The 144,179-nt window shown below is 38.2% G+C and overlaps 2 protein-coding genes, 2 non-coding genes and 1 pseudogene across 10 annotated transcripts; 4 read left to right on the forward strand and 1 right to left on the reverse strand.

Annotated features, from left to right (window-relative positions):
* Window positions 1–19,523: 19,523 nt before the first annotated feature.
* On the forward strand, window positions 19,524–107,458 carry Eeig2 (EEIG family member 2). Of its 2 annotated transcripts, none has more exons than XM_071618135.1 (11): window positions 19,524–19,678; window positions 59,268–59,388; window positions 66,048–66,077; window positions 73,670–73,786; window positions 79,009–79,055; window positions 87,578–87,681; window positions 92,803–92,898; window positions 93,064–93,253; window positions 93,427–93,554; window positions 94,404–94,473; window positions 107,041–107,458. In XM_071618135.1, exons 1-11 carry the CDS (start codon window positions 19,542–19,544, stop codon window positions 107,084–107,086), a joined length of 1,086 nt encoding a protein of 361 aa, XP_071474236.1. In that variant the 5' UTR covers window positions 19,524–19,541; the 3' UTR covers window positions 107,087–107,458. The 2 variants fall into 2 exon arrangements, with proteins under 2 accessions (XP_071474236.1, XP_027777868.1); XM_027922067.2 differs by lacking the exon at window positions 107,041–107,458 and adding an exon at window positions 101,401–106,261.
* LOC114080395 (zinc finger protein 24-like) lies at window positions 45,488–53,354 on the forward strand (annotated as a pseudogene).
* LOC114080465 (U6 spliceosomal RNA) lies at window positions 51,113–51,218 on the forward strand. Its single transcript, XR_003580614.1, has one exon. It is a non-coding gene; the product is annotated as a U6 spliceosomal RNA (small nuclear RNA).
* LOC114080469 (small nucleolar RNA U13) lies at window positions 76,415–76,518 on the forward strand. The gene has a single exon (XR_003580617.1). It is a non-coding gene; the product is annotated as a small nucleolar RNA U13 (small nucleolar RNA).
* Window positions 107,459–118,272: 10,814 nt separating the features above from the next.
* On the reverse strand, window positions 118,273–131,411 carry Henmt1 (HEN methyltransferase 1). 6 transcript variants are annotated; one of them, XM_027922023.2, is made up of 8 exons: window positions 131,321–131,411; window positions 130,402–130,501; window positions 126,822–126,950; window positions 124,056–124,168; window positions 122,877–123,011; window positions 121,214–121,393; window positions 120,414–120,540; window positions 118,273–119,049 (listed from the first exon to the last, which is right to left on the reverse strand). In XM_027922023.2, exons 2-8 carry the CDS (start codon window positions 130,420–130,422, stop codon window positions 118,624–118,626), a joined length of 1,131 nt encoding a protein of 376 aa, XP_027777824.1. In that variant the 5' UTR covers window positions 130,423–130,501; window positions 131,321–131,411; the 3' UTR covers window positions 118,273–118,623. The 6 variants fall into 6 exon arrangements, with proteins under 6 accessions (XP_027777824.1, XP_027777823.1, XP_071474870.1 ...); XM_027922022.2 differs by having other exon boundaries at window positions 120,363–120,540; XM_071618769.1 differs by lacking the exon at window positions 126,822–126,950 and having other exon boundaries at window positions 120,363–120,540.
* Window positions 131,412–144,179: the final 12,768 nt, after the last annotated feature.

The raw sequence follows: 144,179 nt of genomic DNA on the forward strand, positions 1-144,179 counted from the left end.
TGCCAAGCATTTGCATTTTTCTGTTCCCACAAAGCAACCTCCCATCTTTTAGAATTTCAAAGCATGCCAAAGAAAGGAGATTGTGCTGGGTGTCTCAACATACCTTGAGCCTCAGCCCTCCTGTCCCTCCAACAGCCACACAAAAGAAGAGCTTCTCATAAAGACAGCTCTTAAGATTCAAGGGAGAATTAAAAATCAGTGAAGTTAACTATGGCACTATAAATACCATACTAGTTGATCCTACCGCATATTCCTACTGTGATTTCAGATTGAAAATGCAAAGCCATAGATATGGAATAAAGTATTGCTTAGGACATTTTGTGCTATAAAATGACTCACTTGTAATAACAGATCTTCCCTCCCTATTTAGTACCTTGTGAAGCAATTGGTTAAGCACTTATTATTATTATTATTATTTTTAAATCTTAACCAATTCGTAAATGTGAATACTCCTTCTCAGAGAGATTTCAAACTGAGAAATTGTATTTCATTTCATGACAGCAATTGTTTATGGGCTATTTATTTTAAATTTGTTAAGCATATCAGGTTTAATCTAGAAAGTCCTTCAGTTTAAGTGTTCAAAGAGCATGTGAGCTAAAAGCTTAAATCAAGTCTTTCCAAGGATGGACACTTTTTGTTTTTGTTACAATAAAGATCTTTTGTGCTATTTTAAGGATCTCCTTGGCTAAAGATTTTGAATGTAGTAAGAAAATCTATAGACCTCAGACACTTGGCTAACCAGGAAGGTCAGTTTAAGGTTACAAGAGGCATTTTTCCAACCCGTCAGTCTGAGAGAATAAATACACTTAAGTAATAAAGGAAACAGTATTAAATACAAGTAACCTGGACACTCATTACCTCAGTGCAAAAATTCAAGATGTCCCCAGTGCCTTTCTCATTTTCGTCTTGACATCAGTTAAGGTGATATATATATATATATATATATATATATATATATATATATATATATATATATATGAATAGATGGGGATAGATGCCTAAAAATTATGTATATTCTTTTTTTCCAGAATGTAGTTTAAATATGTTTCTTCCTTACAAGAGCATATTTTCTAATGTCAACTTAAATCTGTTTTTCCTCCTGCATTCCTTAAATTTTCTTGAAGTACCACTATCCTCTCTATCAGGAAGACTTTTAATACCAAAGTCATTTTTTTAAAGTCTTTCCTTCTTCAATCACTATATATAATCAGTTTTCAGGTTCTATTGATCCTAGTTTTGCAATAGCCTCTCGGAGTGCCTTCCTCTCCAATCCCTCTAACTCCGAGGGATTACCTGCCCTGCTGTGATAACTACTCCTACAATTTGTCCCTGCATTTAGCCTCTCCCTATCTCAAGGTAAATAGTTCTGTCAAAGCAATCTTTTAATGAACAACTATGATTTTTTATTCTCAGTGCCTTACAAACTACAAAACAAAATCTAGATGCCCCTGTCTAGCATTTAAAACCAGAATATGAACCACGATCTAGATCCCCAAACTGCTTTTGGTCTACTTTTCCACAGCTAGTTTTTTCCTTTGTTTTTAACTTTGATTCTTCTCCTCCCTAACTTCATGCTTTCCTGCCTTGGAAATGGCCTTTCCTTCCTTCTCTGCCTTTGTAGATCTTACACTTCCTTCAAGGCTCAAGGTCTACCTCAGTACCACACCCCCCACAGAGTCTTCTTTTCCTGTTTGGAAGCAATTGCTCCTACCTCTGAAGTACTCTGAATATGGTTATGTAAATGCCTTTTTCTCAACTTTCTTCTCATTATTTTTCTACTCCCAATTCCTCAAGAAGATCAAACTCTCATTTGTTTCTGTATTCTCTAGTTGAATGCACAGTAACACCTGCATACTGAACTAAAGAAAGTTGAAGAAATAAATTTGCAACATCACAGCAGATAAAAGACATGATCTAAAAAATCCTGGACTCAATACTATAGCTAGACACTAGCAAAAAAGAAAAATCACATTGAGAGGGAATAAGTATTTATGTCCAGGTAACAATATGAATCAATTTTTTTGTGTATGTGGTTCTGGGGATTGAACCCAGGGCGTTATGCATGCAAGGTAAACACTCTACCAACTGAGCTATATCCCCAGCCTGAAAGAATCTTTTCTAAGAAGTATCTCCTCAAAGTATTTATTCTAATTAATATATTCTACTGTAAAGCTTGTACCTAGTTATTTTTTTCTTTTTCTTTCTTTCTTTTTTTTTTTTTTTTTGGTATTAGAGATTGGCCTCAGGGGCACTCACTGGCCACATCCCCAGCCCTATATTTTGTATATTTTGTATATTTTTTATTTAAAGACAGGGTTTCATGGAGTTGCTTAACATCTCTCTGTTGCTGAGGCTGGCTTTGATCCTGCTGTCTGAGCCTCCCGCCCAAGCTTCTGGGATTACAGGCATGTATTTTTTTTAGTTATAGATAGACACGATATATATATATATATATATATATATATATATATATATATATATATATATATATATATTTATGTGGTGCTGAGGATTGAATCCAGGGTCTCACAAATGCCAGGCAAGTGCTCTACCACTGAGTCACAACCCAGCACAGCACCTGGCTTTTGTGCATAGTTTTTAAAAAACATTTTTAGTTGTACATGGACACAATACCTTTTTTCTATTTATTTACTTTTTTGTGGCGCTGAGGATTGAACCCAATGCCTCATACATGCTAGGCAAATGCTCTACCACTGAGCCACAACCCCAGCCCATGTGCATAATTTTTAATGGACACGTCACTGGAAAGCCGGGAGCTAAAACTCCAAACTTCGGTTCTTGCATTCTGAATGAAAGAAAATTTAAAGTCAGACACCAAAAGCCATGCAAGAGAACTTTATCATAAGTAAATGTAAAGAGAAGGTGAGGTGAAAGTAAAGTAAAATCAAAATGAGGCTTAAGCACAGAGCACTGTCAAGAGAGAGGATGGGCTGTCTCCCAGCAGAGAATGACAGAGGAGACAATGCAGTCTCGAGGTTCATTACTGTGTGCTGTTTACCAGGAGAACTGGGGACCACCTTCTGCACTCTTTGCCAATCAGGTGTTCAACTCCTCCTTCACCTCAGGCAGTGGAGTTTTTGACCTTAGCTGATCCTCTCTGGAGCTTTCATGGTGGCCATCCTAATTGGGAAGTGGGGGGCGGTCATCTAAAGTCCATCCCATGTTAATGTGAGCACTGGAGTCAATAGCCAGGTAGAAGTTACCTTAGTGCACCTGTGCTATTAAAAGAGCCTTTCTTCCCACACCGATGGAAACACCTGTAGCCATAATTCCTAGCTTCACACCAATCTTAATGGACCTTGTCAAGAGTTAGTCCCATTAATCCTTTTCTCTTGATGTGTGTTCCCATTAGCTCCTTTGCTTCTGTTTATTTTCTACAAATTAACTATCACACTCTGCTTTCTCATCTACTTTGGAAATAGTTTAAAGAAGACCCTAAAGTAGTTTAAAGAGCACTTGTGACCTTGCCATGAATTTCACTACTCATCGCTAGCTACTGCCTCACAGACAGATATGAAGAACTATTCTACTTTCTTTATTATTAGAATGTAGCAGTACTCCTGATTTGGCCCTAGCTTGTTCAAATAACATTCGAAACACCATCAATTCTAAATATGTCCCGAGTGAACATAGCACCTGGTAACTATTTCCTGAAAAATTAAGTCTTTTTTTCACTATGAACTTTTTAGATCACCCTTAAGACATCATCAGATTTGTTCTTGTTTTGTTGTGTTTGTTTTTTCCCATGTGTGCCTAGCAAAGTCTTGGTATTAAAACAAAACAAAACTTCACTAAATATTGAATGAATGAATTAATTAATTAATTAATCAGCCACACAATCAATCAATGAAATGAGAGTGTTCATAGTACTTGTTTTATACTATCTCTATACTAAGAAATAAAGCCAATATAAAGTGCTTGGTTCCTACTATCTCTGTATTAAGAAATAAAGCCAATAAAGAGCTCCACAGATAACAGTAAATACTTGCTGAGTTTAATTCATGCAATTTTAGAGTCAAAGAGGACCTTAGAGATGATTCCAGTTATTTCTCTCCCCTCTATGAGTACATAGTGGTTTTGAATCTGTATTAGCAAAAACATTTAGTTTTTCTCCCTCCTTGAGGGCAAAAACATTTTAATGACCACCGTCCCTGCCTTCACCTCACCTGTTCGCCTTTTGCTTGGGAGATTGTAGGCACTCAAAAGCTTTCTGAATGATGGCGTGAGAGTGCATGTAGCCCTCTGTTGTCCAATAAGCAGCCATTAGCTACATGAGTCTATTTAATTAATTACAATTAAATAAAATTTAAAATTTATCCTTTGTCACACCAGCCTCATTTCAAGTGTTCTGTCACCATATGTGGCTAGTGACTACCACATAAGCAGAGAACAATCCCATCATTGTAGAAAGTTCTATTGGACAGTACCGGTCTAGACTATTTCCCTCACTTTGCAGAACTGAATGAGCTCGGGGAAGTTGTCACTTGCACAAAAACAAGCTATTAGAAGCAGAACTGGGAGTAAAACCAGGAACTCCTAAATCAAATCCATTATTGTTAAGTTATAGCTGATTCCTTTCAGAATTCCAATTGTGTGTAACCTTAACTTAGAGTTCCAGTGATATCATATGAAACATGGTCTTTGTCTTATGATTGCTATAGAAGTTATTTGTATTTTAATTGATCAATTCACATGTTTTATAAAAAATATACAGCAGGTACAAAATGTATCTAGGAGTTCTGTACTTCTGGTGTATGAGGAAAAAATGATGTTAACTTTCAAAATGCTTTCAATGTATTTAGCAAAACAAAATATTATAATATTCTGGGTTTTGTGCCAATTTATTTAGAAAATTGATTCATAGAAAGGGCTCTGGTTTTAAAGGGTGCTTTTTGTTTTGGTTTCTTTTAATACATTCCTAGGTTTACTGATTTGTAAAAATTGACTGGATCTCAAACAACAAATGAATACAGTTTGTTATGACTTAAAATTCAAAGTTGGTTTGAATTTGAAAATATTTTTCTGCTTTTATAGAGACCAGCAGTGTTTTTTTTTTTCAATGCTTTTAGAGAAAGAGTCTCATTTTCTACAACTTCCATGATGTGTTTGTTTATGAAATTAGTGTTTAGTGTTCTCTGGAAAGATAAATTCAGTTCAGCCTGATAGAACAGGAATAATTATAAAGAGGTGACAAAGCCACTGCTCATAGAAAATTCTACAATCTAATATTTGTTTTTTAAAACTACAAAGGCAATTTTTCATCTTTCCACAGAAATTTGAACATGGGTCAAACAAAAAGAACTAGTGATGAAAGAGATCAAGTTTTAGCATTAAAAGATAACTCAGGGGCTGGGGTTGTGGCTCAGCGGTAGAGCACTCGCCTACCACGTGCAGTGCGAGTCCCCGGGTTCGATCCTCAGCACCACATAAAATAAATAAATAAACAAAATAAAGGTATTGTGTACAACTAAAAAATAAACATTAAAAAAACTCAGAAAGGTTCTATATTTGAAAGCCTTTATTCTTCAATCAGGTAAACTAGTATTCAAGATGATTATGTATCAGTTCTTAGGAATCAAGAATATCTATTCAACCACAAGACCAAAGAAAAAATGTGTGTTTACCACCACATTTCTTTGGAAGTGAACTTTTAAAAATTTTTTTAGATTTGATGGAACTTTATTTTATTCATTTATTTGTATATGGTGCTAAGAATTGAACTCAGTGTCTCACACATGCTAGGCAAGCACTCTATTACTGAGCCACAACTTCAGCCCCAGGAAGTGAAATTTTTTAAAAAAGCTTTTTCTTGGCTAGGAATGTAATTATTTCAAGCTACTATGTGTTTTTTCAAACACACACACACACAAACACAATAAATGTTATAGACTCCCAGACTCCCAACAGGGAACAGGCTGATAGAGCCTTTTCCATCCACAACACCTGGCTTCAAAGGTCATCTTGACACCAATATGCAGCCATCAGATGGGAAGAAGAGTGGAAGGACCACACCCAGGAGTTCTTCATGAACCAGGCTTGGAAGTTGCACACATTTCGTTGACTGAAATTGTCTTGCAGCTGCATCTTATTGCAGGGAAGACAGGGAAATTTAGTTGAAATGTCTCTTCCAGAAGAAGAGAAAGCAGGTTTGGTGAGAACCTGGAACTCTATGCTATAGTCCATCCATTTGGACACCAAGTCACCATTGAACCCTTTTTTTGCAAACAAATAATACACTCATTCCCTCACCAAGTAAGATAACCTAAAATCCCACCCAGTCGCTGCATTAAATTCAAATTACAGGATCCCCAGGCAATGCACAGGATTCTCCATCTGGTCTGGATATCACTCCATATTATCCTGTGGCCCAATAATTCTCAACCTTGTGCCCCAGGAGATATTAAACAATGTCTGGAAACCTTTTTGACTGACACAATTGGGGGAGTGAGGTGGATTCTATGGGCAACCAGTGGGCAGAGGCCAGGAAGGCTGCTGAACATTGTATAATACACAGGACAGCCCCACAAAAAAGAACTGTCCAGTCCAACATATCAGTAGTGCTGAGGGTGAGAAACTCTACTGCAACCCATGACTTTTCCACCCTGTACCCAATATGTAACAATGCAGCAAATTACTGCAGACAACATGTCCAGGTAGAAAAGCAGGGAAAGGAAGACAGTGGCCTATGCAAAGATGAGATTCTGCTAGGAGGCACTGTGATGGACCTCAACGGGAAGTTCCTCCATTAGACCCTGGTACCGCTCTCGTCCTTGGTCCTCTCTGGTCACTGGCTCTGCGTTCTGGAAGTTCTTCCTCTAAGCCTGCATTTGAAATGGGTATTGAGAAGCATGACATCTCTAGGGAGAGTACAGCTTTTAAAATAAGCTCTTAAGTGATTTTCTTAGCAATATAATTTCTCAAACGCTGAAAAGACTTCTGATCCATTTGCTTCCCAGTCAGTTCCGTAAGCCAGTAAACATGAAAGTTTCCTAGAGATAATTCTTGATCCTATTTCTTTGCTTCTTCACTCCTATGCCTCTTTTCCTCTCGATATGAGGGGGCTACTTGAGACCTCCAATGTGAGGCCACGCCCTAAATCTAATTTTTGCTGCATGACTGACTTTTTATGGGCCTTTGTTGTTCAAACACTTTTTCAGATTTATTTCCTATTCTTTGAAGTATAGAACAGTCAGTTTTTCCAAGCTCTCAAGGCTCCAAAGTTCTGAACTCTCTATATTCCTTTTTCATTAACGTTTGGAACCTGTTAATTATTCTAGGAGCTCATCTTATTTTTTTCAATATCTTGTTAAATACAGTCAGTGAATATAGCCTACCAGCATTTCACTTTCCAACCTCTTCCAGAGCTATGGGATTTGGAGGCATCTTATTTTCTTTGCACGTTCCTGCAGGCAATTCTTACCAAATGTCTTGTACTATGGCTTCAACATCCAAAATTTGTACTGAAATTGAATCCATATGGGATAGTAAGAGGGAGGACCTTTAGGAGGTGATTAGAGCTCTTCCCCATGAATGGATTATCTCATTTGTATGATTGATAGATTAACGCATTAATAGGATAATGGGTTGAGAGTGGGTTTGCTACAAAAGGCAGTTCTCAGGGTCCCCGTCTCCTGCTTGTGATGCCTTGCACCACTTTGGGATTCTGCCATCAAGAAGGTCATCACCAGATGCATCCCTTTGACCTTGAAGCAGAACTATAAGCCAAAATAAACCACTTTTCTTTGTAACTTATCCAAATTGTGGTATTATGCTTTTAGTAGGAGAAAAGAGTCCATTTTGTCATGGATTTCCATTTTCCAGCCTCTGGTAAGTTTTCTTGTTGTCTACTGCCTTGACTAATTTGAGATTTTAAAATAGCACCCTGCTTCTGTAATGCTAGTTGTTGTGGCAAATATATCTCAAAGGGTCACAATACATTTTTGTTTCTTGCTCACTTAACAGTTCAGTGTAAGCATTCCTGGCCAAGGGGGTGGTGAGGGGGGTAACTCTTTGCTTCATAATCACCTTAGGGGAAGAGCACTGAGGGAATTTTAATCCCTCAGGCAACAGTCTCCAACTTTTTAGAACTCACCCAAAACCGGTCTCCCTGATTTTACCTGACTTAATTAATTACTTATATTGATAGTCTATTTATTTTTGGCTCCATTGTTGTAAGAAAAGGGGCATCACTCATTTTGGCTTCTTCTGAGCCGAGAGAGGGTGACGTGAGGGGGCACGGCGTGAGGGACATGAGTTTCCTTTTAGTTGGGTTTGAAGTCTGGTTGGGGAAGAACAGGTTGTAAAGTCATCTGGGGATGGGTGCTTCTATGAGAAAAACAAAAACCATGAGTACTGAATAAATGTTGCTGCAGCTGGAACATGTCACTGTATAGAAGTTCCCTCACCAGGCTTTAACATCCCCAGTTATCAGGACTGTAAACTTAACATTTAACTTTTAGTGTTACAGTTGTCCCTCCCCATAAGATACAGTTTAATAATTTAATGTCATCTGATCTTGCAAAATCCTTTTACTAGTATGACCTCTGTGTCTAATAGAGAAAGCTTTAATTCAGTTACTCAGGGCTGGATAATCATACTAGCAAACACGGAGCCTACCTGTGTAGGTTAGGAATATCTGTAGACCTTAAACTAAAAACTTCTGTCTCTGGCAGCTCCTCTTGATAGTCTCTTTTTATAGTTATCAGGCGTTTCTGTCTGAGAATTCTTCTTTGTAGCCACCAGTCTTACTTATTTTGGGAGGCTAACATAAAGTGTATACCTTAAATTATTATTATTATTATCATCATCATCATCATTATTATTTAAAATGCCCAGGAATGGCTGTATTTTGGTTTCAACTGTCTTTGCTAAGTGTTTAAGATGAAGTAGTCAAACTGACTTTTGTTTTTATCTATTGTTAACAGTCAGCTGAGCTTTTATGGGAGTCATTTCTGGGGAAGCTTGAGAGCAGCTTCTCAGTTCTGCTAGTGCCATTTGCGCTAGGATGAGTCTAGGTCTTGCTTGACCATGTGGCTTCCCTCAGAAGCATCAGGAATGTCTCCCTTCTTTGGTGACCCTCCTCTTCATAGCAAATGCACTGATTGGCTTTCTGTTCTCAAGTGGTCTCATTAATCTCCCTGATCGGGAGGTTATGTGGCCCAGAGTTGCAAAGCTCTTTAGAGAAGTCCCCTGTTCCCTGGATTCAGACTGACTCAGAGGGCAAGAGCCAAATATTGGTTTTTCTGGCCCTTTTAATTTAACTTTAATTTTAAAACTTAATCTTAAACATCCAGCAAATAAATTTGAACAGCCTTATATTAAGAGTACTGGGCTTTAATGTCTATAACTTTATAATTATTTATCTTTTTATTAATTGGGATCTGTATTATCCTATCTGTCTTGTAGGTGATGGCTTATTATCTTAAATTAACCCATGTTGTGTTCTTAAAGCAACACTTCTGTAAAACACTAATAGGGAATCTTTAGATCACTTACAAGGAAATTACAAAATAAAATTAACAAGAGTAAAAACACTTAGTTCATGTAATAGCTACCCTGAATTTTTGGCTGAATTATACATTATATCCCCTGTTTGAGATCCTAGTAATCTTGACAGAAAAAAAAAAAAAAAAAACAACTTTTGAACATAACTTTAAATGAACTAAAATCTGGCCTACTGTTTTTGTAGTCATTCTCACATGTAGTAAGATGGGACACAGAGCCTTATCTCAGGTAAGGCAGGGCTCTTTATAAATCTTAAATGTTTTAGTTCTAAAGCTCATCTTTGTTTTTAAAATATCATTTTACAAAGTTTACATAAATTGTTTGAGGTCACATGAACATTAGCTAACACCATATGATATCACATTTAAAACATGAATTAAAGAAAGGCTGAAAGTTTTTAACCTTTACATAGATTAGGCTCTCATTAACTTAAAAATACATTTAAATTGTTCCCCAATGTAAAAAGTAACATAAAACTTTACATATCTTATTGATAACAGGTAAATAAATCCCCAATGTATTTTTTTACCATACAACTTCAGAACACCAGCTTGATATAATGCTCTTTTAAAGTTTCTACCTTACAGACTTGTATACCTGGAAGAAATTTTTGTCTCTTTAACACATGACTGATTTTTACAATCTTATACAGACCTTAGTACAAACTTAGTAAATCAATCAGCTATCTAACAAAAGTACTCAGAATGAGTAATCCCATATCAAATTTACTTTACTTATTTTATCAAAATATTAGACAAGTGTATTGAACAGTGCTAGCCATTTTTTGTTGTTGTTGAAGGAAAAGTCCTAGAACCAAGGCATATTAGACATTTTATAGACATTAATATTTTATTAGTTCTTTTGAACACCTAGAAAAACTTGTAAGCTTAAATTTAAAGACATTTATTTTTATCTGTTTATCCAATTTAAATTGAACCATTTAAATTACGTGAATTAAAGATCTTTGGATCCATTTTTTAAATTTGTTTTTGTGAGCGCTCCTTATATATGTTAATTTGTATATCATATATATGATATACGGACATACGTATATATAGACATACAACACATAACACAAGTGTGCACATATAACAATAGTAAAGACCTGTAGCTTTTCGCAGGTGAAATCTCCATTGCAATGTTTCAAAAACTCCACAGTTGGTCAAAGATAGAACTGATCAGAAAAACATTAACCTAGGTCTGTAGGATCAAAATCATGAGCTCAAAAAAATACAGAATCTAAGAAAAAGTCCTAGAAAAAAATGACTGGCCAGTAATTAGTAAATACTATACAATTTACTTTTTTTTTTTCCTTAGGCCTCAGATCAGTCTCCTACTGAGCTTGCAGGCTTCTTTGCTTTTCAACATAAGTCCTGGCTGAGGTCTGGAAGGAGCAGGGAAAAACTGCTATTCTGAGCAGACACCTCAGGCCTAAGGCATTTTAACCATAAGTCATAATTTTCAGGTTCGGATGTTGAAAATTATGATACAAGTTTAAGATACAATTCCAAATTTTATATCTTTACATCTTGTTTTGTCAACAGATACCATACTATGATTTACTATCCTTGTCCAAATTAATATTAATGCACTGGTACACACAATGACATTTTCCCAGGCTACCCAATTTAAAATTGGTGGGAAAAAAAAAACTGAATGATTGGAAAGTTACTTGCCAACTTGGAAGTAGAGTTCTTTAGTTTTCCATCCTAAGTATTTAAGTTCTCTGGCATGAATTATCTGAAATCATAAACTAAACAATTACCTAAACCCAACTTTTAACTGCAAGATTATGCAATGCTTCAAAAACCCATTCAGATACCAGATTGTTACAATAAACATCATCTTTTAGACACACATTCAGCCAAGATCATTCCCAAGAAACAATTTATAATATCAACACACTATTGCACATGTCTTAAAGAGCCAGAAACAAAGACACAGGACAGGCAGACAGAAAGGAGCTCCAGACTATGGCTGACAGACAGAAACCTTTAAAACAGAGCAGATAAGAGAAAAATTTCCTACACCAGTGGCACCATAGATGTCCCCACAAGGGGACCAGATGTTTTCACAGAGGGGCAACCTGAAATGTAAAATCAAGGGTCTCCATGGCGACTTTACTTCATTTAGTGTCCCCTTTTTCTTTTTCTCTTTTTTTAAGAAGACAGAGGTGGCATAATCCTTACAGTGCAGGAAAGGAAGGAGGGAATTCCCCGAAGCAACAGGGCTTCGGCAGCTGCTGGGAGTCCCTCAGTCCCTCCTTTTACTTACAGGATTAGCTCCTCTGGTTCAGTTCCACCCCAGGCACGCTCCATCTCCTAACATTTCAGTAGTCAGCTCTCAAAAAGTTCCGGGGTGGGGGGGGTATCAAAATTTGTAACTTAAAGTTCGGTTCCTGACCTTGAAGCCAATTAATGCCAATTTAATAATGAGGACAGGGTTTTGAGAAAAAGAAAAATGGAGGTTTATTGCTTTGCTAACAAAGGAGAAACACAGGGGACTCTGCCCAAAAGTTGTGACTCTCTTGATCTGGAGGGACAAGGGGTTTTAAAGGAGTCTCACTTGTTGACCTGGGAGATACTCAGTTCTTAGATCCCCAGCAGGCATTGCCCTCTGCAGTGGGTGTGCTCCAGCAGCCAGCCAGGGGCTTCTCTCATCCTACTTAACAAAGGGGGGTAAAGTTCATCGCAGTTCCTTAAAACACAGTCCAAAGGGGTGGCAGGCTTACTTGCTTTATTACCCATTTTCATGTCCAACATCCTTAAGTTTTTACCACAGAAATCACACAACAAAACGCACAAAAACAAACAAACAAAAAACATATAGAGCACAGAACAAAACACAAGAAAACAGAAACCCGGTGCTGAAACAGAAAAACAGAGGAGCAATGCAACGTCTTGCTAAAGCTCCCAGGGTAGGAGCGCGTGCGTGCCCATCAGCACCTCTCTACCCTTCCAGAGGAATTCCCTACAGAACAGAACAGAGGACAGAACGATTTCTCGCTACTGTCCCAGACAGGAGTATATGTGAGCCTCGCCAGGCCACCTCTCTGTCATCAGAAGAGATCTCCCTTAACCGGATACCAGATGTTATAAAGGCACCACCTACCTATGGAGGCCTCCTCCACCAGGTGCTTGCTGATAGTTTTAGTGCGGCAGTTCACTGCAGTGCTCCGGGGACTGAAGGCTCACTCCGAGGCCTTGGAACATCTCAAGTTGCGCACCCCCTAGAGTGGCTCTCTAGCCCGGAGCCCTGGAGCGAAGGCAGGCTTCAGAATTTCCAGCACTCTGGTCTTGTGATCTGGTCGGGCAGGGTCATCTCACTGGGGCCTCCAAAATGTTAGACCATGATGCAAGAAAAGACCACTGACTCCAAATAAAATCAAATTAAAGCATTTCAACCAGCCAGGCTGCCTCTCCCTCCCAAAACGGCGGGAACAAGACAGCAACCCCAGCTTTCCTGCAGCCCAGCTTTATAGCCCAGAAAGTTACACAAAGGGGGATTACAGATAACAGAACTCTGACGAGCATCACACTAATGGTAGTTTACACTTTTTGCTGGCCCCAACATCAGAATTTATGAGGACCATTAGAGCCTAAGAGAGGGTCGTTGTCTGGCCAGGGAAGGCCGATATTTATGAGGTGTCACTAAAGTTTCAGAGAGGGCTGCTCTCTGGTCAGAGAGCCAGGCATGGGTGAGTTCAAGGCACGGGCAGGCATTCCAAGCAGATTCAGAATTTGCAGTAATTTATAGTAAAGCTGAAATTATCTTTTCATGGCTTTGTGGCGAGATTGCTCCCAATTTTAAGAAAATATCAGGTTGGGTCTATCAGTACCATCACTTCTGTTCACATTGCACATTCATTTAAATGAGATTTATTTTTAAAGAGAGAGAGAGAGAGAGAATTTTAATATTTATTTTTTAGTTTTCGGAGGACACAACGTCTTTGTTTGTATGTGGTGCTTAGGATCAAACCCGGCCGCACGCATGCCAGGCAAGTGCGCTACCGCTTGAGTCACATCCCCAGCCCCTAAATGAGATTTAAATAAAGGAGGAGTGTGCATCTTCCAGGAAGTGTTCTTGAAGGGAGGGAGCATGCTTTTCTTCCTACCATCTTCTCGCTGACTGAAATTGAGAAATGGTGGTTGGAGCAGAAGCAGCTATCTTCAACCATCTGGTCAAAACCACACATTAAAGATGATGGCGTAACAGTGCATGAGTTCCTAAGGGTCAAGGAGTTCCCAAGGCAGAGCTCCAGGCTGTTTACCTGCTGTCTTTAAGGAAACAATGAGCTCCTGTCATATTTAAGCCACTGCAGTTTTGAGTTTTATTTGCAGTGAATAACTTAACTTACAATGGTATTCTCTAATTGTTTGGTATGGCTATTTTCTCTTCTGTCCACCTCCACCCCTTTGTATTGGTAACTTCTGCTATTTCCTTCTCATCGTCCAGAGTACTTTCAGAACTCTCAAATCTTTAGCAACGAGTAGTTTTAGCACTTATTTTACATTCTATTATTTCACCTGAGAGATAAAAAACTTAGGATTGGTCCATAAATTGCAGATAATTTCAAGAAATATTTTTTGACACTCACTAATGTCAGGTCCCAGACTGGACACAAAACATACAAAGATGCTTAGCAAATCATCCCTGCCTTTGAAGAACTTGCATTACGGGTATATTACTGGTACCCCTTCCAACTTCCACTCCACCCTCCTGTTTGAAGAAGTTGAAAAGCTAAAAATGACATTTCTTAGAATCCCTTCCCACTTGAGTTCTAGGTACAAATAAGGTCTGCCAAAGAGATATACTTAGAAAAAAAATGTACAAGTAAATGAAGGTTACCTTCCTGCATTTACAGGTCACTTGTAAGTGAGGTATGATGACATGTATATGACAGTCACACTCCCCTTATGGTCTTCATGGTGTGAGAGCCAGTGCTGACATCAGCAATAACAGTGTCTAATCCTAAGTATATTCCAGTCAGAATAAGCCAGGCTTATTAGTACCAAATGATTGGGGTGGGGGTAGGGCTGGGGTTGTGCCTCAGTGGTAAAGCACTCGTCTAACATGTGCGAGGCCCTAGGTTCAATTCTCAGCACCACATAAAAATAAATAAATAAAATAAAGATAGTGTGTTCAACTAAAAATATAAAATAAAATATTTTTTTTAAAAGTAACAAATGATTCCCAAAATCTCAGTGGCCTAATGCAGTAAAAGTTTCTTTCTCACACCAAATTGTTTACTGCAGATGTGGACAGTTGCTCTCCATGTTCTTAGAATCTAGGATGCTTTAACTTTGTAGCTACTATATGTTACCCCAGGGTCTCTTCCATGACTTTTGTGGCAGGGAAGAGACAGTCTAGAGAGTGCTCACAAGCTTGTGACGACGGTGTCATCCTGGAACACATTACTTCCTCTCAGATATTATTGGCTAGAATTAGTCACATGGTCCTATCTACCTGTGGGCCTAGAAATAGTAAGCTTCCATATTTGGAAGTAAATGAGTCACACAAAAGGAAGCAAGAATGTGAAGAGAGAGCCTACAGAATGGGGGGAAAAAAGTCTTTGCCACCTGCATCTCAGAGAATCAATTTCCAGGATATATAAAGAACTCAAAAAACTTAACACCATCTGGGCGTGATGCTGCACACCTATAATCCCAACGGATTGGGAGACTGAGACAAGAGAATTGTGAGTTCAAATCCAGCCTCAGCAACTGTGAGGCACTTAGCAACTCAGTGAGACCCTGTCTCTAAGTAAAATACAAAATAGGGGTGGGGATGTGGTTCAGTGGTCAAGTGCCCCTGATTCAATCCCGGTACCAAAAAAAAACTTATAAATAAATAACCCAATCAATAAATGGGCAAAGGAACTGAATGTGCACATCACAGAAGAAATACAATCAGTTAATAAATACATGAAAAAAAAATGTTCAACATCTCTAGCAATTAGAGAAGTGCAAATTAAAACTACCTTGAGATTTTATCTCACTCCAATCAGAATGTCAATTATCAAGAATACAAATAACAATAAATGTTGGTGAAGATTTTGGGGGAAAGATACACTCATACATTGCTGATGGGACTGCAAATTGGTGCAAGTATTAAGAAAAGCAGTAAGGAGATTCCTCAGAAAACTTGGAATGGAACCACCATTTGACCCAGTTACCCCATCCCTGGGCACATTCCCAAGGGACTTAAAATCAGCGTACTATAGTGATGCAGCCACATCAATGTTTATAACAGCTCAATTCACAATACCTAAACTACGGAACTAACCTACATGCCTTTCAACAGATGAATGAATAAAGAAAATGTGATATACATACATAATGAAATATTACTCAGCCATAAATAAGAATGAAATTATGGCATTTGCCATCAAATGGATGGAACTGTAGACAATCATGCTAAGTGAAACAAGTCAATCCCCAAAAAATCAAAGGCCAAATGTTCTGATATGCATATGCTAACACACAATAAGGAGGGGGGTGAAGGGAAAAATAGAAGTTCATTGGATTAGACAAAGGGAAATGAAGGGAAGAGAGGGGCAATGGGAATAGGAAAGACAATAGAATGAATCGGACATAACTTTCCTGTGTTCATATATGAATACATGACCAGTGTAATGCCACATCATATACAATCACAAGAATGGGAAGTTATGCTCCATGCATGTATGATATGTCAAAATACACTCTACTGTCATGTATAATTTAAAAAAAAAATAAAAAAAATTTTAAAAGGAAGTAAAGTAGGACCAGACTAGTAATGTTCATCATAACTGATATGACTTTGGACTCACTATTCTGGGGATTTCTACTCCTCCATCCCTTCCAGGGACCTCAGAAGCACTGAAATGCTGGATGAAATTCCTTTGGGTTTTGAAATATCTAGAGTGGTTGTGGATTCCTACAGTAAATGCTGGCTGAATCGGGTGTGTGCTGGTACTTCCTATCATTTTACCACTACCTATCCTTACCATCTGTGCCTCCTAAGGCTGTCCTGTATGAACTGCATATTCCAGGCTCCTTTGCCCTCTGGTTTTGGTTGGGTGGGATCATGAGAGACTCCAGCAGGAGAGGAGAAAACAGGAGTTGACACAGATCAGGATATTTATCTCTGCCTCCTTTCAACTCCCCACCAAACTGTGAGTTCTTGATCCTGCCCCCAACTCTGTAGGGTCCTTTCATTAAACTTCCCTCATCTAAACACTTTGAGCATGATGTCTGTTTTGACCCTGACTCATAGTAGGTGTTTAATAAGCAAAAATTTTCGACTGTAAGCCCAAAATAGAATAACAGACCATCTCCCATCTTCCAGTTTTACTACAGCTGGAGGTCTTTCTAAGATGCCCTTCTTCTGCCTTAAAACGTCAATGGCTCCCAAGTATACCCGTCACCACACCCCCACTGTAAACTGCAGCCAGACAGAAGTAATTTCAGTTCCCTCTGCAACGTGTTCTCTTCCTCTGAGTCTCTGCACACTCAGAGTAGGCTGGAAACTGCTCCCCACCCCCACTCTCATCAAAAAGTCACCCTCAGAAGCTTCCCTGAGATGGTAGAACACTCTCCCTTTGCAGTCTTTATGTACATTATACAGAGAGAGTATTCACTGTTACATTGTACTACAATTGCCTACTTATCTGTGTCCTTCAAGACTGCGATCCCTAGGACAGGGAATGAGTCTTTACCTCTCTCTATGTGTCTCTGTCTCTCATTGATCTGTTGCTTTTCTGTTTTCTTCCATTCATTTGTAAGCCCCTGTATGTCTTATTCTTATTCATTTGTATCTAGATCCCAGCTAACAGCCTGGCACACAGTAGGTCTTAGTAACTACAAATGTTGAATGGTTAAAACTCTCTCTTGGCTTCCAGGTCATCTCTCTTTCTTGATTTTCCTCTTTCTCTGGCTCTTTGTTCTTGGAAGCCTTCACAATGGGCTCCTCCTCTGTCTACCCATTAACTATTCTTCAGAGCAGCTCATTCTTATCTGCCTTTTGGACTTCAGCCATCAGTAAATACCACAATCCCCAAAAGCATATTTTCAATCTTAACCTTTCACATGAGCTAAGGCTGGCCCTCTCTCCCTGCAAGTAGTTCAGATAAAGTCTCATTATAATTTCTCCATTCCCAACCTGTCCTCCTCCTGCTTCCAGTACTCAGTCCACCCAGGTGTCCAAGTGACAAACTTCAAAGTCCTCCAACTCTTCCCACTGTCCCCCGCCCCCTGTCCTGTTGGGCAACAAGTTTCATCCATTCTCACATTTTACACTCTGTTTCTGGGTCTTTATTTTTCCTATTTCTTTTACCAAGAACACTTTCCCCCCACCTTTATCTCAAATCCTTTGCATTCTTTGAAATTCAGAAAACTGGTCAATTTCGATTCATTGCTTCTTCCTCCAAGTTCTACCTAAGTTCTACTTAAGTTTGTCTGCTTGTGGGATTTTTTTTTTTTTTTTTTTTTTGTATGATTTTGCAGTTCTGGGGTTCGACCCCAGGACCTTGCACGTGCTAGTTAAGCACTCTACCACTGAGCTATAGATCCCCCATGCTTGTTAAAATTTTGAGGCAGGGTCTCCGTGTCCCAGGCTGGCCTCCCACTTGTGATCCTCCTGCCTCAGCCTCAGAAGCACCTGGGCTTGATGGGTAGCTGAGCCGAGTAGACGGCTAGGGCACCTGGCTTGATGCCATGTCTTTTAATGTTGGATCTAAACGTGTCTCCATCAGTAGAGGGTAAAATTCTTAGGTTTTTTTTTTTTTTAATCATTGGGAGGAGCCTGTGATTGACATTTATGCAATTAAAATATTTTATATGAATGAATGAATAAATGAATTAACTAGGAAAGAGAATCTTTTCAATTATACCCTTTCAGAGGTTACTGCAAGAGAATCTTTGAGATTAAAGGATAAAAATCTCAGTTTAAAAACCTGAACTTTGTGTAACAAAGTCAACACACACTTTAACAAGATACTGTATGTGCTTATACTTGAAAGGTAATTGCTATGCACGTAGCAAGATTTAGGGGAAAAAAAAAAAAGCTTACCCTGAAGAATTTGATTTTAAGCATCTTCAATTCCGAATATGGGCAAATTTTAAAAGGGAAGGTGTGATTTTAACTCCTTCTACGCTTTTTTTTTTACCCTGGGTGACAGGCATTAGATAAGAAAAAAAAAAAAAAATGCCTGTATCAGTACAGGGCTGGGCACTTGGTAGGCCCTCAACACATTTTCCTTCCTTTCCTTTTTCCTCTTCTTTATGTCATATTTGAAAGTTCGCGAGTGTTGAGTATTTAAAGGAAATTTTAATATTTGGATTTTAGTTTTTGGATTTCAATTTGACTAAAATAACGTCATATTCTGAGGGTCTCTATTAACTCTAAAACCCAAGGGAAAGAAATCGCTGGAAGGGGAGGGGGAGAAAAGAGGCGGGGGAAAAACTGAAAGCAAAGGCGCCGAGGAAGCTGTAGAAGTAAGCTTTTTTGGCTGCGTTCGTCTTTTTTTAACCCCGGAGAGGCGTGACGCGCTAACTGCCGTCGCGGATTAGTTTCCCCCGCGAGGCGCCCGCCCGCCGCGAATCTCCCCGCCCTCCCCGTGCCTCCCGCTTCCGCCCGGCGGTGCGCTGCAGATCGCGGCCGCTGGGGGCGCCCCGGCCCGAGTCGCTGAGGCGGAGACTGCGACCGTACTCTGAGCTTCGCCTCTCGCCGCTCTCAGAAGGGTGGCGACAGCGGCGAGGTGCGCACCAAAGGGCGCTCTTTCCCCGGGCGAGCTGCAGCACAACCGCTTGCCGAAGGCGGCCGGGGTCCGTGCCGCAGCCGCCGCGCTCCGGCCCGGGCTGCCGCGAGAGGCGGCGGCGGCGGTCCCGGCCCCGGTCGGCCCGCGGCGCCCCCCGGCCGCGCCCCCGCGCGCAGCTCGCGGCCCCGGCCATGGATCTGGGCGGATCCGGGGCTCAGCGGAGCTAAGGCGGCGGCGCCCGCCCGCGCAGCCCGCTCGCCGGCGCCTGGCTCTCACAATGATGAAGAAGAAGAAGTTTAAGTTTAAGGTGGACTTCGAGCTCGAGGAGCTCTCCTCGGTACCCTTCGTCAATGGGGTCCTCTTCTGTAAGATGCGGCTGCTGGACGGCGGCAGCTTCACCGCGGAGTCCTCCAGGTAAGGCGCCCTCCGCGCCTCCCGCGCCTCCAGCGCCTCCTGAGCCCCGCGCCCCGCCTGCGCAGCCTTGGCTGGTTCATGGACAGCATCCCTTCCCTTGGCCCCTTCGTTCCAGCCGGGCAGCCAGCCTCCTGAGCTCGCTGTCCTCCAGGGACCGTTCTGAAATCAGTCAGGAATGTATCGATCAGCACAAAGTGCTTCGCAAATGGGTTTATCTAGGTTGGCCTTGGCTTCTGCATTCCTGGTTCCAAATGGTTCCTGGTGACAGCTCTTTCCTCCCAATTCTCTAGGAATGGGAGCAATGGCCAAAGGGAGAGAGAGGATGCTTCTTGTTTCCCTTAAGACATTTCCATATTTGTAAAATACAAAGTGCAATTGGAGCTGTTGTTAAAAACAAAAATGACCCCAGCTGCTCGAGTTCCAAGAACACCCGCTCTGAACAGCCTGTGCTTGGTGTCAGTCTTCTTTCTGGTGGGCTAGGGGGGGGGTTTGCACGCCCAGATTGAGACTGAGGTAGGCCAGGTCGGCCTTAATTTAAGGCAAGTGTTCCTAGCAGATGAGGAAACAGTCCATGAGACTATAGATTGCACCTCCAGCTCTGAGCTAATGCTCATCAAATTACCTATCTTGAAGTGACCACTGTGAGTCTCAATGTGGGGGACTTAGAACCAGGAGGGAAGCCCAAACTCTGAGCTCATTTTGAAATGAGCCTCTCCTTGTGTGCCCCATGCACTCTCTGGGAGAGACATTAGTAGGTTCCAGAATGCAGCCAGGTGTGGCAGTGTTCCTTGAGTGATTTCAGGGTTATTCATAGATTGACAGATTTGCCCTAGGGTGTTTTTTTCTTTTCAAGAAAATAGAAAACAAAAAGTTAATAACTGAATTTTTTAGTTCTGAGGTCAAGGAGAAGAGTTAACAATCTTTGTTTAACCCACGTACAGTGGTCATAGACTTTATTTTTACACTAAAAATATTGTACTTTCTTTTTTATCTGTCATCCCATTAAAATTGTGAAGGAAATAATGTCAATGGATTGTGGAATTGGAGCCACAAAATTGTCCACTGTGGCAACACTGAAGTCTATAGAAGCCCGATAATGTCTGGTTGGCTAAACCAAAGGATTTATAAAGCACTGTTGATTCTCAAAATTAATAAATAGTCCACTGAGGATAATCTTAAAAATTAAATTGTGGTAACAAATCTGAGGGTATTCATCTAATTAATTATATTTTAGTACACCTGTAAGAGAACAATGAATGGTGCAAATAATATATATATACATATATGTATAATACCAGCTCCCAAGGTACCAAAAAGCCTATATCAATTCTGAATGTACTGTAGGTGAAAGTGACAGTTTTGCTGCTGGATTCTACCCCCCTACCTGGAGCAGTTAGGTGAGTACTCTTGGCCCAATGGTGACACCTGGTGGTCAGGACACTTGCCGACTACCTTCTTAAAGTCAGTTATTTAGTCATTGCAGAAAACATGTCCACTAGGCCTTTTGAATATAATTTTTTTTTTCATACCGGGGATTGAACTCAGGAGTACTGGACCACTGAGCCACATCCCCAGCCCTATTTTGTATTTTGTATTTATAGACATTGTCTGGCTGAGTTGCTTAGCGCCTCACCATTGCTGAGTCTGGCTTTGAACTTGCGATCCTCCTGAAATATACTATCCTATTTAATTCTCACAGCAAGCCTAGGGATCCACATTTTGTGAATAAATGACTCAAAGTCCCCACAGATGATATGTGTAATGCCGAGATTCTGATACAGGTGTAACTTCAAACAGGGTGATGCCAGATAAAGGGGGAAAGTGTGTACTGTGCTGAAGAGTTTCTAAATAGGCAGCTTCCTAATGGATTTAAGGTGCAGTGGGTATCATTTGATTCATCTTCTGCAAGACTTGGAAATGAAAAACTATCCTGTGATAAGCTTCACCCTTTCTCTTCCAACTAAAATCTGGCTTTAATCAAGGTAAACACAGGTAAGCATATTGCTTGATTTTTTTTCCTTTTTTTTTTTTTTTAACTTTTTAGGCTGAGCAGAGAATGAGAAAACTCTGATTCTTGATTCATCACCCCCCATTCTCAATTCTTTTTTTAATTTTTTTTTATTTTTGTAGTTGTAGATGGACAGAATGCCTTTATTTTTATGTGGTGCTAAGGATCGAACCCAGTGCCTCACACAGGCTAGGCAAATGCTCTGCCACTAAGCTACAGCTCCATCCCTCCTCCTCAGTTCTTATCATTACAAATTTGTATTTATGGAAAAAAAGAATAGTGCTTGGTACAGCCAAACAAACAAACAAACAAAAAAACAGTTTGAGGGAAATGATTCAAAATAAGAAGTTTGTGCCTTTGAAGTCAGGTAGAGAGAATTAGCATAAAGCTAAGAACAAGAGTTTGGAATGAGGTAGGTTTAAGCCTAATCCCAGTTCCACCGTGGTAGACCTGGTTGTGGTTACTTAGGCTCTCAAAGTTAAAAATCTGTAAAATTGAAATAGTCGCTGACACTTGAGGCGATTTTGAGAATTTAGTAAGGTGATGTGCCTAAGACACCTAATAGTGCTTTGGCGTCCAGTTGGCATTTAAAGAGGAGATGACGAACTTGTTCAGGAAGGTCTGTTTGCTTTAGATGTTATACTTAATTCCTTTTTCTTAACAAGTACAAAAATGTTGATTTAAGAAATATTCCTCATTTTACAAGAGAAAAAAGAAATCCTGAAATACCAGTGGTAAGTAAATTATTTTAAAATTGCATAACTCTTACCTAGTGGATGTCAGTCTAGGAATGCAACTGTAATTAAATGATAGGCTTTAATTTCTAAAAATCTGTTTGTGGGACCCTTTAAATCAGAAACATTTAAACACTGTAACATTTCTTCCATAAAAATGTGAAATCAATAATATGTAAAAGGTATAATAAAGCACACTCAAGACTGCTGTTTTTAGAAAGGTTTACCAGGTTGCCCTTGGCTAGTGTCTGGGAACCTGAGTGTAAATGAAAAATTGTCCTGTGATAAGCTTCACCCTTGATGATACTATATGATATAAAACTTCATCTAAATGATACAAGCTGCTCAGTGTGCCTAGACTGCACAAAGTGTGATTCGTGATAAACACCTTCTGAGAGTCATGCATTTGGGTCCAAATTAAGTAAAGGGTGCTAAAGTAACCAACCTAATAAAAACCTTCAGCACTGAGTCTCTAATGAATTTTCCTAGTAGACAACACATGTCACAATTTAATGCTAAAGAAATTGTGGCTGAGTCTGCTTTGTATCCTGTTGCTGTAATAAATCATAGCCATAATACAACTATATGCTAAGTCCTGTGAGTTCTCCTAAGGAATCACCAAACCCAGGGATGGCCTTGGGAACCCCCATACATGAACTAATGTAAAATAATATTTGTTTTGTTAGAGAAACGTCTTGGAGATATATAGAAAATTCTCTCTCACACACACACACATACACACACACCACACACTTGGCTTTGTATAAAACCTAAACATGCAAATAATTCATTGTTCACCAAATATTAATTGTGCATTTACCAGTTTTCTAGCTGTTAGGAGCTGTGAGAAGTACAACAAATAAAGGGTCCACAAAAAATTACCTCAAGTTGATAAAAATAATTATTTGTCAGTAGGAGTCAGTATGACTTGCTGCCCTGCCTGTGGGTCGGACAATATGTGAGGGTTGTTGAAATTCTAAAGGAAAAGAGTTCATTTACAGCTGTACTGGTTACTGGAAACTGTATTTGCATTTCAGTTGAGCATGCTGGGAGGATGAATTTGCATTGACAAGAAAGTGAGGTGGGAGGGCAGCTTGAGCAAGACATTCATAGAATTGGTTCTAGATCATCCTGATTCCACAGAGTTCATGTTGAACAGAAGCAGAAGATAAGATTAGAAAAAGCCTTTGAATGCCGTTATAAAGAGTTTGCTTTCCACGGCTCATAGGATAAAATTCAAGCTAGAATTCTCGAACTGAGTTGTAATGTGATTAAAGTGATATTTGAGCTTGCTGGCAGGCTGATGCTTTTGAATTCAAGTGATAATAGATGAGATGAGGAGACAAATTAGGAGCCTATTAAAATAACGCAGGCAGGAGCTAATGAGATCCTGAACTCAAAGTTTCTCATATGAGTGACTGATAAATGAAAATGCTGTGACAGATCCCTTGATGCCAGGAGAGAAATAAGGAAGTCCAGACAACTCTTTGTTTTGTTTAAGAGGAATATTGAATATGATGGTAGAAGATATGAAGAGTTAAGTTGATAACATGATACATTTGAGGTGACAGTGAATCCGATAAGCAGTTGAAGTCACATTTATTGTGATAAATGTGTTTCTTAAATTCTAGTCTATGGGAGCCATACAAGCCTGCTTATTTCTCACTTAGGTCTTCCTTATACTGTTTTGCCCTTTTAGTGATTGTTAGTGAAAATTAATTTTAGAAGGATCCAGTTTCTCCGGGGAATGTTTGTTCAGTGAAGAGGTTAAAAAGAAATAAGACTAAAAGGTATTTATTTGTAATGAATGATGTTGTTATTATTTTGGTACTGGGAATTTAACCCAAGGGCAATTAACCACTGAGCCTCATCTCCAGCCATTTTTATGTTTTATTTTGAGACAGGTTCTTGTTAAGTTGCTTAGAGCCTCACTAAATGCTGAGTCTGACTTTGAACTTGGGATCCTCCTGCCGTAACCTGCCACGCTCCCAGTCCTTGGGATTACAGGGGAGAGCCACTGTATCCAACTATAATTGTTATTAAAATGGTCAGGGTAAATGGTTAGATTTTACATAACTACAATTATTATACGTTTGGAAAATACATTGTACAATTATATTCGTCTATTCAACTGAAGCCAAATTCTTGCATAATAAAATATTTTCAAAGATTTCTTAGACAAAATATTATATTATTTGAATCTTTTTAGAGTTCTTCTTTTGTAAACATTTTAAATCACTTTTGAAGTTTTATTAAGATTGTCAGGATAGGGGCTGGGATGTGGCTCAAGCGGTAGCATGCTCGCCTGGCGTGTGTGCAGCCTGGGTTCGATCCTCAGCACCACATACAAACAACAGATGTTGTGTCCGCTGAAAACTAAAAAATAAATATTAAAAAAAAATTCTCTTTCTCTCTCTCTCTTTAAAAAAAAAGACTGTCAGGATAGATTTAATTCTGTTCTGCTTAAATAAAGGAAGAAATTTTTTCTACATATTTTAGGCCAATTTCCCCTATTTCTTCATCTGTGTGTGTGGGGATACTAATAGCTAAAGTAATTTTTCAGGTTTCACATGAGTTTGTGGCAAAAACACATGTGAATTCAGGGAGTGTCCAGGAAGCTATTGAACACATCTGTGTATTGGATCTTTTACTTTGTAAACAAGCTAAAAATATTTCTTTTTTTTTTTTTTTTTGTCAAAGACTGTCTTTGTTTTCAAGATTTTGTTTTTTAAACTTGTATAACAAATATTTATTTGTTTATTATTTTAACTAAATTATTTATTGTAATTTGTTATACATGATGGCAGAATGCAATTTATTTCATATTACACATATAGAGCACAATTTTTCAAGTCATTGATTGTACACAAAGTATTTTCACACCATTCGTGTCTTTGTACATGTACTTAGGCTAATGATGACTAACTCATTTCACCGTCATTCCTACCCCGTGCCCCCTCCCTGTTTTCAAGATTTTAATTCACTGCATTGTTTATTTCTTTTTACTAATTTTCCATACTTCAACAGAATATAGACTCATGTGGAAAACTTAGAAAAGAAAAAAGAAAAAAACAAAAATTGCCCATAAATGAGCAATCCAGAAATAAACACAATTACTGATATTTTGGTGTATGACCTAGGAACCTCTATCAGTCCCCACATATACATACATACATACATAGACATATATGCATACCCCCCTCCACAAACATCAGCTTTTTTTAAAAAAAGATCATAATGTACTTAATACATTTTTACTTCTATATCATTAAATATTTAAAATTAGTATACTATAGTGATCCGTGCATACCAATGTTTATAGCAGTGCAGTGCACCATAGCGGAGTAATAGAACAGTCCAGGTGACCATCAACAGATGAAAGGATCAAGAAAATGTAATATATATAATGGAATTCTACTCAGCCATAAAGAGGAATGAAATCATGGCATTTGTGAAGTAAACGAGACTCAGAAAATCAAGAGCAAATGTTTTCTCTCATATGCTGAAGCTAGAGTAAAATAAGGGGGAAAAGGCGGGGGCCCCTTGCAAATAGAAGGGAGACCAATGTAGTAGAAGAGGAGGATTGAAGGGGAAGGAGGAGGGACTGTAAAAGGGAGGATGCAGAATGAAATTGACCAAATTTATGATCTGTACATATATGATTGTACCATGATGAATTCCACCTTTATGTGCTCCTATAAAGCACCAATTTAAAAAACAATAAATACATAGAAGGAAGATTACAGTAGAGTAGAGGAAGGGAATAGAGACAGGGAAGAGGGGAGGGAAAGAGGGAGTATCTGGGACTGAAATGGAGCAAATTGCATTCCAGTCATGTATGATTATATCAGAATGAACTCCACTATTATGTATAATTATAATGTGCTAATAAAAACTAAAATGTTTTAAATAGATGCATATCATTCTATTTTATTAATTTCCATGATTTATTATACCAACCTTTTTGTAGCAGTCAGGTTTTTGTTGTTGTTTTGAGATGCTGGGTATTGGACCTCTACCTCTGGGCCATATCCCCAGCCCTTTTTTTCCTTTGTAATTAATATTTTTATAAATAAACCACCATAAGCATCCATATAGCCCAATTTGGTGCATGATTATTTAGGATTAACACTTAGAAATGGAACTATCTAGTAATGCATGCATGTTTTTAAAACCTTTGACATATACTGCCAGTTTACCCTTTTTCATTAAATTGAGTTTTGATGATGAAAAAAACACTAATAAGTATCAAATATCAAAAGTAACCAATATTAGAAAATGTTGTTTGACCATATGGCAGATAATTGTTTACACCCTGGTTCCAGCAATCGCCCTTCTGGGTGTATATCCAAAGGCAATGAAATCAGTATGCTGAAGAGAAGTCTGCACTCCTACGTTCACTGCAGCATTATTCGCAATAGCCAAGACACTGAAACAACCTGTCTGTAACAGATGAATGGATTTTTAAAATGTGGTATATCCAATGGAATAATATTCAGTCTTTAAAAAGAAATAAATCCTGTCATTTGTGACAAGGTGGATGAACCTGGAGGACATTATGCTAAATGAGGTAAGCCAGGCATAGACAGTGCACATGTGTAACATGAAAAAGACCAACTCATGGAAGCAGAGAAGAGAATGGTGGTCTTTCCACCATCTTTCCACCCTCTCCAGAGCATAGGGGTGGAAAGTATGGGGAATTTCTAATTTCTGTTAGAATGAATAAGTCCCAGAGATATATTTTATATCATAATTATTAGAGTTAATGTACATTTATAAATTGCTGAGAGTGGATAATAAATGTTCTGACAACAAAAAACAAGTGATTGGTGAAATTATTAACTTAATTGAACCATTTCACAATGTACACATATATCAAACATCATTGTACACTATGATGTAATAACATAATGTAATAACACATTATGAAATATATAATTGAGTGCACAATTTTTGTATGTCAACTATATATTAATATAAATAAAGATGTAAAAAGAACTCTTTATATCCTCGCTGGAAACGGAATCATCAATTCACATTATTATAATAGCTGTGATCTACTAGTAGCTAACATTTATTTGAGCACTTTCCTAATATATCTTTAAGTCTTTATGTTAATCCTCAAAATAATCTTATGAAGAAGTATTACTATTATTTTCTCATCACTATTGCTATTATTACCACTGTTGTTATTATTACTGTCATTTTATGCCTGAAGAAATAGAAACACAAAGAAATGTTGAAAAGTTAGTCAGCTAGTAAGTACAGAACCAGGAGGCAGGCAGGCTCCAGGGTCCATTTTTAATCACTAGACTTTAATGCTGCTTACGTTTTGAGTTGTATGCTTTCTCAGCTTTATGTTTTAGAAAACAAATACATAAATCTATATAGTATGACTTTTCCTGAATGTTAGTTATAGGAAACTGGTTCCAATATGTGATACACTAAATGGCTTAGTAGACCTGGACCATTTACACTTGCCTCAAGATAATTGTATATAAAAGATAAGAAACATAATTCTCATGCATATACTCTATTTTTCAAGCTGTGGCTTTCTAGTTCTAAGTCTGCAAAATTCAGTCTCATTACTAGGTATTCATGCCTTGTAAAACTTTTGCTAATACCATTTTATGCCACTAATGGCATTTTATGCCATTATATCAGTAAGCTTTGCACACAAGGCAAGAGAATCTCAAATTCAAAACGAATTTGGGCAACTTGGCGAGGACCCAAAATTTTAAAAAGGGCTGGAATGTGGCTCAGTGATAACATACACCTGAATTCAGTTCCTCAGTACAAGAGGGTGGGGGGGAGATGAAGGTCTTCAAATGTTGAGAATTGAATATATAATATATATATATGCTTATATAGTATATAAAATATGCATGTATAGCATATATATACTATATGTGTATATATATATGCATGTATATTTTACATTCCTAATTTTACTCAATTCTTACAAAACCCCTTTAACAGAAGTGAGAAACCATCGCTACTCTTCTTGGATTAGGAGATATGTCATAACACATTTTTTATTTCTTTAATATTAAGGAAATTTATTACCGGAATAGGGGTTTAGAAAAAGAAAAATATTGAGTAAAGACCATGCATCCTTTTACATGAGAAATAACTGAAGTGCTAGAGTGTTTCAGATAGTTGAGGAACTGTCTCATAGAAAATAAGTAGATCTGGGGCTGGGGTTATGGCTCAGCTGTAGAGCGCTCGCCTCGCACATGTAAGGCCCTGGGTTCCATTCTCAGCACCATGTATAAATAAATAAAATAAAGTTAAAAAACAGAAAAGTAAAATAAGTATATCTGATTTTACTGTCACAAGAGCACAAAATGAGGACCAATAGGTGGGAGCTCCAGGGGAGTAGATTTGTAATCAACCTAAAGGAGCACTTCCCAATGCTTTGTACTGACTGGACATCTTTGAGAGGATAGTGGAGTCCTAAGCACTGACTGAATGACTGTTCTGGGAAATGTTGAAGAGAAAATCTTTGGAAGTTTTTTTTAATACTTTTTTAGTTGTAAATGGACCCAATATCTTTTTATGGATTTATTTTTATGTGGTGCCAAGGATCAAACCCAGTGCCTCACACATGTGAGCGCTCTATCACTGAGCTACAGCCCCATCCCAGAATCTTTGCAAGTCTGCTAAATATTGTGTTCCCCTCTCTCTGCAGTAGATTAAATACCTATGGAACTCAGAAGTGATTATATGACTTTCTCTGATGAATGAGATGTGAGCAAAAGTGATATCTGCCATTTCCAGGCAGAAGGTTTAAAATAAATGATGCAGTTTGCTGTGTCTCTTTTCCTTTACCAAAAACAGCTGTCCATGTGTGGTCAACCTGGTCACCAAATGAATATGGTATGGCGCAGAAACTCAGGTGACCTACACTAGGCATTAGCATGAACAGAAACAAACCCTTGGATGTTTTTTGAATCATCAGAATTTGGGGGTTGCATATTAACTGAAGCATAGCAGACCCTATCCTGACTGATACAGAGTCTTCTTGATTTAGATGACCTCTAAAACCACTTGTATACCTGAAGTTTTCAGGATGTGATATCATCTGCAGTATTTTTTTATTGTTTACTTCCTGTATTTCTTCCTTATAGTTGAGTTGTAATTGTCAGAGGTTATAGAGTCAAGAAAAAAAAGCATGAATTGTTGGGTTGTAACTCAGTAGTAGAATGCTTGCCTCGTAATCATGAAGCCCTGGGTTTTATCCCCAGTACACCCCCACATATATACACAACACACAGGAATCATGAATTGTCAAAGTTACCCTTGAAAATAATGAAAAACACCCACAAAACCAAAACAATAAATGCAGTAGTATATGCATATCCCTGTTAGTATTATACATAAATTTACAATGAAGTTGTTGGATTATGTTTTTAAGGATCATGTTACATGACAATACATATCTTTAAATTCTAAAATCATACCTATGTAGCAAGATGTGCATGTTTTAATAGTTACCAGGAAACTAAGGCCAGAGTAACTGAAGAAATTGGAATTGGTGTCTCCCATTTCATGCTGACTGGGGTCTTGTGCTCTCTGAGTGGAGTGGTGATGGAGACCCTGTTCTCTTTTTCCCCACTGTGACTCGAAGTGTTGTGTTCCCTAAGTTACATGTGCCATGCCGTGATGCAAATGTACAGTACTTCTTTTCTTCCTTATAGTTTGAGTATTAAGGGCTGGGGTTGTGGCTCAGCTGTAGAGCTCTTGCCCAGCACGTGTGAGGCCCTGGGTTCGATCCTCAGCACCACATAAAATAAAATAAAGATATTGTGTCCATCTACAACTAAAAAATAAATATTTAAAAAAATAGTTGAGTATTAAAAAGCAAGCTTAGGTCCTGAACCAAAATTTCAGGTGACCAGAGATTTGGGGAGACCAACAAATTTGGACAATATGTTCTTGCATCATAACACATTTATTTTTAAAAAGTAACAAGTAGCTTAAACAAAATAGAAGTTTATTTCTCTCTTATATAAAGTCCAAACTGGCATGGTAGTTCTGCCTTGTCAAGTTGTCAGGGGCCTGGACTCTTTTTATCTTGTTTTCAGGGTATTGTGCTCATCCATAGGGATTAACTTGGCTCACCCTACATCTGAATTCTAGCTCCAGCCTTTGGGAATGAGGAAAGGGGATGAGGAGGTCCCTTCTACTCACAGTCCATTGACCAGAACATAAGCAGATGTCACATTCAATTGTCAGGAAGGATAAGAAATGTAGTCGTTGCTGGGTTCCATATACCTAGAAAAAAATCTAATTATAATAAATTCTGGGGACAGCAGATATCAGGAGACAATTAGCCTCTGTACACCTCTCTTTTAAAGATGAGAAAGTTGATCCTCAGAAAATAATTTGTTCAAGGTCGCACATAACTAAGATACTCCCATAAAGAGGGCATAGAGTTATGCTGGGTACATCAGAAGTCAGAACCAGGACTGGTAGGGAGACATTAAAGGAGGCATGTTTCTATTCAGTTAATATTAGAACAAATAATTTTCAACATTTAGAAGAGTATAATAATGAATAGGATACCTCAGTGCTACTACCAATTGAATGGCCTTGTCCATTTGTCAGGGATGTCATTCTTAGCTAGGCACCATGCCTGTAATCCCAGCACCTTGGCTGAGGCAGGAGGATTGCAAATTTGAGGCCAGCCTCAGCAACTCAGACTCTCAGCAACTTAGCAAAACCCTATCTTAAAATTTAGAGAGAGAGAGGAAGGGACGGAGGGAGAGAGAACATTCTTCATTAGGAAGATGGGTCACTTAGGTGATTCTTAAGGTCTTTTCTAATTCCAAGAGTCTATGATTGAGCTTTCAGTTTTGTCTCCTGATACCTGCGTTCCTAAACCTTCCTTTTTTTAGCCAGGACCAGTCAGCTTATATTAGCCAAATATGTATGTGTTTGTTTCCATGGTAACCTATCCTTTCCCTACCTCTCCTTCAATCTTCTTTTAGGTGATTCACATTCCAACCTTTCTTAAAGATCTAGATATAATTTAATGTCTCATCAGTTTGATTGCCACACCTGTCCCAACCTACAGCCTACCAACTTATTTCTCTCCCTTGGTGTACATACTAAATATGTTGTTAATATGTTGGTTATTTGTTTAATGAATGAAGAACTTTCCTCACCATCCTACTTTGACTTCTCACTCGGTTGTTATAATTCTTGTTCCTACCAGTCCCTTCACACCAAATTTGTTCTTTGAATTACCTTTATGGATAAATAAGATGCTGTGTAAAAATTGCAGTAATACAAATACCAAAAAAAAAAAAAAAAAGAAGAAGAAGAAGAAGAAGAAAATGAGGAAAGTAAGAAGTATTTAACTGCTTTTTTTTTTCTTTTTTTTTTTTTGTTGTTGTTGAGGGGAGTTAGGAGACATGTCTTAGAAGATATTTCTTTAGTAAAGTTTTTTTTTAAAAGTCTAACTGGAAGAGGAAATAGAGTGGCAGAAGGAACAGCATTTGCAGCAGCATGAGAAACATGGTGTATTGAGGGCACAGTGAGGATAGTGGTATTTGACTGCTGCCACAGAAAGATAGGGAGAGGAAGTGGTTATTTCAAGGAATCTAGATTTGTGTGCATTCTGTATCTAGGGAGCCAAAAACAGAAGCGTGACTTAAGCAAAGTGGTAGGTTGGCTTTGGGCTGAAATTGAGAGGAATTCTCATTTGAAAGACCACCTTAGCTTTCTCAGCAATCAAGAAAGGTAGAGTAAAGTAGGATAAAATATCAGAAAAGCTTCTACAAGTGATGGAATAGGAAGCAGAATAAAGGAAAGTCCAAAAGGCCCAACTGAAATTTTAAAATATGAAATTTAGTAACAGTAGAATGCACATTTATACAGTTTCCTCCAGCAATGCTCATAGGTTAGGTGTAGGAGAAAATGGATGGTAGGATTGATTCAGGTTTAGAAGTTTATAGCTAGATGGAAGGGTAAGAAGGCAAGGGATTAAGAGTGTTGAAAGAAATTTAAGGAATCAATTATGGGATCCAGATTGCCTAAGGAAGGAAATCAGGCCAGGAAGATAAACCTGGAAAGTATAGAATGTTTGGAAGATGAGGCCTCAGTGATGTCAAAGAGGTTTGTATTTAAGCAGTAATGCTGTGATGCTGGATTAAGCTGGAGGAGGGGTAGGGTTTCAAGAGTGGGATATTAAAGCCTGAGATTCCTTCAGTAAAGCAGTGTAGAGTTGGCAAGGTCAAGGGCGTGGGTGTTGCTGAAATGGCATGAAGGCTTGGGTAGGGCAAAGAACGCTAAGCCTAGGGTGTAAGGTTATTTGTCTAGTATTAAGGTAGCTAGTATGATTGCAGGTGTTGGGGTGAAGAGAGAGAGAGATTGCAAAACAGATACTTCAACTGTGGTATCAACTAGGAGAAGAGCATGACATAACCAGACATGTTGTACCTTGAGGTTTTGAGTCTTAAGTTTGAAAATAGAAGGGTGACAACCTGCAAGTGACAAGGTGCTGCAAAGTGCTGGTGCTGCCTCAGGACCTGTGGGAGATGGAGGTGGAGAATAAACCTCCTGCCAGCAGGGGCATAATTCCAGTGGCATCCTCTTGAGGTAGCCAGGTTTCAATTAGGCAGTAAGTGGAGGGTTTGTTCAATCCTGGAACAAGGGTTTCAGGTGGTGTGACAGAATGAGGGGAAAGAAATTTGCAACAAGAGAATGAATCAGAGTGAGAAAAGACAGAGCAGAGTGGGAACTGAAGGAGAGTAGGTGACCAGGACTTCCATTTTCATCTTCTTCTGTGGATTGTGGGGATGAAAGGCATAGATAGATCTGAGAGGCCTGAGGATGTCCAATATGGACATGAAATAGTTTATATCAAAGGCCCCGGAGATACAAGGCGCCTCTCTCACCCCTCTACCTACGGATTTAATCTTCATCATCATCTGCCTATTAGCTCTCATTTCAGAAAAATAGTGTTCCTCCTACTCCCTGCCATCCCTATATCTTTGACCCAATCCACATCTTATTTTCTTCTCCTTGTTTTGCTATGCAATTCTGATCCAAATTTTATGAAAAAAATAATCTACATTTCCTATCTCTTAAGCATTCCTTTTCTCCCTTTTAACCCTTACTCTGAGTCCTGTTGTACCATTTGACTCAAAAATTGTTTTTGCTAATATCATCAGTCATCTCCAGTTGATATAACTAGTCAATATTTTCTCATTTGTACCTGTGTGCTCTGCTCAGAACTCTATCATTACCTATTTCTTGAAACTTGACTATTTTGGTTTCATGAACCATATTCTCTACTTTTACCTCCCAGTTCTCTATTTCCTTTACTAAATTCTCTGATGATGTTACTTCTCCCCATTTTTTAAAAATCAATTTTATTTTAAAAACAAGTACATAGTTTCCATATACCTCCTGTGCTCCCACTCAAAGAGCCTTCCGCACCATAGTAATCCTGCATTTGTTACAGAGGTATACTTGTTACAATCAGCAGCCTACACTGACACCTCCGGGTCCCCTAAAGTGCATAGTTTCTATTAAGGATCAATCTTGGTGTTAGGTATTGTATGAGTTTTGACAAATGTGTAATGACATGATCCACCATTGTAAAAAAATACTGAATAATTTCACTGCCCTAAAAATCCTCTGTAGGTTTCCTATTTTCCCTCTCTTCCCAACCACTAATCTTTTTACTTTCCCCATAATTTTGCTTTTTTTCAGAATATTATGTAGTTGGAGTCGAACAATATGGAGCCCTTTCAGACTGATGTCTTTCACTTAGTAATATGCATCTAAGCTTCCTCCATGTCTTTTCATGGCTTCCTAACTTTTTTTTTTTAGTGCTTAATAATATTCTATTATCTAGAATTCAATTCATTTGTTTTCATCATAATATCCTGATTGCTTCCAAGTTTGGGCAGTTATGAATAAAGATGCTATAAATATGTATAGTTAGGGTTTTACGTGGATGTGTTTTCAATTCACTGGATTAAATACCAGAGAACATGACTGCTGGACCACATGGTGAAAGTGTTGTCCACCCTTTTTAAAGGCGAATGGTTCATAGGAGGCCAGTCATAGTATTCTGCTTTGTAAACCCTTAAGGTCAAAAAAGTTAAATGACTTACCCAAGGATTACACAGTAATAAGTGATAGAGCAGGTCTAAACTTTGGGATTTCTCCCTACTGGTCCAAGACTTTTTACTATCTTATGTGGCTTCCTCATTACATAACAGAGAAAAAGTTTAGATTTCTTATCCAGGGGTCTCAGTCTAAAATTATCACACAGCTCAAAAAAGACTGCAGTAACATTGTGCCTATAACTGGGTGGGGAAAAGGTACAAGCTAGAAAAGTATAATATTTTAAGGTCTTCAAGAGTGATGAGGATATTAAAGTTTCTAATAAACCCAAGAGTTTTATTTATATTTAAAACATGTTAAGTCGATAGTGAAATAGCAACTTATAGGAGGGAAGAAAATACTTACAAATCACATATCCCATAATAATATCCAGAGTTGGGCTGGGTTGTGGCTCAGTGGTAGGGCACTTGCCTAGCACGTGTGAGACACTGGGTTCGATTTTCAGCACCACATGGAAAAATAAATAAAGTTATTATGTCCAACTACAACTAAAATTTTTTTTTTTAAATGCCCAAAGTAATGGGCTGGGGTTGTGGCTCAGTGGTAGAGCACTTGCCTAGCACATGTGAGGCCCTGCACCACATAAAAATAAATAAGTAAAATAAAGGTATGTGTCCAACTACAACTAAAAAGTAAATATTTTTTAAAAATCCAAAGTAAATAAAGAGCTCCTTCAACTCAACAACAATACAACTTGATTAAAAAATGGGCAAAGGACTTCTCCAAAGAAGTTGCACAAATGGCCAATAAGCACAAGATGCACAGCATCACTTATCATTAGGGAAATGAAAATCAAAAAACTACAATTAGGAACCACCTCACACCCATTAGGATTGGCTACTATTAAAAAATAATAACAAGTGTTGACAAGGGTATGGAAAAATAGGAACCCTCTTGTGTTGTTGGTGAGATAATATAAAATAGTACAGCCAATATGGCAGTTGCTGAAAAAACTTAATAAGCAATTCCACTTTGGGGTATAAGTACCCAAAAGAATTGATAACATAAACCGAACAGGTATTTGTACACCCATGCTCATAGCATTATTTGCAGTAGCCAAAAGGTGTAAGCATTTTAAGTGTCCATCAAAGGTTGAATGGATAGACAAAATTTGGCATACACACATATGGTAGAATAGTATTCATCCTTAAAAAGGAAGGGAATTCTGATACAACATTATGAAATTTAAGGATACGATGCTGTGTGAACTAAGGACAAATACTGTATAATTCTACTTAACATTAGTTAATCTTATCCAGAGTAGTCAGATTCATAGAGACAAAAAGTTAGATTCATGGTTGCCAGGGAATGAAGACTGGTGGAATGGGGAGTTGCTTAATGGAAATGGAGTTTTAGTTTTGCAAGATAAAAAGAGTTCAGAAGATTGGGCACACAAGTGTGTGACTGTAATTAACCCACTGATCTGAACTGTACACTTAAAAATGGTGGTGATGGTGAGTGTTATGTGTATTCTACCATTATTTTTTTAAATGAGTAAATATTTTCACCAATCCCCAGATTTTTATAAGGCTAAGCTAATTATTTATATGTTATTATATTCAAGTAAAGTACACGGATGTAAAAAAATTTTTTTTCAATACTCAATTTTTGATGAGTTCAGTCAGTCACTCTACTAACTAATATGATTTAGTAAACTATAGACATATAGGGTTAAGCTTATACAGTGATTAATTTTTATTTGACCCTTTTGGAAAGTTCCTCCATCATAGTATAACTGTTTAACTCTGAGGCATTGCCAGGTTGTTTTTCAAGAGGCTGCACTAGGAAATGCTTTCTTGACAGAAAGCATCAGTGCAAGCAAATGTGCTTCAGATTGGTTGGGTTCTGTGGGTGCAGGGTTCTATAAAATTTAGATTTCAATCCAAGGTCATGGTAAAACATGTGAAGTTCAATGCCAGGACTGTGATGGTACAGGAGGGGAACATGGAAGGTGCCTACAGGGCCCTCAGTAGAATCCTCACCATGGATGGGCACTGAGGACATGAAGCTATAGCCATGCTGTGATGTGCCTGGCCTCCTGTGACGGCAGGGAAACTGTGAAACTGCTGGTGGATCTGCAAAGTAGAAATGGCTCCAAAAATCAATTTCTTTTTTATCACTCCCCAGTACGGGGACTGGAACTTAGGAACATTCTACCTCTGAGCTGCATCCACAGCCCTTTTAAAAAAACTTTGAGACAGGGTCTTACTAAGCTGCCCAGGTTGGCCTCAAACTTGCAATCCTCATGCCTCAGCTTCCTGAGTAGTTGGGATTATAGGAAGGTCAATTTCTAGGTTTTTTGTTTTTTATGGTTTTCTTTTCTTTTTGGTACTCAGGATTGAACTCAGGTGCACTCAACCACCAAGTCCCATCCCCAGCCTTTTTTGTATTTTATTTAGAGACAGGGTCTCACTGAGTTGCTTAGTCCCTTGCTTTTGCTGAGGCTGGATTTGAATTAGCAATCCTCCTGCCTCAGCCTCCCAGGCTACTGGGATTACAGGCATGTGCCACAGCACCATGTGGAAGGTCAGTTTCTTGATGTGAGATAATCAGGCAGATCTGCTTAAGCCCGTGGATAGAAGATCCATACATTTAGTTTTTGTCTCCACCTCTTTTTTTCCCCTATTTTCTGTTACCTGCCCTTACAATACACTCAATCATGTATCTGCAGCAAGGCCTGCATATATAGACACCACCCATTAGTCAGTGGAGAACCTCTCTTACTAAGTTGAAAAGAAACAGTCCAAAAGTACTCTAGGAGTAGAGTGGAAGTTGCCAGGGACTGGGAGTTTTCTTTATTGGGTGAAAAGATTCAGTTTGCCAAGATGGAAATGTTCTGAAGATGGTTGGTGATGATGGTTGTACAAATGGGAATATACTCAAACTGTACAGTTCTAGTTAAATATTAAATTTTGTGAATATATATATGTGCGTGTGTGTGTATGTGTGTGTGTGTGTGTGTGTATATATATATATATATATATATACACACACACACACACACACACACACACATACATATATACAAAGAAAGGGGAAAAAGTGGGGGAGGAATCCTGTGAAAATAGAAGAGACATCAGTGGAGCAAAGGAAGGGGATTGATGGGGTGGGAAGAGGAACGGGAAAGGAGAGGAACAATGGAATGAAATTGACCAAATTATGCCATGTACATGTGAATACACCACAGTGAAATTGACCTTTATGTTTATATATAAAGAACTAATTTTTAAAATTATAAATAAATAGAAGGAAGACCAGTAGAGTAGAAGAAGGGTAAACAGGAGGAGGGAGAAGGAGAGGAAAAGGGGAAGTACTGGGGACTGAAGTGGAGCAAATTTTATTCCATGATATATAATTATGTCAAAATAAGCCCCACTATTATGTGTAACTATAATGTACTAATAAAACATTCAGAAGTAAAAACATATGCTGTCCTGATGAAGATTTACTACTGATATACCACTCTTTAAAATGCCTTTTTTTTATATGACAGCAGAATACATTACAATTCGTATTACCCTTATAGAGCACATTTTTTCATATCTCTAGTTGTATATAAAATATATTCACACCAATTCGTGTCTTCATACATGTACTTTGGATAATGATATGCAAACATAAGTCAAAATGTTATTCAAGTCAAAATGTCTGACTTGCTGTCATCTCATTTTCCCTTTTCTGATTGAATCCTATCACTCCTATTTCAAAACTTATACCACTTTTTCTAAGTAGTCTTCTCTAATTTCTCAGCCAGAGTTAACAGTTCCATTCTTTCTTGTAACTTAGACTTAACCAGTAAGGGGAAAGAGCATATGACTCAGCAAGTCCCATAGGTATATATGCAAGAGAAACAAAAATAAAATGTCCATATAGAAACTTGTACATGAATTTTATATGGCACTATTCATAAGAGTCGAAAACTATCTAAATGACCCCAGGATCTGTCAGCTGAATAAAATGTGGTGTATCCATAAAAGGGAATATTATTTGCAAATAAAAAGAAATGAAGTACTGATACATGCTGCACTGTAAGTGAAACTTGAAAACATCATGTTAAGAATCCAGTCACAAAAATACCACATATTGTATGATTCCATTTATATGAAATATCTGGAAAAGGCAAAATATTAGAAACAAATGGTAGATGAATGGTTGTCACTTGAGTCTGAGGGGTGGGAGGGAGGTACAGAATGACTACTAATGAATGCAAGCTTTCTTTTAGAGGTAATAAAAATGTTCTAAAATTGATTATGGTGATTTCACATACTGATATACTAAAAACCATTGAACATTTTTTAAACAGGTAAATTGAATATTATGTGAATTATATCAAAAAAGTCGTTTTCTAAAACAAGTGTTTTTTCTGACTAATTCCCGTCAGGCACAATCTAATTCCTTGGAAAAGTACATTCTTTTATTTAACAAATACCTGTTGAGTATCTACTAAATACTGCTTCAGGCATTAAACTACTTGTTATTTTTTTGCTCTTTTTATATTATGAAATTATTTTTCTTTGTGTTTATTATCCTATCTGTACAGTGTATAAATATTTTATTATTCTGATTTATCTTGATCTCCATAATCTATATAGTGGCTATTACTTTTATTAAGTTTAGTTTTTTAGGATCAGATTATCTATCTAAATTCTATTAGGAATTTTTAATTTTTGTGGCAGTTTATACTCAAGAGCAAATGTTATCATGTGTCATGTTAGCCTGTGAGTTTTATATTTATTATTGCTACCAATATATCCATTATGGATTGAATAAAATAATTTCTTTTTTTCTTAGGTGATTCTGAGCATTGTCCTCCAGCACTGTCTTAGGGTTTAGGGAACAAAGTTCTTCAGGGTTGACATTTCCCACTTTTGACAAACTTGCTAAGTCATGGACAGAACCATGAAGGAATGCATTGTTGAAAACATAGTGTCCAGCAAGAGAGCAGAGAATGTTTTGGGATATAGTGAGGGACAAGACTGGAAAGTGTATTGAGGGTTAGATTTTGTGTGAATGCCAACATAAAAATTGGGCTTACTTCTGTAGGCGATATGATTTTTTAAATTTTTTTTAGATGTAGATGAACAAAATACCTCAATTTAATTTATTTACTTATCTGGTGTGCTGAGGATCGAAACCCAGTGCCTTACACATGCTAGGCAAGCACTCTACCATTGAGCCATAATCCCAGCCCAGCAATATGATCTTGAACTCACTTTTTCACTGATTCTAAAATTATAACAAGATCAGTATAGAAAATTTGGAAAATGCATGAAATCACCAAGAAGGGAAAATGTTATCCATCAGCGGTTATCACTATTAACATTTTGGAGTATAGCTTTCTAGTTTCCTCTGATTCATTTCTTTACATAGTTGAAACTAAATTGCATACATGTATTTTAACTTGTTTTGTTTAAAGCTGACATTATAAAATAAGCATTTTCCATGTTGTTAAGAACTTTAGCATATGTTATTTTAATAGTGACATACATAATATTCTTTCAGGATTGGAGTGTAAATTAAGGATTGTTCATTTTGGATATTCCTGTTGTTTCCAATTTACTGCTTTTATCTTTTAAACATATTTCTCTTGGATCTCTGAATCTAAGGTGCAAGCAAGGTATATGAAGATATGAAGGTGGTTGAGGGATAGCAAATAGAACAATACCCAAAGGCCAGAGGATGGAATTTTTGTAGAAAAAGACCAGTTTCAGGAAAATGAGGGGCATGATACACCAATAAAAATATGGAAAATAAAATGGCTCTGGCTGTGTGGATACATGGAGTGGTGTTAGAGCTGCTCTCTTTATTTGACAAGATATTAGCGAGCTCTGAGGGAGAACTTTCATTGAGTCCTAGGAGCAAAAACCAGGTTTCCAGGACTGAGCAAGTGAGCAGGCAGTGAAGTTCAGAAGCACGGAGTGTAACTGTACTTTTGGGAGGTTTGTTGATGAAGAGAAGGAGAAAAATAGAATTAGGTAAAAGGGGGGAAACAAGTACAAGTAGCAATTTTATTTTATGTATTTATTTTTAAAGATAGAAACTGGAACATTGTTAGGGCAGAGGTATAGCATAAGAGAAAATAGGGGGTTGGGATTGCGGCTCAGCGGTAGCGCACTTGCCTGGAATGTGTGAGGCACTGGGTTCGAGTCTCAGTACCGCATATAAATAAATAAAGGACTATTAACAACTAAAAGAGAGAGAGAAAAAAAATAGGGATACGACTATTAAAAACAAACTGAAGATTGGAAGTCCATCTGCTGTTTTACATTTTTTTCTTTTTTTGTCTTAACCCTGGTAATTAGTTTCAGAAGAAATTTTTAGACTCCTCCTAATCATTTGCTATTTCCATGCATTGTGGCTTAGACTATTTTAGCCTGATGAAATGAGGAACTACACATAATGTTGATTTTAGACTTTGCATGTTTGTTTTTGTTTCATATGAGTCATCAGTAGCATAGCATTAGAATAAGCTCATTTAGTAACATCTCTCTCTAGTTAAAATTTTATATATTTCCTTGCCCACAGACTGCAACCATATTTCAATAGCAGTTTCTGGGAATTCTCTAGTGCTGATATCTAAACAAATTATTAACATTTTATCTTCTATTGGTAATCTTTTTTGACCTGTTCAGATTCCCAGTAAGTTTTATATTTTTAAAATATCACCTCTGCGTCTCATCTGTGCATTTTGGTCATTCCTTATTGTTAATAAATGACTTATAGCAAGATCACATGACTATCTTGCTTGGACTGTTCTGTGAACATTGCAATTTTCATGTCCAAGATATGAACAGCTTCAGATATATTAGCCCCAGCAAAGTCATTACAAAAGATTGTTCATAGAGCTTGCAAAAGAAGATAATTGGTTCTAAAATTTTTCTTTAGGCTAAATTAATAAAGAATCTTTTATAAGCAACTATAAATGAGTAACTATAAATGACACAATTTCTACTAATGGAAAAATAATCATCAAGCTAGTAATACAGATAATATGTATTTGCAATTAAATAAGTTGAGAACTGTAAATTCATTATACTAATAAAGTATTAGGCTTCCTTCAGCAACCAGGAACTCAGTAATAACTTCAATATTAGCACTTAGCATTTCCTCATTTGAGAAAACTAATAGTATCAGCTGGTAACAAGTCAAAATGAATTTGAAAACTGTTTTTGCTAGTCTAACTTATGTAAAATCCAGCTGCCATATAACTCTCTGCTTTATTATATTGCCTTCAAAGAAACGTGTTTAGCATTCAAAATAATTAAGAAGAATATTTTTTTGTTTTAAATATTTTTTTGCAGTTTCTCTAACTCACCTACATTGTTTGCTCTGAGGTTTCCTAGATATGAAAAGTGATGTCAGACAGGTCAAGTGATGCAATAATATGAAGCTTATTTGTACTAATTGTGATCATTATCAGCAGGAGATTCCACAGTAAAACTGTGCCACTATTACACCAGAAACAATGCAATCCTAGAAGAAAATGTAGGGTCAACACTCCAGCATACAGGTATAGACAATCTCTTTCTCAATAGGACCCCTAAAGCTCAGGAAATAATGCTAAGAGTTAATAAATGGGATGGCACCAAATTAAAAGGCTTCTGCAGAGCAAAGGCAACAATTAGGAATGGAAAGAGAGAACCTAGAGAATGGGAGAAAATCTTTGCTAGCTACTGTTTTGAGAGAGGATTAATATCTAGAATATATAAAGAACTAAAAAAATCAAATAACCTAATTAATAAATATAAATAAACATACTAATGTGTTAAACAGACACATCTTAAAAGAAGAATACAAATGGCCAACAAATATATGAAAAAAATGTTCAACATTATTAGCAATTAGGGAAATGCAAATCTCACAACAGTCAGAATGGCAGTCATCAAGAATACAAATAATAATAAATGCTGGAGAGGATGTGGAGAGAAAGGGACACTTTTACACTGTTGGTGGGATTGTACATTAGTAAAATCACTATGGAAATCAGTATGGAGGTTCCTTAAATGGAACCACCGTATGACCCAGCTATACCACTCCTCGGTATTTATCCTAAAGAATTAAAGTTGCATGGTAATGGAGGGAGACCCTCATTGTTATACAAAATTACATATAAGAGGTTGTGAGGGGAATGGGAAAATAAACAAGGAGAGATATGAATTACAGTGGATGGGGTAGAGAGAGAAGATGGGAGGGGAGGGAGGGGGGATGGTAGAGGATAGGAAAGGTAGCAGAATACAACAGTTACTAATAGGGTATTATGTAAAAATGTGGATGTGTAACCGATGTGATTCTGCAATCTGTATTTGGGGTAAAATTGGGAGTTCATAACCAACTTGTATCTAATGTATGAAATATGATATGTCAAGAGCTTTATAATGTTTTTAACAACCAATAAAAAAAAATTAAAAAAAAAAAAAAAGAATTAAAGTCATCATACTATAAGGACACATGTATATCCATGTTTATAGCAACACAATTCACAATAACCAATCTATGGAACTACCCTTAGTGTCCTTCGACAGATGAATGGATTAAAAAAAATGTGGTGTACATACACGATGAAAGATTATTGAGCCATAAATAAAAATAAAATTATGTCATTTGCAAGAAAATGGATGGAACTAGAGACTATTATGTTAAGCAAAATAAGCCAAACTCAGAAGATCAAGGGTTGTTATGTTTTTCTCTGATATGTAGAGGCTAGAGAGAAAAAGAAAAACAAAAGTTGGGGTGGATATCCTAAAAATCAGTAGGAGATGAAAAGAAGAAAGGGACCAGGGAGTGGGAGAAGGGGAGTGAGGGAAAAGTGCTAAGGAGTGATATTGGCCAAATTATATTCTTATAATGTGTGCATGTATGAACATGTAACAAAAAATCCCATCAATGTGTATAACTATGATACACCAATAAAAATATTGAAAATAAAATTCAAGACACAAAAAAGAAAAAAAAAAAACTGTGCCACTAAAGAAATACCCCAGCATGAATGCTCAGTACAGGCCTTTTATATATAGCCTCCCTGGAATCTCATCCTTTCACAGATGTGTAGATAGAGCCCTTCCAGGCTCCTCCCCAGACCTTCCTTCAAAGTAGAGCTATCTAGTAGTGTTGCTGTTTCTTTGATGGTAATTTACTTCAGCTGCAGGAGTTTGTATCCTTGTGATATCATTATCATAAGGATAACCCAAACAGCCAGAATGGACCTTCACATTAAAGTTTTGCAGCACTCTTTGTGCTGTTTTGTCACACCCCAACTGTGTCATTAGCTCTTTCACTCTTAATCTCAATAATGTAAACATTTTGCATTCTTCTCCTTATCTGTCTCTCCAAGAATGTCTTGGTGGCCTATACAGGCTTTTCTGACTTCACTATTTAATATTCCTGTTACAGAAAGCCCCCATACATTTTACTTCTCTAGAATTATGTATTTCTCTTTCGATAAGAACTTTTGTTGTAATACCAGCAGAATACTTTTGTAATACATATCAAAATTTCATTAAATTCTTATCCTTTGCTCTTGTATCTTTTCTTTACAATGCAACTATTACAGACCTACATGTAGAAGACTTCAGGAGTTTACCAGAACAAGAGAAATATGTTAAGCAGGGACATAAGAAAAGCTTTGGAGTGAAGTCTTAAATCATAACATTTTGTGGTTTATGTAAAGCTTTATGTGTACCTATAAAAACCCGTAAATATTCCTTCTTAAAGTTTTATTTTTAATTAATAAACTAATCACATATGTTTATGGGGTACCATGTGATATTTCAGATAAATTAGCATATGCATCACCTCAGTATTTGTCATTTCTTTGTGATGAGAGCTTTAAAATTCTGCCTTAGCTATTTTGAAATACACATATTGTTAATTATAGCCCTCCTCCTATTTAACTTAACCTCGAGCCTGTTTACCAAAGTCTCCCCTTTTCCCCATCTACCCTCCCGGCTGCCTCCTGCCTCCCTGCCACACACATGAGACTTGGTAAACACCATTATACTTTCTACTTCTATGAGTTTGACTCTTAGATTCCACATGTGAGAGCATAGGTTTTTTTCTCCCACTACTTGGCTTATTTCACTTAACATAATCTCCTCACTTAATCTACTGTCATCTATGTTGTTATAAATGACAGAATTTCCTGTTTCCCTAGGGTGAATAGTATTTCATTGTGGATATATACCACCATATCACCTTTTAAAGAATCCCTTCATGTGTTGAGGGACACTTAGGTTATTTCTGTATCTTGGCTATTGCAAGTAATGCTTCAGTGAACACAGTGGTATATACACTAAGAGCCACAAGTTTCTTGAGGAAACTGACCATAAAATCATAAAATATGTGATCATAGAAACTGTTCACAGCTATTATTTTCACCTGTGTTTTTAAAATATTCACAAAGGGCAAAAAGTCTTTTTGTTCAAATATACAGTACTGGGGCTGGGGATGTGGCTCAAGCGGTAGCACGTCCGCCTGGCATGCGTGCGGCCCAGTTTCGATCCTCAGCACCACATACAAACAAAGATGTTGTGTCTGCCGAAAAAAACTAAAATAAATAAAGAGAGAGTTTAAAAAAAAAAAAAAAAACAAATATACAGTACTTTTTAAATAACAGGTAACCTCAGTTTTTCTTAATTTTTAAGATGTAGCTTTTTTTAAATTTTTTCATGTCATTGTACATTTCTTTGTCTTATTCAGAAAGGTGATAGTTTTATGCATCTCTGAGAAACATTTTTTACCTTCTTCTGAAAGGCATAGTTTGGACTAGGTATAGACTCCATAGTTTACATCCACTTCTGAGTTCTATATTCTTCCCTTGTTGCTTTCTCCATTTTTTTATAATTGCAGGACTGGGATTGAACCTCACATTTCATTGCACTTCATTCACAAAGCTACATTCCCAACCCTTTTAATAAGTGTGATGAGATGTACCCGTCATACAGTACCATGCAGAATGTATCCATCATCCAGTACTACTATGTAGTGCCAGGTAGAATAGTTCCATTGCCCTAAAAATCCACTATGTACCATCTCGTCTTCCTTCCTCTACTCCAACCCCAGATCCTTTCACTTTCTTTTTAGTTTTACCTTTTTCAGAAGGTAAACTGATTTTAATTTCCTATGTCCTCGCAGGATTTTTAATCTTATTGAAATTGGGGTGTTTGGTTTTCTAGACTGGTGTGTGTTCTCAAAATTTCATTATGAGGTCTTTCCTTGAATTAATCTAGGAATTTTTTGTTTCATTTTTTATTGTGTCTTCTGCATCTGTATTGTTCTTTCTAGAAAGTGTGGAATTGATGAATTTGTATAGCTGTAGCCAAATAAATTTATTTCCTTCAATGAGCTTGACTTTTAGACTCTGTACTACAAGTGAGGTCAAGCAGTATTTGTCTGTGTCTGGGTTATTTCACTTGGCACAATATCCTCCAGGTTTATCTACATTGTTGCAAATGGCAAAATTTCTCCTCCTCAACCTTTTTTTTTTTTTAAGGCTGAATAGTACCTATTGTGTGTGTGTGTGTGTGAATGCATGTATATGTATGTGTGTGTGTGTGTGTGTGTGTGTGTGTATAATTTCACCTCATATTTTCTTTCTTCATTTATCCCTTAAGGCAGTTTCCCTATTTGAGCTATTGCAAATAATGCTTATTTCCTTTGGATGAATACCCAGGGATGGGATTGCTGGATAATATTATGGTTCTATTTTTAATTTGTCTAATGGTAATGGAAATTGAACCCAGGGGTACTTTACCACTGAGCTTAATCCCACCCCACCCCACATACCAGGATTGAACTCAGGGGTATTTGACCACTGAGCCACATCCCCAGCCCTATTTTGTATTTTATTTAGAGACAGGGTCTCACTGAGTTGCTTAGTGCCTCTCTGTTGCTGAGGTTAGCATTGAACTTGTGATCCTCCTGCCTTAGCCTCTCAAGCCACTGGGATTACAGGCATGTGCCACTGCACCCGGCCCAACCCTTTTTATTTTTTATTTTGAGACAGGGTCTCATTAAGTTGCTGAGGTTGGCCTCAGACTTGTAATTATCATGCCTCAAAGCCTCAAGGCTGGGGTTATAGGTGTGAACCACCAAACCCGGCTCCCAGCCCTTTTGAGACAGGTTTCACTAAATTGCTCAAGTTAACGCACCTGTGATCTTCCTGCCTGAGCCTCCCAACTAGTTAGAATTATAATTGTTTACCACTGTGCCCAGCTCTTTTTTTCTTTTCTTTTTTTTTTTTTTTTTGAGGAGCCTCCATACTGTTTTGTTTATTGGCCATACCAGTTTACATCCCCACCAATACTGTATAAGTGTTGTCTTTTCTCCACATCCTGACCAGAACTTATTCTCTTTTATCTATTAAAACTTATTCTCTTTTATCTATTGCTTTAATTGTTGTGGAGTATTATCTCATTGTAGTTTTTATTTACATTTCACTGATGAATACTGTTAAGTATCTTTCATATTCCAGTTGGTCATCTGTGTGTCTTCTTTTGAAAAATGTTTATTCATATTTTTAGCCCATTTTTTTGAGTTTTTGCTTGTTTTGGTTGTTTGTTGTTGTTGTTGTTTTTCTGCTATTGAGTTGCGTAAATTCCTTATATATTTTGAATATTAATCCCTATTAGACAGTAATGCCTTCTCCCACTCCATAAAATGCATGCTATTTTAAAAATTTATATTTCTCATTAGGATTTGTGTGATCCAATAGAAGTATTTTCTTATATGAAGCTACAAAGATTTTTGTAACATTTTAGGAAAGTAAGTATCATACAAACATTTGAGGACCTGCTACATGCCAAGTAGTGCTATGCTGTTTCTATAAAAGTTCTCATTAGAGCAATTCTGGGCAATGAAAATTCAATGATAAATTTGTCTATATCAGATCTCTTTCTTTTCTTTTTATTCCTCATAATGTAAGAGGATACCGTCTCCTGTCCAGCACCCATTCTCCTAACTGTCCTCTGAATCCCTTCCCTCTGACTTTCTCAGGACTGGATCTCCTCCATTATTCATCTTCAGCTTTTTTCCATGCTGGCTCTTTCCTATTCCTACTACAGCACACTTAAGTCTCTTGGATGTTAAAATGAATTCCTTCCTTTATGTCATATCCCATCTGGCTTCCACCCTGAATTCTCTCTTTTTTACTAAAAGACTTCAGATGAGTTGTCTGTGTTCCCTGTCTCCATTTCCCAAGGTCATCTGGCTTCCACCTTTTCACTGAAACTGCACTCACCAGTGTTATCAGTGACTTCCTTGTTGCTAAATCCAGTGTGCCCTCTTTAGTTCTACCTTACCTGACCTCTCTGCCACACTTGATAATGTTGAGCAATTCTTTCTTAAATAGATTTTCCCTTGGTTTTGGTGATAACCTAATCTTTGCTTCTTCCTCTGTTGACATTTTAGTCACCTCTGACTGCCCACCTTCTCCAATACCCAAAGTATTGGTGGTCCTTGGAGTTCTAGGCTTTCTCTTCCATTCCTTCTGTGCCCACTGTTCCCAAATGGCCTCGTCCATTCCCATTCTTCAGTGACCATTTACATGATTAGGGCCTTCACATTTGTATTTTCAGTCCTGACCTCTCCTTTGAGTTCTAGCACTATATGTCTCTCTGCCTACTAAACATTTCCAAATGAGCCGCTCCAAAATCAGATTTTTTTCCTCTCCCTAATCCCACTAGCAAAATGCATCAGTGAATAAATAAGTAAAACAAAATATTCTTGTGTTTAGTTTTTCCAAATGAATGATACTACCTTCTACCCACTTAAGCCAAATAAAGACATCTCTGGGGATGTCAGATTAATTTAACCTTAATGTTGCAGTTAAAAGCCACAATTTTACTTGTTTTTGCCTCCCCAAAGGTTTCTTCTCTCTCTCTCTCTCTCTCTCTCTCTCTCTCTCTCTCAGCTACATCTCTTTTAACACAGAAATCTTCATTAATGTTGAGGAAGAAAATTCTCTTCTTACAAATTTGTCCATTGTTTGACTTTGGTGGACAAATTTAAATGGACTTAGAACTACTACACATATTCTTGATAATAGCAGCTTCTAAGCATTTATTTTTGAGATACACTATAAGCCAGACACTGTTATGAATACTGTGTAATTTCATTTCATTTCTCCAGATACCCTCTCTGTTTCTTAGAAGAGAAAAATTGAAATATGGGGAGGTTAGAGAATGTGTCCAGTGTGAGTGACAAGGGGCAGATAGCAGAGGCAGCATCTGAACCTGGCTCTGGGTATGACCTCTTAACCTTGTCACAATGCTACCTGGCAAACATCTGCATTCCTCATAGCAGTTTTTTTATTATTATTATTATTTAGTTGTAGTTGGACATAATACTTTTATTTTATTTATTTTTATGTGGTGCTGAGGATCGAACCCAGGGCCTTGCACGTGCTAGGAGAGCACTCTACTGCTAAGCCACAACCCCAGCCCCCAGTGGTCTTTTTTTTTTTTTTTAATCACTCTTTTAAAAAGTTTAGAGTACTTTGAATTACTAAGACATGATATAATTTTAAATGTGTGCCAAGAGTATACTTTTGCATATTGTTCTGAGAATAATAATGTAGTTTGCTGGTAGAATAAGTAGTCACAAAAGTTGGGTTCATAATTTTTATTCTATTTTAAATTACTTTTATTTTTAACAACTTTCTAGATTTTCTTTTGACTGTTTTGAAGCATAAACAATGGCCATAGCAACTTTATCTTCTGAATTCTTTGCTTATTTTACATCACATACAGCAGCTCTATCATTTTATCTTAGAAGTAACTGGCTTTCTGAGCTGCCTACGCCAGAAGTTTCTGGGAAATCATTTGAAGCAGTGTTTCTGCATCTGCCATGGACAGCAAAGATGTTGTGGTTCCTGAGCCAGGGGAGTACCTATGAAGAAAGAGGGGCATTTCCCTCAGGTTTTCATCCTGCCTTGACTGTATTTTCTTGAAGTACTGTAAGTCAAGGTGTCTGTGTAGTTAGTGGAAGAAGATTCAGCACTTATCCCAACTCTAGATGAAGAGGGGGAAATTCTGATAGTGAAGTTTGAGTAGAATCCTGATAGTGAAGAGAGATCAAGTATTACCTGGAACTGTCTCCCTGACCCAAAGGTTTTTGATAGCAATTTGAGCAGTGTGGATATCAGAATTCACCTGGGCCCCATGAGACAGTGACCCAGCTCTGAGAACTTTGATATGTGTGGCTCAGGCCAGAGATGCACACAAAGGGAAAAATCCTGAGGCTGGTAATGCTGGAGCAGTTTTTGCAATACTACCCAAGGAAGCACAGAATTGGGTTCAAGAGCATCATCCAGAGTACAGAGGAGGCAAGGACTGTACTGAGGGATTTGAGAGTGAACTGGTTGACCCTAGAGAACTGATTCTATCCATTGATAGGAAGTGCTAGTAGGAGGTAGTATCTCAAAGAGAAGCTCAAGGAATATTGAGTTCTGAGCTTGATGCTGTGGAGAACCAGCTCATATAGGCATCCTGGACACTCTGTTCCCTGGGGCACTGTGATAATGACACTAGGCCTGAAAAGGGAGCACTGGCTACAAAGCAGGAAACTCTTTTGGCAACATAATCTCATAAAGTTCCTGGCACTCTTGATACAGGTGTTTCTCCAATTTTCAAATATGAAGAAAACTGTTTCCCAAATGGCAGGTTTGAAAAAGAGAGAGATCCCTCTAGAAAGAAACAGGATATATGTGGTGAATGTGGAAAACCTTCAGCAGGGCTCAGCTTTTGTTCTTCACCAAAGAACCCACAGTGGAGAGAAACCTTCTGGATGTGCTGGTTGTGGGAAGGCATTCAGCAGAAGTTCCACTCTTGCGCAACACCAGAGAAGAACATTATAAACATCTTGAATGTGGGAAAGCCTTTCTCCAGAATTCTGGGCTTATTAATCATCAGAGAATCCATACTGGGGAGAAATCTTATAAATGTGTTCAATTGGGAAATCCTATAGTCAGTCAATGCTCAAACTTTTTTAGGCATCAGAGGACACAATGCAGAAGACATTGCCAAAAGAAGAGGTATTTTTTTTTCAGAAATGAAGACAAAAGTAAAAACAAAAGTGATATAGAATACCTTTTCCCTATATACTATCAAAAGATCCACTGGAAAATTATAATTTTATTTTCATTATAATTTAATAACCATTATAATTTTATTTTCAAAGAAGTGCCTAAAAACTGAAATTTTAAACTTAGTTCAGGTATTAATGCCTACATTTTCTACATAATATTTATATTCTATATTTTTTCCAAATAATGAACTACCTGCTTCTTTGTCCCTTTCTTAAAAGTGTCCTTTTTTAGAAAATTACCTTATTTCTGTGTTGATCATTGAAATGTTCTTTGTAAAGATACATTCCCTTCTTTAAAAGGCAACACTGGAATCTAGTCTGAAAACCATCTTAAGTGATTTTGAAAACTATCTTTTAAAAATTATCTGATTCCTTTTCCCTAATTTGAATATACATTTGAGGAAATAGAAAAAAAAAAAGGACAAGTAAGAGCTTCAGAGTAGAATGAGCCTTAAGATCTCAGGTAAGGCGCCTGCTTTGCAGCACATATACTAAAATTAGAGCAATGCAGAGAAGATGAGCACAGCCCCTGTGTAAGAACAACATACAGATTCCTGAAGTGATCCTTTTTTCTTTTCCCCCTGAAATAAAGATTCTGCTCTCACTGGAGGAAAAAATATCTCAGATAAGAAGTAATGATGATTTTTTTTTTTTAAAAATGAATAGGACATCTAGATTGGAGAAGATATATGCATACTTTGATCTAAGCATTGAGATATATCAGTTTATCTAAGTGCAGTCCATCCTCCTACAGGAAAACTCAAAAAAGCCACTCACTCGATCTTATTTGGGGGCATCTTATTAATGAAAATGAAAGTTTCCCCATATATCATTTAAAAATAGTCTAAACAGTAAAAGTTGTAAAAGTATGGAAGTAGAAATTATAATTCTAAGCCGGGCATCGTGGTACACATTTGTATGTACTCCCAGCGGCTAGGGAGGCTAAGGCAGGAGGATCACAAGTTCAAAGCCAGCCTCAGCAAAAGCGAGGCACTAAGCAACTCAGTGAGACCCTGTCTCTAAATAAAATACAAAATAGAGCTGGGGATGTGGCTCAGTGGTCAAGTGCCCGAGTTTACTTCCCAGTACCACCACCCTACAAAAAAAAAGAAAAAGAAATTATAATACTAAGTACAAATTTTTGGTGAATGATGAATGTAAGTATAAGATAATACTCTGTCTTGGGCTGGAATTGTGGGTCAGTGGTAGAGCGCTTGCCTGACGTGTGAGGCACCGGGTTCAATCCTCAACATCATATAAAAATAAATAAATAAAATAAAGGTATTGTGTCCATCTACAACAGCACAAAAAAAGATAATACTCTGTCTTGGCTTTTAGGGAAAAAGACTCAAAAGATCAAATTTGTCTTTATTTTGCCTTCATTTTTTAAATCTTTTTTCCTAGTAGATGGACATAATGCCTCTTATTTTATTTTATTGTTTTAATGTCCTGCTGAGGATCAAACCCAGTACCTCACATGTGCCAGGCAAGTGCTCTGCCAATTGAGCCACAACCCCAGCCCTATTTTGCCTTTATTTTGGTTAAGGACAAAATTCCCTGGCAAGTGAGCAGCACTTTAAATTTTCAATCCTAACACATTAAAAAAAATGTATTGAAGTAATATATTGTAGTAATAGAATTATTTATTCCTTGATTGAGAATCCTAAGTACTGTGGTTCTACTTTTCAGATAAAAACTCTGGAAGTCAAAATACTGAATATGAGAAAAGACTTTTTTTATAATGGACATTATCGTATGGAAAATGATCCATGCAAATACAAATGTCTTCTTGTTCCAGACATTTGGGTTATATCTGGTGCTTGGATCAAATTTTAAAATGGAAGATGGGATTTGCATGAGCTTGCTTAAAAGCGTAGCACTAAATGCCTGGGCCAGCTGGTGAAGAAGTGAGGCAGAGGGGAACCTGTTTATAGATTTTTCTGATCACTATGATAAGAAATGTGCTTTATAGATTAAGATTTATTGAAGTATAAATATATAGTGATGTATTTTAAGTTATTCAAGAAAATATAGGGACTTTCATTTGGGTCTTTTTGTGGCTAAGAGGAGATGAGTCAGTATCCAATAAATTTGAATTCCTTTGCTCTAAGATAACAAAAAAGAAAGAGTTGGCTTTTCACAGTCTCAACACTAATCATACTCTGTTGCTTTGTTTCTTGAAAGTGGTTAAGCAACCATAAAAAACTCATAGGAAATTAATGACTCACATAACGGAAAGCATTTGCTAATGTGACTTTTGTTTCAGTTGCCAACTAGTCTTGTATGTTTCCATGGTAACCCACCAGTATAACAAACTCACAAACTAAATTTGCCACTTTTTTGGTTTATTTAGTTTGGACAGCTCTCTCACAGCTCTCTCACAGCTGTGTGTGTGTGTGTGTGTGTGTGTGTGTACACATTAAATGTTACATAAAAAAATTCTGAGTAATTGCCTTAGGCACATAAACAAAATCTTTGTTTCTAGATCTTGTTTGATAATTCAGAGCTATTTGATGTTATGAAACTAAAAAGATTAGTTGGTGTATATATATATATATATATATATATATATATATATATATATATATTTGTATATTTGAAGAAGGCAAATAGTCTAAGTAGGAATCTCAGGTCCCAAGGAACAGGGCACTACCAAATAACCTCCTTTTGTTTGTTTTCTTTTTTATTTGTTCTTTTTAGTTATACATGACAGTAGAGTATATTTTGACATATTCATACAAACATGGAGTGCATCTTATTCTAACTAGGATTCTGGTCTTGTGGTCCTATATGATGTGGCGATCCACTGTGGCGTATTTAAATATGTACATAGGAAAGTTCAGTCAGATTCGTTCCACTGTCTTTCTATTTCCTACCCCCCATCCCTTCTCTTCATTCCCCTTTATCTGATCTACTGAACTTCTATTCTTAACCCACCCCCAGCATATCTTTTTGACTTGAATTTCTTTTAAGAAAGGACTTATCAGTAATTTTTTTTGTTTTTTCAAAATATTTTGTTTAGTTGTAAATGGACACAATACCTTCATTTTATTTATATATTTATATGTGGTGCTGAGGATCAAACCCAGTGTCTCACATGTGCTAGGCAAGCACTCCACCACTGAGCTACAACCTCAGCCAGTAATTTTTTAAGCTTATACATTTTAAGCTTATACATCAGTAATTTTTTAAGCTTATACATTTGAAAATTCATTTATAATGTTTGTTCATTTGGAATGTGTATAACAAGAGAGTCTGCCAGAAAACAGGCAGGGAAAAATGAAATGAGACCCTGTCTGGGGGAGGAGGACTGAATGGAATGTTGGGGAAGCCAACTCAGCCAGCTCTTCCAGCCCTACCCCCAGTGACCCTGCTCCAAGATAGGGGGAAGGGAGTGCACTGGGGAATTAAGAGAACCAAGGAAGACTAGGTCACAAAGAACACCAGGCTTTCACCTGAGGGCTGAGTTAGGGAAAATTTTCTAGAGAGGTAATGCTAAACTAAATGACTGAAAGTGGAAAGAGGGAGTAGATGGCATGAAAGGAAAGAAGACATTATGAACAGAGGCACACCACTGAGAAACAGTACGAAGTAAATAGGAACAACAGGCAATATGAGGATAGACTGTGTCAAGAGATAAGACTAAAGATAGCCAGGGATTTATCCACAGATTCCCTCTTAAATAGGTTGGACTTCATCTTATAAAATATGAGGAAGCAGCGAAGGATTTTTAAACAGAACAATGACATCATTGCATTTGTATTTTAAAAGGAGCTCTTTGGTAGCAGTGAGGAAGGTAGATTTGAGCAGGAGCCATTAAGAGGGCTCTTGCCATATTTCATGGAAGAGATAGAATCTAAATTAGGACAGTGACAATAGACACAGGAAAGGACTTGATTTCTAAATAGTTAGGAAGTAGCATAGATAAGAATTGGTAAATAGGCAGGAATTTATATCCCACAAATGACTTCACTTGTTCATTGGATCAGCAGATATTTATTGAATGTTTACTGTAGTTGGAAGCCTGTGTCTATAATATTATGTACACCCTCTATTTTCTGCCTTGATCATTGGTGGGTTTCTTCTTCAATAAAAATTCTTTGTTATGCATGCTGTAAAGTAATTAGGAGGCAGATATACTTTCCACAGATCTAGTTCATTCCAACCCATTCCAACCCAATCTCTTGGCTTACTGGACTTTCTTTTCACTATAGAACCTGTTCTAGAGTCCTAGTATGTATGTCACTCTGCTACTTTGGAGGCAGTATTCATGTATCTGAAGGGTATATTAACCCACACAGGAAGTAGACCTGGGCTGATTTGTGGCTTCTTTGAGTGGGTCTATGCAAGTCATGAAAAATATATACAATAGATTTCAAAGCATTTCAACCATACCGTAACCTTAAATGAAGGCAGTGGGACTGTGGGATTCCTGAGGCACCTACCACAATGGGAATAACATTTGAGCCCTGCTGTGGTTTAGATGTGAGGTGTCCCCAGAAGCTCACATGTGAGACAATGCAAGAAGGTTTGGAGGAGAAATGATTGGGTTATAGCCTTAACCTAATCAGTGAATTAATCCCTGGTGGGATTAACTGAGTGGTGACTTTAGGCAGGTGGGGTGTGGCTGGAGGAAGTGGTTCAATGAGGGTGTCACTGTGGGAGAGTGGAGTCTCTCTCTGCTTTCTGATTGTCATGTGAGCTGCTTCCCTCTACCACACTCTTCCACCATGATATTCTGCCTCATCTGAAGCCCTGAGGAATGGAGCCTGCTATCCATGAACTGAGACCTCTGAAACTGTGAGCCCCCAAATAAACTTTCCCTCCTCTACAATTATGCCGTTCAGGTGTTTTAGTCACAGCAGTGAAAAGGCTGACTAAGCAAACTCTTACAATCTTCATTCAGGAATGAACAGATCTAGACTATATCAGGATTCAGTTCAGCTGCATGTAACAAAACTCAAACATTTTAAATAAGGAGATTTATGAAGTTTGGATGGAGACAGTCCAGGGATATGTTTATCAGGAACCCACCTTCCTACTTTCTTGGCACCACCATCTTGCAGCTTTTCCAGGCAGAGGAAGGAAGAAATTGTAAAAGGTAAAAGGATGTGTCTCCACTATCCCTCTTTTATTGTGCCTTTCCAGAAATCACATCCAGTTGCTTCCATTTATTTCTCATTTATACTCAATTCCATGCCTACCCCTAGCTGCATGGAGACTTATCAAATGTAGTCTTTTAAGTGAACACATAGCCAGTCTGAATAAAATCAGGATTCTGTTAAGGAAAAGGAGAGACTGGATAGTGGATAAACAACTAACAGTCTACCATATGCTAGGCAAACTATTGACTAGTTTAACTACATAGTCAAACTGGTAACTAGTCTGCTGGTGAGGGCCATGATGGACAGATGTCATGGGCCTAAAGCATTACTTAGAGGCCAGCAGTACCAGGTTGGATCTCCCATTAACAGGAGAACATAGGGAAAAAAAACTTAGTTTTATAAGTTCTCAGTATATGAATAATAGTTAAGATCGGAGTAAAAGCCAAGGATAGAAACTTGTTGGACATCAACATTTTAAGGTAACAGGAACAAGAAACTGAGAAGAAATAGTCACAGAAATTGAAAGAGAGAAGAATATTTCAAGAATATATGGGGGCTGAGGATATAGCTTTCCTCTCATGCACAAGACCACGGGTTCAATCCCCATCGCCAAGAATATATGAAAGGATCAATTATGATAATTTAAAAAGAGCCCATTGGATTTGGCAATTAGTTCCTCACTGGTAAGCAGTTTCAGTGGAGAGGTGAAGGTAGAATCCTGATTAGGGACACTGAAAAGTAGCTGGGAGGTGAGGAGATGGACAATGTCTACACTGTAGGCATTTCTTCAAGTTCTAGTTCTAATGCTTCTTAGCTAAGTGACCTTGGACAAGTCACTTATTTTCTCTGTATTTTACTTCCTTTGTTTAGCAAATGGAGCCAACAGTACCCTCTTCAGACAGTTTTGAGGATTAAATGTGTTAATATATGTAACATCCCCACAGCAGTATCTGGTGTGTGAAAAGCTCTCATTACTAAATGCTGTCACCATTATCATTAGTATCATCTTTATTTTATTTTATTTTATTTTTGAGTACTGGGGATTGAACTCAGGAGCACCTGACCACTGAGCCACATCCCCAGCCCTGTTTTGAAAAGAGACAAAGTCTCACTGAGTTGCTTAGTGCCTTGCTTTTGCTGAGGCAGGCTTTGAATTTACAATCCTCTTCTCTCAGCCTCCTAAACTGCTGGGATTACAGGCATGTGCCATCACACCTGGCATTAGTATCATCTTTAAGAAGCTTGAACCTAGGGGCAAAGAAAGTGATAATAAGTAGATAGTGTTTAAGTACACTTGGACATAGGGTTATGGAAGTATATTTTCCCCCTTAATATTTAATGTCATATTCTTTGTTAAAACTTATTATCTCTCTTCTACACTATAATTTCAATTATTTGCCCATATTTCTAATTCTGTGCTACAGTTTCTTAATCTCTTGTTTCTTAGCCTACTAGGCTTAATGTTGGCTTCATCTTCTCTCTTGCTAGACCAGATAAATATTTCTGTGAATACATCTTTCCTGCTTATTTATTTTTTAAAAAGAGATATCCACATACAGTTCACTTGATTTTTTAAATTTTTGTTACTCAACTTAAAGCTGCATTTGTGCAAATGATAGCATGTGCTGTTTAGTATCTAGAATACACTTATTTTTTAAGGATATTTCAAACTAGATAAAAACCTAAAATATATTTCTGTAATTAGTATGGTTGAGGAATTACTGATATTTCACAAATAAATGAAAAGTGACAGAACTTAAAGCAAGGTTTTAGGGCTTTGCAATATTAATAGCTTTTTTGTATCTAAGTGTTAATTCTTAGAATACTTGATAACATTTTAAGATATTGCTGTGGTTTGTGTCTTAAATTTGGGTCCAAAGGTGCAGGGTCTCTGGTCTGATCTCTAGGTCCTTGATCCACTTTGAGTTGAGTTTTGTGCATGGTGAGAGATAGGGGTTTAGTTTCATTTTGCAGCATATGGATTTCCACTTCTCCCAGAACCATTTGTTGAAGAGGCTATCTTTTCTCCAATGTATGTTTTTGGTGCCTTTGTCTAGTATGAGATAACTGTATTTATGTGGGTTTGTCTCTGTGTCTTCTATTCTGTACCATTGGTCTACAAGTCTACTTTGGTGCCAATACCATTCTGTTTTTGTTACTATAGCTTTGTAGTATAGTTTAAGGTCTGATATTGTGATGCCTCCTGTTTCACTCTTCTTGCTAAGGATTACTTTGGCTATTCTGGATCTCTTATTTTTCCAAATGAATTTTATGATTGCTTTTTCTATATCTATAAGGAATGACAATGGGATTTTAATTGGAATCACATTGAATCTGTATAGCGCTTTGGGTAGTCTGGTCATTTTGACAATATTAATTTTGCCTATCCAAGAGCATAGGAGATCTTTCCATCTTCTAAGGTCTTCTTCAATTTGTTTCTTTAGTGTTCCGTAGTTTTCATTGTAGAGGTCTTTCACCTTTTTTGTTAAGTTGATTCCCAAGTTGGGTTTTTTTTTTTTTTTTTAAGGCTGTTGTGAATGGGGTAGTTTTGCTAATTTCTCTTTCAGAAGATTCATCACTGATGTATAGAATGCATTTGATTTATGAATATTGATTTTATATCCTGCTGTTTTGCTGAATTCATTTATTAATTCTAGAAGTTTTCTGGTGGAGTTTTTTGGATCCTCTAAGTATATAATATAATCATGTCATCAGCAAATAATGGTAGTTTGAGTTCTTCTAGGAAAACAATTATTCTTACTTTCTGAGGTTTAGCACCCTGAACCTGCACAGGATAGTAGAAAGAACAACATGTATAAAAACCAGCAAACTTGAAAGAGTGAATTATTGGAAAAAATAGAGATTTTCATTTATAGGCAAGGGGACTGTAGAGTTAAATGAGCCTGGTTTGCCAGTTCTGCTTTTGCTGTGTAAATGACCTTGAGTTAACTTCCCTGCTGAGTTTCAATTTCCCTGTCTACAAAGTGAGGGAAACACCAGCTACTTCCTAGGGTTGTAGAGAATCAAGTAGTGAGTGGTAAGCTCTCAGTAAATGGTAGCTCCTGTTACTGAAACAGTACTGTCATACTCTATCTTAGAGTAAATATTTTTATATTTGTAGTATTTGTATATATTTCCTATCTCTTGCACTAATCATAAACATAAGCCCTGCAGGTTAGGAACTCTGTATTTCTCATCTTTGTATTTTAAACATCCGGCTCTTACCAACACACATAAAATGAATGTGCATTGTGTGTTGAATGAAATAATAATGAAGCCTCAATTTTTACTGACTGACTTGATAAGAAATTCATTTTTTTTCAGTTTCTTGTATATAAATTAAAACTTTGCAGTTATTTTCAGATCATTGTTAGGAACGTATTTTCTTCTTGCTCTTATATTTACAAATGATGACTTTTAATATATCACTTTGCATTATAGGCTTGAGTGAAAGTGTGGGTGTGTTTTTAACATGTTATCAATAATGAGTAATTGCCCCCCCCTTTTTTTTTTTTCAGGGAAGTGGTTCAAGCAAACTGCGTTCACTGGAGAAAGAAGTTCTCATTTATGTGCAAAATGAGTGCCAGTGCTGCCACAGGAATCCTCGACCCATGTATCTACAGAGTATCTGTGAGGAAGGTATAAAAAGAGCCTATTACTTCTCCCATTTTAGAAGCCATAATTCCATAATTGCTGACTTGTTTTATTTAGCTCTGCTTTTGGGTTAGAACTGTGGTGATTCATATATAATTTTACTTCACAATTACAGCAATAATTTAAATTCCTATGACAAATATGATGAAGAATCTGAAGTTATAAATTAAAATATTCAAGAACCCTCCTCTCACTACCACTATTCATGAATATTGACTTTATTTACATTAGTTTGGGGACTATTATGTCTATATTCTGTCATTTATTAAGTTCTTGTTCTTTGATAGGCATTGTTCTAGGAACTTTATAAATATCATATCTAATAACAGCTCTCTAATTAGGTGTTATTTTCTTCATTTTCAGGAAAACTAAGGTTCAAAGAAGTTATTTGCCCAAATTTACATTGTTAATAAAGGGGAAGGAGGAACTCTTAACACAGACTTTTCTAATTACAAATACATGTTTTGTTTTTTATATTTCTTTTCCACATATTAGATTGAAGGATATTACCAATAATCCACAAATGTGATAATGTCATCTTGTATGCTGTGCATGTGTGTGATGCTGCCTTTCAGGGTAAAAAAGAGGAATCCATTAGTCACCACTGCTAGTGAATTAATAAACTCTGGCTTTAAAATATAAACTTTGGCCAGGTGTAGTGGCACATGTCTATATTTCCAGCAACTTGGGAGGATGAGGCAGGAGGACTACAAGTTCAAAGCCAGCTTCAACAATTTAGTGAGGCCCTAAGCAATTTAGCAAGACCCTGTCTCAAAAAAAAAAAAAGATGTGGCAGGGGCTGGAGATGTGACTCAGTGGTTAAATACCCCTGGGTTCAATGCCTGGTACCAAAAAAAAGTAAACTATGTTTTGTATTACATATTTTTAAATTACCAAAGTAATGTGCATACATTGGCAAAAATTAAATAGAAAAAGATTTAGAACAAAAAGCAGTCCCTTGTCTTGCTTTTTTTTCACTCTAGTCCTATAGCCTAGAAAAACAAAGCTGTATGTTTAGTCTTTGTATCCTACTTTTTGAATGAACTGATAGCACTATGATATATGTGGCTATATTTATAAAATTCTTTTGTATTGCTTAGTCTGCTCAGTTAAAATATAACAAACACATGTGTATGTAAATAATTTTATAAGTTTGAAGACTTTAATGAAGATAGACCTCTTTAAATGGTCCTTTAGAGCAGCAGTCATTGAATGGTGGCAACCTTAAAGGAAGTGTGGTACAGTGAAAGTGTACATGGGCTTGAGTCCCATTGGTCATGTATTAGCTATGAGACCTGAGGCAATTCTGTCCTGTAAAATCTATCTCCTCATCCAAATAAGGAATAATACTTTCTTCTTCAGGAAGGTATAGGGATTAGCTGATATATAAGTAGAGCATCCTACCATCATTCCTTTCTACCTTGATTGCTGCTACTCTTTTTTTAAAACCTTTCCTAATTGGAGTTATCTTTTTTAAAATTTTAGTTGTAGATGGACACAGTACCTTTATTTTATTTGTCTATTTATTTATTTATATGTGGTGCTGAGGATCAAACCCAGCACCTCACATGTCCTAGGCAAGCTCTCTACCACTGAGCCAAATAGTAACCCTAGCCCTTCTAATTGGAGTTTTGATCATGATTTCTGAAAGATGACTTGTCGGTCTTTGAATTTTAAGATAAATAAAACATGACAAGTTTAGAGTAAAGTATAACTTCAAATAAAGATACTCAAAGTCTGTTTTTAAAGAATAATAAGCAAGAACTAATAATACTACTTGTGATAGGAATTACTCATCTGAAGTAAACCAGTTCCTTAGATCATAAGTGTCTGGCATATTAATTAGGATAATATGATAAGCAGCTTAAACAGAGACCCAAGTAGGCAATGACTTAAACAAAGTAGAAGTTTATGTACCAGGGGTAGGATCCAGGACTGGTAGAGCAGCCCTGCCATTTTCATTTTCACCATATGTTGTCTTCTTTAGATAAAAGGAAGCTGCTCTAATCAAGTTATCTCCCAACTAGTGACATAAGAACAAATGCATCCCTTTTTAGGACATGACTTAAAAGTGATGTATGTGTATTTTATACATATCTCACCAGTTAGAACTTAGTCATGTCACCACACCAAACTAAAAGAAAAACCATGAATGTCATCTGTTAGCTGGGTGGCCAACAGGTTCTAACTTGATAGAAGAGGAAAATGGATGTTGGAAGACATGCTATGCTAGGAAGATAGAGGTATTGAATTTATTCTACATAATCCTTCCCAAGTATTTTATAAAAGAAGCCATAAAAGAAAGATTAACTAACTCAACTATTAAACATTTTGTGAGTTGCAAAATAATACCATAAATTAGAGAAAATATTTGCAAGTCATGTCAAAGCACTAATTCCTTAATATAGAAAAAGTACCTCCAAATAATAAGAAAAAAATCAATAGTCCTTAAAAAACTAGGCAAGGACAGAATATACACTTGATGGAGAGTGAAACATATAGTTTTTCAACATATAAAAATTTATCCACCCTCACACAAAACTACAAGTAAGATACCATATTTTAAAAAATATTTTTGTAGTTGTAGATTGACACAATACCTTTTTTTATTTGTTCATTTTTATATGGTTCCTGGGCTCAAACCCAGTGTCTCATGCATGCTAGGCAAGCGCTCTACCACTGAGCCACAAAATTGGCCCAAGATACATTATTTTTAATCTATAAAGTTGATAAAGATCAAAAAGTTTGGTAGTGTGCTTTTTTGTCTAGACATAGGGATGCAGTCAGTCACTAATCAAATATGTAAGTACCTACAATGTGCCAAGTATTGTTCTAGGCACCGAAAGGACAGAAGTATACTGGAATGGGTTCCTGCCTTCAAGGACTTCATTTTCTGGTTAGAATTGGTAAGGAATGATAGGAAAGAGAGGTAAACACATAACAAAATAAATAATAAGTGTTCTGCATAAAATATCATGAGATATAACTTGGAGGAAGACCTTAGTTTAGAAAATTGGGGGAGGAGTCTTTGAAGACTTCTCTACAAGCTAACATTTGAAGAGAGGCAGGCATGTGAAGATGTATGGAAGAGCTGGGGAGATAGCGCAGTGATAGAGCACTTGCCTGGCACTCACAAATATGTAAAAAGATACTATAGATAGATAGATAGACAGACCTAACATTTGGCATTGCTTTTATCCTCAAAGTGTTTGCTAATTTGCAAGCAGTAGCTAATAAGCTATATTGAGATTGCAGCAGTCTTACAGGTCTAAATGGACAAAAATAGTGTCTGGGGTCCATCAAGAAAGAGATGCCTCCTAGGCTTGGTGAACATCCCAGACTTTTGGTTGGAATTTGCTAAGTATTTCAACCTAAAAGGAGAAGCATAGTGCATATGAATCAGCCCTTACAAAACTGAAACCCCACTTCCAATCAATTCAAGTCTTTTCTGACAGTCTCACTCAACCCTAGATTATTTCTTTAAGTTTCAAACACAGTTAACCAATATGCCAGGAGTCGTGACTACATGATCAAAATTCAAAAGGAAAAATAGATGATAATAACAAACCCATGAAAGATACAGGTTTTAGAAATTCCAAAGACAAACTTTACAATGACTAATTAATGAGCAAAGTGGGTTTCATCAGAGAACTAGAAACAGTAATTTAAAAAAAAAAAATAAAAGCAATTTTAGAACCAAAAAATATACTAACTAAAGTTTAAAGCCAAGAATATGAAAATTTTTCAACAAATGACTTTAATAGCAGCTTTACCACAACTGAAGAGAACACTGATAATTTGGAAAATAAGATGGAAGTAAATATTTTTTTTAAATGCAGAAAAGAGTGTAAGACATGGAGAACAGTATAAAGGTCTAACATTTATGTAATTGGAGCCCTAGAGGAAGGAAGAGGAGATTATGGCTGAGACTCTTCCAAAACTGATAAAAGATATCAAACTACAGGTTCAAAAGTACCATGATCGCCAGGCAGTACTAACAAATCTGTCATGTTTAAATGACAGAAGACCAGCCTCACTGGAGCTTGGAAAACAGAGATGGAAAATTCTTGGTGATAAGGTTGGATACACTAGATCAGGTAGGACCCTGTAACCCATGGTAAAGAGTGTAGAATTTATTCTAACTATAATTGGAGTCCATTGGAAGATTTAAATAAGGAGAGACTCATTTTTTTTTTATAAGATCACTTCTGCTATGGAAGGAAGGTTGGCAGAGAGAACACTAGGTGGTTCTAATAGTTCAGAAGAGAAATGCTTTTTTTTGGCACAACATTATAACAGAGATGGTCATTATTTTGGGTGGCCAGTTGCCCAGCTAAAAATATAGGTTTTGCCTGTAAGGTATAGGTTGAGGCAGCAGGATTTCAGGCTCAAAGCCAGTCTCAGCAACTTAGTGACACCGTGTCTCAAAAATACAAAGCACTGAGGATGTAGTGGTAAAGCACCCCTGGGTTCAATCTTCAGTACCAAATAAATAAGTAAATAAACAGATAAACATTTGGATTCAATTTTGATGAAGTATGCCACTAACCTGCTTCCTAAAGAGGTTAATAAAGGAATTGGTCCAGCAAAGGAAAATGAAAAGGAATAGCCAGTAAGGTAGAAATGAAACCAGGCAGGTGTTTCACCAGGGAAGTATAGAGAGGAAAGTAATGTAAAAAGAGGAGGCAGAGTAGCCACGCCTGTCAAATGCTACTGAGAAGCTATGTAAGATGAAGACAGAGAGCCTTTGACTTAAAAAAAATTAATATCATTCAGAATCTTAAGAGTTAGTACAAAGGAAAATTGAGGACAAAATCCAAGTGGAGAGGGTTGAATAGAGAGTAGGATACAGCAGGGAGAAATAAATCACTTGAGGAGTTGACCTTGAGGGGAGCAAAGAAAAGAATTAGCTAAAGGAGAGAAGGATCATCTGAGGAACTGTAGTTTTGTTTGTTTAAGGAAGGAAACTTAAGGAATATGACAGTAACTTAATAAAGAAGATTTTGATAATCCATGATAGAGTAGATCTAGCAAGAGGGAAGAAGAGGAGCCACACAAATTTACAAATAATAAGAGTTTCCTATAGATTACCTCTCAACTTTTAAAAGTTCACTATATTAAAGATAGGAATTAGTTGGTGAAGTGGCATATACTTGTCATCCCAGCTTCTCAGGAGTCTGAGGCAGAAAGATCACAAGTTTGAGGCCAGCCTGGGCAACTTAGCAAGACCCTGTCTCAAAATATATATATATTTTTAAAGGGCCTGGGGATATAGGTCAGTATACAAGGCCCTGGGTTCAGTCTCCAGTACCACACACACACACACACACACACACAAAAAAAAAAAAAAAGTTAGAAATTATAGATAATGTGTTTATGAAAGAAAAATAAGAGACAACTCCATTCAACAAACACTTTTTTAAAAGTGGAAGAGGAATGTAAAGTCCTGGCAAGAACAACTTAAAGGAGGAAAACTATTTTGGTTCACAGTTTTCAAGGTTCAGTTCATGGTGGGCTGACTTCATAGCTCTGGACCCAAAATGAAGCAAAATATCATGGTGGAAGGGCATGGCGGAGGAAAGCAGCTCAGGACATGACACCCAGTAGAAAGTAGAGCTCTGTTCACCAAGGACAAAATATAAATCCTGAAGGAATACCCCAATCACTCACCTCCTCTACCCTCATCCTACCAGCCTATAGTTAATGCCCTCATAATCCATACTAGTGGATTGCTCCATTAGGTTACACATCTCATAATCTAATCATTTCACCTCTGAAAGTTTTGCATTGTCTAACATATGAGCTTTGGGGGGATACCACCTATCTAAACCTTAACAAAGAATTTGGCTCTGATCATAGAGGCAAACACAAAAGCATAATATACTGTGTGCTAGAAATTCTTCTGAGTGTTTTATGCTTAATTCTTGTAGCTGTGATGTTAAAATATAAACATTTGGCAAATTACTACACACACACACACACACACACGTAAATTCAAATAAAATATTGATATATATTATTATTTTTCCATTTTTGTCAGTCTTGTTTACCTTAGATAAGAGATTTTATACTATCCTATCTGTATGCTTTTATATGCACAGAGCATCTCTGGAATACTTTGTAAGAATTGATAGCAATGGTTGTCTCTGTAGTGAAGTTTCAACTTGTTGAAATCTTTCTATAATATATGAGTATGCTTAACTGAGTAAGTAATTTAACCTTTTTCAGGCTTTTGCAATAGGCCTACGGCCTACTTCAGCGTATAAATAAAATATTAGCTTGTCTTCTCATCATTTGTGTTCTTATTAAAGTTACATGCTACAGCCACATATGGTGGCTCGTGCCAGTAGTCCCAGCTACTCAGGAGGCTTGCTTGAGCTCAGGAATTTGAAGCCAGCCATAGCAACATAGTGAGACCTCATCTCAATAATAATAGTATTGATATTAAAAATAATAAATTATACATTAAGTAAACATTCTGGTCATTGGGGGAATTTTGAAGACTCTATCCAGTTAGATTTAAGATCATTAGATTTTAACTGTTTTTTCAGCATATAACTATCTACTTTGGCATTGTTTGACATATGTTTAATTTTAAATCCTTAATTATATGATGTCCTTATAATGCTTTTTATGTTTGGCAGGAATTAAAAGGTGGAAAAGCTTATGCAAAGGTAAGTGGATGTTCTTTAACTCTTGGCCTGTGTAATATCATTCATCACTATCTATAAACTTAATTCTAATTAATGTTCCAGATTCATTAATTTTGAGTAAAGCAATTTAGAGGTTAAACAGTTGGAACCAATAATCAGTTATAGGCATATTCTTTCTAAATGCTTATTATGATATGTTATTTTTGGGCTTTAGCTTCCCTCTTAGAGAATGACCTCTGGTTTTCTTGAAGCTGTAGCTTACTGATAATTCAAACTGTCTTTCCTTGGTGGTATTCCCAGGCCCATCTCTCACTAGTGAAATAGGATCCTCCTCTGTACTCTCTTAGCACTCTGTACACATTCATCTGTTGGTGTTTGCAAAGGATTGGTTCCAAGGCTCTTCTCTCCCCCAGGATAAAAAAGTTAAGCCTGTTCAAATCCCTTATATAATATGGCATAGAATTTACCCAGGAGGCTGAGGCAGGAGCATTGCAAGTTCAAAGCCAGCCTCAGCAACTTAGCAAAACCCTAAGCAATTTAATGAGACTCTGTCTTAAAATACAAATAAATAAATAAATAGAGGCTGGGGTTGTAGCTCAGTGGTAGAGTGCTTGCCTAGCACATGTGAGGCACTGGGTTCTATCCTCAGCACCACCTAAAAATAAAAAATAAAATAAAGGTGTTGTGTCCTTCTACAACAAATAAATAAATAAACGAACAGACATAGTTCTTGCCTTTACATGTATCCTCCAATATACATACCTTATAATGCCTAATACAATATAAACGCTGTACATAAAGTAGTTGTACTATATTGTTTAGGGAATAATGACCAGGAAAAAGTCTGTATATGTTTAGCATAAACACAATTTCTAAAAATATTTTCTATCCAAATTGGTTAAATCTACAGCTTGAAAACCTATAGATGCAGAGGGCCAACTGATATATCGCTACTTCCTGTTGATGCTTTTACTAGCTACGTGAAATTACTAATGAATATGCTCTTTTTTTTTTTTGCTGATTGAAGGAATGAGTAAGCAACACATGCTCCTTTTATTTCCAGTCTCTGGTATTTTCATCATTCCAGTCATATAAGCCAAGAATCTGGACACTATTTTTCCCCCAGTACTGGAGATTGATTCTAGTGGTGCTCTACCACTGAACTACATCCCCAGCTCTTTTTTATTTTGGAAATGGGTCTCGCTAAGTTTCTGTGACTGGCCTTACACTTGCAGTCTTCCTGCTTCAGTCTCCTGAGTAGCTAGGATTACAGAATGCATCATTGTGCCCAGCTCTGAACCCTAGTCTTAAACACTAAATCTAGTATTTGCAATGTCAGCTAAGATGTTCTTTGCTACAAGTAACAGAAAAACCTCCTCAACTAGAGCTTTTTAAAAAAAAAAAAAAATCTCATAAAACAAACATGAGACAGAACTGCTTCAGGACTGGTTAATCTACTGACTGAAGAACATTATCAAGACCCCAAATTCTTCTCTTTCCATTATCTCATTCTCTTCACGATGGCTTTGTTCTTGGCTAGCTCCTCTCCTGAACACTGGGTGTCTGGCTGCTCAACTTATAGTGAGCACATTCACTTTTGACAGAATTCAACTGCTTCTTCATGCATTGCTTCTTTTTAATGAGAAAACTTTCCCTACATGGCCCTCAGAGGATTTTCCCATACTTGTAACTGGCCAGAAGAGGGTCGTATGCTCACCCCTATGTCATCTGTGGCTATAGGAATGGATTGCCATGGTTATCTTAGAATAACCATAGTTTAGTAATGAGGTAGGACTGGGTTACTTTTCTTGTGCACATGGATGAACTCAGGAGAGTGGACACCTGAATACAATCAAGGCTTTGCTATCAAGGAATAGCAGGGCATTGAATGTTGGGCAGGCAAACAAGGTCTGTGATGGCTGATAAATCCTCTTGATTTTTTTTCCTTCTGAAAAGCTTGAAGCTATACCTTCTATCTACTGTCAAGACCACTGCCTTGGGTTATGCCTTCATTATTTCTTATTTGCAGTCTGTGTTGGCCTCCTGTCTGGTTTCTTTGCTTCTGTTGTCTTCCTATATCCTCCGCCAGAGTTGTCTTTCTAAAATTAAAACATAATCGTATCATTCTCCCACTTTCAGTCCTTCAGCAAGTTATTCTTTGCTTCTAAAGAAAATTTAGAGTTCTATAACCTAGCATGTAAGACCCATTTTGGTTTGCAAATTATTTCTGCTACTTTCCTTCCTCCACAACCACCCATCCTTATGAGACATTCTGCCGTCATAAACTTCCTGAGGGTCTTATGCTATTTTAGCTTCTTTGCCTTGTGACTTGATGGTGTCCTTACTATGCATGTATTTCTCCCTCCCCTTATCCTGTCAACTCACGTATCATTAAAGACTCAGCTTAGTCATCCTACTCCACTGAGAATTTTTCTTCTTATTTGTAGCTGTGTCTTCCTCTATCACCGCACTTGTCACACAATATTGTAGGAATTTTTTATTTTTCTGTTTTCCCACATTAATCTATGAGAGTAAGAATGATTTTATAAAGGCTGAGAGGTAGAACAGTTGCCTAGCATGCACGAGGTCCTGGTTTGATCCTAGCACCACCCAAAAAAAAAAAAAAAAAGTCTCTATTCCCAATTACTAACATTACCTGGAATTTAAATGCTGAAAATTATTTTCTGAATAAATTAATATCTACCACATATATACAGCTTGTGTATGTGTACGTGTATTATTACGTATTATTCTCATGTGTGAATTATTCATCTTAGTGAAGCCAGAGAAAAAGATATAAGAGAGTATGGGCTCTTTGGTCCCTTGCTAGAATGTAAGTTCTTTGAAGGCATAGTATTTCTGCTATTCTCTACTATTTCCTGTGTCTCGAACAGGGCCTGGGACATAAAAGATACTCAATAAATATTGAACTATTCATTGATACCCTTCAGCCTAAAACATCATACACTAACATATTCCATCTTTTAACTGTTTTAATAGGGAGTAGGATCTTAGTTTGGGATGCTTTAATATATTATCATAGATTGGGTGACTTAAACAATAGACATTCATTTCTCATGTTTCTACAAACTGGAAAGTCCAAGATCAAGATTCTTACAGAGCCAGGTGCAGTGTTCCTCACCTATAATCCCAATAACTCAGGAGAAGGCAGGAGGATCGCAAGTTCAAGGCCAGCCTCAGCAATTTAGTGAAATCTTGTCTCACACACACACACACAAAAAAAAAAAAAAAAAAAAAGACTAGGGATGTAGCTCAGAGGTAAAGTGGGTGTTCTACCATTAAAAAAAGAAAGAAAAAAAAATTCTGACAGATGTCGTGTATCTCATGAGAGCCCACCTCCTAGTTTGCATATGGCCTCTCATGGCAGAGTGCAAAGAGGAAGCAAACTCTTTCCTGTCTGTTTTTTTGTTTTTTGTTTTTTGTTTTTTACTTCTAGTTATTGAATCCAGAGGCTCTTTACCACTGAGCTACATTCCCAGCACTTTTTACTTTTTATTTTGTGATAGGGTCTCACTGAGTTGCTTAGGGCATTGCTAAATTGATCCTCCTGCCTCAGCCTCCCAAGTCATTATAGGTGTGTGCCACTGTGCCCAGTTTTTTCTACCTTTTTTAAAGGGACATTAATTTAGGATTGGGGGTACAACTCAGTGGTAAAACACATGTTTAGCATGTGCAAGGCCCTAGGTTTGATCCCCATCACCAAAGCTTCACCCTCATGACCTAATTACATTCCAGAGACCCACTACTTTATACCATCTTTTTGGTAATTAGGGTTTCAATATGTGAATTTTGGAGAAACACAAACATGTAGTTCATAACAGAGACAGATCAGGTTTTTTCCAACTTAGTGACTATGTAATACTAGTATTATTACAGTGGGTGGTAAGTCAGTAAGCTGTCTTTCATTCAGTGAATATGTTGTTAAGTGCCTACCATGTGCCAGACATTTTTGCTGACACTATTCTAGGTACTAGAGATACAGCAGTTAGCAAAACACACAAAAATCCCTGCCTTTAATGAAACTTATATTCTAATTGGAGGTGACAGAGATGGGGGAGGACAGACAACAAAATAAGTATGAAATGTATGTGGACATGATATAACAACTAAGGAGGAAAACAGAGCACATAGGGGTCGAGGGCAAAAACTTTAGGAGAAGGGAGGAAAGGGGGACATATTTCAGGATAGCCAGGGAAGGCTCCTTAGAGAGATGACATTTGAACACTGACATGAGTGCAGTGAAAGAGAAAGCTACAAGACCATGTGACAGTTTCCCAGGCCAAAAATTAAAAAAAAAAAAAGCTAAAGGCCTTGAAGTGATCTTGGTGTTTTCAAAGAACAGGACATTGTGGCTTGTAGACCGAAGACAAGGAGAGAGGGAAGAAGTGAAGTTGTCCTAGGACAGAGGAATCAGAGACCATGTAGACAGCTTGTTCAAGGAGTTTTGTAGTTGTTTGAACAGAGACAGAAAAATGATCCAGTATTCTGGAGAGAGAGGAGATTTTGGTTTGTTTTGTTCATTAAGATAGGAGAAAAAACAACTGAGTGTGGTGGCACACACCAGAGACTCAGAAGGCTGAAGCTGGAAGATTGCAAGTTTGAGATCAGTCTCAGCAACTTAGCAAGACCCTGTCTCAAAAGAAAACATAAAAAGAGCTTGGGCCAGGCGTGGTGGCACATGCCTGTAATCCCAGCGGCTCAGGAGGCTGAGACAGGAGGAACTAGAGTTCAAAGCCAGCCTCAGTAACGGCAAGGTGCTTAACAACTCAGTGAGACCCTATCTCTAAATAAAATACAAAATAGGGCTGGGGATGTGGTTGACTGCCCCTGAGTTCAATCCCTGGTACACGCCCCCCCAAAAAAGAGCTGAGGATGTAGTTCAGTGGTAGAGGGACCCTGGGTTCAATCCCTAACAGTACCCCCACACAAAGGAAAGATAGGAGAAAATCCAATGTAATTGTATACTGATGGGAATGACTCAGAAGAGAAAGGAAATTTTAGAATGCCAAGGAGCATAAAGAACTGCTAAAATGATGTCAGGTACGTAGGAGGAGAGCAGTTGGCCTTAGGAATACAGCCAGTTCACCTCAGCACTGTAAGTGGGTAGGCAAATACAGAGCACAAGGGCAGGTAGGAGAATGGATGTGGCCGGCAGTAAGAGCTTGTGGAAGTGAAATGCTCTTTTGATTGCTTTTATTTTCTGAGTGAAATAGGAAGCAAGGTGGTTGGCAGAGAGAAGACAGGAAAGAGGTGTTGGAGGTTTAAAGAAAAGGGTAATATATGAAATAGGGTGTGTTGATAATGTGTCATCAAATAAGTCACATGCATCTGCATATGCTCAATTGGATATTGTTTTGTCCTGGATAAATCCAGACTTTTTCTGCTGATTTGTTGGCCCGGAAAAGGCAATAAGACCAGAGCGTACTCATATAAAAATGAGGTATATGTTACTTGTAACTTGATTGTGCACCTAACTTACTGCATTTGGCCCTTCAACTATACTCTAGGTTCTTACTCTTCATTCTTCCTGTACGAGTTAAAAGCTACTAAAATAATGCTTCAGTCTTCAATTAAAAAATTCATCTCAGCCATGTGCAGTGGTAAATGCCTGTAGTCCTAATTAGGCTAAGTCAGGAGGATTGCAAATTTGAGGCCAGCCTCAGCAACTTTGTGAGAACCCATCTCAAAATAAAAAATTAAAAATAGGTCTGGGGATGTAACTCAGTAGTAGAGCACCCCTAGGTTCAATCCCCAGTACCACTAAATTAATTAATTAAATTTCATCTTGAATGCCATTTATATGTGCCACTGTTTTAAAGCCTTAAAGCAAACAATCTCAACAGGGTTTGAAATGTATAGTGCATTTTATTATAGGTTCACAGAGATGTGCTTGTTCAATTCATGTTTTTGTTAATAAAAGATTAAGCCAGGCATGGTGGCTCACCCCTGTAATCTCAGCAACTTAGTAAGGCAATAAGCAACTTAGTGAGACTATCTCAAAATAAAAAATAAAAGGGCTGGGGAGGTAGCTCAATGGTAAAGCACCCCTGGGTTCAATCCCCAGTACCAAAATAATAATAATAACAATAATAATAAAAGATTCTACATATACATAGTCATATGAGGCATGACAGTGTATTCAAGAAATAATGACATAATAATGGGATTCATTTGTTTTGCCTGTCAGAGATGGGATAGGATAGAGCAACATCAGAAGAAGGACTGTAGAGCAACCTTTGGTAACTGCAAAAGAAATGAGCACCAAACCTGTTGTGTTAGTCAGCTTTTCTTCACTGTAACCAAAATACCTGTCGGCAGTAACTAAGAGGAAGTAAAGTTCACTTTGGCTCATGATTTCAGAGATTTGTTCTATCACTGACCAACTCCATTGACCTAGGTGAGGCAGAATATCATGGCAAAAGAACATGGTAGCTGGGCATGGTGACTCACGCCTGCAATCCCAGTGACTCCAGGATCTGAGGCAGGAGGATCACAAGTTCAAAGTCAGCCTCAGCAATTTAGTGAGACCTTAAGGAACTTAGCAAGACCCTGTCTCAAAAAATAAAAAGAACTGAGTGATTAAGTGCCACTGGGTTCAATCCCCAGTACCAAAAAAAAGAAGAAAAAGATGAAGAATGTGGTAGAGGAAAGATGCCCAGCTCGCGACAGCCAGAAAGGAGAGAGAGAGAGGGTAGGGGGTGAGGGACAAGACATAATCCCCCCTTCCTCCACCACACCCCACCTGTTTTCACTTACTTCCAGTGTTCACTAGATCATCAGTCCATCAAATGAATTAATCCACTGATGAGGTTACACTTTCCATAATTTGGTCATTTCATCTCTGCCCAACCCATGAATGCTTTGGAGGACACCTCATATCCAAACCATAACACCGGGGTGGTAATAAAAAAGAGCAACAGGTTTGAACTATATTTCTAGGTATCAGCAGAGAGGGTGAATGTAAGCCAAAACTATAAGAAAGGGAGGGAAAGTTTCCATAAGGACAATCAACAAGGCAAATGTTGTGAAAGATGGGAGGATAAAAGAGGTTTGTACCAAAGAAAGTGTGTAGCTCATTTAAATCATCCTACTACTTGCACAGAGTGAGAACTTTAATCTGCAACTATGTGCAGTTACCAGTGGTTAGCTCTTCCATAGAGCAAGAACCAGAATAGAGGGGATTCCGATCATTTTTCTCTATTTATATGCAAATGATTATTGTTGCTGTGATAGTATTTCCCAGTGTGGTGTGTCACTGCTACTTGCAGTGATGTTATTTGTTTGATATGCATTAGTTGTACTACAACAGAAATGTATTTATTTTAATGTATACCGGAAAAAATATTTAGCACATCAAATCTATGATATTGGAGATCTTGCTTAAGGCAAGAATAGGTAATACATTTTTATTAAAAAGCCAACCAATTTAAGGGCACGTATAAAGCAAATAATCGAATTGCAAATTGCAAAGGACCAAATTTTGAGAAAACTTGTTTAGAGCATGACTGAATATTTATTTTAAAGAAAATATGACAGAATGTGATAGAAGCCTACTAGATATTCTATTAATATAATTCTTTTTCTTTTCATAGCTGGGCTTTGCAGATCTAAACCTGGCAGAGTTTGCTGGATCAGGAAATACCACTCGTCGCTGTTTACTGGAAGGCTATGATACCAAAAATACAAGGCAGGATAATTCCATTCTTAAAGTAAGCACCCAGATTGACATGCTGACAAATGAGAGTCTCTACCTTTAAATAAGCAAAGGTATACACTGTCAAAGACAAGAAGTAAATCAGCACTGAAATCATAAGCTGACCACACCACCGAAATACTCACCATGAAGGGGGAAAACTATCCAAATCACAAAAGCAGTGAAAAGTAACAAAGTTTACCTTTGAGACCTTAATGTGTTTCTTGTCATGCTGCAAGATTCAGAGAAGAACACAAACAGACTACTACAACACAAGTGCTCATTGGGAGGAAGGAGCACAATGAATGGATAGATACCTTACAATGCTTATAGCTCCCAAAAAGTGATTTCCAAAGCAACTGTGATAGATTCATCACCGTCGCAGGGTTTCCTTGTAACTAGGAGAGTGATAGGAAAAACCCACTTCTGAGCATCTGCCCTATTTTTTCCAAGTACTATCAGGAACTACATGTTCTGGTAAACACTTGAGAGACTATACACTTCACAGTGTTAAACAAAATACTAAATAAGATCCATTGAAAAGATATTTGGAAAGTATCTTGTGCCTAATAAAAGACATAGGATAAACCATTTGCTGTATTTTAGTTTCTTGCTTCACAATGTGGTAAATTACCTAATAAGAAGAAAAGGAAATACTTTTAAATAGAAACTGGATGCTTTTTATTCAGAAGTTAGTGCAGCAAAGAATGATCTTATACCTATAGTTTCCAAATTTGTTTTTAATAAATATTTGACTATAAAAATATAAAAATTCATGAAATGGTTTTTATTTTTATTCTTTTTAATATTTATTTTTTAGGTATGGATGGACACAACACAATGCCTTTATTTTTATGTGGTGCTGAGGATCGAACCCTGGTCCCGCCTGTGCGAGACAAGCGCTCTACCGCTGAGCCACAATCCCAGCCCATGAAATGGTTTTCATTGTCAGTCCATCCCTCACATGAGTTTAGCAGCTTTAAAGAAAGATGATATGGATAATTAATATGGAGTAATTAATATAAGATGAGATGGGTAATTAATATGGAGTAATTAATATGGTAAAAGAAGATAAAAAGAAATTAGAAAAGCATCATGCTATAAGCTTTATGTTGGTTCTATAGTTTTATGGTTAACTCTGAAATATCTCTATGGGATAGGCAGGATTGGGTAGATAGGGAAGATTTCCCTCTTTGTAGATAAAGACACTGAGACTCACTTAAATGTATCACAGAAGTAGTCGATGGCAGACCTGAGGCCAGAATGCATGGCTTCTGATAGCTGGTCAGTGGCCTTTAAATTCATTGTATTCATTTTATTACTTATATTTCATGAAGTCTGTCTCTGAATTATACTGTTTTCATTGGAGAGTGAAATAACTGTAATTTCAGAGCTTCACATTCCTTAGCATCAGCTCATAGAGTGGTTTCCTTCTGATTCCCAGTGATTCTTCTGCACCATTTCTCCCACTGTGTCTTACAAAACACACCTTTTTGAAGGTCACACCAGTTATCTGTAACTCTCCCTCCCTTGCTGATGTCTACTGACTACCTAGTCACCTTCTCTCCTATTCATTGGTGATATAGCTTCAAGCTCACAGGTTTTCTCTTTATCCCTTTTCCTGTTGTCATTTTTGAGTGACCTTACAATCTATGCAGGCGAGCTATCTTTGTGGATGTGTTGTGTATGTATATTCTCTTCTAATAGCTGATCTTAAATGTGCCTAAGACCCTCCTTTCCTTAAACTGCCTATTTCCAGCAACATTTTCTTCCTCCTCTCAATTCTTACTCCCATGATCACTTTCTGGGTTGTTGTTTCTTTGTTTTTTTTTTTTCCCCTGGGGCTGGGGGGAATTGAACCCATGCATGCTTTATCACTATATCCCCAGCCCTTTTTAAATTTTATTTTGAAGAAGGATCTGACTAAATTACCCACATTCGCCTTGAACTTGGGATCCTCCTGCCTCAGCCTCCTGAGTAGCTAGAATTAGAGGTGTGTGCCTGGCTTTAGGCTTTCTTATCACTAGAAACTTTACCACTTCCAAATTTTCATTTTGAAGTTTTCCCCTCTCTTCCCACTCTCTCCTATGCGCCCAGCCCCTTTGGTTTACTCACTTAGCTATCTTCAGCACCACCACTTTCTCACTTTGCCACTTTCTCACTATTATCAGCTCCCACTTCCTTTCCCTTCCATCTTGATCCATTTTAGATTCCATGGTTCATAAGTATCATAGTCCTAATACTCCTGGCACCTAAGTCTATTGCTCTCCCTTAAGTAATCTCCAACCGTTATTGAATTCAGCTGTCTATCTTCCCCTACTTGCTGGAAAAGACACGTAACCAGGCTAGCGGCCATTACTGAAGTCACGTTCACAGCCAACCCACAGTCGTATTCTACTTCCTTTCCCAATTTTTTAAAATGCATAATAAACTTTCTTTATTGAAATATGGTTGTCAACAAGGAAAAAGTAAACTGAATCATCACAATTATTAATTATCAATAGCTACTATATTTCAAAATCAGTACAGTGTTCACTAAAAATAAGAATTTCATTACTAAAGGGAAGAACTCAATAATTTCTTTTGTATCCAAACTTAGTTTAACTGTTTTGGTTTATTGTGTCTGTCTTTAAAGGATTTTTAGATCCTTTTCAGTTCATAAGTACGATGATTGGGTGTTCATGCTGTAGTGTGAGATGTGCCTCCTTCTAACCCTTGTTGTGACATCAGCACATTACCAGTGTGATGTGTTTTTTATTTTTTTTTTAAAAAAAGGCTTTTTATGAAATAATTACCTTATGGAAAAATTAACTATCTTTAAAAACAAAGCTAGCCAGGCACAGTGGCACACACCAATTTCCCAGCAGCTTGGGAGACTAAGGCAAGCAACTTAGTGAGACCCTCTCAAAATAAAAAAATAAAAAGGGCTGGGAATGTGGCTCAGTGGCTAAGCAACCCTGGGTTCAATCCCTGGTATTAAAAAGGGGGGGGGGGGGTGGATGTGCTAATTCCTACATATCCACATGAATCTATTCTGAATACCTGTTATTTATGGAGAGGAGAAATGAGTGCCTGAAGTTGATCCCAGCTCTATCACTCACTCCTGCTTCCAATAAATCCTGGAGCAGCAATAATCTAATTTGGGGTTTGAAGGTAAATATAGTGAAGCCATCTGAAGTGAGCTCTTAAGTATCCTCCTCGTTAACTCCCAAAATTACCAAGCTAACTCCTTTCTTTCCTTTCCTCTAATCAATTAATCCCTCCTCTTTTCAAAAATAGTCTCTAAATTTGTGTTCTTGATTCTGTGTATTCTACATTCTATTTATGGATTGCCTCCACCACTTCTTTCCTCTTTATTTAGCACCAATGTCTTAGAATTATATTTTCTTCCTTTTTTGTTTATTAGTTCATTATAGATATAAATAATATTAGGGTTCATTTTGGTATAAATATACAAAATGAAGTACAATTTACTCCGATTCACTCCTGAGCACAACCCCTCCTCTCCTCCCTCCTCTTGTTCCCCTTCCTGTACTCTACTTATCTATTTATAGCTTTTTTTAAAATTAGTGCACTATGGATATACATAAAGGTAAAACTCACTGTGGTATATTCATGTATGTATGTAGGAAATTTTGGTCAGATTCATTCCACCACTCCTCCCTTTTCCCATCTTTCCTCCTTCCCCCTCAATTCCCTTTCTCTATTCCACTGAGCTCTAGCCTATTTTCATATCTTTCCCAATTTTATATATTCTTTTTCATACCTTCTTTCTCCTTGTACCTTTATATACCACTCTTGCCCTCAGCTCATGCCCTTGTCTTATCCTTTATTAAGAAAATAGAAGTCATTACATTCAAATGCCCTTATTTTCCCATCAAAAACTTACAATTCTACCTGTCTCTCCAGACTCACTATCCTTTTCGCCCTCTATTATAGCAAGTGTCAGAAGTTCATCCCTCCTCTCAGCCTCTAGAATCTAAATCTTACCTAATCAAGGGGTTTTCTCCTTGGATTATTCCCTCTCTTAAGCATCTGTTCTAAGGATCCATTCTTATCAATGTATAAAGAAACAGTTCTTTATCTGTCTCCCTTTGTGTGTGTGGTACTGGGGACAGAACTCAGGGACTGGTGCTTGCTAGGCAAGTACCCTACCACTGAACTACACCCAGCCCTCCCATATTTTAAAAAGCAGACACAAACCAGCTCCTCATCTCTTCCAGCTACTGCCTTCTCTGTTCTTCCGCACTATACAGTTTCTTAAAAGATGTCTGTGTCATCTCCATCTTCTTCCTGAGACATTCAGGATATTCAAGAGTGCTATCTTGATGGAATTGTAAGAAAGAAGAGGTGATAAGGAAGGTTATGTTTGACATTTAAGGAAAAGAGGAATAGTAATGGATGCACTGAGGGAAGAGTTTTCAATGAAATAAGGTTATAAAAGATACATGTTAGCCATTAACTGGAAAACATGTAATAATATATTCATATCTTATTATTCATTAAGACCTTGAATTTGGGTTATGCAGTCCTGGGTTAAGACCTCAGCTCTTCCCTTTGCCAGCTCTCTGATCTTGAAAATATAAATCTCTTTGAGCTTAAAATGAGAGTATCACTTTCTCATGGGAGTATTAAAAATTAAATGAAATGCTACATGTAAAACCTTTAGCTTATGCCTGTCCCATGATAAATTCTCAAATAATGACCATTTTAACATCATTTTTATTACCATTATTATTCCCATAAGAATGTGAAATAGTCCTTTGGGTGATTCTTAAAAAGTAGTCAGCACCCAGAGAAAAGCATTTCAAGAAAGAAGAAAAGCTCTAAATCCTGACCTAAAGCACAGGCCAGAAGCTCTCTTGAGAAGCCACCAGCAGACTCTTAAGCAGCACAGGAGTCTGGGAGTGAAGACATGAACTAGATGAGCACAGCCACACACTCACAAGAAGGATTGTTACTAGAGAATCACTTGCTTTTGTTTTCATCTCTTCTGATCTGATTTTTTGTAATTATGAATTTGAATGTTTAAAATTATTTTTGATTTTTTATCTATATAAAGCAGTAATTTAATATTGAGTGCAATCAATTTGACTATCATTTTATCTAATGCTTTATAAGTAGAAAATAATGGGCTTCATAGTGTGGGGGAAAGAAAGATTCATCATACATAGCTTTGCTCTTGAGAAATATTTTCTAATTATGATATTTCTTGTTCTTATGATATTTCTTGTTTAGGTTTTGATCAGTATGCAGCTGATGTCTGGTGACCCATGTTTTAAAACGTAAGTTGATGTCCAATAAATGAGTTACTTCTCTGATAGTATAGCAGAGATTTGTTTAAATGGTAAGACCCTATCTTACACCCTATGGAAACAGCATTGAACAAAATAGACTAAGTCACTGCCATTTTGTTTTGGTTTGGTTTCCAGGGATGGAACCCAAGATTATTTAAACTCTGAGCCATGTCCCCAACCCTTTATATTTTTTATTTTGAGACAGGATCTTAGTTTCTTGGAGCTTCACTAAGTTGCTGGATCTGGCCTCCAACTTCCAGTCCTCCTGCCTCAGCCTCCCAAGTCACTGGTTTACAGGCATGTGCCACCACACCTGGTTGTCATTGCCATTTTGGAACTCATATGTTAAGAGGAAAACAAATAACAAAACTTAAGTAAATATATATAAGCATGATGATAACTACTTTGATGAAAAATAAAGCCAGGTAGCAGAGCCATAGTGGAGAGAGAGACTGCTATTTTATACCAAGTAGTCAGGAACAGACTCCCTAGTCAAGATGATATTTGAGTAGAGACCTGAAGGGGATGGGAGGCAAGTCATGCAGATATTTAAGGAAAGAGCATTTGAGGTAGAGGGAACAAGGCGAAAAGCTGTGAGAGAGAAGTGTTCTTGGCATGTTTAAGTGACTGCCAGGAGACCAGTACATCTAGATCAGAGTGAATAAAAAGGAGGGTAATAAGAGGTAAAGTCAAATGATAGAATCTTGCAGGCCATTATATTAAGAACTCTACTTATACTCTGAGATAAAAAGCTAATGGAAGCCAGGTTGATGGCACACACCTGTAATTCTGGCAACTCAGGAGATTGAGGCAAGAGGATCACAAGATTAAGGCCAGCCTCAGCAACTTAGTGAGGCCCTAAGCAATTTAGTGAGATCCTGTCTCAAAAAATAAAAAGGGCTGGGGATGTAGTAGCTCAGTGGTAAAGCACTCCTGGGTTTAATCCCCAGTGCCCCCCCAAAAAAAAAAATCTAATGGAGGTTAGACATGGTGGCACGTACCTGTAATCCCAGCTACTTGGAGACTGAGGCAGGAAGATTGCAAATTTAAGATCTGTTTGAACAATTTTAGGCCTTTTCTCAAAATTAAAAATAAAATGTGTTAGGGATATATTTCAGTGATAGAGCAGTTGTCCAGCACACACAAGGCTCTGGGTTTTATCCTCAGTACTAGGAGGGGAAAAAAAAGGTAATAGAAGTTTCAAGCAAGGAGTACAACTATCTGGCTTAGGACTACTAGGTGGAGAACAGACAATTTGAGGGAGCACTGGAGGGTACCAAAACAGGTAGATAATTAGACTGAATCAATAGTCCAAAGTTTGGGGTCTGAGTAGCAGGAAGAATGTTTTCACTTACTGAAAAACCACAAGAGGAACAACTGGGAGCTTGGGCGTTAGACATGTTAAGTTTGAGAACCCTGTTTAATCCCCAGCAGGGCGAGTTAAATAGGCAGGTGGATATATCGACAGGCTGCAGGCATAAACTGGAAATCATTATATCATCAGCATACAGATAGTAATTAAAGCCACGAGGCTTAGTAAAATGATCTAAACGGACTGAGTATAAATACAGATAAGGAAAGGGCCATAGTTATAGTGTGAGACACTCACTCCAGCATGTAGAGGTTGGGGAGATGGGAAGAACCAGTAAAGGAACAAGCAGTGAGCAAAGAGGAGGGAAGCAAAGGAGAGCACGTCCTGAAAACCCAGTGAAGAAAGTGGCCAGAAAGGAGGTGCAGCCGGCTGGGGGGTATACTGCAGCAGTAGGTCTCAGAATCTGAGGACTGATTTGGCATCTAGAGACGTGGATGACTTTAACAAGAATTTTGGTAGAACGCTAAAGCCTTTTCAGAATGGGTTCAAGAGAGTTTGTGAGAAAATTGGAAACAGCGAATATAAACAACACTTCTGGGGAATTTTGCTGGGTAAAAAAGGAATAAAAAGATGGGGTCATAAGTAAAGAGAAGATATGGGGTGGGGCGGATTTTATTTATTTTTAAAAATGGGAGCTAGTACAGCCAATGGGATTGGCCCAATAAAGAGGGAGAAACCAGTGATGGGAAAGAGAAAAGGGACAATGTCCTTGGACTATCACAATGAGGGCAGGGAACATGGCTGTTGATGCAGATATGTGGAAGCAGATGGAAGTTCCTGTCTAACTGCTTCTGGTTTCATAGTAAAATAGGAAACAGAATGATCATTACAACAAGGACAGGGTGGGAGTATGCAGAAAAAGGAAAATGATTGTTAAAGTCTTAGATTGTGAGGTGAACTTGGGAAATGCAGTAGGATTGCCTGTCAGCAAGCTTGAAGACACTTATTAATTATAAATGAAAATTGATTAGATATTATTTAAACATCTAAGAAAAACATACTTAGAAAGTAAGCATTTACTACACTATGTATCAAATTTGTGTTTTTAATGGCTCCTACTATAACTTAGGAAGTATTGTCCGTATAGTTCTCTAGTTTCACACTGTTTTGTAAAGATGAAAATATGTATTTTAATACGAATCTATTCTCGATTATACCTATAGAGCCAGGTGCAGTGACACACACCTGTAAGCCCAGCTACTCAGCTACTGAGGCAGGAGGATCTCAAGTGCAAGGCCAGCTTCAGCAGTTTAGCAAGACTTTGTCTCAAAAAATTTTAAAAAGGTTGGGGATATAGCACAGTGGTACAGTATGCCTGGGTTCAAAAAAAAAAACTATACATTTTGCTATAACTTCTATTCTATTTTCTCACAAGCCATAAGTTCCTGGTTCATTATTTACTGTTCTCTTAGGATTAAACAGTTTTTGCTATACTATTTTTATTCTCTCAGAAAAACAATTTGTTTTTCTAGTGGAATCAGTTTAGGGTTAAATAAGAAAATGAGCAGCAAAACCTAATAAAAGAAAATGAATTCATTATTCCTTCCTGTGAACCTTTTATGAACCTTTCTGGCCCTTACTTTGCATTTTACTTCTCTACTTAGGAAACTCCCATATAAAAGAGCTCAAACATAGATGCTCTGATGTTCTGTATTATCTCTACAAAGATAATTCTGACAATATAGAGTTTATAAAGACTTTGGTAATAAGCATGAGAATAAGCAGGGGGTTGGGGAGTAAAGCTTAGTGGTAGAGCACTTTTCTATAGTGCACAAGGCCCTGGGAACAATCCCCAGCACCAAACAGAAAAAAAAAAAAAAAAAGATCTGTTGAGTACTCTCCCTTGCATATTCCCAGAATCTCTTTGGGAGCATCAAAAAAACAGTTTTTAAAACATTGGTATAAATGGCTTTGTTGCATGCCTCTAGTCCCAGCGACTTGGGGGGCTGAGGTAGGAGGATCACAAGTTTGAGACCAGCTTCGGCAGCTTAGTGAGAACCTGTCTCAAAATAATAAATAAAAAGGGCTGGGGATATGGCTCAGTAGTTAAGTGCCCCCTACATTCAATCCCTGCTATCAAAAGTAGATAAATAAATAAGCTGAGGATGTAGTTCAGTGATAAAGCACACCTGGGTTCAATTCTTAATAGTAGGGGGAAATTTTGGTATATATGCCCCAGCTATCCCACTACTGGGTATATATCCAAAGGAAATGAAATCATACATCAAAGTTACCTACACACCTATGTTTATTACAGAACTATTCACAATAGATGAGACAGGGAATCAGTTGAGGTGTTCATCAGTGGGTGAATGGTTAAAAAAAATGTACATATCCACAATGAAATATCAATTCAGCCATTAAAAAAGAATGAAGTCCTGTTACTTGTGGCACCATGGATGGAACATGGAGAATGTTATGGAATAAGCCAGGTACCCATATCTCACTCATATGTTGAAACTTAAAAAGTACATTCATAGAAGTAGAGAGTAGAAGAGTGGTCCTGAGGCCAAGAAGAGTAAGTGGAAAGGGTGATAGAGGAAGGTCAGATTAATAGGCACCAAAATACAGTTAGGATGAATGAGTACCAGTGTTCTGCAGCACATTAGGGTGAATATAGTTTACAACAATTTATTATATCTTGTATAAAGAGCTAGAAGAAAGGAGTTCTGAAGTTCATAAGACAAAGAAATGATAAATGAAATGTTTAAGGAGGTAGAAATGATAATTACCCTGATTTGCTCATTACACATTGTATACATGTAACAAATTGCTGCACTGTACCCCTTAAATATGTACAATTTTTTAAAAGTATTAATATAATCCAAATTGTCACCTAACAGATGAAGAAATTAAGGCACAGAGGAATTGAGGGACAACCAAGTATCTTTGTGTAAAGCAAACATATAAATAACTGCTGGAGTGATGCATTCAACTCTTCTCACTGCTTTTGTCTAAAGTTTTTCATGATGTCAAAATTTTAGAATATACTAGAGAAACTAATAAGAGTACAGCAGGGCTGGAGGGATAGCTCAGTGGTGAAGCACTTGCATAGTATATGTGAGGTTCTGGGGTTGTTCTCTAGCACCACCAAAAAGAAAAAAAAAAAGAAAAGAAAACAAGTCAAGCTTGGCATCATCAAATTTAAATTCTAGTTTTAATATTTTATGAACAGAATATCTGTAACATAGATTGTATAATTTTTCTGAAAAGTGCTGATGAAGAAAAAGTATATTTTGAGTGAGAAATTGCATACTATACTAGAATAATCTGGTGATAAAGAAGATTAGGAATGATGAAACTCTTGAATGGTACGATTCTAACGCATTTGTATTCTAGAAAAAAGGGGCTTACCATTTGTCATAATAATTTCACAAATGTTACAGTCTCTCAATTTAATTTTTGAAACAGCTTTGTGATGTAAGTGTCATGCATATTTTTGAGGGAGGGCATTGGGACTCAGGTTTAAGCAACTAATTTGTCCAGAGTCTCAGGAACCACTCATTGATTGCTTTGATTACCTACCCCATGCTGACAGATGGGTCCCTGCTATGACTGAATTCACTGCTGATTTAGGAGACTTAAACATGGCATATGATGTAATGGGATCCTAATCACTGTTCCTTGAAAGCCTGGGAAATCTGTCACTGAGGGAATAACACTGAGCTGAGTTTGGAAGGATGAATAGGAACTCATTAAGCACAGGAGGTGGGTAGAGACATTTCAAGAGGAGAAGGCAGTTTGCTTAGCATCATTATAGCACATGGCATATTTATAGAATGTCTCATGGAAAAGTATTGTCATTATAGGAGGTCATCCCCTACACTACTCTCCTCTCCATATTCTTTATTGGAGCAGAGGAAGGTACTAGGGACAGAACCGAGGGCCTTGCATATGCTAAGCAAACACTACCACTGAGCCATACCTTTGGCCCTGTGTATTTTTTGTTTTCATTTTTAGAACTGGGAATTGTACCTAGGAGTGTGTTATCACTGAAATACATCCCCAGCTCTTTTTATTTTTTTGAGACAGGATCTTGCTAAATTACTGGCCTCAAACTTGCAATCCTCCTACCTCAGCCTCCAAAATCACTGAGATTATAAGCATGCACTACCACACTCAGCAAGACTTTAGATTCCTAATTTGCTGTACTATCAATCCCCAGGGTCAGTGAATTTTCTCCATAATGCTTAATTGTCCCAATTTTTGAGTAGTTAGTACAGATGACTGACATTGTCAAGAGTTAGGGTTCCTCAGGTTTTCTGAGGCCGCAGAACAAGGGGTACCAAATTGAGGTATTGCTCAAAGTGCTGGGCTGTGGAATTGAGCTGGATGGGCAAGAGTAGAGCCAGAGGAGACTGATAGAGACGAAGCCAAATTTGGGGAGTTCTGAAGGATTGGAAACAGGTCCAAGAGCTAGAAAGATAGAGACACTATAAACAGGTCACCTGTGAAAGGGAAAATGAAGCAACTGGAATTAAAAAGATAAGAATTTCTACTGTCATATATAACTAAAAAGAACAATAACAACAAAAAGATAAGAATTTGGTCATGCAGAAATGAGTCAGCCATCGATGATTAATGACTGTGAGTAAAGACTCCATTCTTTTTATGCATCTTCTACATATTAGTTTTTCCCATGAAAAATTGAATATAGACCTAAAAAGAGCATGCTACAGGGACACTGCTACATCGATGTTCATAGCAGCACAATTCACAATAGCAAGACTGTGGAACCAACCTAGATGCCCTTCAATAGACGAATGGATAAAAAAAATGTGGCATTTATACACAATGGAGTATTACTCTGCATTAAAAAATGACAAAATCATAGAATTTGCAGGGAAATGGATGGCATTAGAGCAGATTATGCTAAGTGAAGCTAGCCAATCCCTAAAAAACAAATGCCAAATGTCTTCTTTGATATAAGGAGAGTAACTAAGAACAGAGTAGGGACAAAGAGCAGGAGAAGAAGATTAACATTTAACAGGGATGAGAGGTGGGAGGGAAAGGGAGAGAGAAGGGAAATTGCATGGAAATGGAAGGAGACCCTCAGGGTTATACAGTGGAGGGGGTAGAGAGAGAGGAGGGGAGGGGAGGGGAGAGGTGGGGAGGGGTGATGGTGGAGGATGGGAAAGGCAGCGGAGCACAACAGACACTAGTATGGCAATATGTAAATCAATGGATGTGTAACTGATGTGATTCTGCAATCTGTGTATGGGGTGAAGGTGGGAGTTCATAACCCACTTGAATCAAAGTGTGGAATATGATATGTCAAGAAATTTGTAATGTTTTGAACAACCAACAATAAAAAATTTAAAAAATATATATTTTAATAGTTAAATAAGTTAAATTTCACCCAAAAAAAAAAAAGAAAAATTGAATATAGAGTGGGTTTTTTTTTTCATCAAGCCCTTATACATAACTTTAAAATGTACATAACTTAAAAAATTGTTAATTAAAGAGGTAGGTCAGGGCAGAACTGAAAAGGGTTCTTATGTGCCATTCTGAGGATCTTGACCTTTATCCCAAAGGAGCCATTGAAAAGTTTAAAATCACACAGTAACATGTTCAAAGGCACATTTCAGAAAGCATGGAGTGGAGATCTGAACCCAGTTAGGAGACTCTCAAAGTCACCCAGGAAAAGGCACAATGATGGAGAAGAAATTATAACTAGGAAAACTATTGGAATCTGGGGTTTAGAGGTTGGTTGGGTATAGAAATATAGTAGGAAGGAGACAAAGGCAATATCCAGGACTCTAGTTTTGGTGACTTTGTGGAATCTGATGGCATTCACAGAGAGAGAATATAAGAAGACAACAGCTTTGGGCAGAGAAGAGTTTAGTTGGGCATATATTGAGTTTGATGCAGTTCTTGGACCAGTCCTGGTAAACATCCCAGTAGAGCATATAAGTCTGTAATTTAGGAAATCCTCAGCTGAAAACAGTCTATAAGTTAAATGGATTTGATGGCAATCACCCTGTTGTGATGGCACATGCCTATAATCCCAGTGACTCCCGAGGCTGAGGCAGGAAGAAAGTTTGAGGCCAGCCTTAGCAACCTAGGGAGATCCTGTCTCAAAATTTTAAAAAAAGGGCTGGGGATATGGCTCAATGATTAAGTACCCCTGGGTTTAATCCCCAGTACTAAAAAAAAAATTTTAAATAAAAATAAAAGATTTGATGGCAATCTTCACTTTTTTTGTATTAATAGGTATTAATCATACAGATTAATAAGGTTCAGTATGATATATCAATATATGCATAAGCATGCACTGACCAAATCCAGCCTCACTTTATGATGGCAGTCTTTAATTTATCCCCCAAACCTAAATAACCTGAGAATTCCATTGAGATAATAAGAATTTAAATATTACCATAAAGTGGGCCAGCTTCACAATCCCTTCAGTCATCTTCCAGTTTTATCTCAGATCACCATGGTATAATTTCTAGGAAGTTGTTGTTTTCCTCTGAAATATCAGCTTCAAAAAGTTAGAGATGTTTTATAATGAAAATCCCTATTAAAAAGAAAATTATTAAAACTCAAACCTGTCCCTCCTTGTTTCACAAGTTCTACATGGAATAGGAGGAGCCCTGAATTAGCTGAGGAAAATAGCTGAGGTCCATCACCTCCCAGAGAATCCAGCCCCAAAAGCAAAATAAACTATCAGGGCTCTTTACTGACTCTCCTGGATCAGGTGAACTATTTACATAGAGAAAGGTAGAAGAAAAAAAGCATGGACACTAGTTAGGAGGTTAGTGGGCAGGAGGCAAGATGTCATCTCCTAGCCTCAGATGCAGAGGGGCTTGGTGCCTTCTTCATCGGCTCAGAGGTGCCTCCCACCTGCGTTGTCAATGCTGGGTGCATGCTGCTATGGGAATCCTCCCTTTTCAGGACTTTATGCAGACAGTGCCCTTTCTACTCTCACTTATTTTGTTGTATAAAAAAACCTTTTTCCCCATGAATTTCATCCAAGCTTTTAAGAGATGCTTATACATTATTTGTTGATTTTTATTATTTCCACCCTCAAAAGCTAACATTCTAAGTCAGCTTACCAAGGCTGTGTACTGACTACACAGGCATTCCTTAACTGTTTTCAGACTTTCAGGCTCTGATTCTTAGAAATGTTTATTTACAGACCTCCCTCTACATCGATGTCAATACCAATTGCTGGTGAATCTGAGTCTCTGGAAGAAGACAGGAAAGGTGGAGAGACTCTCAAAGTCCATCTTGGAATAGCAGGTATGTATGCGTAGCTTACTGATTTTTTTAATTTGTGAGAAATAGTATTACTTGATCTCCTAAAAAATTCCCAAAATTCTTCCAGATTTAAATTTTTACTTTTAAGAATCAGCAGAGTTTTAAATGTGCAATTCTTGATAAGCCAGTGCTTTATTTTGTCTAAAGTGATGTGCTTTGACAGACTGAAAAGCTAAATATTGAGTTGACACCCACCCCCTATCATGTGCCTCTCCTCCCAACAGATGCAACAGGAGACTACAGATTTTTCCCATTCCACATGCCCAGCAACTTCTGCCAGTCACCTCTCAGGTGTTGCTTCTCTTCCAGAAATCACTTCCCTTACCAGTGGTTCCCAGTCCTTAGTGTGTGTCAAAATCACCTGGAGAACTTGTTAACATAGATTGCTGGCACCAGCAGCTATGCTTTTTTGACTCAATAAATCTGGGTTGGTCCCTGAAATTTTGTATTAAAAGCGAATTCCCAGGTAATGCCTATACTACTGGTCCCTAGTCCACACTTTGAAATCTTCTCCAGGCAAACTTTCAGCAAGTCAGAATCTGCTCTATGAGTTAAAAAGAGGGTGGCAAGATGTGAAGTTGGCTGGAGGAGGACTTAGGAACCTCTTTCTATCATCCAAGTTATGTGACCCAAATCTATTTATTGTTTTAACAAACAGAGGGTTGGAAATGTAGATTAGTTAGTAGAGTTGCCTAGCATGCTCAAGGGAGGCCCTGGGTTGCATCCCCAGCACTGCAAAAAAGGGGGAAAAAATACAGGAAGGAAGGAAGGAAGGGAGGGAGGGAGGGAGGGAGGGAGGGAGGGATTAACATTTTCACTATCTTTTCAAATATGTAGTGATATAGTGTCTTGCAGATAATGGTTATTGAAAGTTCCTGATCAGCAAGTCCTTTGACTACTCTTAGACCTTTTAATAAGCTCTTTCTCTTTAGCATGTAAATGTTCTTAATTCTTTCTTACATTGAGAAAATAAACTTTAAAAAAACCATTAGCCCTACATCCTTCTCTGTCTACTGCTGTGCTGTAAACTCCAGCAGGTTCGTGCTTGTCATTTTAGAGATAGATGTCTGTGTATATTTGGAGAAAGAGAGAAATCATCAAGATATACATATGTATATAGATAGATAGATACACACACACACACATACACACACACACAAATAAATTACATGTCACTCTTGATAACCAAAAACTTCCAGAAAGAATAGACTTCTCATTAATTTCTTTCTTTTTTTTATTTCTGTGCAATACTGGGTATTAAACCGAGAGGTGGTTTACCACTGAGCTACATCCTCAGCCCTTTTTATTTTTTGAGACAGGGTCTCACCAAGTTTCCCAGACTGGCCTCAAGTTTGCCATCCTCCTGCCTCAGCCTCCCAAGTAGCTGGGATTGCAGATGTGTGCAACCATGCCCCATCTGCCCATTTATTATTTTTATATATTTATTTATTTGGGGAGGGGGTATTGGGAATTGAACTCTGGGCTTTCAACCACTGATTCATATCCCAGCCCAATTTTGTATTTTATTTAGAGACAAGGTCTTACTGAGTTGCTTAGCACCTCACTTTTGCTGAGGCTGACTTTGAACTCAAGATCCTCCTGCTTCAGCCTCCAGAGCCGCTGGGATGACAGGCATGCACCACTATGCCCAGCCCGTTTATTCTTAAACACATTTGCAATCTGATTCTTATCTTTTTTCCTTTCTTGATGATGTCTCCAGTTATATGATTGTCAAATTCTATTGTTTTTGTTGTTCTCCTCTGACTTGGCCACTTCTTCTTTCTTGAAACTTTCTCTTCCTTTGGCTCCTACCTCTCTTTTGGAACTTCTAAAGCCTTCTTTATCCTTTTCTGTCTTCCTCTGAAATATTGGTGTTCTGTTGGGTTTGGTCTCCCCTACTTAACTTTCCTGTGCAGTGTCATGAATAGCCTTGGATTTAGCTATCACACAAATATAAATATGATCATATAGGTGTGAGTTAAATATTTTTGTTTCACAAACTTATGTTTTTGGACTTTCTCCCTGAATTCCCTCCTGGACTTTCCAAATGGGTTTTGGAAAAGTTCACTTCATGCCACCTGTTACATTGAAATCCATCTGTTTATCTTTCACCCCATCCAAACTTTAGGTATTTTTTATGATCTGACCTTGTCTTTGTATCCCAGCATAAGGCCAGGAACATAGTCACAATGTCATGGCTTTGAGCCTCAGTCTTCTCAGTAGCAGGGATTACAGTATGTACCACAATGCCTAGCCTTAGGCACTCTCAGGGGTCTTGAGTTTCACCTCCATCACAGTCTTCCTAACTCTTCCTCCCATATTTTCTATTCCAGTTAACCTGACACAAATTTCTGCTTAGTAATTGAGTCCTGTCATTTGTGCCTGCTTAAAAAAATATATACAAACATACATACCCCCACCTCCCTCCCTCCCCCCTCCCTCCCCACCCCTCTTTCCCCCACCCCTCTCTCTCAACTGGGTTACTGTGAAAAACCTTCACTTCTTTTTTTTATTTTTTTATTTGTTCTTTTTAGTTATATAAAAATCACAGAAGAATATATTTTGACATATTATACATACATGGAGTATCACTTCCCCCCTTTGTGGTTGTACATGATGTGGAGTTATACTGGTAGTATATTCATGTATGAATACAGAAAAGCTATGTCCAATTGATTCCCTTTCTTTCCCATTTCCATCCTCCCTCCCATCCCTCTCCCTGGCCTATTGTGAGTCAGCATCTGCACATCAGAGAGAACATTTGGCCTTTGGATTTTTGGAATTGGCTTATTTCACTTAGCATGATAGTCTCCAGTTCCTTCCATTTAACTGCAAATGTCATAATTTCATTTTTGTTTATGGATGAGTTATATTCCATTGTGTATATATATATCACATTTTCTTTATCCATTCATCTGTTGAAGGGCACCTAGGTTGGTTCCATAGCTTAGCTAGTATGAATTGTGCTGATATAAACATTGATGTGGCTGCCTCACTATAGTATGCTGATTTTAAGTCCTTTGAGTAGATACTGAGAAGTGGGATAACCGGGTTAAAAGGTGCTTCCATTCCAAGGAAAACCTTCACTTCTTCATCCTCTGTTCATTCTGTTGCCCCAGTAATCTTCTCAGAATATGGATTGGTCAGTCACACTCTTGCTTTGAGCCATTAAATGATTTGCTTCATAAACTCACAGGAAGTCCTTCAGCTTATCTCTTCAGCCTCTTTTCCCTTCAGCCCTCAACCCCTCTACTCTTTGCCAACTTTACCAAACCATTTGCTTCTCTACAAGCAAGGTATGCACTTACTACTATGCCTTTCCCTCCTCATCTACCTGAGGGATTTTGAGACATTGTTAAAGGCTTGGTTAGTCTCTGTGAGCTCTTTCCACTGTAACCAGGTGATGTTATGTGCACTGTCCTTTAGAGCTCTTAACAGCTTCCTTGGGGTGCTTGTATTTTAGTGCTTGCAGCATTGTTTTCTGTTTGCTTCTACCTCTAAACTCTGAACATGTATTTTGTCTTATCTATTTTATACTCCTATACCTTTGTACTCTCTACCTTGGGCACCTGACTTGGTAAGAACTTAATAAATATTTATTTATTTTTTAAAAGAGAGAGAGAGAGAGAATTTTTTTAATATTTATTTATTTTTTAGTTTTCGGCAGACACAACATTTTTGTTTGTATGTGGTGCTGAGGATCGAATCCAGGCCGCACGCATGCCAGGCGAGCATGCTACCACTTGAGCCACATCCCCAGCCCAATAAATATTTATTGAACAAATAAATTTTTAAAACCAGGAGATAAATCGATGAGTTACGATCTGAGTAGTTTGGGCTCTATATAATTCTCACTATGGGGGCTGAGGATGTGGCTCAAGCGGTAGCGCGCTTGCCTGGCATGCGTGCGGCCCGGGTTCGATCCTCAGCACCACATACAAAGATGCTGCGTCTGCCGATAACTAAAAAAAATAAATAAATAAATATTAAAAATTCTTTCTCTCTCTCCCTGTCTCTCTCACTCTCTCTTTAAAAAAAAAAAAAAAAAAATTCTCACTATGAACCAGCTCTTTGAATGTGTTCTGTTGGAGTTAACCTTTGGGATTAGGACTGGTGCAGAGATAGATGCTCTTATGCTTCCAATCTGTCCAGAAATGAGTAACCTTCGCAGATGGCCAGGTCACTCCAGTAGCTTACTTATTTGGCAGCATTTGTTGGTCCAACTGTGTACAATATCATTTATAGAACTGCTACTATAATTACTATATTACTCAATTGCTTTCCTTCTACTTCTAATTTAAAAACAGTTCTAGTTTCCAAATATTTCATCCTAATGAAAATGGTCACAATTCTGCATTCAGAGGGAGAAGTTTGTTTCTGGAAGGACCTAATTGGCATCTGGAATATGCATGTGATCAGGGAACTACTAGGAAACAGTTTGAGCACTGCTTTTTTGTAAATTTACTTTGAAACTGAGTACTGTAATCAATTTTGTAAGAACTTTCCATGCTGCATTAAGCCATAGATGTGATGCAAATTATAACCTAGCACTAGCAACACTGACATTAAAGTAATAAAGTGTTCTTTACTTTAAGGCCGTGATACATTTTTAAAGAAGCAAGATTTCCTCAAAAACCACTCACTCTAAATCTGGCAATTTTGTGAGAACTTAAAGGAATAAACTTGACTCATTTTTATTAGAGAAGTGCTGAACACAAGTTATAATATTTTTTAAATATGTTTTTAGTTGTAGATGAACACACAGTGTCTTTATTTTTATGTGGTGCTGAGGAGCAAACCCCAGTGCTTCACACATGCAAGGCAAGCGCTTTACCACTGAGCTACAGACCCAGCCCAAGTTATAATATTTTTAAGATAGCATGCTGCTAAATATTGTGAAATATACTATGATCTAAGATATTTTATTTGTAAGATTTTTTAAAATTTTCTTGCAATGTGATTGTACTGATTTAAAGATATCTCTGTCACTTTATAACTTATTTTTCTTAAAATGAACTTAACAGCTTATAAAATCTGAACATTAGAATAGAGATTGACCATTAATTTTTGGTAGTAATAACATCATGTTATGACTTATTGCAGATCTTTCAGCAAAAAGTGCCTCTGTTCCAGATGAACTTGGTGCCTGTGGACATTCCAGAACATCAAGCTATGCAAGCCAGCAGTCAAAAGTATCAGGTAGAGGCTAGCAGTGAAGTTCAATCCCTTATTTCTTATTCCTAAAAGGATTTGAAACTGCTGTTTTGTGGGAGAAGGGAGTTAAGTATTTTGTGGGAGAAGGGTGTTAGATTACAGTGTGTCTGCCATTAGTATTATATCCAAAGTGATTTTTTTCTCTGACAGGGTATAGCACATGTCACTCCCGGTCATCAAGTTTCTCTGAGCTCTGCCACAGGAGAAATACCTCAGTGGGAAGTACATCAACAGGAATTGAAAGTATTCTAGAGCCATGTGATGAAATTGAGCAAAAAATAGCTGATCCAAATCTTGATGCAGCTGATAAAGAAGATGTAGCCTCTGAAAAACTCAACAGGTATCCTTTTAGTTTAAAGATAAATTTAAATTTAAAAACAAAAAAACTTTGCCTAGCACTTGCCTAGCATGTGTGAGGCTCTGGGTTTATTCCCTAGTACCACAAAAAGAAAAGAAAAAAATTATTTTTATAAAATAATGGATAAAAAAAAAACCCTGTGATTCTTTTTGAAGATGCCCAATGAACCAGGATTCTGTAGAATCTCAGATGAAGCGAGTTGATGACACCAGAGTGGATGCAGATGATATTGTGGAAAAAATATTACAAAGTCAAGACTTCAGCCTAGATTCCAGTGCAGAAGGTATGTAGAGAACTGTTAAGTACAGAGTTATGTAACCCAGGTTTGTACAATCCATGTGGTCAGTAGGAAAGTGGCAGTACATCATGCCACTGCTACGCACTTGTAAAAGAAATTTGATGCTCATAAAAATCTCAAGATAACTTTGTAGCTTATTTATTTCTGAGGATGCATATTGAGTTTGGGAAAGAAACAAACTTTAGTTAAAAGTGATCAGTCTTAGAGGGGCTGTCGTTCAGTGGTAGAGCAGTTACTTAGCCTTTGTGAAGTCCTGGGTTCAATTTTTAGCACCCCAAAAAACAAAAAGAAATTCTAAAGAATATTTGTATTTTAAAATTATGTTTCAGCAACTGCCATGTTCATATACCTTACAATAGAGATCTACATCTGTGTCTGTGGTAGTACTTCAAGTCACAGGATTTGGAAAGTTGGTTTTGAACAATAGGGAATAACATAGTCCTTCAATCCCTCCTTAGTGTTTTCCCTAAACTATAAATTTATGTGTCACGAATTTGAAAGGTATAATTACTCAAATGAAGTTACTCAGATGGTGTGTATAGAGCACATTTAACAATGGACTTAGTTCCATTGTGTAATGGGTTGTAAAGAGAAATAATTAAACCTTGTGAAAAATTGTAGGAAAGACTGTCTTCTTTACTCAGTTAAAAGAAAAAGAATTGAAGGGAAGTTGATCAGAAGTAACTATTAGGATAGCTTTTAAATTGCCATGTACATAATTGTTTTTGATTATTTTAAGAAACAAATATGAATTTTGAATTATTAAAATATGAATATTATTTGGCAGTAGCCTAATAAGTATCCATTTAACAAAATTTTAAATGTATATTGCAGAAGAAGGACTGAGGTTATTTGTGGGTCCTGGTGGAAGTACAACCTTTGGCAGTCATCATCTTCCAAACAGGTATGTAGTCCAAATAGTACCTTATTAAAATACAGACTTAACTTTTAAAAAATGCTTGAGTGGAGGACAAAGGTTGCAAATTTTTTATTAGACTGAGGCTATACAATACTAATATTAGTGATTGCATGAGAAGACTTAACAGTTCTTGGTGTAGCTCTCACTTTTCCTTATTCAGGATGTGTTTGACATTATATTTTATAAATTTGATAATTTCCTTAGATGTGTTTTTAGAGTATATTAGTAAAGGACTAGTAGAGCTCCCAGACAAGTTGCAATATAAAAAAATTGTTTAAAAAAGAATCTTAGTCTAATATTTTATTTTTGTTTGGTTGGTTTTTCTGTATTGGAGATTGAAATTGCATGTTTTTTCCACTAAGCTACATCCCAAGTTCTTTTTCTTCCTCTCTTTCTGCAGTGCTGGGGATCAAATCCAGAGCCTAGCACATGCTAGGCAAGTCCTATACCACTGAGTTATACCCCAGCCTGCAATCCATTTTATTTTTTATCTTAAGACAGGGTCTCACTAATTGGCCTAGAATTCGGCAATTCTCTTGCTTCAGCTTCCTGAAGAGTTTACAGGTGTGTGCCACTGTCCCCACCTCTTGGTCCAGTATTATAGACAGAACAAAGTAAAACCATATTTCCAGCCAGTGGCCTATCTTTTTTATTTAATTTTTTCTTTTTAGTTATACATGATAGTAGAATGTATTTTGACATTATACATAACATAGAATATAACTCCCCATTCTTGTGGTTGAACATGACATGGAGTTTCACTGATCATGTATTCATATATGAACATAGGAAAGTTATGTCCCATTCATTCTGCTGTCTTTCCTTTTCCCATCCCCCCTCTATTCCCTTCAATCCCCTTTGTCTAATCCTCTGAACTTCTATTCTTCCAGCATCCACATATCAAAAAGAACATTCGACCTTTAGTTTTCAGTGACCTTTCTGTTATGTGCAGTTAAGCACCCACTCAGCAACATAAGCTAATAACTAACTTTTCTTGCACTCTCCTTTCTTACTGCTAGAGTCTAACATACGTTCCAAGTTAATTTCTAAAGCCAGCTGCAGTGGCACACGTCTCTAATTCCAGTGACATGGGAGGCTGAGGCAGGAGAACTGCACCTTCCAGATCAGCATAAGCAATTAAGCCTCAGCAACTTAGTGAGACCCTATCTCAAAAGATAAAAAGGGCTGGGGCTAACAGAGATATGAAAAATTGTGGTATATATGTGTAATAAAAATTTTAATGCCAAAAAAAAACCAAAGTACATGTATAATGACATGAATTGGTGTAAACACACTTTATATACAAAGATAAAAATTATGCTCTATATGTGTAATAAAAATTATAATGCATTCCACTGTCATATCTTTAAAAAAATAAAATAAATTCAAAAAAAAAAAGGGCTGGGGCTGTAGCTCCTTAGTAAAGTGCCCCCCACCCACTGGATTCACTCTGAAGCTACCAAAAAAAAATATCTGAAAACCAAATATCATTTTGGTAGTTATTCAAATTCAGATGGAGAAAAGTTACCTGCCAGACCTACCACCCTGATTCTCAATATAAGTTGAGTATTCCTTGTCCAAAATACTTAGGACCAGAAGTGTTTCAGATTTCAGTTTTTTAAGTTTTGGAATATTTACACTGATATCACCAGTTGAGCTCCAAAATCTGAAACTTTTAAGCAAGATGCCATTCTCAAAAAGTTTCAGATTTTGAAACATGTCGCATTTTCAGATTAGCGATAATCAGTCTATACTTCAGAATGGTAAGTACAGCTGTCAAGGACACCTTAGGAATTTTGATTGTCCTCTTCCCCACATCCCTTCTGTGCACCCCGGCACTGTTTCTATGTAATATTTATGTACAGCTTACACACAACAGAGTAAATCAGAGTTGCAGGGGTATGGGAATGCCTAGGCCAAGACATTTGTTTTATTATTTCATGCTCAAAATCTGAAAGAATTTTTAGTTCATTTCTTGTACCAGTATTCATTTTAATGAGTATCTCCTATGTGTCCAGCACATTATAGAGCCCAAAGGATACAAAATAGTGTCTAATAGCAAATACCTACATCATTAACTAGAGTCATATATGGTAGTAGGAAGGAAAGAAACATAAAGATGCTATGAAGAAGTAATTTTTTAAATATTTTTTAGTTGTAAATGGACATAATACATTTATTATTTTTATGTGGTGCTGAGGATCTAACCCTCACATGTGCTAGGAAGGACTCTACCTCTGAGCTGCAGCCCCAGCCCTGAAGAAGTAACTTGAAAAGCAGTTTATAAAGGATATAGCACAAGTTAGACCTTTAATTAATCTTCATGACTTATCCGCTCATTAAATTTAGTTAACTTTTGGACCTGCTTGTGGATAAGGATACAAGGAGGAAAGACCCAGCTCTTACCCTCAGCCAGCGGATGGTCCTAGCACATGGAGTTGGCACCTCAGCCAGTGGACCAAATTACCATTGCCTGTTTTTGTAAAGCGAGTGTCATTGGAACACAAACATGCCTGGTTACATATATACTATCTGTGACTGCTTTGATGCTGTAACAGCAGAATTGCATAGTATAGCAGAGACCATGTGGCCCACAAAGCCTAAACTATTTATATCAGGTAAGATAGACAAACTATAAATAGTAGAGGGAACTCTGAGAGAACAGCAAAGGGACTCAGATGGAGAAACTCCCTGGAAGAGCTGACACTTGAAGAGGGTCTTTGGGAGAATAAATATAAGTGGGTTTTTTAATATTTATTTATTTATTTATTTATGTATCTTTAGGTATTGTTTTGCTTTTTTTTTAAGGTGGACACATTATTTTGTTTTTATGTGGTGCTGAGGATCAAACCCAGTGCCTCATGCATGCTAGGCGAGTGCTCTACCACTGAGCCACAACCCCAGCCCATAAGTAGGGGTTTATCGGGCAAATTCAGGGAAGACAGATATTCCTGGTAATAGGAGCAAATAAAATGAATTTATAGGCATTATAATTATACAATACTTATTATAGGTAAAATTGAGTATTTATTAGTTATGTGCCAGGCATAAGCACATACATATATGTATTGTATTCATTTCTTATAGTATCTCTTTCAGTGCACACAACACACTATAATTAGTTATTTAAAACATGGAAATAGATGCACAACTATAATCACAGCTGCTTTGGAGGCTGAGGCAGGAGGATTGCAAATTCAAAGTCAACCTGGGCAACTTAGTGAGATCCTGTCTCAAAATAAAATTGAAAAAGAAGGGGGCTAGGGATGTAACTCATTGCTCTCCCACCTTGGGGTTTGATCACTAGCACCACCAAAAAAAAAAAAAAAAGACTGAAGTTCAAGACCAGCATCAGTAACGTAGAAGAACCCTATCTCAAAATTTAAAGAAGAGCTGAGGGTGCTCAGTGGTAGAGTGTCACTGGGTTCAATCCCACTACAAAAATAAAATAAGGAGACAAAGATACAAAGAAGTAGAGATCATTTGCCCAAGGCCATAAACTAGTTGAGTGGTGAAACCAAGGCTCAAGATTCATGTCTCTTTAAATCCAAAGCCCATCACACTTAACCACTTTGACCTTACCAGCTTCTAAATAATATGACCTAGTTAGAGAATTACCTAAAATATTTCTTCCCAGAATGGGTCATGTAAAAGTAATTTTGAGGACATAAGGTTGGTTGACAAGTGTCTTTAAGCCCAGTAATAAAGGCCTCGGTTGATATAATGAAGAGTTTATTCTTCCTCATATTTACAGTAGGAGCCATTGGTGATTCTTGCATGGAAATGATCTATCAGAATGGCATTTTAGAAAAGTGACATAATTTTGTCAGAGCAAAAAAAGATACATTGAATACTTTCAATATGTGCTATGAGTATTATTGTTATTCAGAGAAAAGAAAGATGAATTTTGGTTGAGAGATCATCTAAAACTTAGGATACAAAAACATTTATTTAGTAAAGAAGTTGATTCTGGTTCCCACCCCCTTTTCAAATGAATGCTAGAATAATCACCTGGGGCCCAGGGTTGTAGCTCAGTAGTAGACTATTTGCCTAGCATGTACAAGGCCCTGGGTTTGATCCCTAGCACTGCTAATAACAAAAATATGAAAAAAATACAATAATCATCCAATGCATGAAAGCCTGAAGTGTTCATTAGGTTTCAGAGTAAATGGTTCATATGACATGCCACAGAAACACCAAAGAACATCAGAGAGAATATGTCATGGTGAAAGATAATGGGCCACAGAGGCAGATAGACTTGGGTTTCATTCCTGGATTAGCTATTATGACTCAGCTTAGCTATGATCTTGGCTAACCACATCTCTCACCTGCTACCAGAAAGCACTGCATCAGTAGGGTTAACATCACAGGCTCAGGAGTTGGGCTGCTTAGTTTAGTACCAAGTTTCACCACTTACTAGCTGTGTCTTTGAAAGTCATTTCTCTTTACCTCAATTTCCTCACCATAAAATGCTGCTAATGGAAACTATCTCATAAGAATAATAAGGTTAAAATTAAATGAGGTAAGATATGTACACGCTTATAACAATATCTGGTATGCAATAAGCATTCGATCACTTTATATACACTAATTGAAGATCTGTTGCAGAGTTAATTCTGGAGATTAAGCTATTTGAAGTGACCAGCATGCTGCTTATACACATAGGCTCTCAATAGATAATGGGTATTTATCAGAGAAGTTAACATGTCAGCATTAGATCTGTTCTGTGAGATAAACTATGATGGTACAAATGAAACCAGAATCATTTACCTAGGGACAGAAGAGAACGGAGAGAACACAGCAACAAGCCATACAGATTTGGTGAGGGCTTTCAGCAGTAATCTGTCTGAAGTCTAGTGGATACTGATTGCCTGCACAGGGTTTCTTATAGGGTCCTGTGTGCACCTGCTTGCTCAACTTTATTTTCTAAAAAGAAGTCTGCTTTGATTTCATTTTTATTCCTTTGTATGTTGTCTTTTATCTCTGATTGCTTTTAAGATTTCCTCTTTTCACTACTTTTAACAGTTTGATTATGATATGCCTTGATGTATTTCTCTCTGTATCTATTCTGCCTGAGATTCATTAAGCTTCTTGGATCTCTGGGTTTATAGTTTTTATCAAATCTGAAAATTCTCCTACCCTTCCTTCTGGTATTCTAACCTTCAAATTCTATCCACCAGCTTTTCTGAGCCCTGACCTCCTCCTCCTCCACTCAGACCACCAAGTTGTTAGGTCCTCCCTCCCTGCAGATTAGGGAGATCCTGAAGCAAACTGCTTCAGGCAGCAAGTTGGGGCCATTGTAGGACTTTCTTCATTGATTTCCTTTTTACTGGGAAAACAGTCTCGCACTGCCTATTGTCCAGTGTGTGTAAACTCTCATTTTCTATGTTCTATTGAGTTTATAACTATTCAAGGCAGGAAAGAAACCTTGGTTCCTATTATTCCATTATGGCCAGAGCAGAGCATACTTAAAAGGACATCCCAAAGCCAGGTTCCTTCAAATAATGATTGTCTGCTGGGGCTAAGGTTGTGGCTCAATGGTAGAGTGCTTGCCTAGTACATGTGAGGCATTGCGTTCCATCCATAGCACTACATATAAATAAATAAATAAATAAATAAGATTATGATTATAGCCTGTGAGTTGTTTGTTTTCCTCTTTAAGCAGTGCTGGGGATTGAACCCAAGGTCTCGCACATGCTAGACAAACATGCTACCACTGAGCTAAATCCACAGCACACAAATTCTGATTATCTGTGGCTACAAATGGATATTCATTGGTACTCTTTTGAAGATGGTCCCATCATTTCTTCTGTGCAGTGAATCTGTTTTAATTTTTTGGTGGGGGATGAAGTGCCAGGGATTGTACTCAGGGGGCACTCGACTACTGAGCCACATCCCCAAACCCATTTTGTATTTTATTTAGAGACAGGGTCTCACTGAGTTGCTTAGCACCTTGCTTTTGCTGAGGCTGGCTTTGGACTCACAATCTTCCTGTCTCAGCCTCCCTAGCTGCTGGGATTATAGCTGTGCGCCACCCAACCCAGCTGTGCAATAAATTTGTAAGAACCCTCAGCAGTCAGCTTAGAAGTCCAACTCAGTTCATGATGTACTAATAACCACTAACTTATTGCCATCTTTTAAAATTTTCTCTTAAAATGCCGTTAAGCATCCAGTGCCAGGATGCACACCTGAAATCCCAGCTATTTGACACACTAAGGCAGGAGAATCCCAAGTTCTAGGCCAAGTTGGCAACTTAGCAAGACCCTATACCAAAAACAAAAATTTAAAATGTCTAGAGCACAGGTAGCTCATTGGTACAGTACTTGTTGAGCAAAAATGAGGCCCTGAGTTCATTCCCCAGATCTACCAAAAAAAAAAAAAATGACATTTATGTATTAACTAAAAGAATTCTCTAGCCAGTTCTGGGGCATGCTCCTGTACTCTCAGCTGCTCAGGAGGCTGAGGCAAGGAGAACTGCTTGAACCCAGAAGTTCAACAACATAGTGAGACTTGGGCTCAATAAGATAACCACACTACTATAACAACTAAAGACTATCATCATTAACTGAGTGCAAGGCCTGATGCACTGCTGAAGTCACTTATACTCCTGGATGAGATTGACTTTTTAGCATTTGTATATAAACATGTTTGAAGAGAATATTCCTTGTAGCAGTTTATTGATAGGTCAAGAATTGTGTTATTGGGTTATTGTGGAAATAAGTAGGAAGATCAAGGCCTAGACTAACCCAATGTATTAATTATAAACATTTACTCTTTCAAGTATTTTCTACTTGTGATACCTTTTAACCTTGTAGAAATGAGATCTATTAGAAAACTCTTCAGTGCATTCTCTCTCAATTTCAAACACTTCAGCTCAACATTTTGAAGGTTTTATTCCCCCTGCTGTTCTAGGGTGGGGTCTGGAGCTTATGAACAAGTTGTGATCAAACGCTAGCAGTCAAGCCGGAGATCTGAAGCTTCCCTGTGGATTTAAAGTGTGGGCAGTTGATGTATGGAGGCATTTTAGTCGAGCACTTAAAAGGAATCTGTGAACCTCATCTGTCAAGAAGAAAGCCAATGCTGATTTCGTCTCCAAAAGCGCCCACCTTCCCCACCCAGTGAGAAGGAACATCTGAATGGTATTCTCAAGGCAGTGTGCCAGAGTGTGCCTTGGAGGTGCACTGCTCCTGTGGCTACTGCACATGACAGTGAAAAACTGTTCTTTCTTTCAAAATACCCAATGGAAAAACAGCACTAGATATGTCTGAGTATAATTTTAGTATTCAAGAGTAAAATCTGTGATAGAGGTGCTCAATAGATTGGGCTGTATGTTTTTTATTTTAATTGTACATTTTAGATATAAGTGAATATAATTTAAATTTAAACCCTTATAAATTCTGTCAAGATAGTTATTAAGTCCTCTTAAGGAAATATTCCATATTATACTACCTAAGGTATTATACTGTTTATTAACTCATTTTGATGCAATAATTGATATAAAGTGTGGGTGTTCATGCTTTGGGAAAATGTTTTACTACAATAACATAAAATGCTTAAAATTAATATAAATATATCAGTCATAAATCAAATGACAAGTGTGTTTTAAGTCTGAGGTAGGCAAATGGATGTGATATTGTTATTATGTGGTATATAGTATTGTTATTTGTCATTAACATTAGATGAGCTGTAGAATCCCCACTAGCACTATACGTGAAGATTTAAAATAAGCTTAATATTCAATATGTTAGGCCACCATAAGGCACCCAAACAGAAGAACTATTTTAATTCACTGAATTAAGACCTGCTGGTTTCAACAGTCAAAATTTAGAACACGAGAAAAATTGTGATATGATCTGAAACAGAGCATCCTTTTCTGTGAAAATTCAGGCTTGTCTAAAGCTGAAACTTACTCTGACATGGTAGTAGGTAGAAAATAGGAAACAGCTACTTAACATTACTGAACTGAAGGATTGGTAGTTTTCCATTTTAGCTTCCTATGGTCAGATATTATGTTTTCTTCTTTACTATATCAAAAATTAATTGTTTTGAGGCAAGAGTAGACTGTAATATACATCAAATATGGCTTTCAAATATGAATATCTCGTCTGGTTTCAGTTTCACAGCACAGCATATAAACTTTAGAGGTTTTCTGCTCTTATATGACCGTCTCCATGTGGAAAGATCAAAACCTTCTTGGAATCAAATAAAAACTCAGTCACTGAAGAAAAACAGATTCCTTAGAACCATTGATGTCCCAGTCCTTAATTTCGAAATCATGTTCAAGAAAGAAAATGTCAGAATAAAATTGGTCTAGCTTTCATGTTGGCAAAATATCCAAATTTAAAGGTTCGGAAAAAAAATAGAAAAGTTCATGTTAGGACTTTTTTTTTTTTTAAATTTCAAAGATTGGGTATCCCATATTAATAAATTTTTACAAATAGATTCTGAAATTTTTAAAATATTCTGAATTCTTAAATTATTTAGAATATTTTGGATGTTGAAAAGGTTTTATAAGTCCAATATGTTTTTTATTTTTTAAGATATATTTTGAAGGCCATGTGCAGTAGCACACGCCTGTAATCCCAGCAACTCAAGAGGTGAAGGCAGGAGGATCCCAAGTTCAAGGCCAGCCTCAGCAATTTAGCAAGGCCCTAAACAATTTGAGAGACCCTGTCTCAAAAAATAAAAAGGACTGGGGATATAGCTCAGTAGTTAAGCACCCTGGGTTCAATCCCTAGTATCAAAAAATAAAATATATAGATATTGAAGAAAAACGATTGACCTGAATATTTTAGTGAAATTATGCTTGGTTAGTTCTCTTAGTCCAAATAAAGAAAATGATTTATTAAGAGGTAAGGACTCCACTGTTCTATACAACTACAGTGCACTGGTTTTTAAAAATGTGGAAAGAAAAAAGAAAAATCCAAAGCAACAGTGACTGTGAAACTGAGCAAAAAGGAAGAAAGACTTGTCTGTCTTCAAGTGAACTGGTCCTTATTACATATTATGGAAAGAAGCAAAGTTTTAGAGATAGGAAGATAGAAGATATTGTTTAAAGAGATATTTATTATGACATTTTTTAAAACATATTTTTCTATTTTCAAAATATTGTTTCTAGGCTATATTTTTATTGGCATTTTGGCAGATGATTTTGCAGTTTTAAAAATGATAAAACTAGATTATAAGCATGGTTCAGTGAGGATACTCCTCAGACCTGTAAAAGGTGCTTTAGTCAAGGCAGTGCCCCTGTCTTACTCATCCCTAGCTGCCCCTGGCCCTGTCTTTATTCAGATTAGTTCTTGGTATTTAAAATGGTACAGAATGCTTTTTTTTAAAGTGAAATGTGAAGAGATTTTAAAAGCATGAAAATCATGCATTTATAATTTTAGCAGCCACCAAACCCATCTTGAGTTATATAGTAGTAAATATAAAAAAAATTAATAAGCAGAAACATTAGTTAAGAAGAGGGGAAAAAAAACTTAATGGCCATGACCTTTGCAGTCAACGTCTGGATTCATTTTATTTATTCTCATATTGCATTGGAATACTTTGCATTCAAATTTCGCTACAGTCCTATCAGAATATTTATTAAGGGTTGTTAAGAGTTAAGTGCCTTCCTTACTACTATAGTTTTTCTTTCCCTAAAACTTGTATTGTTAATCTCATGTAGCTAATGAAAACAAAAAAAGCTGCTTATTAAATACAAAGTCCTGGGCTGGGGATGTAGCTCAGTGGTTCAGTGGTAGAGAATTTGCAAGTCCCTGGGTTCAATCCCCAGGGCTGGGAGAGTGGGGGTGGGTGATATATATAAAGAAAGAGACTGTGTGTGTATATGATATCTATATATATCTATATCTATCTATCTATATATGATATATACTTATATCATATACACACACACAAAGTCCACTTTTTAAGTTTAGATAATTGGACTTTGAAACTTTTGATTTTGTTTTAATAAAATGGATTTTGAAAAGTAGATTCTTAATAAATTAATTTTTAAATATTAAAGTCAAACTTCAAATAGCCCAGTGTTAGATAATTTGCAAATATGTAACACTTTTTCTAGTTCTGTCTGAGAGAGAAAGACTAATGGCAATTTAAAGCTACATGTTTGGGATGAGATAAATAAGAGTCTTAAATATCTTGTTGAGAAGCATACACAGGCCAGTTAGGAGATGCTCTTCCTGTGACTTGAACTGATGTTGACTGAGACAGACAGGATATGAAGGAAGGGTAGCACAGGGCAGAGAAGGCCCTGGGCCATCAGTTTACACTTTAAAGGTTGACACCCCTTCGTAGTCTTCTGTGTACAAACAACTAGTATACACTAGTATTTATGATCTGAAAAAGTCTTGACCAATAATTCTAAACTCTACCTTCCCATTCCAGCATAAAATTATCAGAATAATATCCAAATTAGATTCTTCTATATATGCTTTTTTGAACAAAACTGTGAGCCACAAATGTTGACCACTTAGCTCTTTTGTTGCTGCAAGGAAAAAATAATCTTCAACTTGCCTCCATTCAAAATGTATTCAAATTCAGGCAGGAATGAGTTTTAATAACTTAAAGATCCCAGAGTAATTTTAGACTTTCAGGTTTCCATGCTAACTAAACTGCTTTGCAAGCTATAAAATATTTCAATGCTCTGAAGTGCTCTGAAGTATTAGGCTTACAGTATGACAAATCCATAACAAATCTCTGAGAGAGAGACTGGGCTCATATGATGGGGTTGCATTCTATTTTCTTAACAAGGCTTCAATTTGGGCAGTTCTGAAATTATGCTTGGTCAGTTCTCTTAGATGGTACGTCATGTGAATATAATCAAGTACAGTAGTTGAAATGATAAGCCGCTGTTCATATGTTGGCTTAGGTACTATGCATAATGTTAATAGCTGAGATGTTAAAAAATATAAAACAGGGCTGGGGATGTGGCTCAAGCCGTAGCGCGCTCGCCTGGCATGCGTGCGGCCCGGGTTCGATCCTCAGCACCACATACAAACAAAGATGTTGTGTCCGCCAAATACTAAAAAATAAATATTAAAATTAAAAAAAATATATATATATATAAAACATAAAGAGTAAAATATTCCTGCATTAAGCCTATTTTAAGACTGCCCTGAAAATAAAGGCCTTGTTCTCTTAAATATGTGATTTTCATAAGATAATGTATACATACTGTATTTTAAATGGTCATGTGGGTGGTCTTCCCATGTGACAAAGCTGATAAAATTTTTAATTTACATACAATGTATTCTGCATTTTCAAATGTTTATTTATGTATATAACAGAAAATTCTCTAGCTGATCTTCATTGACCAAATCCCACACAAGGGAAGACATTTTAGAGTATATACAAATTTTGGTTTTTTTGGAAATAGATCTTATTTGGGGATCACTTTCCTCTTGTGTGTTTATTTGACCCTTTGGTTGATTACCTACAACCTGTATTAACTTCTAATCAATCAGTTTATGAAAAATACTATTGGTGGCAGGGGACTGGCTCAGTGATAGAGCACTTACGTAGTATGCACAAGGCCATGGGTTTAATCCCCAGCACCACCAAAAAAAAAAAAAGGTTATTGAAGTGATTCCATCAGTATGCTAAGACTTGGAGAATGAACTTCATATTTATATATTTCCTTGTTTCAAACTGTACAATGATAATCCAGGCAATGTTTCCTTTTTTAACAAAAAAATTTATTTGTAAAATGTTTGTAATGTAAAGATGAATCTCATACATGTTCAATAAAATATATATCAAAAGTTTAGATGTTCTTTTTATTTTAAAATTAATATTCTGTCATAAAACTGTGCCAAGGTAAGAAAATAAATAGAAATATAACTTTCTTGACTATGTAGTATCTGACTTGAACAGCTCCAGTGGAGACATCTGTCCGAACCGTGGGGCGGCATGGGCTTTGGTGAGAGACAAACCTGAATCTAAATGAAAACTACCTTCTGAACCCATTTCCTCATCTAGGAAGGAGATAATACAACTGACTGTCAGATTGTGATGAAGAACATGAGTTAAGAGTATGCTGAAAAATTGAAAACAAATTTAAAAAGAAAAAAAATTCCATTTAGTAGGCTGAGGTGTTTGTTTTATTTTATTGCTTTTGTTTTGGGTACTGGGAATTGAACCCTGGGGGTGCTCTACCACTGACCAATATCTCTAACCCTTTTTATTTTTCTAGACAGGATCTCACTAAGTTGCCTAGGCTAGCCACAAACTTGTAGTCCTCCTGCCTCAGCCTCCCAAGTCGTTGGGATTACAGGCATGTGCCACCATGACCATCTCACTCAGTATTTTATCAAACCAAAAATAGCTTTTTAGCATCTACATGCATAAAGTAATTCTCATGTTGGTGGTTCTTATGTTAGTGATTCACAACTAGTGTGGATTAATATTTATGATTTGAAAATCATAATCATTTGGGCACACAAATGTTTACTAAATGTGCTACTAATAGAATTTAAGATCAACACTTAACAGAAGAGATTTAGTGTCACCCATATCCTTGTCAGCTTTTCTTCCCTTTAATTACAGATTGGTGGTCTTCCGTGGACAGCACAGATTATGGAAGGTTATATGATTAAGGATGAAGTACCATGCTTATTGGCAGAAGCTGGTAGGTTATGGGCACGAGGAGAGACCTTCCAAACCCCTCCCCAGTACACAGGATCATACAGGATTGCCCAGGATAACTTTGTAATGGGTCACAGCAGAACCTGGCAGGACCTCTGATCGGTCCTCAGACATCCTTGTTCACATTTCTGGCATGGGCCATCTTCTTGTTATGACTTAAACCACCTTACCTCAATACCTAGTGGTTTCCCCTTCTCCCTCTACCCATCCTTCCTCTTTCACCTATTTCCACCTGTTCCCTTTCTGTGTCCCTATGTATCATTTATCTGATATCAGAACTTAATGAAATCTGTCCTTCCATTTGTATAATAGGGTATCATGAATGGAATTCATCCATCTATGTTATATGTCACATAACCAAAAAATTAGGGAAAAAAATAGGAAAGGCTCAAATTAAGAGATTCCCTGGGTCAGAGATTTCTATCCCATGTGAAAGAAGATGCCAGAGACCTTCCTCTATGGATTGGTTTAGACCCCCACTGCTGTGCAGTTCCATTCAGTTTTTGTGGGTTTTGTTTACATCTTAGATGGCAAGTGTGTGCAGTTACTTTAAGAAAAGTGTGCCACCTTCTGGTACTGAACGCCAATGATTTAGGGAGTCTACTTTTCCCAAATGATCTGTGACTGCTTCTCTTTGACATATACTCCATGAAATTAAAATCAAAGGAAAAGCATTTTGTGGGGGACAGGGGTTAGTAATACTTTTAAATACTTGAAAAAAATTTTATAGCATTGTTTATTTTGCTTAGATTTTTTTTTTCCCTTTAGTGTGGGGTTAAAGAAAGATTCTGGAATTACATTTCCATGAGGATTTCTACCAAAAACGACTAGAAGAGCAACGTGACTAAGTACATGTAGACAGAGGTTTAGACCCAGACATGGTAGCAGAAAAACACAGGACCCATTCAATGAAAGCCAGCAGTCCTATGGGTCAAGGATGAGGTGTGGAAGCAGCAGCAGTGTTTCTGGGAAAGGCAATAATATGTCCACAGCTTGATTTGACTAGTTCTAGCCAAAGTCACAACTTGTAGGATGAAGTGAAATAGGTAGAAACAAGATAATTACAAACCAAGTACAGTGGTGCGTGCCTGTAATCCCAGCGGGTAGGGAAGCTGAGACAGGAGGTTCACGAGTTCAAAGCCAGCCTCAGCAAAAGTGAGGCGGTAAGCAACTCAGTGAGATCCTGTCTCTAAATAAAATGCAAAATAGGGCTGGGGATGTGGCTCCATGGTAAGTGCCCCTGAGTTCAATCTCCAGTACCCACACCCCGGCTGTCAAAAAAAGGATAATTACAGCAAAGAAGGCAAAAGGGATGTAGGCAGAGTTGTATACAATTTGGCAAGAACATTAACAGGGCTTAAAGTATTAATTTTCAGGAGAAAATGAAAGTAACATGCAGGCTTCAAAAACTAACATTTACTGTACACATTTCTATAACTTCCAGCTCCTACCAGCTTGTTTGTTAGATCTCACCAATATTCCCAATGTCCCCCCTTTTCTGGATAGCTTCAAAGAAGATGGGTTTACTGTAGTTAACACTTAGCACGCACCACAAGGCAGCTATCTGTCATTCTTAAAGCCTTTGAAAGATTCCACCCAAGCCAGGCGTGGTAGCGCACGCCTGTAATCCTAGTGACTGAAGAGGCTAAGGCAGAAGTATCGAAAGTTCAAAGCCAGCCTCAGCAATTTAGCAAGGAACTAAGAAATTTGGGGAGACCCCGTCTCAAAAAAAATAAAATAAAAAGGGCTGAGGATGTGGCTCGGTGGCTAAGTGGCCCTGGATTTAATCCCTAGTACAAAAAAAAATCCGTCTACATTGTGCTTGGTATGATGGTGCATGCCTGTAATCCCAGCAATTTGGAAGGCTAAGGCAGGAGAATTGCAAGTTGAAGGCCAGCCTGGGCAACTTAGCAAGAGCCTGTCTCAAAATAAAAAGGGCCAGGGAGGTAGTTCAGTGACACTTGATTCAATCCCCCATACCACACACACCCCAAAAAACAAACCTAATTATTCCGCATGGCCACTGTAAACAGTGCTCGGTCCCCAACTTCCAGCCTACTGCTTACCACAATTTCCACAGGACCGGGTGTGATGACTTTTTCATTTTTGTTGGCACCACAACACCAATGGAGGAACTGAGGGCTAGGAACACTTGTAAAAAGCTAAACTGCTTACTAGGTATGCTATAGAGGGAAGGTTAGAAATTAGAGCAGAAGGGAGGGAAATGGGCCAGGAAGGATGTGAGCTGGCTACTGTGTGAGGAAAGGGGAAGGTGCGTATGGGGAGTCTTGTGAAAATGTTAGAGGGGCCAAGTTTCAGATCTCAGTGGTATGGAAACTGAACTTGAATGCAGAGAGTGCTGTGAAGACTTAAGCTGCTGGGAATTCACAGAAATCCTAAAAAGGGTTTTTGCTACAGTTTGGATCTTGACTGTTCCCCAAAGACCCATGTGTTGAAGGCTGGGTTCCCAGAGTGATGCTATTGGGAAGTGGTGAGACCTAGTGGATTATTTGGGGTTATTTGGGGGCATGCCTTTGAAGGGGTGCCATGTCTCTTTTGCTTCCTGGACATGAGGTGAGTGGCTTTGTTCCTCCCTGTGCTCCCATCACAGTGTGCTGCCTCGCCACAGGGCCAAAGCAATAGGTCCAATCATGGACTGGAGCCTCCCAGACTGAGCCTCAATAAAACTTCTAACTACTCCAGGTATCTTGTTATAATAGTGGAAAGCTAACAGTTTTTGGAACTTCCCAGACCTTGGGAAATATAAGTTGGAGGTAAATGCTGGTAACTCACATGTCACATCTAGTTTGAGGGTGTCTGTTGGTATGCTGGTAGTGATGGATACTGTGAAAGGAAAATCTGCAGATAAAATTCAGCCTCCTACCAAACCACATTCTTCATTTTCATACAGTGCAGTTTAATTGCTTGGTACAAAGACATCTTAAGTGGCTGTGTTTGGGGCCTCTGCCTTATATACTGTGTGGTCCAGACATGTCATTCCCCTAGGGAAAAAAAGGAACCATCTGTCCCCAAAAGGGTCACCAGTTCTTCCAAAACTGGAACTGGGGGATTGAGATGGCAAAATAGAGAAGGTAACATTCCTGGCTGCTCCATGGAGTAAAACCAAGAAAACTGACCTCCAGTTTCTCAGCAAGTGAGGTACTGGAAACCTTCAGGGACACTATAAGTCTATAGGGCAAAAACTCTACTGCCTCAGATCCATACAGTTAGATGAGTAGACACACAAACAACATGAAAAAGCAAAGGAACAAATTGCCCCAAGCAAACCAAAACACTCCAATAACAGAATCCATCAAAACCACAATGGAAGAAATGTCACAGAAACATCACATAGTTAAACTGATCTGCAAAGTAAAGGATGATATGAGAGAGAAAATACGGGTAGCAAAAGATCATTTCAATAGAGAGAGATTCTGGGAAGGGAAAAAAAACAGAAATCCTTGAAATGGAGGAAACAGTAAACCAAATTAAAAATTCAATAGCATAACCAACAGAACAGACCACTTGGAAGACAGAACCTCAGGCAATATGTAATCTTGAAAATAAAGTGGAGGGCTGGGGTTGTGGCTCAGAGATAGTGTTCTCACCTAGCAGGTGTGAGGCACTGGGTTCGATCCTCAGCACCACATAAAAATAAAATAAAGGTATTATATCCCCCTACAACTAAAAAAATAAATACTTTTTTAAAAAAAGAAAAGAAAGTGGACCATGGAGAGAAGATGCTAAGAAACCATGAACAGAACTTCCAAGAATTATGGGATAACATGAAAAGACCAAATTTAAGATTTATCAGGATAGATGAAGGTACAGATACATAAACCAAAGGAATGCACAACCTTTTCAAAGAAATAATATAAGAAAATTTTCAAAAGCTAAAGAGTGAAATGGAAAATCAAATACAAGAGGTTTACAGGACCCCAAATTTACAAAATTAAAACAGACCCACATCAAGGCACATTATAATGAAAATGCCTAGCCTACAGAATAAGGAGAGAATTTTAAAGGCTGTGAGAGAAAAATATCAGATTCCGTATAGGGGAAAACCAATACAGATCTCAGCTGATTTCTCAAAGCAGACCCTCAAAGCTAGGCGGTCCTGGAGTAACATATACCAAGCTCTAAAAGAAAATGGATGCCAACCAAGAATCCTATATCCAGCAAAATTAAACTTCAGATTTGAAGATGAAATAAAAACTTTTCATGATAAACAAAAGTTAAAAGAATTCACAACCAGAAAGCCTGCACTTCAGAATATTCAACAATATTTCATAAAGATTAAATGAAAACTAGTGAAGGGAGGAACTATACTAAAGCAACAGTCAATCAAAGGAGAAACTAATGCAAATTGAAAACTAGAAATAAACCAACATGACCAGGAACACAAATCATCTCTCAAAAACCTTGAACATTAAAGGTCTAAATTCATCAAAAGACAAAGACTAGCAGATTGGATTAAAAAACAAGGCTCAACAATATACTGTCTCCAAGAGACTCACCTCATAGGAAAAGGAATCCACATGCTGAAGGTGAAAGGATGGGAAAAAATATCACTCACTGAATCACATAAGCAAGGAGGGATTTCTACCCTTATATCAGATAAAGTGGACTTTAAGCCAAAGTTAATAAGAAGGGACAAAGGAGGACATTCCATACTGCTTAAGGGACTTTTTATCAACAAGACATAACAGTCATAAATATTTATGCCCCAAACAATGGAGCATCTATATACATCAAACAAACCTTTCTCAACTTAAAGAATCAAATAGACCACAACACAATAATACTGGGTGACTTTAACATGCCTCCCTCACTACTGGATAGTGTTTTCAAACAGAAACTAAACAAAGGAACTATAGAACTAAATAATACAATCAATAATTTAGACTTACATATAAAATATTTTAACCCATTAATGACTGAATATACTTTCTTCTCAGCAGCACACAGATCCTTCTCTAATATAGACCACGTTAGGTAAGCTATCACATATATTGGCATACAACTGTAATATTACTTTAATATATTTTTAGCATCTGCAGGGTGATTTTGATAGCTCCCTTTCCATTGATATCAATTTTTTGTGTTCTTGTTTTCTTGATTAGATTTTTATTAAATTTTAGCTGTATTTTTTTCTATTCCATATATTTCTGCTTATACTCTTATTTTTTCCTTCCTACTATTTGAAAATAATGTGTTAATTCTAGTTTCTTTGATACAAGGTACTTTAAATAGTATTCAGATAAATGTTTATAATTTAATCAGAGATCCTGATATTTTAAGCTTTTATTATCACTTTGTTCAAAGCACTTTTTATTTACTTATTTTGTGCTTTCTTTGACTTCTGAGATATTCATAGGTGTGCCATTTAATTTTGAAATAGTTGACATGGGTGGGGTTTTGTATCTCTTAAGGTTTCTAATGAAGGATCCACAGTCTATAGGATTTCAATTTTTTTAATATTTATTTTTTAGTTGGACACAATGTCTTTATTTTTATGTGGTGCTGAGGATTGAACCCAGGGCCTCACATGTGCTAGGTGAGCGCTCTACCACTGAGCCACAACCCCAGCCCCAGATTTCAAATTTGTAAAAAGGTAATAAATTCTTTTTATATTGTTTGTTACATACATGTCAAAACTGATCAAATTGCATACTTCAAATATGTGCATTTTATTGTACTTCAGTTTTACTTCAATAAAGCTATGGGGGAGAAAACTAGAACTGGAAAGAAACATAATAAATTTTTGATAGTTGTCAATAGGGGTGAAATTGAGGGCCAAGGCGGGAGGTGAGGGTAAATGTGGAGAGACACTTAATTTCTTTGCATCCTTATTAACAATTTGGGATTGAACCCAGGAGCATTTTACCACTGAGCTACATCTCCAGCCCTTTTTAATTTTTGAGACAGGATCATGATAAAATTACTGGGGCTGGCCTTGAACTTGTGATCCCCCTACTTCAGCCTCCTGAGTTGCTGGAATTACATGCATGCACCACCCCACCCAGCTAACAATTTGGGGTTTTTTAAAGCATGAACTTTAATTAAATTTTTTTTAAAAAGCATTACTGTTACTGTTTTGTAAAAGCACATGTAATCAAGAATGGAGTACATCTAGATGCATTTATAAAGTATATTGCTGAGCCAGGCATGGTGGCACACACCTGTATTCCCAGCAATTTGGGAGACTGAGGTGGTGTATTACAAATTCTAGGCCAACCTGAACAATTTAATGTTTAATGAGACCCCGTCTCAAAAAAAAAAAGACTGGAGATAGCTCAGTGGCACTGTGTCCCTCTTCCACCAAAAAAAAAAAAAAAACCATAAAAACATAAAGCCTATATATTGCTAAGGCTAAGGCAGGAGGACCACAAATTCTAAGCCAGCCTGAGCAATTCAATCAAGACCCTGTCTCAAAAAATAAAAAGGGCTGGGGATGTGGCTCAGTGGGCGAGCAGCACCCTTGGGTTTAATCCCAGTACTGGGGTGGGGGAGGAAGCAAAGGAGGTAAAAATGTTACATAAGGTATTACCAAGTTTATTTTGAATTCTATATAGTTCTGAACTGTCTTAGTCTTACTTTTGTAATATAAGTTTTAAGGTTATTTTCAAGTTTTCAGTTCTTGCAAGTGTGGTGGTGCATGCCTATACTCCCACTGACTCAGAAGGCTGAGACAGGAGGATTGCAAATTCAAGATCAGCCTCAGCAACATAGCAAGACCCTGTCTCAAAATAAAAAGGGCTGGGGATGGAGCTCAGTGATAAAGCACCCCTAGGTTCAATCTCCAGTACACCCTAAATTATTTCCGTTCTTAACTGGTAGGATTTTGATGGCTGGGGTTATGTAGTAGAGTGCTTGCCTAACATGCACAAGACCCTGGGTTTGATTCCTAGTTCTGGGGAAGGAAGGAAGAAAAAACAGGTATTTAGGGTTGTTGCTTTTTTGGAAAAGGAGCTGGAAGTAAAGGCAGTAACTATCTTGTCCATCAAGGTCCCTGCACTTTAAGACATCTTAAAGTTCAGCAGAACTTAGACTTCAGAGAAAATGTTTCTTCTCCTACAGCCCCTCCAATAACCCCGGCAACCAGAAGCTTCTCAGACCCCATTATCTAAAACCTATGCTGAGCACTGGGATTGTGACAGCAGTGAACACACTTTACACAACATACAATGGATGATCCCAACAAGCCAGCCATGATGGTACACACCTGTAATCCCAACAAGTCCAGAGGCTGAGACAGGATCACAAGTTCAAGGCTAACCTGGGCAGCCTAGTGAGACCCTCAGCAACTAGCAAGTTGCTGTCTTGAAATACAGAAGGGCTGGGGATGTAGCTCAGTGGTAAAGTGTTCCTAGATTCAACCTCTAGTAACCACCCCTACAAGAAAAAAAAGAAAAAGTTCCCCAACAAGAACAAATGAAAGAAAAACAAATTGCACTAAAAACCTCTGGCTGGGATGTAGGTCAGTGGTGGAGGGCTTGCATAGGATGCTTGAGGCCCTCAGTTTAATCCCAGCACCACACTAAATAAAATAAACCCATCCCTTCTGGAGAAAGTGACCCCCACTTTAAAAAAAAAAAAAAAATTCTGGCTCCAGTGTAGATCAGCACCTCAACACATATTCAGCTTGTGCAAGGACTGGGGTTCAATCCCCAGCACCCAAAAAAAAGGATAAACTTCTCCAGATAAGGGCCAAAAAAATCCCACTTATAACAAAGCATAATTGTGAAATTCCAGATGTGCAGTTAGCATTAAGACTAAGAACTCAAGGAGCCAGGTGTGGTGGTACACACCTGTAATCCCAGCAGCTCGGGCTGAGGCAGGAAGCTGTCAAGTTCAAGGCCATCCTCAGCCAACTTAGCAAGGCCCTAAGTAACTCAATAAGACCCTGTTTCAAAAAAATGAAAAGGACTGAGAATATGGCTCAGTAGTTGAGTACCCCTGGGTTCAATCCCTGGTACAAAAAAAAAAAAACCTCAAGGAATTCCTGTCTCTGATTTCTCAGAAAGCTCCTAGGGCCTCGGGGTGATAGTCTCAGAACTGAACTAGGAAAGGAGAGAGTCCATTCATCATGGGGCAGGGAGAGCAATTCAATGCCCTATGAGGAAGAATGAAGGGACAGCTAGTGATAGGTTTAACAAAGACTGAATGAGACACCTCATTCAGTAGGTCCCCACTCTAGTGTCTTTCAGACAAACCAGGCTGCAAGCTATACATGACTCACACTCTAGAGGGGGCTGCACACTTACATGTGGGGTGCCACTCACTGCTTGTTTAAGCTGTCGGGTATGACTATTTGATTTCAGAAACTATTTTGAAGAATGATAATGCTTGCCAAATGTGGTGACACACATCTCTAATTCTACTCTAATCAAAATAATTTTTAAAAAAGGATGAGGATGTGACTCACGAGGATCACAAGTTTGAGGCCCAACTCCCCAACTTAGCAAGACCCTTTCTCAAAACTGGAAACAAAAGGCTGGGGATATAGCTCAGTAATACAGCATCCCTGGGCTCAGTCCCCAGTATTATAAAAAATTATCCTCAACTCTTTAGGTCTGCAATATGAACTGCTATGAGACTAACACACCACATCAGATGACATATATCAAATGACATATTTAGCCTATGCCAACATAAATGGGGTTAAATTCCCTTAGGACTCCAGCCAGCTGCTTTCTGCATTTATAGCAGTAAGGATTTTAACCTCTAAATTACTTCCCCTATACAAAGACCACCATTTCTATGCTGCTATAAGGGCAAAGGTGACTCCGTTTAGAACAAAGGTCTGGGCTAAGAAGATGGCTCAATTTTAGAAAGCTTACCTGGCAGGGGGGCCTGGGAGTAGGGGAGAATGTAGGTATAGAAGGTACAGAGATGGGGCATCCAGGAGAAAGTAGCTCCAGCCCCCATGTCAGCCTGAGCACTTAAAAGTTTTCTGGGTAAGCACTGGACGTGGTGGCAGTATATAATCCCAGTGTTTCCAGAGGCTAGGCAGAAAGATCATAAGTTCAAAACCAATCACAGCAATTTAGCAAGGCTCCAAGCAACTTGGTGAGATCCTCTCTCAAAATTTAAAAAAAAAAGGCGGGGGAGGGGGGCTGGGATTGTGGCTCAGCTGTAGAGCGCTCGCCTAGCACGGGCGGGACCGGGGTTCGATCCTCAGCACCACATAAAAATAAAGGCATTGTGTTGTGTCCATCTACACCTAAAAAAAAATAAATATTAAAAAAAAAGGGGGGGCTGGGGATGTGGCTCAAGCGGTAGCGCGCTCGCCTGGCATACGTGCGGCCCGGGTTTGATCCTTTGTTTGTTCGATACTGTGTCCGCCGAGAACAAAAAATAAATATTAAAAAATTCTCTCCCCCCCCCTCTCTCCCAAAAAAAAAAAAAAAGGTTGGGGATGTGGCTCAGTTTATAGCAGCACAATTCACTATAGCTAGACTGTGGAACCAATCTAAAAGCCCTTCAATATATGAATGGATAAAAAAAAAAAAAATGTGGCATTTATACACAATGGAATATTACTCAGCACTAAAAAAATAACAAGATCATGGCATCTGCAGGGAAATGGATGGCATTAGAGCAGATTATACTAAGTGAAGTTAGTCAATCCCTAAAAAACAAATGCCGAATGTCTTCTCTGATATAAGGGAGGCGACTCAAAATGGAGTAGGGAGGAAGAGCATGAGAAGAAAATTACCTCTAGATAGGGAAGAGAGGTAGGAGGGAAAGGGAGAGAGAAGGGGAATTGCACGGAAGATGGAAGAAGATCCTCATCATTATACAAAATACATTTATGATGATGTGAGGGGGGGGGGAAGAAATGTGTCACATTAGATTGGGTAGAGAGACGTGATGGGAGGGGAGGAGAAGGGAAGAGGGGATAGGAAGGGCAGCAGAATAAAACAGACACTAGTATTGCTGTATGTATACCCATGTCTGTATAACCAATGTGATTCTGCAACCTGTACTCTCAGAAAAATGAGAAATTATACCCCATTTGATTAAAATGTATGATGTGTCAAGATCATTGTATTGTCATATGCAACTAATAAAAAATAAATAAAAATAAAAATAAATGTTTTTTTTAAAAGGGTTGGGGATGTGATTCAGTGGTTAAGACCCCTGGGTTCAATCCCTGGGTACCCTCAGTTTCTAGATGAACATAGTCAACTTTGGAGAAATATGAAAGGGCTGACCCTGATAGAAAATGTGGCCCTAACAAAGAAGGGAGCCCCAAGGCGAAACTTGTGCAGAGGCCTAGAAAGGTGAAGACAGAGGGATTTGGGGATGGGGTTGGGAAGGATACAAATCTCTTAAATCATGTGCACATCTGAACATAGATGAAGTAGGTGGGGATTAGTTTATGAAATTTAAGGAGAATCAGCTGGGTAGCAGTGGTTATGTGGTTAAGACTTTTCTAGAATCCCTTCTTTGTTCCCCACTGTCACCAAATCCACTTTTCAGATTAACCCTCCAAAGCTCAGCTTGAGGAGGCCTTCCCACAGGAGGACTTGCCCAGGGACTAACTCTGTTCTGCCACAAGGCCCATCTCCAGGTAGTCAGGATATTCCAGGTGTGATACCATTTGCCACAGATATACATTCTCCCCTTGTTCCTTAGAAGACCACAAGTATGCACATGGCCTCCCAAACACAGACACATACACTCCAGCTTCCCTGGCCATACACTTCATTCTAGTCAACAGGAAGTATGTTCCCAACTTGCAGCAAATCATACTAGGCAGCTGGCATGCCACTTCTCCCTTTTCCTCTCTTTCTGCTGGTATGGAAAATACAAGTGGTAGCTGGAAGTCAAACCTCTATTTCTGTCCCTAAGGTAAACCACAATAGCAACACAGACACTGGGGTCCCAGAGGTGGACCTCTTGACTTACCATTGGATTCCTATGCCAGAAAAGGACAGAAAAACTCATTAAACCACCGGTTCCTCATGATGAAGTGATGGACAGTGGTGACATCATGAAGAGACTTCTGCACCCTTCAAACATCTGCATTCTTTTTTTGTATGACATTTTAGCCAAGTATAATAGGTAAAAATTTGGCCCAAATAATCCTAGAAAGATTTTAAAGCAACTCATAACCCCTGGGAATAGGTTTTAAACAGTGTATTTGATCACTTTAAAAAATTTTAATGCTACTTCAACACATGGCTCTAACACCAAAAAAAGGGTGAGTTCAAAATTAGTACATCACCATATCCAATTTCTTCATTCTTGAGAACACAAAGAAAAATTCCAACTTATAAAGGAAAACACACTGCATTTAGTTAAACCCTAAAACCTTTCTCAGGTAAAGTGCAGTCAGGCGTATCTGTCCACCAGTTTAGGAGTGTCTTGTGTTAAAACTTTTAAAATGTTACTTGAATTATGACAATACAAAGTTTAAATTCTAAGTAAGCCAAACTATCATGGAGTCCTTGAACTTCAGGAAATGCAGATGGCTCAATAATCTTCAAACTGATAATCCCAAGATTTATACAGGTCGTCCATGACTGCAGAACCATCACTGCTCAGCTGCACTGAGTCTGAGATGAGTGACCTCATCCTCTCCTCAGTCACACGTAAGCGGTGCACTTTGGGATAAGCAAGGAGTCTTTGCAGGGGTACGAAAAACTTATCTCCTTCACAGAAGGGTTTTGGAGAATTCTCTATCCTGGCTTCTTCAGCCTCTGTGAAGACTGCTCCCAACAGTACTTGGGGCGGACCAGAAGAGTCAGTGTTGTCTGGGTCATTGCACAAGTCCTTCTGTTCTCGCAGCATTCGCTGCTGTCTCAATCTCAGCCGTTCCACTAGTATCAACACTTCCCCAACCAATACAAATTTGAGCATCTTCTCCTGCTGTAAACTCGGGTAGGAGGTCTTATAAACCTGAACAGAAGAAGACAGAATGTAGGAAAACTTTCCAAAGCCATCAGTAATTCTTGTCACATGAGAATTAATTATATATACATATGGGGTGTATGTCAAATCCTCATTGTAATGATTCAATTATAAAGGGAGTCAAACTAACTTACATACTGATATTAACTATCTTGTTTACTTTCAATTCTGATAATCAGCTGTCCCCTAGCCAGGTCTTACCAATTCATACTAACCCAATATTTCTACTTAGTATTACAAGGAAAAGGGTGAAAGAAAAAAAACAGTTCAAATTGGGCATGGTGGCACATGCCTAGAGTATCGGCCACTTGGGAAGCAAGAGGAGATTGAGGCCATGCTGGGCAGGACAAGACCCTGACTTTAAAAAAATAATTGAAAAAAAAAAAAAAAGAAAGGGTTCAGTTAAGGGGAAAAAATGTGTTTCTCTGGGAAGATCAACTATATTTCGTGTGCATGTGTGTGCTGGCAAGGGAACCCAGGGCTTTGCACAAGCAAGGCAAGCACTCCACCACTGAGCTACACAGCCCAGAGCCTGTTTTTGTTGTTTTGTGCAACACCAGGGTTACACCCAGGAACATTCTACCACTAAACTTCATTCCCAGCCTTTTTGTTTGATTTTGAGACAGTGTATCCCTAAGTTGCCTGGGCTGGCCTCAACCTTGCAGTTCTCCTATCTCAGCCTCCTAAATTGCTGGCATCACAGGCTTGTTATCACCATACATAGCTATTGGAAGCTCAGTTCTAATAGTCATTTCCTGACTGGAAAGAAGCTACTGCTGGCTTTCTCTTTACTGCTGATAATCCTGAGAGCTCACGAAGAAGGCTTTTGAAGTACTCTAACAAGACCCCAGCAGAAGATTGTTCTCTGTATTATACCTTGAGAAAGACCAAGAGGCCAGACAAGCCCAAAGGATGCCTTAGACTAACTCTACTAGCATTCGAGAGTCCTAAAGGACCTTCCTATGAGCCTCAAAATAAGTCATAAGGGCTGGGAATATAACTCCGTGATAAAGCACTCGCCTGGCATGTGCAAGGCTCTGGGTTCTATCCTCAGTACCAGGAAAAAATAAGATCATGTACACTTATCTTTACTTTGGGGACACTTACCAAAAACAAAAACAAAGTTCAACATCTTTTTGGGGGGGCTGGGAGTACTAGGGGTTGAACCCAGGGGTACTTTACCACTGAGCTACATCTCCAGCCCTGTTTATTTTGAGACAGGGTCTCACTAAGTTGCTGAGGTTGACCTCGAACTTGTATTAATGTACTTCTGCCCTGACAGCTACCTCACAAATACTCACAGTTTCATAAACATGTTGATCATGCTGCTCTGGAAAGCACAATTCTGTTACCTTCCCACTATTTTTCCGGAAGACACCTATCTGGGTACAATAGCCAACATGCTCAGCTCCAGCTGGTGGTTCCCCTACGCCAGTAAACTCCACAGAGTAATGATAACGATTTGCCACTTGTAAGGCCCTGAAATCAAAATAATAGAAATCATTTTACTAAACAAAGTTATTGCTAAATAATTAGATTATTGCTAAGTAAATTCTAGTTAATAGTTTTATAGATAAATATAATGAATCAAAATACTTTGTTACACATCCTCACAGTACCACACAATGCCACAAAAGGTTTGTTTGATTTCTATGACACAGGAGCAGCCAACATAGGGCTGGTTTCCAAGTTACCACAAAAATATGGACAAGCCAGAGGTGGGGTTGTGGCTCAGTGATACAGTGCTTGCCTAGCATGCATGAGGTACTATGATACATCCCCAGCACCACATAAAAAACAAATAAATAAAGGTATTGTGTCCATCTACAACTAAAAAAAAAAATTTTTTTAAATATGGAAAAGCCAAATGCAGTGGCACACGCCTATAATCCCAAAGGCTTGGGAGGCTGAGACAGGAGGATCACAAGTTCAAAGCCAGCCTCAGCAAGGTCCTAAGCAACTTAGTAAGACCTTGTCTCAAAATAAAAAATAAAAAGAGCTGGGGATATATCACAGTGGTTAAGCGTCCCTGGGTTCAATCCCTAGTACCAAAGAAAATAGAAACAATTTAGGTAAGAGAGAGCTATCAGGGTTTACTGCCTAGGACTTTAAAAACCGATTTAAAAAAACAACAGAAACCTTCTGAACTTACCAGGTCTGAAACTCCATTCTGTTCCACTCAAATTTATGATCAGCATCTCTTAGGGTCACCGTGGGAAACAGCGGGTTGAATTCAGAGTTTGGTGTGCTGATGACAATCATGGCTGGAGACAGGTACCCAAATACCACTTCGGGAAATCTAGCCAGATCATCTGAATCCAAATGTTCTATTCTAAAATGGTTAATGGGAAAGATAATTAAAGTAGCTTCACTGACAAATGTTTCCCAAATTGATTTAGTAAAAACAGTGACCATCTGGAAAATCAATTTCTCTATTCTTCAACTATGCAACAATGCTATGACACAAGAACAAAACAAGATTCACATATTCTAATCTTTCCCTACCCACAACTCTACCCATAGTGTTCCCTTAACCAAGGTCCTCTGCTGTGCTCTATGGGACTCTATCATACTCCTAAAAACATGTTATCTGAGTTTGTACCTTCCCCGTATAAATACACATCACTTCTTGGTAGTGCCAAAAATGGATACCCTGAGGCTGGGAGTGGCACTCAATGGTAGAGCATTTGTTTAGCACAAAGCCCTAAATCCAATCCCCAGCCCCTCCCCTCAAAAACAGCCTACCCCAAATCAAATGAAATAATAGATAAGCCCAGATTGAGGGATATTCTTCTACAAAATAATTCACATGTATTCTTCAGGAATAAAGGGCAGGGCCAGACCCAGTGGTGCACACCTGTAATCCCAGCAGCTCAGAAGGCTGAGGGAAGAGGATCACAAGTTCAAGGCCAGCCTCGGCAGTTTAGTGAGACCCTGTCTCAAAATAAAAAATAAAAAGGGCTAGGATGTGGCTCAGTGGTAAAGCGCCCCTGGGTTCCATCCTAGTACCAAAAAAAAAAAAAGAAGGCTAGTTACATATAACCCCATGTCTTAGAAATACAAACTGAGTGTTTACAAGAGCAAAGGGCTATGATGTGTAAAACCTACCCTTAATTAGTTCCATAAAAACTGGATAGGTGGGGAGAATACACAAGTACAATTGCAAACAAAAGGAGTAAAACATTCACAGGTGAATCTAGATAAAGGGTATGTGGGTATTCTTGGCACTCTATTTTTTGGGAACTTTTCTGCACTTTTAGAATTCCCAAGTAAAATGCCAAAGGAGAGTAAAAAGATATTCCCAACTGATGAACATTTTTCTTTACAAATATAAAGCCTAAATATGTAAAACACCAACCGGAAATGGTGGCACAAGTCCATAATCCCAAAAGCTCAGGAGGCTGAGGCAGGTGTATTACAAGTTTGAGGCCAGCCTGGGCAACTTAGTGAGACCCTGTCTCAAAATAATAAAAAGAACTGGGGCTGTAGCTCAGTGGCAAAGTGCCCCTGGGTTCAATTCCCAGTACTAAAAAAAGAAAACACCAAGAGCCTAGTTCTTTTTTTTCTTTTTTTTTTTTTTTTTTGATACTGAGGATTGAACTAAATGACATTCTACCACATCTCCAGCCTTATTTTTTTTTAAATTTTGGGATAGGATCTCATTAAGTTGTACAGGCTGACCTAGAACTTGTGATCTTCCTACCTCAACCTCTTAATTGGCTGAGATTACAGGCAAGCACCACCATACCTGGTTTTCATACTTCTTATTAAAAAAAAAAAAAAAAAAAACAATGAATTAACAGTTTATAACTTACAATTCAATGCATGTTATCAAGTCAAATCCAAGCAAACGAGAATCTCTCTCCACAACAGAGCCATGATACAAGATAACAGTCAAATCCAGATCTCGGGGCTTTACAAACTCCCCCAAATAGGGAGACAACTGATGCCTGCAAAAGAATTGTCACATAAGAAACGTTCTGAACACAATCCATTTAGAAACTCTTGGTCTGAGCCTATAGCTCAGTGGTAGAGTGCTTGCTCTGGGTTCCATTCCTAGCACCATATTTAAAAAAAAAAAAAAGTTCTCTTCAGAGAGAGAACTCAAATCCTTATTCTTCTACCTACATTAATCTAAGTTTGACTCAGTCCATTCTCCTGTCTTGATGTAGTAAACACTGGGTCATAGGGCAATTTGCTCTCATTTTGGGGAATTACTGGGCAATGAGAACAAGATTTTGGCTAGGCAGGATGGCACATACCTGTAATCCCTATGACCCAGAAGTCTAAGGCAGGAGAATGCCACGTTCAAGGCCAGCCTCAGCAACTTAGCAAGGCCCTATCTCAAAATAAAAAGGAGTTGGGATGTGGTTCAGTGGTAAAGCAACCTGGGTTCAATCACCAGTACCCCCCCCCCTAAAAAAAAGAGAATAAGATTTTGAAGGGCTGGGGATGTGGCTCAAGCAGTAGCGCGCTCGCCTGGCATGCGTGCGGCCCGGGTTCAATCCTCAGCACCACATACAAAGATGTTGTGTCCGCCGAAAACTAAAAAATAAATATTAAAAAATTCTCCCTCTTTAAAAAAAAAAAAAAGATTTTGAATATTTGATATTGTTCTCTTAATATTTTTGGTCTTCTGGTTCATTTTGGATCAGTGACTTTTCAGTTTTTTGTTCTTTAGAAGAAAAACATTCTCAAAATAATCTGTGAATATCTAACATAAATATAGGAAAAATGAAAAAGGAAATGGTAGCATAAAGGTGCCAAGTACAAGGAATGGCCTCATAACCCAACCTCAGAACTAAATCCAATCATGAGACACAGCCCTCTTTTCTAGAGGGAGGCAGGCAGACATTAATTCATTCATGAGAACAGAGCCCCCAGAACCTAAGTGAGTTCCACTCGGCCCCACTTCTTCATGGCTGTTTCACTTTAGCACCACCATATGAAACTCTGGGGGATGAACCATATTCAAATCTAACACTAAGTATTACCCATTTGACTGCAATTTTTCCTTATCGATATCTACTCCAACAAGCCGTTGAATACATGGGTAGATTTTTAGCAGCCTTAGGAGCTCTGTGTCACCACATCCCAGGTCTGCAACCTGTAGATGAGACAGAATGTTATTTCAAAGACATTTGTAACCAGAAAAAGTATGAAAAACAACAACAAAAAAAAAAAAAACGGAGTGGGGGATTGTGTGTCAGTAATAAAACCACAATGAAACTATTATGCAGGACCATTTTTTTTTTTTATAAAATAGTATTCACCAAGACAGGTATGGTGGCACATGCCTATTATTCCCACCAACTTAGGAGGCAGGAGGATCCTAAATTTGAGGCCAGCCTTAGCAACTTAGCAAGATCTTGTCTTAAAAAAAATAAAAAGGGATGGGGATGTAGCTCAGTGGTAAAGCACCCTTGGGTTCAATCCCTAGTACAGGGGTGAGGAGTAAAAGGGAAAGAATAACATTGACAAAAAAAAATAATAATAATTTGAATTTCATAAGCCTGTAGACAAATAAGTATTCCAGTTATTTGTTTTGTGGTGCTCTGGTTCAAACCCATGGCTCAATCATGCTAACTAAGCAAGTACTACTTCCACTGAGCCACAGCCCCTACCACAAATAAGTATTTGACTAATGAGAAAGGCAGAAAGATTAGATATATACTCAGTTTTCCCATTCAGAATCAGAACTTGGGAGTCAAATATTCTTAGTATCACACTTCAGCAGACTGAGCTCTCTAAAACTTGGTTTCATTCATTTCTGAATAGTTTATTTGAAATAACAATCACAAACCATATGATATCCCATAATGAACTCTTGAGTTGTTGACATTTCAGATGCTTCAATTGAATGCATGTGCCTACATGGCTACAAAGACATAAATAAAACCTGCACCTTTGTGCACATGTGCAGAAACAGCTATAGTGTAAGGAATCTTAACTGTTTTCAACATCAAGGGAAAAAAAAAAAAAAAAAAACCTTTCTTCAAGAAATTCACTTTACCATTAACTAGTCCACAGCCAGAGCATCAAACCCATTAGGATGGCTGCCGGAGTACGGCTGCAGCAGAATAATCAGGGGGGTGACGAATAACTTGTGTACGTTGATACAGCAGGAGTGGGAGCCGTTTATTGCAGGACAGGAGCAGTATTTATACATTCCACACAGCTTATCTAATTAGCATAAACTAGATACATCAGTCAACCAATAAGGAATCTCCACACTTAATGGCTAGCTTTTGTTACTTCTCAAACCACTCCCTCTGGCATTTTGCCAGGCACCATCCAGACTTGTTTACCAACTCTAACATTCCCCTGGCAAAATGCCAAGTGTTATTTTGACTTGTTTACAGATTCTAACAGATGGCAACAAGTATATGTTCTGAAATCATGACTTTCCCCTGAGGTTGATGAGCAGACCTATTATCATCCAATTTGTTACTTTTTTTTTTTTTTTTTTTTGAGTCAGAGTCTGGCTGTGTTGCCCAGCTGCCACTGAAATCCTGGACTCAAGCAATCCTCCTGTGTCAGCCTCCAGTGACTGGGGCTAAAGGCATACACCATCAAGGCTCACTTACTATTATCTAATTTAAAAGAACCACAGTACTTATGAACATAATATCAGTTTGCCTGATGTTCTAACTAAGCACTTTAGAAATATGGAAACAATTAGATCACTTTCAACTGCAAAAATCAAGATTTTTCACCCAGTGCAGTGGCGCATACCTGTAATCCCTGTGGCTTGGGAGGCTAAGGCAGGAGGATGGCAAATTCAAAGCCAGCCTTGGCAACTTAGCAAGACACTGTCTCAAAAAATAAAAAGGGCTGAGGATGTGGCTCAGTATTATGTTAAGTACCCCTGGGTTCAAACATCCCTAGTACCAAAAAAAAAAGGGGGGGGGGGCTGGGGATGTGGCTCAAGCAGCCCTGGTTCGATCCTCAGCACCACATACAAACAAAGATGTTGTGTCTGCCAAAAACTAAAAAATAAACATTAAAATTCTCTCTCTCTCCTCTCTCTAAAAAAAAAAAAAAAAAAAAAAAAAATCTTCCTATAATTCCTCCCCATAATCAACCTGGTTAGAGTAAATTTTCTTTATTTGTTTTTGCTATTTTTTTAAGGGATAGAACCCAGGGCATTATATGTGCTAGGCCAGCGCCCTACCACTGAGTCACACACACACCTTACTATCCTTTCTTACTACTAGTTACTTTCCTACTTTGTAACTTTCTTGACTCTTTCCTATAAAGAAAAAAAAAAAAAAAAAAACTTTTGCTTAACTCAGATACTGCATCTTCGAGTCAAGGTATTTTCCCCACTGCAAAAATCCTTCTGAAAAAGATCTCCTAGCAGGTGTGGTGATGCATATCTCTAATCCCAGATACTGGGGAAGCTGAGACAGGCTCAATATTTGAGGACAAACTGGGCAAATTAGTGAGACTTGCCTCAAAATAAATGAAAAGGGCTGAGGTTTAACTCAATGATAGAGTACCCCTGGGTGCAATCCCAGTACTGCAAGAGAAAAAAAAAGGGTGGGGGGATGTCTGGGCACAACTGTAATCTCAATTTTGGGGAGGCTGCAGCAGGAGAATCATTTAAGCACACAAGTTTAAAATAAGCCTGGGCAATGCAGCAACACCTTTCTCTTACAAAAATAAAAAATTAAATTTAAAAAGTCTTTCCTTACTAGTGTATTTGACAATATAATAGGACAGTCTTAATAGTTATATGTAGGCAAAAAGATACCTACCTTCTTGGGTTTATGTTGATCCACAAAATCTCTAACAAACTGGTATCGTTGTTTGTATAGTGGAGGTTTAAACTTAATTACTTTCTCAGGACAAACTTCTTCAAAATTACCATCAATCGCACTATTGCACTGAAAGTTTTTAAATAAAAAAGAAGAGTTCTTAATCATGCATGACTTCAGAAATTAAATCCAGGGAGAACTATCATTATGGAGAATACACGAGTCATCAAAGACCCCTGTCCTAACATCATTAGGCAACATCATATCTCCTCCACGGTTCCCCTCCTGCATTTTAGCAGGTGAGAATCAGGCTAGGTCCTTCCCCTAGCTTAGTTTCAGCTGAAGGGAGCATTACTAAATGATGCATTGAATAAAAACAATTAGAAGCCTCCTAAACAGAGGACCTTTATGGAGTCAACTGCCAAAGCCCGTGGTCTAATTAGAAGACTAGAAAATGTTTGTGAAGACTCTCCAGTAACCTCTCTCAGGTTCCTCAATGACTACTTCTCTACCAGACTTTGACCTTAGTCCCAGTTCAATCTTTAGCCTGCATAGCCCAGTTTTAGTAAGAATTCTGCTAAATCAGTTAAAAGAAAATCTCACCCACTGGATATCTAATCACCCTCACAATCAAGTTTTTTTTAAATATTTTGTTTTAGTTGGACACAATACCTTTATTTTTATGTGGTGCTGAGGATCAAACCCAGCACCCCACATGTGCTAGGCAAGCGCTCTACCGCTGAGCCATAACCCCAGCCCACAATCAAGTTCTTCATCCCTCATCCTTAATGTATATCTAAGACCCTGGTCTGCCCTCAGCAGGAATCCTTTCAAGTCTGTTTAGCAAGAACCCTGTCACCTACCCCATCCTGATGAATCCTCTTAATTTTCCACCCACTACCCTACTCTCTCACACTCTACTCCTTAGATACATATTTCCAGCTGCCTTTGCTGTACTTATTCATAGTTAAGCCCTGTCAGCAATGTGCAAGAGTCCTAAATAATCTTTTTCTTTAACAGACCCCAACGGGAAAAAAAACAGAATTTGTAAGATTAATCAGTGAAAGCTTTTACTGCTGTTCCTATATACCAATATCACAAAGCATTAGACAAAAAGGCTCTTAATATCTAGAGTAATACTGTCCAAATAAAATACAAGCAGGGCTGGGAACTTAGTTTGGTGGTAGGACTTCCCTAGCACATGTGAGACCTTGGTTCCATCCCCTGCACCACAACACAGGGACCACACATGCTAGCTAGCAAGAGCTCTACCAGTGAGCTACAGCCCTAGCCCCAAATACTCATTTTTTAAACTTAAAGATAAATTCAGTTCCTTCCTCAGTTGCACTATATATGATAAGTGTATATATGATACACTTGCCGTGTATCAGATATACAGATTGGACAACAGGAATCTAAAGCCTAAGTACTATAAGTGTGGTCTGTTCCCCCACACCGCCAAAAAGTGGCATGGAAACAATAAAAATGCAAATCCTTAGCAGGGCAAGGTTCCTCAAATCTGTAATCCAGCTACTCAGGAGGCCTTAGCAGAAGGATCAAAAGTTCAGAGCCAGTCTGGGCAATTTAGGAGACACTGTCTCAAAAGGAAAAGGATTGGGGGTGTAGCTTAGTGGAACAGTATTTGCTTTGGTGTGTGAAAGGCCCTGGATTCAATCCCCAGTACTATAAATAGTTAAAAAAAAAAAAAAAAAAAACCTTTCTTGGGCCTTATCTCAAATCTCCTCAAACAGAATCTGCTGTATAAAATCTACAGGTGATGGAGAAAGGACAGGTTGGTAAGAGGGAGGAGATTTTCAGAGCATTCAAGTGGCATCCCTTCCCCCCCACCCCTTACATCCTTTTCAGTCATCTTTATGGTAACTGTAAACAATGGCACTGGGGGGAGGAGGTGTCATTTAACGTGCAGATGGTATTTTTGTTTTTGCAGTACTGGGGATAAAACTCAGGGACATGCTAGGCAAGTGCTCTCCCACTGAACTACATCTCCAGCACATGCAGATGGTATTATGATGAAGTTAGAGGGTATCTAAGATAATCAGTCACTCTGGCGGCCATCTTAGGTCCAACCACTTTCAGGGTAGAAATTTAGCTACATCACCAAGGCAATGCGCGTTAGGGTGGGGAAATAGAAGTGAGATAGGGATTTAGGATAAAAAAAAGATACAGTGAATCTTAAAAGAAACCCCCAAGAGCCACTAAGATGCAGAAAGCATGGTTGTAAATCTTCAGTGGCATGCCTTTGAAAAATGAGGAAAATACACACACTCAGGTGCAAAACTGTGCAGCTGCACCTTCAGTCCAGCCCCTAAATACAGCCTTTGTCTGGCTTGTGCTGAAATTCTTTTCTACTTCATATGCCAAGAAACCCACTGGTCCTGAATTTCCCCTCCCTTCTGGAAACTCCTTGAACCCTTGTCTGGAGGCACCTCTTCTCCCATAACAAGGATATAACATACTCAAAATTGAACAGTGGTTAATTCCAGGGAGGAAGTAGAAAAGTGAATTTTTATTTATTTTATTATTATTATTTTTTTTTTTTATCAACAATTGAACCCAGGGGTACTTAACCACTGAGCCACATCTCCAGCCCTTTTTATTTTTTAGTTAGAGACAAAGTCTCACTAAGTTGCTGAGGCTGGCTTTGAATTCCTGATCCTCCTGCCTCAGCCTCTCAAGTCACTGGGATTACAGGCATATGCCACCACACCCAGGTTTATAATATTTATGAATTACTTTTGTATTTTAAAAAGGCCCGAATTTTAAAATGTTTATAGGAGGCCGGGATGGTGGCACAACCTGTAAACCTAGCTACTTGGGAGGCTGAGATAGAAGGATCACTTGAGCCCATAGCTACTATATTAAGATCTTAACCATTTAGGTGGGCTTCTCTTTAGAATACCAGGCAAAAGTGGGGAGATGAAATCCTTGGGAGAAGATTAGGGAGGAGAAACAACTTTGGTAAAAATTAAAGGTAGGAGTGGCAAAAGTAATTTAGCCAAGCCAAACCTGGTAGCACAAACCTATAATCCCAGCAATTCTGGGGCCTGAGGCCAGCTACAGCAATTTATTCAGGCCCTAAGCAATTGAGTGAGACCCTGTCTCAAATAAAAAGGGCTAGGGATATAGCTCAGTGGTAAAGCACCCCTGAGTTCAATCCCTAGTACCAAAACAAAACATCTCCAGGCAATCCATTCATTTACATTAGAGAGAGTGTTGGGTTTGTTTTCCTCCCCCACCCCTTTTTCCTCAATACAGGGAGCTTTATCACTGAGCTACATCCCTAGTCCTTTTTATTTTTCATCCTTAAACAGGGTAGCTAGCACCTCTGTGCCCAGCTGAGACAGTTTGTTTAAATAAGTACCAACTGATGACAAAAACACTTAACTTTATACCCACAACTGTAGAAAATTTCATCAATATATAGCCTTGTTTCAATTAAGACTCCTGGAAATGCTAGAGCCTAAATGTGATGGATTTTGCATGCAATTTCCTCACAGTACACCACTGTAATAACTCCCAAGAGAAATAGAGGCAGGCAAGAAGGGTGGCATTTACCTACCTGTTCATTCTCTTCTTCCATCTTGTTTCCAGATTTTGTTGAGAACAAATGCAGATATATATCATTAAAGCTCTGTATCTGAGAATCAGCAGCGATTCAACTGTAAATACAAAATATTTACTTTTATTTATTCATTTGTTTTTGAAGTACTGGGACTCTAACCCAAGGGTACTCTACCACTGAACTACATCCCTAGCCTTTTTTGTTTTGGTTTGGTTTTGGTTGTTTTTTGAGACGGACCTGGCTAAATTGCCAGTCCAGCCTGGAACTTGCGATTCCCTACCCTCTTGACTCAGCCTCCTGAGTGGCTGGGCTTACAGGTATGCTCCACGCCCCTAGCCAAAACACTTGTTTTTTTAGCCACCTATAGGAAACAGCTGGCCCAGATGTAAAGAGAGAGAGCTTTCTCCTCTATGTGTTGCTATGCAGCCCACAGAATTTACCCAAGAAATATCGTTTCAGACATTAGCAAACAAGTCAGGATATCTGAACTTCACAGTATCAGACTCAGCTAAGTACAATAATACCCATTCTCTCCTTTTCCTGCTATTTGTTTAATTTGATGCACACTGAAACAAACTCCTGAGTTCTGCCTCTGCCTATTTCCCTGCTAAGATTCTCAATCTCATTCAAATTGCTTTCAATAACTCTATCAAACATCGTTAAATGAAATTTCGAGAGGGAAAAAGTGCCCTTAGTAAGTCAAAAGATACTGCAACATCGATCCAATTCACTCCCGGACTTGAATTTAAATTTCTGGCTCTCCATAGCACTAGTCCCCATAAACTAGAACTTAGCCCGAAATTTAGGCACCATGTCAACAACTAGCTTTTAATAATTCCCTGACACGTATTACGAAACCCTGTTCATGCGAGCCTAGGCTCTATCTTGGTGGCACCTCAGTCCTAACATCTGTTACCTTTGAGAAGGAAGCACACCAAGCAGAAAAGCAAAGAGCAGAGGACGGAGCGGATTAAGCAGAGCAGCAGCCGTATTTAACTCCAGGCCCCGCCCCCGACGCCCGCGCACGCGCAGCCTCGCTACGTGACGTTACCCGCCTGCGGCCACACCTGCGCACCTCATACCTGCGCCGCGCATCGAAGTTTTGCGCTCTCGGCGTCGGTACTGGTTCTTAGCGTCGGCCCCGGCATGCGAAGCCCCACAGTGCGCCTGCCCCATCCCTCCTTGCTCCTCACTCCCAGGCGTCGGTTTGGGGTTTTTTAACGGCCGCAGTGGCGCATGCCCCGAAGCTATTTTCAAGGTCCTCACCCGAACCCTGCCGGGCACTACGACCTCCACCCCGCCGCATCCCGAGATCGCGCAGCTGTGATCCGCCTTCGCCGGGTCCCGTGACTGATGGATGGAGAGGGCGCTGCGCGGAGCTCGTCCTCAGGCCGGGAGTAAGGGTGGCTGTTGCGTCCGTGGCATTCCCGGTCCGAGGTTCCCAGTGCGCCCCAAAGACCTGAAAACGGTCCTGGCCAATGGAAAGCGGCTACCGGAGCAGCCGGGCTCAGCGCGAGCCTGCCGGCGTCCAGTGTCTGAAAGAGCCGCCGCTCTGATCCCATAACATTTATTTGCAGGAGGGACTTAAGCGACTGCTAGGCTGGTAAAGTTGGTCTGAAAACACCTGAACTCAGAAAAATGTTCTTTCAATTCCCAGCTCGACTCCTGCCCACCCACCCCAACTTCACATACACACAGATTGTGGAAAGAATATCTGGTCTCTCAGAAAACTTTAATAGTTTTCTCCTTTCTCTCAGAGACTCAACACTTATATAAATAAGTACAGCACTTACCTGTTGGTGATTAAAGAGGGTGGGGGAAGGGGGCGACGGTGTCTTTGAAAGAAATCTTACTCCTATTTTAGAAATCAAAAGTTGGTGTTTACTATTCAATTAATAGCCTATTCGTATACCATAATGGGCCAGGGATGTAGCTCAGTGGTAGAGGGCTTGCATAGTATATTTACATACCATAAAAGACATTGAAACTGTATTTTCTAACACAGGCATGTAATGCCTACTGTATGCAAAAAAAAAAAAAAAAAATTCTAGCAGTTTTGGGGTAGCACAAAGATGGATTACACAAATCTTGGCTTTGGTAATTTGGAGTCTAGTCTTATGGACAAAAATAGTGTATAACTCAAAAACAAAAAAAGTGTAACTCAAGGTAAGCTTCACAGATGCAGTGATGATGTTACATCACAGTTTGAGAGATTCCTGTTGGCCTAGGGAAATGCAGTTGAAATACTCTTTGTTAAAGGAACAATTCCTTACTACAGGATTTTTGTTGTTGTTGTTTTATTTACTGGTACTAGGGATTTAACCCAGGGATTCTTTAGCACTGAACCACATCCCGGTCCTTTTCATTTTTTTGAGACGGGGTCTCACTAAATTGCTTAGGTTGGTTAAGTTGTTGAGGCTGGCCTGGAATTTGTGATCCTCCTGCCTCAGTCTCCTGAGTGCCTAGGATTCCAAGCATGCACCACATTGCCCTGCTCATGGTATTTTTTAAATGAAACCTCTAAAAGTAAGTGATGGATGCATTTCTGGGTATCTACTAAAAAAGAATTGAAAAGGGAACAAACATATTTCTACACCAAAGTTCACAGTGGCAATATTCACAGTAGCTAAAAGGTGGAAATGCCGGTAAATGAATGAATGGATAAACAAAATGTGGTGTAGATATACAGAGGGAAACTGTGGTCCACACCTGTAATTCCAATGCCAGGGATTATAGGAGTACATAGCCACGCCCAGCTATATATTTATACACACACGTTACATATTAGATTCTAAGGAATTGTCTCGTTGAGCCAATTTTTTTTCCTTCTGTACTTGTGATTAAACCCAGGGTACTTTACCACTGAGCTACATCCCCAGCCGTTTTCATTTTTTATTTTGAGATAGGGTCTTACTAAATTATTCAGGGCCTGGCTAAATTGTTTAAGCTGGCTTTGAATTTTCAATCCTCATGCCTCAGAATGTGTGTATATATATTTTAATATATACACACATTCAAGTCCCTGAGTTTATATGACTGTGGCACTGTACCCAGCATAAGAAAATTTTAAAAGTTAATAAATGAACTATTCTGGACTCCTGGATCTAGAGTTTCTGCCTCATTGGCTAGAAGGCCCATTTATGAACTTGTATTCTTATGACCCGTTTCCTCCAAATTTGCCTATTTCACCATTCTCCTGATCTCCTACCAGGCTATGAGCCAAGTCCCAGACCTCATCCTTGGCTGTATTCACTTCTGCCCTTCCCACATTTGGACAATCACCAAACTTGATCTTTTCAAGCTGTCACATGCATCTGTTCTTTCCAACAACCAGTACTTGAGTTTAGCCTTTGTCATCCAATTTTGGTCATCATAACTCATTTTATCTTCCACCATATTATAATTTCCACTGAGATAGAAAGTTGTATCTTCATGAGTTTGAAGTCACATAAAACTTATGTACTGATTTTAAGTACTGATGCTACTCCTTAATGTTTGGAAATTTACTTATTCCAAGCACAGAGGTTTTTTGTTATTGTTGTAACTGTTGTTCATTCAGTGAAAAATAAAAAATGAGATTACCTGTTTGGCAAATAGGTGTATACAGCATGTATTATGGATTGAGTATTGGTTTGAATGGAAAAAGGAAGCGAGGCACAGTGGTGCATACTTGTAATTCTGTAATCTCAGTGATTTATTGAGACTGGGAAGGCTAAGGCAGGAGGTTGGCAAGTTGAAAGCCAGCCTTAGCAACTTAGTGAGATCCTGTCTCTAAATTTTAAAAAATGAAATAAAAAGGGTTGGGGATGTAGCTCAGTAGTAAAGCATTCCTGGGTTTAACCCCCAGTATAATAATAATAATAAAAAAAATTATCCTGAGCCAGGCACCATGATGTGCACCTATAGTCCTAAACTGCTTGGGAGGTTGAGGCAGGAGGATCACTTGAGCCCAGGAATTGGAAGCCAGCTTGGGCCACCCTGTCTTTTAAAAAAAAAAAAAAAGTTATCCTGATGTTAGCTTGGCATGATGCTCACAATAAGATGAGACATTTGGCGATCTTGGGAAAGAGTAATTATATTTTTGCTTTTAAGGAAAATGTAAATAGTTTTAGACCAGAGGAAAGATTGTGACAGATTAAGATCCATAAATTTATTCACTCTCCTTTTGAATCTATATGAATTGTTTTTGTTTTGTTTTGGTTTGGGTTTTTTTTTTTTTGGGGGGGGGGGGGTTACTGGGGATTGAACCCAGGGGCACTTAACCACTGAGCCACATTCTCATCCCTTTGTATTTTTTTTATTTGAGACAGGGTCTTGCTAAATTGCTTAGGGCCTCACTAAGTTGCTAAGGCTGACTTTGAACTTGTGATCCTCCTGCCTCAACCTCCCCAGCCTCTGGGATGATAAGCTTATACCACTACACCCGCCTTGTTTTTGTTTTTTTGAGATAGGGTCTATGTTGCCTATGTTGTCCAGGCAAACTTCAAATTCCCATCTTGCTGGGCTTCCTCCCCAGACCTTACTTAAGTCCTCCCTAAATTGCTGAGGCTAGCCTTTAACTTGCAATCCTCCTACCTAAGCCTCCAATTTTACTGTATTACAAATTTATACTACCTTGCCCTGTTCAAAATAAGAAATTTTTTAAAAGGTGTGGGGGTAACCAGGCGTAGTGACACATGTCTGTAATTGTAATTTTATAAGCATAATTTTTAAGTTTTTCTGAAACACATTGTATAAACTTCAGCCCTTTAAAAAATAAACTATTTCTGGCCACGTGCCTTTGCACATGGAGGCCACAATTTCAAAGCCAGCCTTAGCAATTTGTCGACACCCTAAAAAAACTGTATCGGTACTGCCAAGATCAAGATCTGGAGAAAAACTGCTTCCACACAGCTCAATTACTCTAATCAATCCTGAATTTATTAGTCAATATTCTCCATAAAAACAGAAAAAACAAGCTGGGCATAATGGCACACACCTGTAATCCCAGCTATTTGGGAGGTTAAGACAGGAGGGTTGCAAATTGGAGGCCAACCTTGGCCATTTAGTAAGCCCTGTTTCAAAATGAAAACTAAAAAGAACTGGAGATGTATAGCTCAGTGGTAAAGCGTCCCTGGGTTGAAACCCTAGAACACCAAAACAAACAAAAAATAGAATCAACAGGATGTGTGTGTGTGTGTGTGTATGTATTTATATTTATATTTTTGTACCAGGGATTGAACCCACAGGTGCTTAACCACTGAGCAACACATCCCCAGCCCTTTTTATTTTTTGTTTTGAGACAGGGTCTTGCTAAGTTGCTTAAGGCCTCACTAAATTGCTGAGACTAGCTTTGAACTTGCAATCCTTCTGCCTTAGCCTCCCAAGCCACTAGGATTATTGGCATTCTATCATGCCTGGCTATATATTTTAATATATACACACATTCAAACATACTGAGAGAGATTTTATTATAAAGAATTGGCTCCTTGAATCAATTTGTTTTCTTTTGTACTTGTGATTGAACTCAAGGGTATTTTTTCACCGAACTACATACCCAGCCTTTTTAGTTTTTGAGACAGGGTCTAACTAAGGGCCTCCTACCTGAGACTGACCTCAAACTTGCAATCCTCTTGCTTCAGCCTCCTGAGCCCTTGGGATTACAGGCATGCTCCACCATGCCTAGGCTTGTGCCCAATTCCCTAAAATAAATTAGAAATAAGATTTAAGGAGCCAGACATGGTAATCCCAGCATTTTAGGAGACTGAGGCAGGAGAATCACAAGTTCAAAGCCCTCAGCAATTTAGTGAGGTCCTGAGCAACTTGGGAGACCCTGTCTCAAAAAGGGTTGGGGGTTTGGCTCAGTGGTTAAGCACCCCTGGGTTCATTCCCCATTACTAAAAAATAAAAATTTATGGAGTCCCTGTTTCAAAATAAAAAGGACTGTAGTTCAGGGGTAAAGCACCCTAGGTTCAATCCCCAGCAACCATCTAACAAACAAACAATGAAAAACAGATTCAAAACAGTTCAAAATCTGCAGGATAGATAGGCAGCCTGGCCGCTTAGGGGAGAGTTACAGCTCAAGTCCAAAGTCAGTCAGCTGAAGAATTCTCTTTTGCTGGGTGGAGGTGGGCACAGGTGGAGGAGGGATAGTGTGAAGAAGGAATTAGTATTTGTTCTATTGAGGATTTCAACTGATTTTATTAGGCCCAGCCACATTATATAAGGAGGATAGTTTGCTTTACTCAAATTCTTCTGATTTAAATGTTAATCTCATCCAAAACATACTTTCACAGATTTTTTTCATGTTAATATTGGACCAAATATTTGGGCAACTTGGTCCAGAAAAGTTAAAATAAAAAATAAAATCATCCATCACAATTCCATTTTCCCAGTACAGTATGCCAGTGCTTTGAGCAAATGATTTCCTCAACTCTGGAGCTGCACAGGGCTCAACCTCAGCAGATGTACTCAGTGTGTCCAGGTCCCATTTTTTGGGAGCAATAATCTAGTTAGCCCATTTTGAATAAGCCTCCATTCCTCATTCAGTCACATATAATAGTGGAGGAGATGTTTGAGCTCACAGGAGTGTGTACTGCTGTTTCTCTAGTATTATGAGAGAGATGATTGGAAATATACAAGCACATTGGAGCACTGAAGTATTAAGCTTTCCCTTTTAGTACTTTTCTTTGAACCTCAGTTTCTTTATAGAATGACAATAAGAAACATATTGGGATCAGGGTAAACAGTGGTAGAAAACTTGCCTAGCATGTGGGAGGACCTGGGTTTTTTCTATAGTGTTGGGGTTCAAATCCAGAGCCCCACACATGCTAAGCAAATATTTACCACTGAGCCATATCCCAGCCTTGGAACCTCCTGGGTTTGATCACCAACACCAGAAAAAAAAGTCAACATGACCCTTTACCACCAAATTGATGATCTGATCCCAGAAATAAGGTAGGCAACAGGAAAAGTTTTCTTAGAAATGTTCAGTCAGGGTTCTTACTTGCAAACAATAGAATTCACTCAGGTTAGTTTAAGCAAATTGTGTTTTATTATAGGCTATCCATACCTAATCTCTCGGTCAACTTTATCTATCTATCTATCTATTTATTTATTTATTTATTGGTACTGGGGATTGTCAGGAGATTAATTCTGGATATGGGGCTGCCTTCATGCCTTGCTCACTTGTGAATCTAATTCTCCTAAGCATGTATCTAATGGACTGAGCGTAGCTTATTTCTCACGGCAAGAATCTTGAGACTGTTCCTGGTGGTTGGATTATGTTCATTGCTCTTGTGACTGTGAGAGAAGATTCCAAGTAAGACATGAGACATAGTAAAAGTGTAGCAAAATTTATTAGAAGGGCAAGAAGAAAGAAGGAAGCACCCTCAAGGGTGAGGGGGGTCCTCTTAGAGAGGAGAGTGACAGTTTCCTGCTTTGTTTCCCAGCTTTTATTGGAGTTAAAGGGGCAGTTTCCAGAGGGTCCCACACCAACACCACTTATTAACTATAGATTGGCAGTTGGATTTTATCCGATTTTTAAATCCCTATTGCCTATGTCTTACTCATGAGTGTCCAACTGAAACTCACGGAGATGAAAATTTATAATTATAAAAAATTAAATAACATGTGAAGGACCTAAAGGCAACTTTGGTCACCCTTCCCTACACCACGCAATTTTTATCTGGAACTTGACTTCACAGACCTTGAGACCATTGAGCTCTTCAGTCTCTGATCAGGGCAATCTTTTTGTTATCAAAGAAGGAGTCTTGTGCAAATACTCCTCAGTCCTGTGAATAATATGCTATTCAGGGCTGTTATCTTAAGTCAGTGTAGGACCAGGATGACTTTATATAATTTGTCTTTTTAAAAAACATATTGAGAGGTAGGGTCTCAGTGGTGGTGCACACCTGTAATCCCAGTGGCTTAGGAGGCTGAAGGCGGATCACAAGTTCAAAGCCAGCCTCAGCAATTTAACCAGGCTCTATGCAACTTAGTGAGACCCTGTCTCAAAATAAAAAATGTAAAGAGCTGGCTCAGTAGTAAAATACCCCTGAGTAGTTCAATTCCCAGTATTAGGGGGAAAAAATGATCTTGGGACCTAAAATTTTTAGGGGATAGAGGTGGGAAGATAACTATCATGTGGAAAATTATAGAAATGTAAGGAGGGTCTTCAACTACAAAATGGCATGATTTCCCCCCTTGGCATGTGGCTCAGTGGTACAGCACTTGCCTAGAATGTATCGAAATTGAACCCAGCACCACAAGAGGAAAAAAAAGGAAGAAAAGTATGCTTTTATGTCTCCAGCCACAAAAGCCATAGGAAGAGTCAAGAAGAGTTAGATAACAATTCATAGTTAAATAGTAACAAAACAACAATTAGTACTTTTATTATAACTAACTTTTGCTAAACTATTGTGTGTACTCTAATGCTTTTCCCATATCACTCATTTAATCTTCCTAAGAATCTGCAAGCTGATTAATTACATTTTACAGATGAGAAACAGATTTAGTTACTCAGGATCATAATAAGCTCCATAAGCAGCAGAAATGGGCTATAAACCAGATCATTTTGGCTCTCATCATGCTTTGTTTGGAGCTAGGCGCTAAGATTTTCTCCCTTAGTGAAAAATGACCTTTGACAGGTACAAACAATTTGTGCATGTGTGTGTGTCACAGGGCTGGGGAGTAATTGGGATTAAATAGAGGGTCTCACACATGCTAGGCAAATGCTCTATCATTTTTTGAGACAGGATTTTGCTCAGTCATTCAAGCTGACCTAACTTTCCAACCTCCTGCCTCAGTCTCCTAAATATCTGGTTACAAGAGTGTGCCACCACACCTCAATTCAAATTCCCCCTCTGAATTAGCTTTATAATTGAAAGGAAAGTGACCACAACACTCAGAGTAACCAAGAGATCTTTATTGCAGCCGTGCAACAGAGGAGAAAAGAGAGAAAGAGAGAGAGAGAGAGGAAGCCCGCGCAAGAGAGAGACAGAGAAACCAAGAGAGAGCAAAAGAGAGAAAGCAAGAGAGAGAGGGGCCCGGCAGGAGGGAGTTTTTATAGCCCAAATCTAATGAGGTCTCTGGGTCTGCAAGCTGCCTTGTTGGCACAAGGTGGGTAACGTGTTCGGCCTTGAGCAGGGAGCTGAGTGTTCAGCCTTGAGCGGGGGCTTGGGCGTTTGGGCTTGAAGCAAACAGGTGATAAAGAGCCAGACAGAGGGTTGGAGTGACCAGGTCACCCTGCAGCTAACTTTGTTTGGCATGCCCTGCAGACAACTTACTCAGCTTGTCCTGCACCTAACAATAATATTACTTTAAAAATTGTTTTTTAGTTGTAGAGGGACATAATACTTTTATTTATTTTTATGTGATGCTGCGGATTGAACCCAGTGCCTCTTACATGCTAAGCAAGAGTGCTATCACTGAGGTACCAGCACAGCCCCATGTTACTTTTTCCTTTACTATTAAGCTGAATAGTTGTGACATGTGTTCATTCCCTATTTATGATTAACTTGTTTTGTTTTGATTTGTGTGGGTGTTGGAGATTAAACCCAGGGCTTCATGCATATTAAGCACTTGCTCTATCGCTGAGGTATACCTTCGACCTGAGTTATGCTTTTTAACTTCAAGTGGAAGTTGAAGTTAACAGACATGGCTTAACTTTTCAGCAATAACAGACTTTTTGTTTTCTTGTTGTGATATTGTAGATTGAACCCACCAGTGCTCTATCACTGAGCTACTATATCTTCAGCCCTTTTAAAATTTTGAGACAGGGTCTCACTGAGCTGCTGAGTCTGGCCTGGAACTTGTGATCCTTCTGCCTCAGCCTCCACACCTGCTCGGATTATAATTGCCCACACACCGTGCTCAGATAAAAGCATATTGTTTATTTTTATTTATTTATTGGTACTGGGGATTGAACCCAAGGGTGCTTAAACTCTGAGACACATCCCAAGCCCTTTTTATTTAAAAAAAAATTTTTTTTAGTTTTAGATGGACACGATATCATTATTTATTTATTTATTTATTTTTAATGTGGTGCCCAGGGCCTCATGCATGCAAGGCAAGCACTGAACCACTGAGCTACAACCCCAGCCCCACCTTTTATTTTTTAACTTTGAGATGGGATCTCACTAGGTTACTTACAGCCTCACTAAATTGCTGATACTGGCTTCTAACCTGAAATCCTCCTGCTTCAGCCTCCAGAGCCACTGGGATGATAGGTGTATGTCACCCCTCCTGGCAAAAGTGCATTTTTTAAAACAATGAATTCTCAAATATGTTCGGGGGAATGATGAAAGGCCCAGGTTTGCATTAAAATAAGATATGGCTTGGGGCTCAGTGGTAAAGCATTTGCCCAGAACGCAGGCAAGGCCCTGGGTTTGATCCCCAGCACTAAAAAACAAAACAAAACAAACAAACCTGCAAAACAGAAAAACAACTATCCTTTTTCTCCACCTGAAATCCCATTAACTGTCTCATTACAAGATAATGTCTGTCTTTGATTCATTCAAACTCCAAACAGAATCATTTTAGCCAGGTATAGTGGTGCTCAACTGTAATCCCAGCTATTTGGGAGGCTGAGGCAGGAAGATCATTTGAGCCCAAGAGTTCAAGATCAGCCTGGGTAACAAAGTGAGACTCCTGTCTCAGGAAAAAAAAACAAAAGGCAAACCAACATTACAATGCCTCAAAATTATCTACACTCCCCATTCTGCCCCTCTTCTATAAAAAGGGGGTATAAAAATAGCGAATTATGCTCACTTAGTGGGTCATTACACTATGTGATGTTTCCTATGTGTCCTTCTCCAATCAATCTATCTTTGTCAGTTTATTCCAGCAAACCTTCAGAGGATGGCCAGGTGTGGTGGTGCATGCCTATAATCCCAGCTACTAGAGACTGAAAAAGGAGAATCACAAGTTTAAGGCCAGCCTCAGCAATTTAACAAGACCTTGTCCCAAAATAAAAAATAAAAGGGGGTGGGGTGTAGCTCAATGCTGTAGTGCTCCTGGCTTTAATGCCCAGTACCACACAAAAATAAATAAATAAATAAATCATTTGATCTTTGTACTAGGTTTGCAAATCCTCAGAATTTCCTGATTGATAATATTTTTGTTATTCAAATTGGATCCTGAGTGTTTATGCTAATTAGGCAGCTCTTGGTTGGCTTGTAAATAGCAAAAGCTAATAAGATGACTCAGGATGGAGGAAGACCACAGTAAAATAATCAATCCTCTGATTAGAAAGGGTTGGAGCTTTGGGTTGGGATTATGGCTCAGTGGTAGAGTGCTTGCCCAGCATATGGGAAGCACTAGGTTTGATTCTCAGAACCACATAAAAATAAATAAAATAAAGGTGTTGTGTCCATCTACAACTAAAAAAATTTAAAAAAAATTTTTTTTAAAAAGAAAGGTTGGAGCTCTAAGTCCTGAGATATCATGGAGGGGCTAGAGCAAATGATCCAGTCAATTGTGATTACTTAATGAGACCACAATAAAAACCCTGGTTACCCCAAGCTCAGGTGAGCTTCCATGTTTGGTAACTACACTGATAGGGTGTACTATCCTGAGCACATTTGAGACTCTTGGAGATTTGGCCCTCTCTTCATTTAGCTGGTCCAGATTTGTGTCCTATATGGTAAGTTGTAAGTACTACACTATTGAGTTATGAGTTATTTTTGCAAACTATGGATTTTGAGGGAATTCTAGAAACCCAAAGTGTATAATCATTTCCCCATAAAAGCAAGTAGTCCTATAATCCGAAGGAATCTTGTTTCATCTTTTTATAGTGTCAGAGATTAAACCTAGAGACTTACCTGTGCAAGGCAAAAGCTTTATGGCTCAGTAACATCCCAATCATATCTCATTATTTATTATTATTATTGCTATTTTTGCAGTGCTATGGATCAAACCCAGGGCCTAGGATATGCTAGCCAATCACTCTACCAGAAAGCCACACCCCAGCTCCCATTCTCATTGTTTTAATATGCAATTCCCTAATGACATATGATGAATATCTTTTCACATGGTTATTTTTCACCTGTAAGGTGTCTGTTAGGTACTTAGCCCATTTGGGGAGGGGATACTGGGAATGAACCCAGAGTCACTTTACCACTGAGCTACATCCCCAGAACATTTTATTTTCTATTTTAAGACAGGGTCTCGCTAAGTTGCTTAGAGCCTAAGTTGCTGAGGATGGCCTCAAATTTGCAATCCTCCTGCCTCAGCCTCCTAAACTGCTCAGATTACAGGTGAGCACAGTGGTGCCTGCCTGCCTGTTTAGCCCATTTTTAAATTGGCTTATTAATTTTCTTTTTCGGTACCAGGGAATTGAGCCCAAGGGTGCTTAACCACTGAGCCATACCCCCAGCCCTTTTTATTTTTTGAGATAGGGTCTCGATAAGTTGCTTAGGACTTCACTAAATTGCTGAGGCTGGCTTTGAACTTGTCATCTTTCTGTCTCAGCTTCCTAAATTGCTGGGATTACAGGCATGAGCCACCAAGCCTGGCTAGAGGATGATTTAACCAGAAATTAGAGACTAGTTTATGCCATATAGCAAGACCCCATCTCAAACAAAATTTTAATTAGTTGTAAAGGATCTAATTTGTTATGCATTACAAATATTGACATTTGAAAATATATATATATTTTTTTTTTTTGGTAAGGAAACTTTATTTAGCTTACAGTTTGGGAGGCTGAAAGGTCACATGGCATGGCATGGGCTTTGTGAGAGCCCTCTTGGCTGCATCAGGATTGAGTGGGCCCATTGGTTCAGCTTCTGGTAGTGTTATTCATGCTGACAGAATTCCAGGGTGGCACAAGGCATCATATGGGAAAAGAAGTATATCTGTGTGTATCTGTCTGCTCCACTCTTTTGAAGATATTCAGTGAAGGCTGTTTCCTCTTTTGGAGGTGGCCTGCTCCACATACCTCAGAGCTTTACTTCTATTTCACTGAATAAATCCTTTATGCTCTTTCTTTTTTTTAACTTTTTATTTTTTTAATATTTATTTTTTAGTTGTACTTGGACACAATACCTTTATTTTATTTATTTATAAATAAATAAATAATCGATCATAGGTGCTAAGGCCTGCATTTGCTAGGCAAGCACTCTACTGCTGACCCACAACTCCAGCCATATTTTTTATTTTTTGATACTGGTGATTGAATTCAGTGGATGCAGTCCTTTTTATTATTTTATTTTGAGACAGGGTCTTGCTAAATTGCTTAGGGCCTCATTAAGTTGCTGAGGCTGGCTTTGAATTTGTGATCCTCCTGCCTTAGCTCCCAAGCCTCTAGGATTACAGTCATGTGCCACCATACCCAGCTCCAGACTGGTCTTGAATTTGCATTCCTTTTGTTTCAGCCTCTCAAGTAGCTGGGATTACATGCTCAGGCCATTGTGCCCCTACACCATTCATTTTAAATGACAACGCCCACCCCCTGCACCCCCAATTTTGTGTTTTGGATTCTGGGGAATCAAACCAAGGGCTTTGACCATGCAAAACATTGCTCTTATCACTGGAGCTACACCCCCAGTCCACAAAAGAAAATTCTGGCTAGTCTTCAGAGTCATTCATTTTTCTGAACACCAATGCCAACACTTAGGAAATGGCATTTTGCCTGGCACAGTGGCACATGCCTGTAATTCCAGGGGCTCAGGAGGCTGAGACAGGAAGATCACAAGTTCAAAGCCAGTCTCAGCAATTTAGCAAGGCCATAAGCAATTTAGTGAGACATTGTCTCAAAAAGGGCTAGGGAGGCTGGGGATGTGGCTCAAGCGGTAGCG

Source organism: Marmota flaviventris, chromosome 10 (genome assembly GCF_047511675.1).
Source record: "Marmota flaviventris isolate mMarFla1 chromosome 10, mMarFla1.hap1, whole genome shotgun sequence".
NCBI classification, from domain to species: domain Eukaryota; kingdom Metazoa; phylum Chordata; class Mammalia; order Rodentia; family Sciuridae; genus Marmota; species Marmota flaviventris.

What these genes read in the sequence shown, in the direction of transcription:
- Henmt1 (XM_027922022.2), bottom strand. Translation starts at nt 130,422, where the DNA reads ATGGAAGAAGAGAATGAACAG. An exon ending in TGGAAGAAGAGAATGAACAG is followed by an intron (nt 126,951 to 130,401) that starts GTAGGTAAATGC and finishes AAAAACTTTCAG; the next exon opens with TGCAATAGTGCGATTGATGG. An exon ending in AGAATGGAGTTTCAGACCTG is followed by an intron (nt 120,541 to 121,213) that starts GTAAGTTCAGAA and finishes TTTTGATTTCAG; the next exon opens with GGCCTTACAAGTGGCAAATC.
- Eeig2 (XM_071618135.1), top strand. Translation starts at nt 19,542, where the DNA reads ATGATGAAGAAGAAGAAGTTTAAGTTTAAGGTGGACTTCGAGCTCGAG. An exon ending in CCAGCAGTCAAAAGTATCAG is followed by an intron (nt 92,899 to 93,063) that starts GTAGAGGCTAGC and finishes TTTCTCTGACAG; the next exon opens with GGTATAGCACATGTCACTCC. An exon ending in GCCTCTGAAAAACTCAACAG is followed by an intron (nt 93,254 to 93,426) that starts GTATCCTTTTAG and finishes TTCTTTTTGAAG; the next exon opens with ATGCCCAATGAACCAGGATT.